A 102,975-nucleotide genomic window follows, 5' to 3' on the forward strand; every position below is an offset into this window, starting at 1 on the left:
CAGATGCCTGATGACACGTGCAGTTCCTCTATGTGCCCCCCCCTTCGCCCATTTTTTATTTATGCTGCTATTTCAGTAAATGCCTCCCTAAAGAAAGGGGGGGGGGGTTATTAACACTGTCCTGCTGACAGGGATTCGTGCAAGACCCAGCCAAATAGATATCTGAATGGCTGCTAAATCTGCAGTTGTTACCCGTCTGCCTGTCACGGTGTATTGACAAGCAGATGACGAGAGGCTAGTAATCGCCAGCGCTCAGGATTCTCAGCAAGGCCAGTCCAGCGTGTTGTGTGTTGGTGGTGAAACGGAACCCAGGGTGGGTCAGTGACTATGTAATTGTGATCAGAAGGTGCCGCCCATTGGGGCCCCTGAGTGAGGCCCTTAGCCCCTGGGCCCCTGCACTGTGACCCCAAAGGCTGGGTAGGTGCAAAGACAGATTTCCTTTGGGGTCCCTGTTCTATTGAAGCATGGGGATTTGTTGATATGCTAATAATAAAAATCATTAACTCCTCTGGACCACAGATAGAGTATAATTAGTTATCCCCATTGCAGGAAGACCTTACAAAGGGCTGGGTATCACCCATAGCTGAAGCCTGGTTTGACATGATGCAGCTGTGAATGCACATGTAGCCGCATGCTTTGTGCGGGCTGGAGCATGGGCATTCCAGCCCTGCTTATTACTGCACTGCTGGCCCACTTTTTTGCTGCGGTGATGGGAGCGATTACTCCCAGGCCAGATCCACATCAGCGCTCGCGCTGGAGAGCCTCTCCTCATCAGGTTTTCGCCTTGCAGAAACGTCTCTGCATCTGTGTGTCGGCCTGGGTGGGTCCTGATAGGTCTCGGCGCCTAGAGAGAAAGCCAACTGTACCCGCTGGCAAGCAGGCTGCTGCTCCAAAAAGAGCAGAACAAACAACCGGTGGTCCTGTGCTCAGGCCTTACTGGCTAAAGACATATAAGCAGCCTTGATCCCAGGAGGATGAAATCATTTTGTCTCACGATTTAGCGATTAGCATGGCTGTGCCACAAATAGACCATGCGGGCCTGTTCCACCAGCAGTGTCCTCAACACAGTCTCTCCTTTGCTGTAATCACTTTGAAGAACTTGCATGTGTAACTTGGAAAGTAAAAACGCCAATTTCAATTATTGATGTTTTTTTTTCCCCCCCCCCCTCCATTATCCTCGCATTATGTCTCATCTTAAGCCTGTTTGAATTGGGTAAGTATATGATTAGCTTAATACAATGGCGGGTGAGGGCTGCTTGGGACTAGAGACGGAGGGACGAGTGCTTCGATTCTGTCAGAGGATTAGTGCGGAATGGGTCGACACACCCTAAACATCCTACCCTGGCTCCACCACAAAGGGGCCAAGCCGCAATCCCTGGAGAGAGAACCTCTCTCGCTTCCCACCAGCGACATGTGCTTATGGACTGAAGGAGCCAACGAATCAGACTTCATTTCGGTTAGCCAGTACACTGGGCTGTTTACTTCTTTGGCTTTTGGGAAGATGAGCAGTCCGTGAGACCTTCTAGACGGAAGCTCGTCCACCGCAGGCCAAGTCTTATATATTTGCTATTTGTCATTACTGCTTTCTTTGGGCTCTCTACAGAAAACAATGAATCAACTTGGGGTATGTCAGGCGGGGGGGTTGGGGGTGCGTGGGCGGTGCGGGAGGCAGACAGAACCGCTTGCTCTGAGTTCTGAAATTTGTCCCGAGTGGAGAGGTGCGGGCGGGAGGGAGCCCTATTGTACCCAGCACGAACTGCACGCTCTGGAGTTGGTGGCAGGAAAAATGGGAATATCTCTGTAGTCCCTGAAATGTCTATCCCACCTATGGATGGACCATGCGGGCTCTGCATCCCCTGCACTCTTGTTTTTGCAGTGTTCTGTTAAGGGGCCTGCTGCTAACAGAGTGCTACTTGCACGCCCGGGGACCCAAGGCTGCATCATGTGGTGGGACCTCAGACACACCCCTACACAAAGGAAAGCTTGACTTTCCATCCCATAGATGGTCAAATGTGTCATATGAAGACGCAAGCTCTTTTAGCAAGCATCAAACTCTCAGAGAAGGTGGTGCCCTAGGCCTGCAAACGCATAGGTAATTCTTCACAGCGTGGATTCAGAATGACCAGGACACAGGGTTGAATGGATATCTCAGTTCTTGATAGCCTGGTTTCATTGCTTTCATAAGCTCTCGGGAGGTGCCTGTCCTGAGCTCAGCTTTCGATGATGAATCCCCTGCTCATCTCGAGTTGCCAAGACCTAGCAGCACATGTAGGTGAACCATAGGCACCTCACTCAACACCCACTTGGTGTTGCTGGCTGGGAGCCCAGAGCAGCTCACTGTCTGTTACAGGCCTGAGAAGACAAAACGCCAGTCCACGGGTAAGATCCACAAGCTTCTTTCACCAATCATAGTGCTCCCTAACACAGTTCCTTTTTTTTTTTGGATTCCTCAATAACAACCTCTCCAAACTCTGGATGAAGAACCCCAGTGAGTGATAGGAGGGACCTCCCTGGCACTAAGCTAGTGCCCCCCCCCCCCCCCGAGTCCAGAAGAGACATGGTCATAGCCAGGTGACAGCTTGATACTCCTTGAGAAATTAGTTTCGTTTTAAAACCTGTCAGAAAGGTCTTCTATCAGCTCAGCTATGCCAGGTGCTTTGGTTCTGCGAGCAAAGATCCTTTAAGCACAATGAATGAATGCTAAAGTTATACAACATTTGTCAAGACACCCAAAGCTCTATACAGAACCAATGGGGAGCCACTTCAACCACCATCACAGTGCTCAGTTCCTGTTGGCCTCACAAGGCCGGTGCTTTACGGCAGTTTGTGAATTTCAGTTGTGTCCCTGTGTCTCAGGGCCATTTGCGATTGGTGGTTGTTAGTCGCTATTAGCTTCATTGCGATCCCAGCGGTTTGCATTTTCTGGAGAACGCCACCCAATCCTCGGCGGGAATTTGGCAGTCTGTGTGGAGGGTTGCCATGTCTGACTGCAAGCGAAGACAGAGATGGAGAATGTCTAGCAGAATCGAAAGGGGCAAACAGTGTAGGAATGCGGAAGAGGGTGACATCTCAGATGGTGGGACACGAGGCTGTCCCCAAAACTGCCAGGAGATACCTGTATATTTCTGGAATGATCTGATTCATGCAGAGTACTATGAATAGACACACACATCATCACAAAACAATTTCTGCCTCGTTCCTTCAGCTCTGCTGTTTTAAACCCTCATTTTGGATTCATAAAGTTTTAGGCCTAGCATAAATACCTTAGAAGAATACAGAGATGTTTATAGTGGAGTACAGGCTTTATTTAGCCCCCAGCCCCCAGTAGATGATGTCACACAGTCATGGCAGTAAGCGCAGTATCTGCTGCTCCTTTGCAGAAAGACGAAAGGCTCAGTAGAAAGGAAGTCTTGTTCTAACCGGCCCTATAACAAAACCAGCTGAAAGGAAATACCTTGCAGAAAGTGCCAAGTGGCATTAGCTGGCACTTATATCCATGGCCGCCGGTGGCTATGGTATATATCTCCCAGCCTCTAACGTAAAACCATCTCAGTCCTTTGTGCCAGATTCCTATACCTGGCCCTAAAGACAGCAGTACTATGATGATGTCATATATAATCATTTCCTGAATTCCCATGGTGTTCCTCGTCTTCTTCCTATGGATGGCTGCTCCATGTCGATGGAGAACAAACCCAGGACAAGTGTTGCAACTTTTTTACCATTTAGTAGAAGAAGAAAATGCATCTGACTTCTCTCCCCGCCAGAGTCGTCGCTCCCCAAGGCCTGCATCCTTCTATGTTTTGACACTTGAAGTAAAATATTAACCATCTAACTTTGAATAACAGCAAATGGGGAATTTAAAGATAAATGATATTGCGCTGGATCCTAGTTCGATGATCTTGCACCCGTGACCCGTGCCCTGGAAAGCGATGCCGGGGTTAAAATGTTCATCCAACACAAGAGGGTTCTGACCTCCTAGTGGGTTTTACATGCCAGGTCAGTGTGGAAGGACTTAACTCACTCTGTGAAAACATACCAGCAGGACGTGGGCGTGGTTGGCAAAGGCAGAACATTCCCATGCTTTAAGAAGTCCTGCCTTTCACCTCTTTCTCTGCTATCTTTGCAGGGGATTGTGCTGCAACTGTTAGTGGGAGATTAGTGACCTCTGAGCGAGATTAACTAACTGAATATTCAACAGCACAACAACCCTCAAATACGATTTCACAAGAGCAAAAGGGAATTCCTGCTTTTTATGCTGTTAAGCTCAGCATGTGGGCAAAATACTTTGGCAGTCAATCACATAAATATTAGACTTTGGCAGTTTGGGGAGCAGAATTATTTCTCATTTAGATCACGCTGATGTAGAATTTAATATGAATTGTCATTCAAGTGCTTTGGCTCTATATATTTTAGAGGATTTCTTGAATCGTCTTATTAGGACTTATTGTTTCATAAATTGTTCTGTGATCCTTCAATGACAGAGATCACTTCTGTCTTTTTTTCATACTGCACCTTCCAGCTTCTTAAAGATGCTCTGTGGAATGCTAGCTGCATCCCACGGTTTCCCACGCCTGCTGTCTGTGGATGAATGTCAGGGAGGCTAAATGATTACTGTCCGTTTTTTTACATTTGGATTTTAACTATAATAACGGGTACATTAAGGGCAATACATTAAAAAGGGGCATGAACTTCATGGGTTTCAAAAGGGAGGGAATGCCATTAATTGATAGTTTGATTGTTGCAGTCGGTTAGACATTCTTCATCTTTCTGCAACTGCCAAGCCTTCTTATTTTTGACTCCGTAAATCCCAGAATTTTCCCTCTGAACCTGAACTAGAACTTTATTGATCACCATGACAAGAAATTTTTGTCCAGTAGGCCCATCTCTGATTTGGATAAATACAATGAACATTTTAGGCAGAAATAAATACACTGAAGAATAACCTAAATAAAAGCAGACGATGTATATCTGCAAAAAAGAACAGTAATAAAATAAGATATTAAAAAAGTGTGCAAAAGAACCTGTCGCTATATAGTACTACAGTGCGAAATGGCTGTTGTGCGAATGGGGTATGTGCATTCAGTACTCGTTCAAAATACAAGTGCATTTCGAGGAGGAAGCATTGTACTGTCGCATGGCAGTGGGTATGAAAGAGCAGGTGGTGGGAGATGCATTTAATCGTTTCTGATTTTCTGCTGAAACTATAGTGTCATTGTCTGGGAGAGAATTGGATCTGCTTCCAGTCACAACGTAGCACACGATCCACACTGCGTACGCGGTCCTAGCAGCTATACACACGGAAGGTTAGCGATACCTGCGAAATGCAACGGTGGTTGGATGTACTGTAGGACGAATAGAAGCCCTCTGAATCAAGTGTATTAGAGCTATTATTAATTATTTCCTTTGCCTCATAGAAAAAAAATCCTTTTAGGATTGAAGAACAGTGAGGTCAAATGAAGATAAATAATTCACTGTGTAATATAAAATTCTTGTTTGATGGCTTCCACATCTGGTTTCGTTTGAAAATGTGAGAATGAGAAAATTTTGTAGCGGTTAAGAAACTGGACCAGTGGGCCATGAAAAAATAACGATGCCGGAAAACAACGCGTAAAAAGCAACAGAGCACATCTGACGCCGATACGGTGAAAGTGCCAGCTGATAAATGGGCCGATCATCGATGGGAACCTACCCAGTCTGACAGTTAAGCATATTACTCGTTTTTTTTCTCTTTACCAAATAAACAGAGGAATTCTGAGATTTCCCTATCGCGAGAAGAAGAGAAAAAGTTCTGGAGAAGGAGGTAGGGGCTTGGGAGGGACGGGCAGAGAGGGTGGGATGGGGAGGGAAGGAGGGAGCGAGTGAAAAGAGGACAGCAGCTGACTTCGTCATTCCCTGCAGAATGCCCCAACTTCTTTGAATGCGCTCAAAAGTGGGGAGACGGTATCACTTTGAAACGTTTCGCTGGCAAGGTAATATGGTAATAAATATGGTGGTAAATACAGTAACCTCAGCAGAATAGTCGTTCTGGGACTGTGCTTTCTCTCGCTGTTGCAATTGTCTGCATTGCCGTGCTATTAATTTATAAGTGCTTTTTCTTTCGGGGGTTTGAAGACATTCTTTTCATTTGGAGAAGCAGAGGGGAACTGTAAATGGTAGCTGCTTCGTGCACGATCTAGCTTCGTTTTCCAGAACAATTACAATGACGACTATGTCATGTCTGTAAATCTGGGACGCTTTAAATATAATTTTCAAACTTTTAAAACCTGTGTATTGATGTATTGGCTAGGATACGGTAAGAGCTCGCTTTTTGTATATTCTGGGAAAACTGCCGGTATGAATTTCTGAGCATCTTCTGAAAGCTCATACTTGGAAAGTTAAAGTAAATATTTTCCTGTCTTAAACTTTTTTGCTATCATGCCAGGAGGTGGGTTCGGAAAAGGATCTTATAACTGAAGCACTTGCCGCTTCTTCCACCCCCTGAAGTGGATTCGCTTTGAAGAGCCACCAGGCGAGCAGTATGTGGCCCGGCCGGCTACTGAAGGTTTTGCTGGGGCTGGCAGCTCTGCTGTCGCTGTCTGTCAGAGATGCCGGAGGTGCGGCGCCGGACGGCGAGGCTCCCAGAGCCGCCGAGCCCGTCAACAGCAGGGCGAAGAGAAGAGGCGGCAGTCAGGATGTGCTGAAGGGGTAAATTCAATGATGTTTGCTACTTCAGAAATAGTTGTTTTAGAAATGAACAAAGGAAGCAGACGGATAACTGTGGCATTGAACACAAATATTTGACATGCATATGACACAGTTGGTCACTGGATATTTTGGTGTATTATACATTGAAACTTACGGCCGCGAATGAATTAAATTGGCAGTGTTGTGTTTGTGTCTTTTTGTCTGAATGTGCAATTTGTAATTCAGTTGTGGTTTTTCCATGGTTTCTCAATCATTTTCTTTGCCGCTGTTTCGCCTTGAAACTTCAGCTCGCGGTGCTGGGCTCTGGAGCGCTTCTCTGGGGAGGGGGGGGTGTGTATCTTAATTCCCTAAGATGTAGTACAGCCCAAGTGTGTTTCAGGCGGACCTGTTTGAGTTCCAATGTTACCATCTGTTTATTGGTCTAATAAAAACACCGGGGATGGATATTTTACCCTATTATTAATTTGAAAAGTTTGGCGGTGGGTTTACAGGCATATAAACTTGTAGGCCATAAATTGTCCAAAGGCGATCTTAATGGAAAGGTTAGTAGGCCTAAATGAAATACCGACAAGGACAGTCCGTCCTCTTTGTCCTTTGTTTGGAAAGACTTCTTGAAACATGAACGCATTTTGTATTTGTGAGTGATATTTGACCTGTAAGACCATTTATATTGCGCTGTTTAGGGAATTTTTGATAAACACCACACCCCCTTATATGGGTAAAGGACAACATTCTCTGTATCATGCTCAATCGGTATGTGGGATAATTGTATACTTAGTCCTGAGCCAAAAATTTACAAGGAAGGCTGTTCTCAGGACCACAGTTTAAATATAAGGCAGGTGGTAATGATGATATTATTATTATTATTATTATTATTATTATTATTTTATTATTATTATTATTAATCGTAGTAGTAACAGTACTATACGTTACTATTGGGGTTGGTTTAGAATTATTATTCGATTGCCAAATTCTATTATGGTAATAATACTACCTTTTATTGTTTGGGATTTTGTTTTGCTGGAATAAACTTAATTAGTAACACAATAGCTTCGAAAATCTTTTGTTTACGTATTAACTGAAATGACACCACTTTTAGTCCTTTCTGGTTTCTATAATATGAATTAGACGTTCATATGCATTTTTTATGTCATGCACATGTCGTGTTTTGAGTTCTAAGGCGTATTCAATTTACTGCCACTAGGTGGTGTTGTTTCTTCTTAAGGATGGTGAGAACAACGCACAGGTCATATACCAAAGTGCTATGGCGCGTCTCCATAATGTCCTTCTGGTGAAGAACATGAGGAACGAGCCACATCTCTTTTGGAGGAAGATATCTGAATGTATCATCATAAAATCTAGACTTATTGTTTATAAAATATGATTTATTTGTCTTGGGGTGTGGGTGGTCAACACCTCAGCTTATTCTCTCTTAAGCTGTATGATAGGGTCTCAATGCACACAATGAATGTTCATGTTTGTTTGGGTTTCAGTCCCAATGTCTGTGGATCTCGTTACAATGTGTACTGCTGCCCTGGGTGGAAGACCTTGCCAGGAGGCAACCAGTGTATAGTCCGTAAGTAGTGGTCGTTCCTCTCTGCTACAGAACCAAGAGTGTGGGGTTGGATGGTTGGGTGGGGGGAGCGGGTGTCAATTTTCCTTTCTCATCCCTTCATCACTAAAGTTCCCTGTTGTGAAGGTCAAACATTATATTTGGCCTGAGAAGTGGCTCCCTGGAGCCAAGACTGAAAACTGTTTGCATTTAACTCAACTGGTGGACTGATGACTGAGGGAGAATATGCAGGGTGGACATGTTTTGATTCTGAAAACAATATTTGTCCCGGCACACCCTTCAGTACTGTACAGTGAGCAGTGCTGTAATATAAGAATAAGGAGAAGACTGCGTGATGATATCCTGGAATTGAAGTGGGCCTGCATGTTTGCATGTGTTTGCATGTGTTTCCCAGCCATCAAAGCTGGGTGATGTCACTAGGCCCCGTGTGGACTAACCACCACATGCCTGGCCGGGAGGTTTTGACTCACTCTGTGCTCTTGAGTTTTTTTTTTGTCTAGCGGCTTGTTGCCTTTGATGCTTAGCGCAGATCTGTGCTGCGTTCGCTCCAGTTTTCATCATCTAACTAGCTCCACGCTGGCCTCTCCGCACGCACTGCACCTCGGGAAGGCGCTCAGTCAGTGGCTCGCCGCTCAGTAATTGCAGTCTGGCAGGAGGCCTTTTCGTTTATCTGGCGTTTTATTTAAGAACCAACAGCCAAGGAGGTCAGCCTGGGATCTCCATTACATTTAACTGAATTGGTCCGGTGACCATGACAGGACTGTGCAGAGAATAACTGTGCTCCGTCTGTTTTGCCACAATTCACAAGAACTGCTCTCTCCCCACATGGGTTATGTAGACATTTATGGGCCCTGTTCTCTCCCTATGTGGGTTATGTAGACAATGTCAGACCTGCTCTCTCCCCACATGGGTTATGTAGACATTTATGGGCCCTGTTCTCTCCCTATGTGGGTTATGTAGACAATGTCAGACCTGCTCTCTCCCCACATGGGTTATGTAGACATTTATGGGCCCTGTTCTCTCCCTATGTGGGTTATGTAGACAATGTCAGACCTGCTCTTTCCCTACCTGGTTTATATAGGCATTTGTGGGCCCTGTTCTCTCTCTACATGGGTTATATAGACTTTTGCGGGCCCTGCTCGCTCCCTAAATGTATTATATTGATCTTCATGGACCCATTGTCCTGTTTTCTGTAGGTTGTAGAACTTTCTAGCACTTTGTGATCTGGTTTTCTTATCCCACTTCAGCGATCTGCAGAAGCTCCTGTGGGGATGGCTTCTGCTCCAGACCCAACCTCTGCACATGTCCCAGTGGTCAGATTGCCCCCTCCTGTGGCTCAAAGTCAGGTTGGTAACCATCTGGGCAGGTTGTGTGACGGAGCACTGAGGCAAACTCTGTCCTGCTGTGTCCGCTGGCCTCGCCCATCTGAAACAGGCTCTCCTCCCTGGTTCCTCTTACACTTTCACTCCTGCTGTTTCATCAGATTGTAATTTTACCTCTCATGAGAAAGAGGCTGGGACTGACGGAAAATGAACCTTAAATAAGTTAACTCATGAAGGACTTTTTATTTTATACATTAAGAGAAACTTTTAGGTATGTTTCCCTTCCAAACAATTGACAATAAATGACTGTGCTATTCACTCGGGATGTGATTTAGCTTTTGGCAGTACTTGGCCTAATTTGAATCAATCTGTGGTTTTAAGTTCAGCCCCTATGTGACAGATGATGTCATTTCCTGTCCCTTGCCTAATCCCTTCTGTTTTTCTTAGATCCCATAAAGCAGAGCTTAGCGGTACTGCTTTGCAGCTAAATTATATTCTGTTAAAACATGCAGAAAAACTTCCCAAGTCCATCATGATGTGTTTTATTGCAGTTTAAAACATACGGAATGACACAGATGATAGTTTGTATGATCTGCGGTTTGTTGAACAATTTGGGCTGGTTCAAAACAGCAGCAGAATAATCTTCAGTGTGTTTGGGTGATGGATCCTGCTCAGTTCATCGACTGGCATTTTCCTTTAGATGCTCATTTGCATTACACCATGCTATCACCATGACCTACCAGCAGGGGGAGCTCTGTGTTTCTTCCTCACTGACCCCCCTCCTCCTTGTGTCACAGTTCAGCACTGCAGCATCCGCTGTATGAATGGGGCCACCTGTGCTGAGGACCGCTGCCTGTGTCAGAAGGGATACAACGGCGCGCACTGCGGACAACGTAAGGGCCACTCCCACAGGCTGTTGTTATGGCGATGTGCGGTTTTTGTGGCAACAGGCGCTATCCCCTCCTTCTGACTTTTTTTTAAGGAAAATAGTTGTCAATGCAAAAGTTACCGCAGATGCCACGGTTTACAGTGTACACACATGACAGTGTCGGCACGCTTCATCTTGCATTGTCTGTCTTTCCTCTAACAGCGGTGTGTGAGACCGGCTGTCTGAACAGCGGGCGGTGCGTGGCGCCTAACCGCTGTGCCTGCACCTACGGCTTCACCGGAGCTCAGTGTGAGAGAGGTAAGCTGCGTGGTCCCAGCTCTGGGAATGCCGAGGTTTTCCATGGGTTTTCCCACCGCTGACTGCTGCACACACATTCGCTCCCCTTTCATTATAGCCAGCATGCACAGTTTGCATTCCCTACTGCATGTCCCCTGTTTTTCAAAATTCGTACTCGCTTACACTGTAGATGTTGTTTCCTGAACTCAGACAGTTAGGCCTGCTCCATATCCTCCTCCCCCCCCCCCCATCTGCAAGTTCCCCACGTGCATGTAACCGCCGTACAGGAGGACAGCAGGAAGGAGCATGAGGAGCGACCACTCAAGTGGAAATTGTTCATGGGTCTCGGATCTGGCTTTGTCCCGCGGGGAGAGATGTGCCTTTCTGTGGGAGACATTGGGATGCCGTAAAATGGCCTTTAGGCTGCACCTTCTGGCCGTGTGACTCGCCTGGGGGCAAAGTGCACCTCACGGGCCCAGGCTGTAACAGAGGCTTCTCCCTTCAGCACATTGTGTTTTGGGTGTTGCTTCCTATAAGGAAATTCCGCCTTCCCTCTGCCGCCTACACATTTCCCTGACAGGGAGAGAGGCGTCGGGGGGCTTGACACCCCAGTCCTAGGATAGAGTTACCCACAGATAGTTGGGAGAATTTGTTGTCCTGACCCATGAGTATCTGCTTACCCGCGTCTTGATTTATGTCGTGAGGCTCGCCGCGAGGCTCGGAGCCGCCGTCCCGCTGATGTGGCGCCCGCGGGCCACACTTCTGCGGCTTTGTCGCGGGTTCCTGGTTTTTTTTTCCCTTCCCCATCGCTTCCTGTGGTAATGTTGCCATTTAAAATCCGTGCGTTTTAACTCGCCTTCCGCATGTGAAGTAGATCAGCTCGTGGGGAGCTTTACGTGAGAGTGAATATATATTGTCTTTTGAATTCTTAGCAAGTTTTTTTTTTTTAATGGTTTTACAGTATTTGTCATATTTACCCATCTCCTCAAATGCTACCATACCATAAGATCTTCATCATAAAAAGATGATGCCGGTTCCCATATTGTGAACTGACAATTGGAGGAAACAGGAATTATAATTAGGAATTATGGGTCTTAGTTAATGTGAGTAATTAGTTTCCTTCAATATATATATTTTTCTCAAAAATGATTGTGTCCAGCTGATGTTAATTATAGTTTTTCACAGCAGGAGTGAAGTTCCTTTCTTGAAATATATCTGAATTTACATGTTTAACTGTTAATGGAAATGTATCGTTCAGCTGTGTGATACGTTTCCACCACTCAGAGTTCCAATTTCTCAGTGTAGTATGACTCAGAATTCTGAGGGACCCCCAAAGCATTCGCTAGATCACATGTCTCCAAGATCAAACCAGTGTGACTTGGTTTGGTGACGTCTTGCAGATGCCAAACCTACTTTTGTTCTAGCCTAGCTGACAAGCCCCTACTTCCCTGTGGCTTGAAGCGAACGGCAAACATTTCCATGTCATGCATGGAGCCCATTGCTTCTGAGCATATAAAAATGTTCTTGTGTTTTTCATTGTGCCAGGTTTGACAAATGTAATTTTTTTTGTCAAGTTCCGTTGGTCTATAAGTAAACATTACGGGAACAAGCATTTGTAGGCGTACCGGGTGCGTCTGTCCCAAACACACCACCGCGTCGGCTTCAAACTGAGGTCTCGTCTAAACCCAAAGAATGTTGATGCATTCCCGGTCTCCAGCAGAAACAAAGATGCTTAGTTTGTCTTTTATGGGCAGGAAGTTTGGACTACTGTTCTTCGACAAAGTAACTTAATTGTCTTGCGGAAACAAGCTAGCAGTTGTCCTCACCTAATCAGTCATCTACTTATCTGGCAAGATCATGTTCTCCATTAAACATTTTCGCCTTCTTTATTTCATTAAATGCGATGTTTTCATTAAACTGCAGTATTTTGACCCCCTTTAATGAAATGTTTGCTCTATAAAAAATGTTGCAGATTAATATTGACAGTAACTTGGGATATGTTTCTATTTTATCGGAATACTAAATATTCCCTGAGAGTATGTATAGCCCTGCATTTGAAATGGAATTTGCCATTGGTCAGCTGTTTGGAGTACATGCATTTACGTGTATGGAACATGTATGTAATACATGAATATAATACATGTAATATGTTTTATTACCTTGTAAACAGTCTGTACGGTATGCAAACTATCCCAATGTTTTTGTGTAGCTAATTTTAGGTTTATAATGGAATAATATAGATTTGGCGTTGGAATTCTTGCGTGAGCGTCAGAGTCTGAAAGCATGAGTGTCACGCCAGATGTGTGAGAGTTGGCAACCCTGAATTCGAAAGGTCACATTTATGCACTCTGTGTCTGATTGTCCGCCCCCCTGCTGCCCTCTGCAGGCCCCTGTGTTATAGGCCTGCTTAGCCTTCCATAATGTGAGCACTGAAAGGTCGCTGGGCGCCGTGTGGCAAAACAGAACCTGCCCCCCCCCCCCCCCCGGAAAGTGGCTCCTTCGCTCTGCTTGTCATCTCCCGTAGTGTTTCATTACCGCCGATTTCTCCCAGATCGCTTCCCGTTGCGTTATGGACCACCACTATGGCGATCCTGGTGAGATCCGATTTCGGCAGTCTAATTTGCCTGGAAGGTGGAGCGGAGTCAGTTCCCGGGCCTGAATAAGCACGGTGGGGCCACGTGAGTGCTTTACATGGATGCCGTAAGATACACATTATCAGGTCTGATATTCCTCTTTGGCTGGCATCCAGCCAGCGCCAGAAACCACCGTACCGGTGTACAAATGATGTAATAACCTGACTTTGGCTGCAGCTGTAACATCTGCAGAGCTTCCAAGGTGCTTAGGTGCCCTCTGTGACTCCGCTTCAAAGGGGACCGTGATCCACACCTGATTGCGCTGATGGAGCAGGCTGGAAGTCTTGCCATCCTGTGTAGATTTGTGTCCGCAGAGGCTGCCTGTTTCAGAAGCTCCCACGTGTGATGGGCATATATCAATAAGCTGTTTCTCTGAAATGGAATTAGCACAGGATTACTGTCAAAGGGCGTATCTGTGGAGTGCAGTGACACACCTTTTACATAAAAAAAAAGTGTGTGTCTGTGTGTGTGTGTGTGTGTGTGTGTGGGTGTGTGTGTGTGGGTGTGGGTGGGTTATGTATATGTTACATTGCGGAGACCAAATGTCTCCACAATGTGATAAGATCCTGTTATTTTTTTGGTCCCCACAAGGGGAAGCTCAGTTTTATATATTAAAAAAAAACTGTGACTGCAATCAAAAAACTAAAAGTGGCAAAAGTCTTGTATTTTGTTTGGTTACTGATGGTTAAGGTTAGGGCAGAGTAGGGGATAAGGTTGTCATTGTTGGGATTAGGGGTTTTCCCCATAGAAAGTAATGGACGGTCCCCACAAAGATATGAATACAAAGTGTGTGTGTGTGTGTGTGTGTGTGTGTGTGTGTTTGTATGTGTGTGTATATGTATGTATGTATGTATATCTTCTTCTGTAGCAGTTGGGCTCCATGGTGATGGTTTTTAAGTAAACACTAGTTGATTGCTTGGATGTGGGTCAAGGCTGCATGCCTCCTCATCCTGAGATGGATGCTCAGTAGACGGACAGCTGTGATAGGTCAGGCCAATGCCGTGTGACAGGGGTTTAGTTCGGACCACCCAACACAGCTGCAGTATATGAACAGTGTCTTTATTTGAACAGTTCCTTCACATTTGAGCCAGGAATGCAAATGATCCAGTTAATTTGCTGGTCATATGCTGTTTGAGTGGGGGAAAAAATGGTGCACAACATGCAAGTGTGAAAAAGTGAGCGGTCATAGTGCTGGTTAGTTTGGATGCTGGTGAGGGCAGTGACTGGGGTTCGCGGGTACGTTTAAGAATACGTGTGTGATTCAGCTGCAGCCAGCAGTCAAATTATTAATCTGTGTCTGGTAGATGGGGGTCCTTAAGTCAAGAGGAGTGTTTCTCAGACAAGTCCCCGCGGACCCCAGACGGTCCATGTCTCCCAATTCCCTAGGAGTAGGGAGGGAGCAAAAAACGTGGACCATTTATGGGTCCCTAAGGATTTGAGAAACACTGGTCTAGTGGAACAAGGAGGGTGTGATGTTGTGTTCTGCCTTGTCTGGGCCTGTGAAGCCCCGTTGGGGGCAGGTTCTGACCCCTCCCACTTGAATCCTGGCACCCCACGTGTCTAATGGCTCCCAGATGTGTGCTGGGAGTTGGCCCGGTCCTGCAGTTGTACTTGGCCCCTGTGGTCCCATAGAACAGCACTGCCATGCAGGCGGGCCACTGTGTCCCCCTGGAGGGGGCAGTCACCCCCTCGCTTCCCTGGGTCACCACTCATGCAATCTCTCCCCCGGCACTCCGCTGAGGTGCCTGCCATGGTCTCTGGTCATCCCCGGGCAGTCGCACCACATGATGCTGCATTTGCGTTGACATCATTTCTCCATGATCTAGGTGGGCGGGGCTGGATGCTTTTGTAAACCGTTTTCATTTTTGAAAAACTTTTCAGAATGCCAGAACCCCCTTCCCCCCCCCCCCCTTCCTGCATCGTTAGGGGGTCATACTGGGCCTTATCAGAAGTGAACCAAGCTACGCTTGGCATAACATGGTGCGTGTTAATCTTATCACTCATTCTGGGAAGAAAAAAAACAATCATCTGTGCTGCAAAACAAACAATACATGGAATTAGCTGGAGCTAAAACAGCCGAACGTGAAACAAGCAGGGCCCGTAGAGCATAAAGCCTCACCTCGGCTCCCTGGAAAAGTACTTAAAGCTCACTTAGGGGAGTAAGATGACCCAGCCACGTTCCAAGCATTTCATATTCTAACAAAGAGAAGAATGTGCTGGAAAGGTTAGCTTACATGACCATCTCCGCTTGGTATGCTCACCATGGAAAACGCACAGAGTTTTTTTTTGTTTGGATAATTGCTGTGTTGGATTAGATAAGCTTTTTGTGCCCCTTTTTTTTTCTTTCTTTCTTTCCTCGCTGTCGCTTGTCTGTGTTAAAATGTGGAAGCAATTTATGAATATGCGGTTCTGCCAGGCATAATTGAGAGCAGGGAGACTCGCAGACTGCTGATGTAAACCTTTCGTTTTTATTTCCTTCGAATCGTGTCCCGTAAGTGATTCGTGCCTTTAGGTCGAGGTGTTCGAGACCGACAGTCGGCAGAGGTGCTAATGAGCCCATGAAACCTTTTTGCGGTTTAAATATGAGAGTCTAGGGGCAAACAGTTTATCAGCTTATGGGCCTTTTAGACGATGTCTTGTCATGGAAACAAGAATGAATCAGGCACGATGCTGAAGGAGGGGTGTGTCCTTGGGCTTCTGCGCTCAGTCTCTGTTGCGTTACCCGTTAGTGGTGAGGAGGTGCTGCAAACACTAATTGACTTGTTCTCTAAAGTGGGCCAGATATTCTGAACCCCCATCCAGAACCCCCCATCCAAGTGTTTAATACGGATTAAGTCTGTAGCTTATACAAAGAGAAGAAACCAGGGTTTTGATTCCAAGCAAGTTGGGGGGTGTGTGCTGGTCCGTTCCCATTCATGCCTGCTGTGGTGTGGTGTGCAGTCCAGAGTCTTTGAAGAAATACAGCTAAATACCACATAAAACGTTATATAAAGTCATTTAAGCATTCAGTCATGCTTAGGGTATTGCATGAAAATTCTGGGCACAAGCAGTGGTCTGGTAATTTGTCTTCCTTGCCCAGAATAAGACGACATCTTAGTGACTTACAGATAGATTTGGGTGGTGAAGATTGCACACCTTGTTGATGATCACCTTTCAACATGTTACTGGAATGGAAGCCTGTGGAAAAGACGTCGTCAGCTAAGGCCAGCTGTGGCTGTGATCCGGTTCCTTTCAGTGGGATGTTCATGTAGTACTCTATGATTCAAGGCAAAGCTCATGAGCAGCTCCGAATGCGTTGTCTACAGATGTTCTGAGACACGAACAGTCAATTTCTCTAAGTACAATCTGCAGAAATCTTTGCAGAAATGGATCTGTCAGGGATAAAGCAGTGAAAACATCAACGGGCAATGAGCGATGGAAAAATATTTGACCTGCTGAGTCATTCCTCACCATGTTCTCAACAAGTAGATGAGTTCAAGTGTGGAGCACATCAAAAGCAGCCTACTGGCATGCATGTCTGTTTCCCACGGTGTCTCGCTCTGGCAGTCTTGATGTGATGTGCAGGGGATACTTCTGGCGTGGATTATGTCCTGTCAAAGCTGTAGGGGGGGAGGGTGGATGCCAGTAAAATACAAAGGCATCATGATCGATGGAGGTGGGATGTTCCAGGGTGATGCCGCCCCCGTTCCCAGGCCGCAAGTGGACACCAAATGTTGATTTTTGCCATTAATGACAACTGTAACATCAGCTCCCAGGTGCAGCTAGAGTGTGCCCGGCACCCTGTCCCTGCTGAGTTACTCAGTTGGTGTTCCCTTCGTTACTGCGGTTACCTGTAGTTTCTACTACGAAACTGGCACGAAACACGAAGTAGGACTTTTGAAATGAAATAAGTGATTAAGTGGCCAGTTGTCCTTTGTGTCCCTTTTGAGTTCTACCTGTAGAGTAACCACAGCGACAAAAGCATGAAATAACCCACCAGATACCCAGAAACAGAAATTCAGGCTTTCGGATTTTTTACTTCCACTATGGAGCAGGTAGGTAGCTTTGTGGATTTGGACCATGATGCACCAGATCTTTTTCCTGCTCTGCTTTGCAGCTGAATAATGATGTAACCAGGCAGACGATGCATGCCGAGCTGAAGCATTAGGAATGAGTGCCACCGTCCCTGTCTTCTGTGTCACAGACTACCGCACCGGACCGTGTTTCGCCTCCGTCAGCAACCAGATGTGCCAGGGCCAGCTGAGCGGCATCGTCTGCACCAAGACGCTGTGCTGTGCCACCGTGGGGCGCGCCTGGGGGCACCCCTGCGAGATGTGCCCCGCCCAGCCCCACCCCTGCCGCCGTGGATTCATCCCCAACCATCGCACGGGGGCGTGTCAAGGTATCCTGCCGAAAGGGGGAGCTGATGCGGGAGTGATTAGCGCCGCCCTACTGGCGTGGTCCTGTAATCAACATATACTACGAAGGGGATTGGCAATGTCCATGTCCAGCCTGCCTCTTTCTGAAGAAAACAGTTGTTTCCTGTCTCTTTTTTTATTTAACATTTGTTTCTACTTAATGTGGAAACAGCATGTCTGTGAGATTCTTTCTCTCTCTTTTTTTTTTTTCTCTCTCTTGTGAACACCCTTCAGCAGGCTGCAGTGAATCTCAGTTAATGTTATTACGCTGAGAATGGCATCGCTCGGTATTCATGCTAAATTGCTGCAGTGCTGCACATCAGGCCAGCTCCTGTCCTTCCAGAATCCCGGACCGCAGGCAGCGTGACAGCCTGCCAGATTCATGGTGTCTGCAGGATGCCGCGGCTCAAGGGATTATCATAATTATATTGCTGTTACCCTTTTATTTATTTGGCTGTGTCTTGCAATCTGGATGAAGTATGTGAGTGCTCCAGGAGGTAAACAAATAATTTAAATGAATCCGAATAACTAAACAGCAGTTGTGTCAGAGTATAGGAATGCGTTACCGTGTTGCTATGACGACAAATGAGCACTCAAGTATGTGGAAAAGGTCAGTGAACCAAACACTGATCACCTGTGGCATTTTCTATATAAGATTGTAGTGTGTGTGTCTCTGTGAGTGTGTCTGCCTGTGTATTAGTCTGTGTCTGTCTGTCTGCCTGTGTCTGTCTGTCTGTGTCACAGTGTGTCTTTGCATGTGTTTGAGTGTCTGTCTGTATGAGTTTTTCCGTCTCCCTTTGCAGCTCCCTAAGTATCTGTTTGTCTTTTGCTGTCTGTCTGCCTGCCTGCATTTTTGTCTTGTTTCTGTTTTTCTGTCTGTGATTTTTATCTGCCTGCCCCTTTCTGTCCCCCTGCCTGTGTGTTTTTCTGTCTTTCTGTGATTTTTCCTGTCTGCCTGTGCTCTGCCTGTCTGCATTGTTTTTCCTGTCTGCCTGTGCTCTGAATGTCTGTCTGTGTCTGTGATCACAAAGACATCACAGAGGCTGTTACAGTTCCTTTGCCAGCAGCCCCTCCTCTTCCAGTCTAATCCCAGCTGAAGAATTATGAGACCTGGGCTGCACTAATGACTGGATTATTATGAATCACAGAATATCAGACGGTCTGGCTTCTGTTTGAATCGCTGAAGTTTTCTCATTTTGTGACTGACCAATTCCAAAGGTTTGGGTCATGCACAGGCTGCTGTGGAATGAAGCGGAGTGTGTCAGGCTGCCATTTACAGACACTTCTGCTGTGTGCAAATACCAGATGAGAGTCTGTGATTCAGTTTGCACAGCATAAAACACAGATGTTTTTAGAGCATCAAGAACAAAGCAACAGACAGCTAAATGCCCAGCTAGTGTCTGCCTATCCAGGTTACTGTCATCTTGTGTCAGTGGTTATACTGTTCTCACTGTACTCCTGTTAAAGGTAACGATCCCAGGTGACGTTACTTTGGGACTGCTGGCATAGTAGGGCACCCCCTCCAGGACCAGGACTGTGCTGAAACTAGCGTATTAAGCTCCAGTAGCTCACAATACTGGGAGAGCTGGTTGGGGAGGCACTGAGGGAGGCAACGGCTGAGCCCGGCATCTTGGATCTTCTCTTGGGCTCCCAGATGTGCGCTGGGACCTCACCCAGATGTGCGCTGGGACCTCACCCAGATGTGCGCTGGGACCTCACCCAGTGTTCTTTGGAAGGTCTTCCTGCTGTCTTTGGCCTCTACTGCAGCTCTACCTGCTATATCAATGCCTCTATCATCTGGCTGCCTGTGAACCGCCTCAGCGAACACCCCCAGGCCGCTCTACGAGAAACCCCCCCCTGTGGCTCATGCAGTGCTCCGCACCCCATCAGTGAAATTTTCCATGCTGGCTGACCCGTACTCTGAGCAGCAGCCTCTCATCGCCGGGCCGGGGCGGGGCGGGGTGGGGGGCAGCAGAACATTACTGTGAGCTGGGGACCCATTTCGGGGGGAAGAGGAGGGGGTCCCTCTCTTTTTGCGGTTGGAAAAGGGTGGTATACACTGCTTTCCCACTGTCACCTAGAACCGAGCCGTACCCGAGCCGTACCCGAGCCGTACCCAGGCCGTACTACGAAGCTTCTCTTCAGTTTTGTCACTGTCGCTCTCCAAACCCCGCCTTTACCGACCCATCTGCAGAAAAGGCGGAGCGACCTGGAACCGCGGCATAACTAGTCTCTCTTCGGGGTACGGCCTGGTTCCGGCATGCCAGTGGCAAAGAGCCAGAAGATAAGCTGGAAATCACTGTGAAGTATGCAGTGAACAAAACCACATACAGAATAATGTAGTAATGTAAACATGCTGATGCCATTACTAAGCCCTAAAAGTCCATCTAAAATAAGACATCACTACAGACTGTCGGGCCTGGTGAGAGGAAAGCACACTTCTTAACAAACGGCCCATCTGATTTAAAACGACATTCTCTCACCGTGAACTGCAGACGGTCCTCTTGCGGGATGAACGGCAAAGTGGCTTTGTGTAGAATGTTGTTTCTGCTCCTTGGCAGACGTGGACGAGTGCCAGGCTATTCCCGGACTGTGCCAGGGGGGAAACTGTGTCAACACCATCGGCTCTTTCGAGTGCAAGTGTCCAGCTGGCTACAGGTTCAGCGAGACGTCCCAAAAATGCGAGGGTAACACTTCCCACGTCCGTTAATGATGTCGCTGTTTATGTGCTTTGTGGATGGCTTTAGCTTATGAGATTATACTGCAGTATAAAATAAAATAATGTATGAATGTATTATTATTATTATTATTATTATTATTATTATTATTATTAAAAAGCTATAGCTAGACAAATTGGCATCTCTGAATAACTCTGTGTGTGTGTGTGTGTGTGTGTGCGTGTGTGTGTGTGTGCGTGTCTTAATGTGTCCATGTTTTAATGTGTGCCTTGTGATAGACTGGCATCACGTCCTGTGTGTACCCCTAACTTGTGCCCTTATTAGCCTGAGAGAGGCTCCGGGTGAACCCTGTGACCTAGTGATTGCAAGATTGATCGATTTAGTTGAAGCACCATGTTCAGACCAAACGCTGCAGCAGCTAAGCTGGGAGCATCTGCCTCCCCAGTAAGTCATGTGCTGGATGTGGACACAGACTCAGGGTAGGAACACAGCCAAGCATTTTTATATGGCTGAAGAAGGAAGGATTTGTTCTCCGGCGAGCTCTACCACCATGGCCTTGAATGAGACCTCGAACCCGAGCCTGAGGCGCCTTGGAGACGCCCTGCGGGTGAAGCTACCTGCACTCTGCAGGATATAATCTGCAGCCGGTTTCCTTTTCAGACTGATAGTATTTAAGACTCGGTTACTTTAAAAGGTCTTGGCTTGCGCTATAACAAGCCTAAGCGTTTCCTAAGTGCTCAAATAAATAAAAGGCCTATTGTACTAGATATTAAACCTGTAAAAAATATTGGATGATTAACAAAGTGCAGTGATGAATTCCAGACCAGTCATGAAAAAATTGATCTACTAAAATGGTAAAAGATGTATTTGTGGCAATCATTTGCAGTTAAAAATCTGTGTTGTATTCTGCCCAAGGGGAAGAAATCTGATTCCTAGAATAATTTTCGAGTTTAAAGGAAGAATATTAATTTTTCCCTGAGTTCTCCTGGATAACTCGCATGGAGATGGGCAGCTGAGGCAGCTGAGGCAGTCAGTGCTGTCACGCAAGCATGTCGTCCGCGCCTGTGCATGGGGAGGTTGCCTCCTATTCGCAGCACATGCCTCTTCAAGTGGTGAACCACACACTTAACCACGACCACACTGCTGTGCTTTGTAAACAGCAGGTATAGGACCAATGTCCACGGTGACAGATATGCGTATGATTGGAGTGCAGTATGACTGGCACCTAGGGTTGGAGAGCACCTTGACTGATGTCATGAATTAGAGTGTGATTTATAACAGATGTCTAGGATTGGACTGTGTCGGATCAGAGTGCACATTGAATGATGTAAGACTGGATTGTGCTACGGCTGACGTCTAGGATTGGAGAGCGCCTTGAATGATGGGTTGGAGAGCGCCTTGAATGATGTGTTGGGTTGGAGAGCGCCTTGAATGATGGGTTGGAGAGCGCCTTGAATGATGTGTTGGGTTGGAGAGCGCTTTGAATGATGTGTTGGGTTGGAGAGCGCTTTGAATGATGTGTTGGGTTGGAGAGCGCCTTGAATGATGTGTTGGGTTGGAGAGCGCCTTGAATGATGTGTTGGGTTGGAGAGCGCCTTGAATGATGTGTTGGGTTGGAGAGCGCCTTGAATGATGTGTTGGGTTGGAGAGCGCCTTGAATGATGTGTTGGGTTGGAGAGCGCCTTGAATGATGTGGAGGATTGGAGAGCGCCTTGAATGATGTGTTGGGTTGGAGAGCGCCTTGAATGATGTGTTGGGTTGGAGAGCGCCTTGAATGATGTGTTGGGTTGGAGAGCGCCTTGAATGATGTGTTGGGTTGGAGAGCGCCTTGAATGATGTGTTGGGTTGGAGAGCGCCTTGAATGATGTGTTGGGTTGGAGAGCGCCTTGAATGATGTGGAGGGTTGGAGAGCGCCTTGAATGATGTGGAGGATTGGAGAGCGCCTTGAATGATGTGGAGGATTGGAGAGCGCCTTGAATGATGTGTTGGGTTGGAGAGCGCCTTGAATGATGTGTTGGGTTGGAGAGCGCCTTGAATGATGTGTTGGGTTGGAGAGCGCCTTGAATGATGTGGAGGGTTGGAGAGCGCCTTGAATGATGTGGAGGATTGGAGAGCGCCTTGAATGATGTGGAGGATTGGAGAGCGCCTTGAATGATGTGGAGGATTGGAGAGCGCCTTGAATGATGTGGAGGATTGGAGAGCGCCTTGAATGATGTGGAGGATTGGAGAGCGCCTTGAATGATGTGGAGGATTGGAGAGCGCCTTGAATGATGTGGAGGGTTGGAGAGCGCCTTGAATGATGTGGAGGATTGGAGAGCGCCTTGAATGATGTGGAGGATTGGAGAGCGCCTTGAATGATGTGGAGGATTGGAGAGCGCCTTGAATGATGTGGAGGATTGGAGTGTGTAGGACTAGAGTGCGTTACGCCCAACGTATGTGGTGCACATGCCTTGCTGACACTCTTTCCTGCTCCCTGGCAGATGTTGACGAGTGTGCTACCATCACTGGGCTGTGCAGCGGGGGCCAGTGTTCGAACACAGCAGGGAGTTTCTTATGCAAGTGTCCCCAGGGCTACTTCACAGCTCTGGACGGCTCCCGGTGCATTGGTAAGGAGAGTGTGACGTAGACTGTGGTGCTCCAAGGGCCAGGGCCTAATTACACCTGGGCCCAAGTGGGGCAGCGATTATACGCAACGTGGGCCATTACAGAAATGATCCATGGGCACCGGCTGTCCTCAGTGGGCCTTTCACTCCGAGGTGGACGTCTGCCCTGTCACTGCTCCAGAAACCTGGCTGCTGGAATTTAGGTCAGCTTGTTACCTCTGATTTCACAAGAGGGAGAGACCGGAGATTCAGAGCTGCACATGGGGCTGGCTGGCGGGGTGGGGGGTGGTGGGGTGGGGGGTGGTGGGCTGGGGCCATAAGCATCACCCCCCTCCACTGCTCTTAGTCATCATCTTGGCTAAATATGGAAAACTATCTGTGTTACGAGCTGGTATTTAAGTGAACTGGAGCTGTGTTTTTAAAAAATTATTTAAATAAATTTGCCTGCACACCATGGGATAGCTCTAAACAACTATGCTATACTAACAGACAATAACTGTACTATGCTATACTATGTTGACATAGGCCATAGGAGCACATGATGTTGTTCTGTTGGATATATTTGCTATATATGCCACATATATAATTCCTATGTCTAATATATTGTAGTAGTTACTATCTGCATAGTTTAGTACAGTTATTTACCATTATATGCTTGTGTAGTATAGTACAGTATAGTTATTGAATGTTTATATCATTATGGGGGCAGCTACATGTGTGACCTACTTGCACAATAACAAACAGAAACATTTTGCATTTAGTACTTTTGTTGGTTCTCTTCTGGAAACAAGATTTTTTTCTCATGATGCATGTTTTAAAGCTGGAAAAATAATATTTGTCTCATCAGTGGATGGAGGGGAAGCCCCTTGGGCGGGGGGGGGGGAGTTCGACAGTCAGTCCAAGCAGATTCCAAATCCATGACCGCTCACTTAACTTTGCCCAAGAACTATGGGGGGGGGCTTCATGGGATTTAATAAGTCAAACCTGATGCTGATGACCCAGAAAAATGAGAAGGGGCCTGTCTCCCATCCAAACGATGGGGGCCACAACCAGCCTCAGGCTGCAAGTGGGACTATGGGTCCCCCAGGCTTATCCTGAAAGCACCTGGGCAGTATGAAAGTACTCCCCCCCCCAAACAGCCCCTGGGTACTGCTTTGGCAGCCGTGCAGTGTGAGAGTAATGTCCCCCCCTCCCCCCCAAACAGACAGCCGCCCTGGGTACTGCTTCACCAGCTGTGCAGTGTGAGAGTAATGTCCCCCCCTCCCCCCCAACAGACAGCCGCCCTGGGTACTGCTTCACCAGCTGTGCAGTGTGAGAGTAATGTCCCCCCCTCCCCCCCAACAGATAGCCGCCCTGGGTACTGCTTCACCAGCTGTGCAGTGTGAAAGTAATGTCCCCCCCAACAGATAGCCGCCCTGGGTACTGCTTCACCAGCTGTGCAGTGTGAGAGTAATGTCCCCCCCTCCCCCCCAACAGATAGCCGCCCTGGGTACTGCTTCACCAGCCGTGCAGTGTGAGAGTAATGTCCCCCCCTCCCCCCCCAACAGATAGCCACCCTGGGTGCTGCTTCACCAGCCGTGCAGTGTGAGAGTAATGTCCCCCCCTCCCCTCCAAACGCCGCCCTGGGTGCTGCTTCACCAGCCGTGCAGTGTGAGAGTAATGTCCCCCCCTCCCCCCCAAACAGATAGCCGCCCTGGGTGCTGCTTCACCAGCCGTGCAGTGTGACAGTAATGTCCCCCCCTCCCCCCAAACAGATAGCCGCCCTGGGTGCTGCTTCACCAGCCGTGCAGTGTGACAGTAATGTCCCCCCCTCCCCCCAAACAGATAGCCGCCCTGGGTGCTGCTTCACCAGCCGTGCAGTGTGACAGTAATGTCCCCCCCTCCCCCCCAAACAGATAGCCGCCCTGGGTACTGCTTCGCCAGCCTGCTGAATGGGCGCTGCAGCAGCAGAAGCTCCCTACTCATGTCCCGCATGCAGTGCTGCTGCGACGGGGGGCGCTGCTGGGCGGACGGCTCCACGCCGGAGTTGTGTCCCATCGCTGGGACAGGTCAGAACTCTTTCTGTACTCATCTAAGGCCTGGAACCTGCAGGTCGGTAGTGCATGCTGTTAATCAGCGTGCTGCATGCTGCCTGCATTGCTCTTTGTTCCGGAATAGTCTGTGCATTATAAGTATACATATAAAAACATTGATGTATCCTTCATTCATTGCTATTGGAGCTATGAAAATTGTAATTATTTTTAAATTTTCTAAACAGCCTCCTCAGTGTGGAAAAAAGTAAACATGTCTGCATATTTTTTCGTCCCAGTTTCATGTTTATAATAGCAGTAGTACCATGATTTCCCAGGGGCTTCTGGGAGCTTTGACCGCATGCTGTATCCTTCCCTTCCAGAGGAGCACCAGAGGCTGTGCACTCAGATCTCCATCCCAGGCCCCGGAATCCCCTTCGGCCCCGGGATCGGCCCCGGGATCGGCCCCGGGATCGGCCCCGGGATCGGCCCTGGCATCCCCTTCGGCCCCGGGATCGGCCCCGGGATCGGCCCTGGCATCCCCATCGGGCCCGGGACCCCCATCGGCCCTGGCATCCCCATCGGCCCTGGCATCCCCATTGGCCCCGGGGGGCCGTTCGGACCAGCGGTAGGGCCTGGAGGTCCGGGCGACCCCAGCAGGCCTTTCTTACCAGGCACCTTGACGATTCCTGACCCGGGGACTGGCCCAGGTTACTTGGGCCCTCCCAGTATGTCCAGCTTCACTTACTTATATTATCATAGTGTAGTGCAGGGTTCTTCAAATCTGGACCTTGATTCCAAATCCAGGCCTTGTTTTCAGTTCTCCCAGGTAGTTAGTTTAATAATTACGGATTCTGATTGGTCAGAGGCTTCACAGGTAAAGGAAGGCTTGAAAACCAGCAGTGCTTGGACCTCAAGGACCGTGATTTGAATAACCCTGGTGTAGTTTAATTCCTGTACAGATAGTTACTATACTATTAACACTCAGATTACAGCCTCCCCCCTGTTTGCACTCACTCAGGTTACAGCACCCCTGCCTGCACTTTAACGGATTACTGACCCCCATCTGCACTTGCTCGGATTACTGACCCCCATCTGCACTTGCTCGGATTACTGACCCCCATCTGCACTTGCTCAGATTACTGACCCCCATCTGCACTTGCTCAGATTACTGACCCTCATCTGCACTTACTCGGATTACTGACCCCCATCTGCACTTGCTCAGATTACTGACCCTCATCTGCACTTGCTCGGATTACTGACTCCCATCTGCACTTGCTCAGATTACTGACCCCCATCTGCACTTGCTCAGATTACTGACCCCCATCTGCACTTACTCGGATTACTGACCCTCATCTGCACTTGCTCGGATTACTGACCCCCATTTGCACTTGCTCAGATTACTGACCCCCATCTGCACTTACTCGGATTACTGACCCCCATCTGCACTTGCTCAGATTACTGACTCCCATCTGCACTTGCTCAGATTACTGACTCCCATCTGCACTTACTCGGATTACTGACCCCCATCTGCACTTACTCGGATTACTGACCCCCTTCTGTACTTGCTCAGATTACTGACCCCCATTTGCACTTGCTCAGATTACTGACCCCCATCTGCACTTACTCGGATTACTGACCCTCATCTGCACTTGCTCGGATTACTGACCCCCATTTGCACTTGCTCAGATTACTGACCCCCATCTGCACTTACTCGGATTACTGACCCCCATCTGCACTTGCTCAGATTACTGACTCCCATCTGCACTTGCTCAGATTACTGACCCCCATCTGCACTTACTCGGATTACTGACCCCCATCTGTACTTGCTCAGATTACTGCTTCTCCCCATACTTACTCAGATTACCACCCCCCATCTGGATTTACCTGGTTTATACTTATTCTGTCAATTCAGATTAGTTCTCATCTTTGCCCATCTGCTCTAAGATGGCCGCTCGACTTCTTCTCTCTGCAGTCATCCAGTCCCAGAACATCACAAACATATGCCAGGCGTACCGCAACCTGTGCCTGAATGGCCGCTGCGTTCCCACCCCAGGCAGCTACTACTGTGAATGTAACCGAGGCTTCAACCTGGACGTGCGCGGCGAGTGCATCGGTGAGCCTTTTCGCTCCCACATGTGCCCGGACCTTGTGACCTGCATGCTGTTTTAAACCATAACTTCATGTCTGCTGTGTGCTTCCCCTCGGTTCATTTTGGTTTCCTGTTATTCGATGGCGCCCCCACCAGACACGGATGAGTGTCAACATAGCCCATGTGTGCATGGCCAGTGTGTGAACACAGCCGGCTCCTACTTCTGCGAGTGTCCTCCGGGCTTCCAAAGCACTGCCACACGCACAGAGTGCAGAGGTGAGATGCGGCTCACAACTCTATGCAGAACCAGTACTGCTGACCTAGACACACCCCTCTGTGTCGCAAACGGCTGGACACGCTACATTATACTACACACTTTACACTATACTACAGCTGAGCACTTCATTGTGGTACCCATACTGAAAGGTCTAAGAGCAGTTCCCAATCTTGGATTCCACACATGCTATTGGCCCAGTGTTACAACCATTCCTCTATAATCAATATACACTCCTGTGGAACCAACCCCCCTCCCCATAAGAATTGTTGACGTCAGTTCCTGACTTCTCCAACTGAAGTCTCCTAACGGATGACTTTACATGGTCTCCATGTGTTATTCCACATTCACACTGCTGCTACAGGGTCCCACACGTCCCTCAAGTCCTTGCTTTGTCTGAGGTGGGTCTCGGTAAGGTCGTCCCCTCTCCCCTCTACCCACCTGTCTGTCTCTCAGATCTGGACGAGTGTGTGGCGAATGGGCGCATCTGCAACAACGGCCGCTGTGTCAACACTGACGGCAGCTTCCACTGCGTCTGCAACGCTGGTTTCGACCTCTCCTCAGATGGAAGGAACTGCCAAGGTCTGGGGGACGCCTTTCTCGACTCTGGCTGTTCTCTGACTTTGACTCTGCTCTGACTCTGCTCTGACTCTGCTCTTTCTGTTGCCTGTTGATGTTCTCAGATATGGCCGAGTTTTATATTAGCTTGACAGTGCCAGGAAGTACATGTCTCTCATCGGCCGTTGAATGAATATCAGAGAGCCAGTAGCCTAGTAAGACTGGAGGGGATGTGCTGGACCACTGCTTCTTCTGTTTCAATAAGCATTTACAATTTGAATCACAGCAGTGCTTGGGGTCAGAGCCCCTAGGGGTGTGAATTCTCCATGCGGTGCACTGCATAACCCATTACAGTGAACCGGAACTGCATACCTTTCAAGTCGGGTATTTGCGAATGTCTGTTTTCAGACCAGGACGAGTGCCTGATCAGAAACATGTGCCTGAATGGCATGTGCATCAATGAGGACGGCAGCTTCAAATGCGTCTGCAAGCCCGGCTTCGTCCTGAACCCAACCGGCCGCTTCTGCACAGGTGGGTGTGAAGCACATACAGTGGTGCAGCTGTCAGGCTGCAGAAAGCTTTGCTAATTTCTGTGCTGAGGAGCACCTCTTCCAGGAGTGAGTATTATGGGAATTTAATATCCCTCAGTATATAGTTATAGGAAATATCAGCGCAGGGTTAGGACCCACTAAACCACTATGTTACAAAATCCATAAATTTACGCTTCTGTTCTCAGGAAATCAGTTGTGTTTATTGGGCTGAACATTTCCTTAGATACCAGCCTAAAGGTCTCTCGGCTCGGGCAGCACAGTGGGATGTAATTACCCCTGCGTGCTGGAACGCCCGTTGCATTGTTTCCTTATAAGGCTGCAGGGTTTGTTGGAGAAATAATAGTGGTAGGACTGACCATCTCATTTTATTCAGCTATTTTTACAGCCTAATCTGTAAAGTCACGTAATGGTTTGGGCCAGCTGAACACGTGCTGTTTGGGTGAAGCTGTGTGCAGTGTTAAGCAATGCAGTGAATCGGGGGGGGGGTGGGATCCTGGAGCTGAGTGATGCGCACCTTTAATAAGTATTCTGAACGCTTTTCGGCCCTGATGCCGCAGTATGGTTTAATAAGGAAGCACAACCTCTTCCCAGTTTTTAGACTTGTCATTAACTTCAACACTGTTTGTTTGAATGGCCGGTCCCGTCACGCGGTTCTGCCCTCTGGAATGAGCGCGAGCCTCTCCTCCTGCTTCCCTGCAGACATTGACGAATGCGAGGTCCCTGGGATGTGCATGAACGGCCACTGCGTCAACACTGAGGGCTCCTTCCGCTGCGAGTGCATGGCCGGCCTGGCCGTGGGCCTGGACGGCCGCGTCTGTGTGGGTGAGTCCCGCTCTCCTTTATAGACTTGCTGCTAACGGCTAATCCAGGGCGCTCTCTTTGTTGTGTCCCCGAGTGGGGGGAGGGAGACCCTCCAGGGCTGTTTGGGACTTTACATCTCTATTTGACTGGTACATTCTGAGAGCCCACATGGAGGCCAGCTCTTTGCCATGGAAATCTGGGGTTTGTTGTGCAATGTGCTTATCCAGTCATACACATAAACACCCTGCACATTTGCTGCTGTCTGGGAGTCGCCGTGTACTTGTCCCAAGTACATATTTCATATGCATCTGATGGAACATCAGTGCAGAAGGACTCAGAGGGGACCTCCAGGCATCCTGCCTGCTGCCATGTGTCCCCCCCTCAGTCACACCCCTTCCCCCCCCCACAGACACGCACATGCGCAGCACCTGCTACGGCGGCTACAAGCGCGGCCAGTGTGTGGCGCCCTTCCCCGGTGCCGTCACCAAGTCCGAATGCTGCTGCTCCAACCTGGAGTATGCCTTCGGGGAGCCCTGCCAGCCGTGCCCCGCCCACAGCTCAGGTATCCATTCTACTCACTTTATTTTTATATAGTGTCTTTCCTATCACGGTTGTCCCAAATCACTTAATACAGAGTGCAACTACAGTTCAGGGTAACGCAAGTCCAAATGGATAGTAAACCAGAGCCATAAGACAGCAGAGGAGAGGAGACCGACGGCTCACTAGATTTCCCGTGCCCCCATAACTTCTAAAGGTCAGCTCTGCCTCCAGCCATCTGCTTCATATACAGTGGCCTCAGCAGTCTTATTCATGGTAGGCTGAAGGAAAGTGATAGGTCTTTAGTTAGGATTCAAGCAGTGAGATTGAGCGCTCATCTGCCCATTTCCCAGAATTCCTTTCATCTCACATTCATCCGGTTGATTGTGCAGCCAAACACATGCATCCAGTGGTTCAGTTTCTGGTAAATATGAATAATAAAAACAAAGACAAATGACCATTTGTGATTAACTTTCATGCATTCCTTATTGTTTCTGATTTTTTTTTCTATGTAACTGCACATTCCTTTACAGACTTACAGACTAATTTTATATTACCTCTCATCCTGGAGATAATGGATCTATAAATACCAAATGACATATTTAAAAAATATCTTTACTAAATGGTAATACCCCACTTATGTGCGTATTCCAAGGTTTTTAATTTTTTTTGGCCCCTGAAACTGACTGCTCTGTGTTGCCTATTGGAGGCCATGCTCCTTCTATGAGTGTAATTAACAGTTGCGCTTCATACTAGTGCTTGAAACAACAACGCCACCTGGAGGGATGGAGGTTGTTCACCCTAGCAGTATACTCCACTGTAGCAAGTGTGACCCATATTAGAGAGCCACCTTGCACAGACTCTCGACTAACAAGAGACCTAGGGAGCGGCTCCCTCTACATAACACGTGGGAGGCCCCCTGGCATGAAACGACAGACATGCGCGAAGCTGAGGCATTTGTCTACCTGACACGGGCCGTCTGCGGTCAGCTCTGATTGGATGCAGAAACCTTGAAGAATGTCGAATGGGGATGTTATTTATGGCTGCGTGTTCTGCTGCGCCGTGAGTCACAAAGACGTCCGTGTGGTCCCGGTGACGAGCCGTCCCTTTGGGAGCGAGGGAAGGCAGGGTCGAGAGAGGTGTGCGTTCTCTTGTCAGCATCAAAGTTATTTGCCTTTGGCAGCCTCTCTGCGGGCAAGTCAGCATCCCACTTGTGTTTTGATGTGGTTTGTTGTTCTCTATGGTTTGGACACCAAGCATTCCTCCTCCAATGGCTTGCACATGTGTCAGTCGGACACAAGACTCCGCATGAGCTCATAGGGGCGTCGGGGCATTTGTGGTTGGTTGTGACAGAGTTGGGTTCTTTGCCACACCGGTGGATCCTCAAAACCTTAATCAAGTTTGTCGGGACCTTCTGACTGTTCCTTGCTTTCCAGCTGAGTTCCTGGCCCTCTGCAGTCATGGGATTGGCAGCACCAGTGATGGAAGAGGTGGGTATGGCCTCGTTACCTCCGCAGCGAGGAACGGTGTTGGACAGGATGGTCCATTGATCACCCATACTTCCCCCCGTAGATATAAACGAGTGCGCTCTGGACCCAGACATCTGTCAGAATGGTGTCTGCGAGAACATGCTGAGGACCTACAAGTGTAACTGCAACGTGGGATATGAGGTGGATTCTACGGGCAAAAACTGTGTCGGTGGGTTACCGTCTCACCCCCTCACTCATCAGCTCAGTGGCGCCCCCTTCTGGCTATGAGCACTGACAGCCTTATCCTTCCGCAGACATCGATGAGTGTGCAATGAACCGGCTCCTGTGCGACAACGGGATCTGCAGGAACACGCCCGGAAGCTTCTCTTGCCAGTGCCCAAAGGGTTTCTACTTCCACGCACTGACTGATGTGTGTGAAGGTGACTTTGGCGCACCCTCTCGCCCTGTCCGTCACATGAACCTGTGCGGGCATAACACCATAAGGGCATCTGTAGTTCGAGGTATAGATAATCCGGTAATCCCATCACAGGTGTTGCTGGAGCTGAAGGTATTTGTCACTGCACTGCGTGTGCGTTCCAGTGGGTATGACCTGTGATCATGGAGTGTGACTCGCTTGTTTTTTTTCCCCCCCTCTTCTATAGATGTGGATGAGTGTGAGTCCAACCCCTGTGTGGGCGCGGAGTGTAAGAATACAGTGGGGTCCTTCACCTGCCAGTGTTCCCCAGGCAGCATCCTGGACAGCTCTGGAACCCAGTGTGTGGGTACGTGACCCTCTGTGTCTCAGGCAGGGATGGGAACAAGTCATTCCTTGGGGGGTCCGAGTCAAGTCTCGAGTCATTTGCCCTCAAGTCCAAGTCTTTCCATCATTTTTGTTGTCAAGTCACAAGTGATCAAATTGTTGACTCAAGTCCAAGTTGAGTTATGAGCCATGTAACTTGAGCCCCTACCTATGTCAATTTTTTAACATTTAGTGATTAAAACTTTCTGCAGCAACAACCCACCACAGTACATCATAGGTGACATTCTCTATAGGCAGAGAGAGTTTGAAATGAGAGCATCCACTCATAGTTGTCCTCACACAGTTTTTACATCCAGGGAGTGATGCATCTTTGCACCAAACGTTCTCAGGAGACCTTGCATTCAGCTAACTGAAAATGCAGACTGCAGAGAATTAATATGCACTAAAATTATAAAAATAATGTTATGGTATCCAGAGGGGGGACTCTAACCTCAAGTCTTGTCGAGTCATAGGGTCCAAGTCAGATTCAAGTCTTGAGTCATTTGTGACTTGAATCAATACCAAGAATGCAGATTGTAGATTCCACCTGCCTTTTGCGGCGCTCGGATCCAGCGGCCCCCGGTACCCAATGCTCACTGACCCAGCAGGACCGCGATATGTCTGATCTCCAGAGACCAGCAAGGGCACATGCTGGCTGAAGATGATCGACAACCGCTGCGAGATCAACATCAACGGAGGCATACTGAAGTCCCAATGCTGTGCCACACTGGGGGCTGCCTGGGGCAGTCCCTGCATCCGCTGTGAGCCAGGTAAGGGCTCAGTCAGCTCAGGTCCTTTCTAGCCAGTTCTGGACGTCATTGACATTGGCCGAGTGCCGCTGGCGGACGTGAAGACTTGTGTCCTCTGCTTGCAGATCGGTTATGCTCTAAGGGACTTGCCCGAGTAAGGGGGACAGAGTGTGAAGGTGAGGACGTCTGGGGACAGCACCCTTCCTGCTTCACATCAAGGCATTTGTGTCATTTTCACCTTGTATTCCCATGAAAAGTGACATCTTGTTGTTTCCAAGCAGACATGTCTAAACCCAGGACTGTATTTACATGAACTGTGTCCCTGTCCCGTTCTCCTGCTGTCCGGCTTCTTCTGTTGTCCTTTGTCAGTCATTTGTTACTGCTGGATTTGTTCCTGGCCGTGTTGTTAACTCTCTTTTCCGGCGATAGATGTGAATGAGTGTGAGGTGTTTCCTGGAGTTTGCATCAACGGAAAGTGTGTAAACACCCTGGGCTCTTTTATTTGCCAGTGCCCCAGTGGAATGACACTGGACGACTCTGGTAGAACGTGCATCGGTATGTAGTCCTGCCTGCCCCTGTTTCTCTCTCTCTCTGCCATGGTGCCATTCTGGTTACCATTGGCGACAGCAGCCCGAGGCTCAGATCCAACACTGTGGTTTTCTTTCTTTTCGTCTTTGCTGCTTGTCAGTTGTGTGGCCTGAACCATGTGGTCTGTGCAGACTCGCTGTCACACGCCTTACAACCATTGCAAATCACATCTTGTGTTTTTAAACAAAATAAAAAATACAAATATTACGCTTTGCCAGTACTATTAATGTTATTATACTGTGGTATATAGTATTTTGAGGGTCTTTTTTTAAAGCAGTGCTTTTTCAGTATTTTGAAACCTTGATTATGAAATTCTCTGAGGGGAGGGCGGGGAAGCACACCCCGATTTATATATTTTGCTGAACCACTGTCCACACTAATGCTAATTTCGTCACTTACGTTTCTAAACAGCGTGGTTTTCCCAAAATACCGTGATACTGCCAAAGCCTAAGAAATGCATTTTCTACAACAAAATATTCTTTTTATTAATTTAATTGCATTATATAGATTTCCACATGCCTGCAGAGACAGTAATGCAGACATTCCTGCATGTGCGTGTGTGGTGTGTGTGTCTGTGTGTGTGTCCCCCCCACAGATCTCCGCACTGAGCAATGCTATCTGACCCACGAGGACGAGCGCTGTGGCGCCCCCATCCCAGGCCGGCACCGTGTGGACACCTGCTGCTGCTCGGTGGGTGTGGCCTGGGGTCCTGAGTGCGATGAGTGTCCGGAGAGGGGCAGCTCTGAATTCAGCCTGCTCTGCCCCCGCGGCCTTGGCTTCTCCCACAGGGGTGACTTTGTCAACGGGAAGCCCTTCCTGAAAGGTACGTGGCTCAGCGTGGGTGAGCAGGGCTTTAGTAGATCGGCAGGGAGCGGCAGCGGCCTTCCCCATTGTGCTGCCACGACCTTTGACCTTTCCTTCGTCCTCCTCTACCCGTTCTCGCCGCGTGCACGCGCAGACATCAACGAGTGCAAGATGATCCACAGCCTGTGCGCCAACGGGAAGTGCAGGAACACGGTCGGCAGCTTCAAGTGCAAGTGCAATAATGGCTTCGCCTTGGACTCCCATGAAAGGAACTGCACGGGTGAGCGGGGGGGCTCGCAGTGTGAAGCTGTCCTCCTCTATGGTGCAGCTGTAACCTTGTTTATGTGCCACATTGAAAACATAATGCTATAGTGCAAGGTTTCTCAACCCAGTCCTCGGGGACCGCCAGACGGTCCACGTTTTTGCTGTCTCCCAATTGGCAGGGAATTGGGAGAGAGCAAAAACATGGACCGTCTGGTGGTCCCCGAGGACCGGGTTGAGAAACCCTGCTATAGTGGCCCTAACATGCATTCTCCCCCTCAGAGGATGGTGTTGGTAGTCCAGACTACATTAGTCCCTCTGTTTATTGCGTTGCGTGGCTCTGATGCCGTCCCCTTGCCCATGCAGATATTGACGAGTGCCGCATCTCACCGGACTTGTGTGGCCAGGGCACATGCGTCAACACACCGGGGGACTTCGAGTGTCAGTGTTTGGAGGGGTATGAGAGCGGCTTCATGATGATGAAGAACTGCATGGGTGAGTGCCAGACACCCTGTCCCACCCGTCACACCGTTGCAGAATTCCCACGTCCTGAGGCCAACATCTCTGTCCCCGCAGATATCGACGAGTGTGAGCGCAACCCGCTTCTGTGCCGAGGTGGCCTGTGCATCAACACGGAAGGCAGCTTCTACTGTGTCTGCCCCCCAGGTCATGAGGTCGCGCCCGATGGATCTGCCTGCCTGGGTGAGCAGGGGGAGGGTCTTGGGTAGCTCAGGGGGCAGGGTTTGCAGGTAGGCATTGCCTTTTGTGGGCCAATGAGCTCACGGTTACCTTTAGTATCATTTTAGGATCACTTTAAGCTCGTTTTTCACATCCCTGGAACTTCTGTCATCTGGCAGCAGAGATGTACAGGCGGTATGGCGAGATGTTGAAGACGCTCAAATGCTGTTGTATGTCTAGACAGATAAGGGGCCCGGATAGCCGACATCCCACGTGTGTAGACAGAACTTCGGTCTGAGTAGGCCCTGGGGAAGCTACTCACTCCCACGGCAGGGCAGATAAGACATGCGGCGCAGACGAGCCGGGCCCTGGGCTTGGGGCTTGGGCCCCGCAGATGGAGAGAGCTTCTCGCCAACTTAGACTGCAGCCAGGAAGCTTCTCCACATGAGGAGATAAATATGAGCTGTCTGGAAGCAGGTTGCAGATGGATTCAATTGCGTTCAAGACCCGGGAAGACTATGGCTTCAGTGGCGACTTCCAGACATCTGTGTGAGATAAATTTAGTGGGACGTTCATTTGTTAGGATGTATTTTTGTGTGTGTACGAGAGAGAGAGTGGCATTGTAGAGGGGGGCCTCTTGTACAACGGAAGGACGTCCCCCCCAAGCCCCCACTGAGATCAGTAGGGACACAGGAATGTTAAACTCCTGTCTCTTTTCTGTACACCTGCCAGACATCAACGAGTGTGAGCTGAGCGACAGACTGTGCAAGAATGGGCAGTGTGTCAACATGGTGGGTGGCTACCAGTGCTCCTGTGACACGGGCTATCAGTCCACCGAGGACCGGCTCTCCTGCGTCGGTATGGATCGCATGACTGGGATCGATGCTGTTCTCCATGCCAAGGCCTGCTGTCTGCTCACCCATCCATCCACCTATCCCAGATATCGACGAGTGCACCATCCAGAACGGAGGCTGCGAGAGCTTCTGCACCAACTCCGAGGGCAGTTACGAATGCAGCTGTCGCCATGGCTACGCGCTGATGCCCGACCAGAGGAGCTGCACGGGTGAGGCACGGCTGCCATGCACCAGTCCCCTGCTCCTGGGGGGGGGGGGGGGCTGTTAGCTGCCCACGGAGACATTTCCTCCCTGTAGCCCATGTAGTGACAATGTTTGATGGCATGCCCCCACCCCCCGTTCCCTCTCCATAGATATCGACGAGTGTGAGGACAACCCAGACATCTGTGAAGGGGGCCAGTGCACAAACCATCCCGGGCATTACCAGTGTCTGTGCTTTGACGGGTTCATGTCCTCTGAAAATATGAAGATGTGTCTTGGTAAGGCAGTGAACTTTCTCTCTGCTAATTAGTCGTTTTATAAGCTGCAAGGTGTTGAAAATCCAAAGGAGTTATGCGTGTGTTTGCGCAGTACTGGGCTGCGGCTCTTTTGCACAGTGGAACATGGACAGGTATCAGGTGTCCTGTAGCATGATGAGTTTGCCTGAAACTCAGAGGTCTGGCCTGATAAATTCAGCTTGTAGAGATTTCTGGAGGTGTTCCCTGTGAATCCAGGGGCTCCTTTTCTGGTCTAGCCAAAGAGCCTCTGCATTTTTAGGCTATGCACCTCTTCTCCCTGCTGTCCTCCTCCAGATGTGGATGAGTGTGTCCTCAACCCGAACATCTGCTTGAGCGGGAACTGTGAGAACACGAAGGGCTCCTTCATCTGCCACTGCGACCTGGGATTCTCTGTCAGGAAGGGCAGCACTGGCTGTACAGGTAGGCCAGCCAGGGAGGGCGAGGGGGCCCAAAGCAGATGGGGCGGGGGCATCCTTGCATGCATCTGGGATGAGGCTTGGAGGTGGAGCAGAAGACGGGTATTTCCTGCAGCTTTCGGAGAAGCTGGAGCCACGGGCACACTCTATTAGGAGGGAGGCGGAGTGTTACATGAGTCAAGTGCTGTCATTAACATCAGGAGGCTCAAAGAAATCAAGAGGAAAACAAGCATTTGATGAGCGTCTGTGAGCTCGCCAGCTTGCGGCCCTCAGACGGGGGTTTCCGTGCGAGCCCAGCCAGCGAGCTCCTCAGGGTGACATCATCATGTCAAGAACGACGGCGCGAGAAACGTGTGTTGAATTACTTTGTTTGTTCCGCCGCGCCACTGCTATTAAAGCGGAATAAACATTACGTTCAATTTATGCCATGTCAATAAAACTGCCCGCTGCGCTGCCAATGAAGAGGGAGTCTAAGTGAACGTTACAGCTGGCTGGGGCAAAGGTTAGACAAAAATAACCCGGCGGACTCCTTTAATTAATGTTCATTCAAGTCTACACCGGTCAGTCTTTGAGCCGGAAAGTTCCAGATACTTGGCATTCGCTGGGATTTCTGGAGACTTGTTTGATGAGCATCTGCTCCACCCTACACAGATGCTTGAGCGCAGATCATGCAGCGCACAGTCAGGCGAAATGGCCGGCGGCACAAGCAATGTTAGACGCACACGGACAAAGCGGGCGTGGTGTAAAACATGGCTCGGTGCTGCCTTTCAGCCTTTGTGCTTCTAGAGTGCTCAGGATGTTGGGGGCGGGGGGCGCTGTTGGGAGATACTCGAGGGCAATACCTTCACAGCCCATCTCGTCGTGTGGCTCAGCATCCTGTCAGTCACGCCGCTCCTGCATATGGATGACATATTTCTCCTCACCTGAGTCCCGTCGTGGCCTCTGATTGGCGGGCGGCAGCCACGCCCTCGCCTTCGGCGCCCAGCATTACATAAATCCCAGATCTCATGGTTTGTCTCTGGGGCGGATTACCTTATGAACGGATGTGGCACAGAATGAGCCAGCCCCAGATGACAGCCGAGGGGGAACGGGTTGTCCTTTTCGTATTTCGTGCGGCATAAAGATACCACAGAGATAACGAAAGCTTCAGTAAAGCCCATCTCCTGACACAGAGCTGTTTATTGAGCTAATCTAATCCCCAAGGTATGATGAGTACATGCATGGGAGGGGTCAGTGTTGGCTTGCGCCCGGCCTCTCCCGGGGGCCTTGTAGCCCATATGGGAAGTCTACAGCGACCAGCAGCATGCCTGAAATCACAGAGGGTTCCCGAATGCCTGAAGTCATTCCTCCCTCTCCGCACCCCCCCTCCGCCCCCGCCTCACGTGCAAAGCCTTAGCCCCTCTAAAGCCATTGCTGTCTGCTTTCATCATTACTGAACCCAGCTTGAGGATCCTTGACACCGTTTCTGAATGCAGCCACTTCTGCTCCCCCTTTTTTGGTGGATTCTTCTGCATTTTTTTGGCTCCAGTGGTCAGGTTTTCTTTTCTTTTTTTCCCCTCCATCAAAGACCCGCTGGACTCCCCTGCAGAGGCGCGCCGGCTGTGTCTGGGGGACTGCGCACGACCCGCTCAGAGGAGGTGTAATTGATTGCAAACTGCTTTTGTTTGGAGACTTTCTAAATGACTCATTGAATCCAAAATCAAACGCTTGACATTCCAAAAAGCTTGCGAGATTCCTTGCTGATCCGTTCGCCATGTTCTGTTTCATGTAGTCAGGTTTTGTGCGGGTCACCAGCTCCTGGGCGGAACTTTTTGGGTATTTGTTTAATATCATTTTTTTAATATAAAGTATGTGATATAGAACAAATTATGCATTCAAAACAATTGCATTGCATTGCAAGACACGATGCATTTTTTTGTTATTACACTGGTTTACTTTCATTATTCACATTGCATTTTATTACATATAGTGTGCCTGCCACTGTGCCTGCCAGTGTGCCTGCCAGTGTGCCTGCCAGTGCCTACTTGGACCCTAATCACAGCCAAATACCACCTCTATGCTGTTTTTATAAAGGGCACATCCTGGGCATCATGCTGTATACCGTTCCGGATGTGCAGAGAGACCGGGATCCTTAACCGCTATGACCCCTGCTTGACAGTGACTGTAAAAGCCTGGAGTGTTATGCTGATGGAAGGCACGGTGATCGCGGCTTTACAGTGGTGCTTCTGCATGGGTGGCACTGGGTTTGTGAATTTGTCCCAAATTAGCTTGTTAGGTGATAATTCTTGGAAGTGGCATAGCGCTGCAATGTGCAGGTCCCTGCCTGGCTGCAGCCGACTGTGGCTTGTCTAGGCCAGAGCTGCCACCGCAGCACGGTGCAGAGAGAAACTCCAGCATGCAGCGAACAGCTGTGGGCCTTTTGAAGTCCCTCCTGCCATGCCGTTATTGGACTTGCGGACAGGCCAAAAATGCAGTGGTACATTGCGTTCCGTCGCTTTGGAATTCTTGCATGTTCACTAACAACTGGATGTTGTGACCATGCTGAGATTAATGGGGATTTAAATCAGCAGATGGTTCCTTCACAGGACACCAGAGAAGCGCTTTAAAGGACCCCCTGCCCCCATGGGGTCAGGGTTGAGTAATGTCTGTTTCCTTTGGGTCCCCGTTTCAGTTCAGCAGCTCTGGAAAATATGACATGCAAGATGAGGCTGGTTCCAGCGGTCAGGATGTTTGTTACATACTTTAGAGGATTAGATTAGCTCTGTAAACAGTTCCATGGTGTTGCTGATTGTGATGCCTATTGAAGTGCAACTGACATTGTGGTTTCAATGCTGAATGACACCCCAGCCCTGCCAGTCTCTCAAACAGCTGCAGACATCACCTGATCTCCAGGTCAAGATCTCTCTTACCTGTAAGAGGAGAGCCTAGGCCCCCCCTCATGTCTCCCACCCCTACAGCTCCCTCATCCCCGCCCAGCTCCAGTCTACTCTCTCAAATTCACTCCTGGATACAAACCCTGGCCTTACTGTGCCGTCTGTGTTGCCGGCTCATCTGCAGACATCAACGAGTGTGAGATTGGAGCTCACAACTGCGACCATCATGCCTCCTGCACCAACACCGCCGGCAGCTTCAAGTGCAGCTGCAGTCCAGGATGGATTGGCAACGGAGTCCTGTGTACAGGTGAGTCCCGGGTGCAGGGAGGGCCTTACAAACAGGCGCCAAAGTTCACTGTAAGATTGGCCAACACCGATATTAAAGGTGGCACCGAATAGGAACTCATGATGGCGGCTCTGTGTTCCAGACCTGGACGAGTGCTCCAACGGGACACACATGTGCAGCAACAACGCTGAGTGCACGAACACCATGGGCTCCTATCGCTGTGCGTGCAAGGAGGGCTTCTCTGGGGATGGCTTCTTCTGCACAGGCAAGGCCAGCTTCTCCTGAGCACTACACACACAAACACACAGCTTTGTTGTTATATCTTTATGGGGACTTCCCATTTCTATGAGCAAAACTCTAATCTCAATATGAAGACCTTAACCCCTACCCAGCCCTAACCTTAACCATAAGTAACCAAACAAAATACGAGACTCTTGGCATTTTTACTTTTCTGATTGCATTCACAGATCTTTGTGATCCAGACAACATCAAAATAACAAGTTTTTATTAAATTGTAGGGGACATTTGGTCCCCACAAATTAATATAAACCTAATCCACAAACACACACAGACACATACACATTTTGATGTACTACCCTCTTCATGTGTAAGGGACACAAACACACTGTCCTACTGTCCTACATTAAATATGTACAATAACACAAATATACACGTTTGTCAGCCCGCAGAGGTATTCGCAAAGGGACCAGATATTTAGGATAATCGATCAGTTTGGGGCAGGCTAATATAAAGCTGAGCGTCTCTCTTAGTCGAACCAAACGGTACAGGAGACGTGCGAGTCCTGCTAGTTTATGACATGGCTGGTGTGCTGGCTGACAGATAGCGACGAATGCGCTGAGAACCTCAACCTGTGCGAGAATGGCCACTGCCTGAACGTCCAAGGCGGCTACCGCTGCGAGTGCGACATGGGCTTTGTGCCGACGCTGGACAGCAAGGCCTGTGAAGGTACACCAACAACCGCCGCCGCTCTCTCTGGCTTAAACGTTCCGTGAACGCGGACTGTTGAGCTGTGCTTTTGCTTGTGACCCGAGACATGAATGGACACTCGTCCCGTGATCCTTCCTGCTCGTGACTTGCCATTTACTCTGCCCACACCTCAGACATAGACGAGTGCACCTTCTCAGAAATCTGTGTTAATGGAAGGTGCCAGAACACGCCGGGCCTGTTCCAGTGCCATTGCAACTTGGGCTATGAATTGGACCGCAGTGGAGGCAACTGCACTGGTAAGTGTGCTCCTCCATTAGTTTCTCCACCCGCTCCCCCAAGCCGACTGGCCAATGAAGGCTGGTTCTTGGCCTAGCACCTACAACAAGGGTGCTGTTCTAGGATATGGATCAGAAAACACTTGTTTGTGTTGGATGTTAATGTGTTAATAATAGATTAGATTCATACAGCGCTATTCAAAACCCAAAGATGCTAACAGTATTTAAAAAAACCAGAGCAGAGGGAACTAGGAAGCTGAGGAGAACAGAAAGGATTTAAGACGAGATTTGTAGACAGAGAGAGTGACGCATATCATAAGGAAGGGAATTCCTGGGTGAGGGGAAGAATTTTGAATCAGCTGTGAAATATCACGGGCAGTCAGTGCAGGTTATGGAGAACAGGAGAGATGTGTGGATGGGTCAAGGTGTTGGTGAGGAGTTGAGCTGCCGAGCTCTGAACTGTTTGAAGCTTGTGCAGAGATTTGTAGCTGATGCCAATCAGGAAGGAGTTACAAAGGTTGAGGCATGGATGAGGCATGATTTAGCAGTAGGTTGGGAGAGGCAGGATTTGATATGGGTGATGTTATTCAGATGGAAAAAGGAGGTTTTCCTGATGGGTGAAACATAACTGGCATTTTTCTGGATCCTTCTCTCTCATTACACAAAATTGTGAACAGCAGAAGAGGGATAAACTAGTGTGTCATCGATGAGGAGAGAAACAAGGCACCTTTTACGGCTGATTTATAAACTCTTTTTTTTTTGTCACTGTTCAGTTTGAGGAAATTATGAGTCATCCAGGTCTTAATTGCGGGCAGTCATGTTTCCATTTGGGACCAGGGTGGTGATCAGATCGATTTAGTGCTGGAGTAGATCTAAATATCTTTGCCATAACAATGGAAATTTGGATTCAATTAACGAGTGACGCTGCTGAGAGGGAGGATGTACAGGACAATGAGCAGAAGCCTGAGAACTGATTGGGGGACCCCATGAGTGACTGCAGAGGAGGAAGATGAATAGCCAGAGACGGAAATTAATGATTTCCTGTCCGTCAGGTATGATGAGAAGCAGTCTAGGGCAGTACCCTCAATGCCCAGGTCATGGAATCCTGTGGGGAGGATGCTGTGGGACGCTGTGTTGAAGACTGCAATCAAGTCGAAGAGGAGCAGGACGCTGAGCCTTTGGAGTCGGCAGATATTAGATGATCATTGAACATTGTTTAAGGCAGTTTTGTTGCTGTGGAGAGGGCGGAAGCCAGACTGAATTGGATCAAGCAGATTGTTGTGTTGGAGATAAGCTAGTTGACTAGCAACGGCATGTTCGAGAATTTTGGAGAATGAAGGGAAGTTAGAGTTAGAATGGTAATTATTGAAGTAAATCATTGGCCTGATCCCAAACATCCTTTTTATATTAACATTTTGCATTGCTGCTCAAATTCCAGGGGATCGAACTGGCAGACTTTGGGTCATTTTGGACATTTCTGTCCTTTGGATGTGGTAGCTAGGTCTCCCTAGGTGATACATTTTAACACAGTGAGGCCTTGGATCGATGCCTGTGACTGTACCGGTGACTTATTGTCTGGTTGCTTTGGCTTCGACAGACATCAATGAGTGCTTGGACCCCATGAGGTGCATCAGCGGGATCTGCGTGAACACCCCTGGCAGCTATATCTGCAACTGTCCCCCGGACTTCAAGCTCAATCCAACGAAAGTCGGCTGCGTGGGTGAGAATCACTGTTCACATCGGCACCCTGGAAGCATTGCCTGGCTCGGCTGGGGAGCCACAGACAGGGAAGGCGTCTGGGATCTCACAAAAACATATGGTGTCTCCTCAGACAGACGATCTGGGAACTGCTACCTGGAAGTGCGATCCCGAGGTGACGCATCCGAAAGCCTGGAGTGTTCCAATGGGATTGGCGACAATGTGTCCAAGGCTTCGTGTTGCTGCTCCTTGGGCCAAGCCTGGGGGAACCCATGTGAAGCCTGTCCTCCCCTCAATTCCTGTGAGTGGGGCTCTTTTGTTAAAGTATATAGCTTAAGTTCTTTTGTTCTGCTTCGTTAACCTGAATATTATATTTAAATCAAGGTTACATGGGCATTTTAATGATTAGATGATAAATGAATTCCCTGCTGGGATGTGGAACCTATTGGAGCCCATGCTGGTCTGCGTTTTGTCATATTGTGGGGTTCTTTCTCTTCCAGCGGAGTACAAAACCCTGTGCCCAGGAGGCGAGGGCTTTCGTCCCAACCCCATCACAGTCATCCTGGAAGGTAAGGTGGGCGTCCGTTCCGCGTCTGTTCCGCACCTTGCTAAAATCTGATGACTCACATGTGTCTGACAGATATCAACGAGTGCACTGAGCTGTCGGGCCTGTGCTACGGTGGAAACTGCATCAACACCTTCGGCAGCTTCCAGTGCGACTGTCCGAGAGGCTTCGAGCTCAACGAGGAGACCAGGATCTGTGAAGGTGACGGAGTCTGAGGATTCGTACGAACTTGGGGACTTGGTTCCAGGGGGGATCGCCTCACCCACTGCTGGTTGGCCCCCTTTGACGTTAGAGCAGATTCTCAGAGCGTGTTTAGGCACAGGGGGGGTGGCCTTTCCATGTGGCTGTGGTGCTTAGGCCAACAGGTGCCCAGCAGAAGCCATTTGGGCCACGAAGATGCCCAGCTGCGGTCACAGAGGAAGGCTGAGAAGGGTGTGATCTCTGGGGGAAGCGGTGTGAGTTTTTAAGACAGCTATTCTGGTCTGCTCTTCAGATATTAATGAGTGTGAGAAACCTGGCATCTGTGGACCCGGCCAGTGCTACAACACCATTGGGAACTACACCTGCATCTGCCCCCCTGACTACATGCAGGTCAACGGAGGCAACAACTGCATGGGTGAGCATCTGTCCATCTCTGTCCTTGTCTCTGTGCCTGTCAGTCTCTCGCTCTCTCTCTCTCGCTCTCTCTCTTTCTGTCTATCTGTGACTGTCTAAATTTCTGTCCCTGTCTCTGTGCCTGTCAGTCTCTCTCTCTCTCTCTCTCTCTCTCTCTCTTGCTCTCTCTCTTTCTGTTTATCTGTGACTCTCTCTAAATTTCTGTCCCTGTCTCTGTGCCTGTCAGTCTCTCTCTCTCTCTCTCTCTCTCTCTGTCTTTCTCTCTCTCCCCCTCTCTCACTCCCTCTCTCTCCCCCCCTCTCTCCATGCTTTTTTCAGGGTGACTCACAACCTTGTGATTTTTTCGGAGGTGTGGGGTTATGGTGGGGTTCTATGTGACTTGACCCATGAGGGGGACTTAATCCTGAAGTTTTAATATTATCTTGAAGTTGTCGATTATTTCCTTGGCTTGCCGTTCGTTTTTTTTTGGGCCCATTGTATTGTCTTTCTTTTTCCTTTTTTTGTTGTTTTTGTTTGTTGCCCTGGTTATTTTCTCTTGGTTTTTTTGTGGTTAATTGTTTGCTTGCTTTCCGTTTGTCTGATTTTGTGATAACGACCCATCTTGCGATTTGAAGTTGCAGTAGGGTTTTTTTCTGTTGACTGACTTAATAAAGGCTGGTGCAAAGTCTCTCTCTCTCCCTCTCTCTCTCTTTCTGTCTATATGTGACTGTGTCTCTAAATTTCTGTCCTAGTCTCTGTGCCTGTCAGTGTCTCTCTCTCGCTCTCTGTCGCTCTCTCTTTCTGTCATTGCGTCTATTGCTGTGTCTCTGTCCCTCTCTCCGTGCCTGTCCGTGTCTCTTTCTCTATGGGTTTGTGTCTTTGGCTGGACATATGTAATGTATTTTGCGGACAAATTTTGCAATATCGTGGGGACCAGTAGGGAAGGGGATTGAGAAGACAGAGACCATGGGGACGCGTCTGTTTTCATTTTCCATGTGTTTCTCAGTTTTGGTGGTTTGGGATTAGGAGATCGTTAATCACATTAAAATGGGAGCTGGTGGAAATATCCCACAAACAAAACTACACAGGGTTTTATAATTGTGTGTATGTATTGTGTGTGTCTGTATGCTTTTATCTGTTTATTTGCTAGCCTAGTACAAATCCCACATGCATGCTTGGGAATTACAGCACCACATTATTTACCAAGTCATCTACGGCCCAGAAAAGCAGGACACCGTTGCCCTACGAGCTCTGACCGTGTTTTTCTACCCGTGCCAGACATGCGAAAGAGCCTGTGCTACAGGAACTACCACTCGGACAATGGCTCCTGCGATGGCGAGCTGAACTTCAACATGACCAAGAAGATGTGCTGCTGCTCCTACAACATCGGCCGTGCCTGGAACAAACCATGCGAGCAGTGCCCCGTGCCCAGCACCAGTGAGTACAGGCCCCCTTGTGGCCCCGGCGTGGCCCCCGCTGGTAACAGGGACGGCCAGTTTACTGTCTGCCTCTCCTGCCTCCTCAGATGAGTTTGCGGTCTTGTGCGGCAGCGAGAGGCCTGGGTATTATATCGACATTTACACCGGCCAGGTCATAGGTAAGAGACGCGTCCTCGTCCATCTACACGCTCATCCAGCCATTGCTTATGTTTTATTGAGCGTTTGGTTACTGAAGCATGGATGTGTGTCATTGCAGGGGTGTGTCTTCAGTTTAGTCTCTGGTGACTCTGAAGTGAGTGTGCGTGTGTGTCTGCACGTGTGTGTGTGCATCTGCAGGTGTGTGTGTGCGTGTGTGTCTGCACGTGTGTGTGTGCGTGTGTATCTGCGCGTGCTAACCTAAACCCTGTACCAGATAAGCGATGATTGATTGATGGATGGATACAAGGACTTCACTTCTACATCATTCAGTGTAATGTGGGTGCGGTGTTGAGTTTGCAAGCTGCCTGGGTTCCTCGTGTCGCCCATCAGACATCGACGAGTGCCGGGAGATCCCGGGCGTGTGCGAGAATGGTGTGTGCATCAACATGATCGGCAGCTTCCGCTGCGAGTGTCCTATGGGCTTCGTCTACAACGACAAGCTGCTCGTCTGCGAAGGTGGGTCCCCCCCCCCCCCTCCAGTGACGAACTGGGCTGCGCGGTGCGTCAGGGACATGGTTGGGCATCATCATGACCCCTTGCCTTTCTCTCGGCAGACATTGACGAGTGCCAGAACGGCCCAGTGTGCCAGGAGAATGCTCGCTGCCAGAACATCGCCGGAAGCTACCGCTGTGACTGCAAGCCGGGCTACCGCTTCATCTCCTCGGGCCGCTGCATCGGTACGGCTGCTCCTCCGCGCGTCCATGCCACCTCGCCAGGGACAGCACGCCAGGGACAGCACGCCATGTACACTCATGGCCAAAAACCACCACAAAGGGCCCCTTTACCACTTATAGCCTCTTCACGGCTCATTTTGCTCTCATTGCTGGAGGACATTTAGGGTTCATGAATTTCCACCTGAGGCCGTATGTCCAGCACCTGTTCCGGCTTCCCGTGACGCCTGATGATGGAGCCCCTGGGGTGCAGCACCGGCGAGCTCAGCTCCTCTGTTCTGTTAGTGTGTTAATGTTAGCGTGTCTCTCGGAATGGAAAGCAGCCGTGAGGGTGAGGCCGCACCGTGACGCGTTCTCCAGGGAGATGTCCCAAGCCCATCCAGCTGCACACTGTGCCCAAAGGGTGCCCTGTTTGTTTTTCTTCCCTTTCCATTTGCTTTCCCTTTGGTCCCCCGGTGAAAACACGTTAGTGCTTTAGCGGGGGAAGCCCATTACAGCGTGGCCTCAGTACTTTCTTTCACACAATGCTTGCTTAGTTCCTGTTTTCCTTCCTCCTTTTATATGCTGTGAAAATGTAATCAGAGAACCCAAGACAATGGCCAACTGCGGTCAGTGATGAAGTCTGATAAGAATCTGATGCCTTGGTTGGAACTTGGTGGAAAATATTTGTGCATGAAAATCACCCGCAGAGCGGGAACACAGCACCCCGCCGAGAAAATTTGAGTGTAAAGGTGACAAAATGAAAAATGTCAATGTTTTGTGTGCCGTTTGTAGGGAGTTTTATGGTGCAGCGCCATATTTTCAGCAGGACAGAATGTATGGAGCCTTTGGCTGCCGAGGCTGTTAGTCCTTTGCGGTCATGGGGCCACAGCTTAGCAGGCTGTAATTATGGTCGTGTGCGGTGAAACAAGTCAGTAAAACCCAAAAACGTACAATAACATATTTAATGCTGCAGTGTCCTGCTGTGACGTTTTTACCCCCCCGGCACTCAGGGTCTTGCCATCTTCTGCAGCAGCTTAGGGCTGGCCTTTGACTTCTGACCTTCGACCTCTTCTCCCCTCGGACAGACCGTAACGAGTGTGTGGAGAACCCCAACGTCTGTAACCCTGGGCAGTGCATTGACTTGGAGGGGAGTTACCGCTGCACCTGTCCAAATGGCTACAAGACCACGCCGGACTCCTCCATGTGCATCGGTGGGTAGATCACTTCTGGCACTTTGCAGTGAAGCGTGCTCGGTCACTCTGAGCGGGACAGTTTGACCGGCCAGCGGGGCGTCCCGGTGAGAGCGAGCTGCGGTAACAGAGCCCAGGGTTTCCTTACAGATGTGGACGAGTGCGAGAGGCAGCCGTGTGGAAACGGGACGTGTAAGAACACCGTGGGATCGTACAACTGCGTGTGCAACCCTGGCTTCCAGCTGTCACACAACAAGGACTGTGTGGGTGAGTATGGGAAGTCTGGGCTTCTGCAGCTAATGTTATTGTGCGTGTGTGTGTCTGTGTGTGGTGTGGGGGGGTTCATGTATGTATTACATTGTGGGGACATACATGATATACATTGTTATTTTGAGGACATGGGGACCATTTTTCTGGCCCCCACATGGGAAACTCAATTTAATACAAATTATAGGGCTGGGTTGGGGACAGCGGCCACATAGAGATGAATGCAAACCCATGACTCCTTGTGCTTCAGATGTCGACGAGTGCCAGAGGGGCGTGTGCAGGAACGGCGATTGCCTCAACACCGTGGGCTCATTCTTGTGTTTGTGCCAAAGCGGCTTCGAGCTCTCTGCAGACCAGAGGAACTGCGTGGGTGAGGCTCCGATTACTCGCCGGTGCAGTGTCTCTGAGTTCCAGGTCCATCTCTCTGTGTCTGTCCTGCATCGCGCTGATAGCTGTTCACGGATATTCTGATGTCTGTATCCCTCATATGCACCACAGCGTTTGTTTACAAATTCGGCAGACCCCTGAGTTGCTCATGGTCGCTCGCGGTTGACAGACGTCTGTAGCCAGTTGTACAGATGTTTAGGTGATGGACACGACATACAAAAGGGATATGCACGGCTCAGTCTTTGGAGAATCTGCTCTCAGGAATGTTAGTTTGCTGCAAAGAAATCTAAGCTGGTCCTCTTCCCGCTCATGTTGGATGCCAAGAAGCCACTGTTTTCCCGTACAGATGTGAACGAGTGCTTCGTGAGACCCAACACGTGCGCTCCCGGAACATGCCAGAACCTGGAAGGCACCTTCAGGTGCATCTGCCCCCCAGGCTACTACGTGCAGAACGAGGAGTGCACAGGTACCTGCCATCTTCCTGCTGCAGCACCTCCAACGGGAATAACTGCCACTCCAAGAGTCCGGGGGGGGAGGGATCATTCAGGTTTCAGGCCTTGGTTGGCTGTGCGAACATCTCATTATAGAACCTCATACGATGGCATGCTGATTAGCTGATTTAGCCTGGCATTACTCTATTTTGGCTATTCTCTGACCAGTAACGGTGTTTATAAACTATGTGTAACCTCTGACCTTGGGTCAGTGCTCAGATGAGGTCATTGATAAATGTTTGGTAACCCCTCCATTTACCTGAATTAGGCAAATCCTAAAACTCAAAAAATTCATATATTAGGTTAGCATTCCATCAATGCTGTGTATGTGACATAAAACGTGCCTTTATGTGGAATTGCCCATTTACAGAGTGATGTTCCCACCCACCCTCCCCCCCCCGCTCTTCATGCAGATATTGACGAGTGCACGCAAAAAGAGAGTCCTGACATCTGCCAGTTCGGCACCTGCACCAACACGGAGGGCAGCTTCCGGTGCGTGTGTCCCACCGGCTTCCAGCTCACTTCCCTGGGGACCAGGTGTGTGGGTGAGTCCCCCCCCCCCTCTGGCACCTCTGCCACTGCTGGCTGGGACCCCGACTCTGGGTGCATGGCCCTGACATCTGAGAGGGTTGACATGCGGCTGCCAGAACTGCACCTGAGACTTCAAGCTCCGAAAAGAATATGGCAGGAATGTGCGGGTCTGCCAGGCGGGAATGTGCAGGTCTGCCAGGCAGGAGTCGCGGTTGGCAGGTGGGGATCCGGCAGGCAAACGCAACCGAAATGGGAAGGAGGTGGAGCCATAGCTGAAGTCTCTTAGGATCTAAGCTGGAAGTTAGGAAGAGCTTTAAAGTGGAGCCAGGCGGTTTGCTGATCTAGTGCAGTTTGGAGCCTGGAAGATGGTGACACAGTCCACAGCTGTGAATGGCTTCTACCTACAGTGATGTTTTCGTGCCACTGTGTAGCTGAGGAAATCGGAAACAGGTCTTTGTCACATAGGGGTGTAGGTGTAGCTGAGGAAATCTGAAACAGGTCTTTGTCACTTCGGGGTGAAGGTGTAGCTGAGGAAATCTGAAACAGGTCTTTGTCACTTAGGGGTGACAGTGTAGCTGAGGAAATCTGAAACAGGTCTTTGTCACTTAGGGGTGACGGTGTAGCTGAAGAAATCGGAAACAGGTCTTTGTCACTTAGGGGTGATGGTGTAGCTGAAGAAATCTGAAACAGGTCTTTGTCACTTTGGGGTGATGGTGTAGCTGAGGAAATCTGAAACAGGTCTTTGTCACTTAGGGGTGAAGATGTAGCTGTGGAAATCTGAAACAGGTCTTTGTCACTTAGGAGTGATGGTGTAGCTGAGGAAATCTGACACCTTTGTTGTCGACTAATTTTTAGTGGCCTGTAAGCGACTTCCCGTTAGCATCGGGTCCCGCTGGATATGACATGTGTGACCTTGCCTGTGTCCTGCAGCTCCACGCCACCTTCACAGCCAAAGCTCCACACATGAATCAGATCAGAACAGGATTTGTTTTTGCACTGAAATCAACTGTCCAGAACATTTCAGGGGAGGACCCCCCCCCCCCCCCCCATCAGGATGTGTGTGATTGTGCAGCTTCCTTGACGTCCTGCCTGTCACTGGCTCCTCACTCCCCTACTCTCACACGCTGCTCAGGACATCACAGGGTTACACGCCGCAGGTCACACATGATTACTGCAGGCCTTCAGGCTCTCTACCTTTCTCAGCTACCTTTGAGCACCGCTTTGGTTCCTGCCCTGGCAATTGAGCTTGTGAACAGCTGGGAAAGTTGATGAAGAGCAAACAAACGCCAAACAGACACGTGAGTGACATGTGGTTCATGAGTACTGAGACACGTGAGTGACATGTGGTTTATGAGTACTGAGACACGTGAGTGACATGTGGTTTATGAGTACTGAGACACGTGAGTGACATGTGGTTTATGAGTACTGAGACACATGAGTGACATGTGGTTCATGAGTACTGAGACACATGAGTGACATGTGGTTCATGAGTACTGAGACACGTGAGTGACACGTGGTTCATGAGTACTGAGACACGTGAGTGACACGTGGTTCATGAGTACTGAGACACGTGAGTGACACGTGGTTCATGAGTACTGAGACACGTGAGTGACATGTGGTTCATGAGTACTGAGACACGTGAGTGACACGTGGTTTATATGAGTACTGAGACACGTGAGTGACACGTGGTTTATGAGTACTGAGACACGTGAGTGACACGTGGTTCATGAGTACTGAGACGTGTGAGTAACATGTTCATAAGTACTGTTGGTAAAAAATGGACGTCCAGTGGGTTGAAATGCGGGATGATGCTGGTGCCGCTTTCTGTTCTGGTCTGTATCCAGCTACATAAACAGGTCCAGGGTAAAACCACACAGTGAGTCACCTCTAGGCAAGATCTGCTAGCCACATAACTGAGTGGCACCCCCCCCCCCTTTTACCTGCACAGATGTCCGCGTGAACTACTGCTACACCAGGTTCGAGAACGGCCGCTGCCAGGCTCCGCAGCCACACAACACCACCAAAGCAGAGTGCTGCTGCAGCGAAATGCCCGGCCAGGGCTGGGGCAGCCCCTGTGAAATCTGCCCCGCCAAGGAAGATGGTGAGGAGTAGGGTGATGCAGGCAGGAGAGGCAGGAGAAGCGGGCGAGGTGGGTGGGAGAGGAGGGCAAGGTGGTCAAGATGGGAAAGGAGGAGGCGGCAGGAGGTGGCAGAAGAGGAGGGTGAGGTCTGGGGCTTGCAGGGCTTCCAGCCGATGTCCCATGCAGCCATGGCTGCCCCTCTCATTAGTAACAGCAGCACTCCTTCTTCCCGCTATAATTATATTCTCTGAGAGAGGTAGGTATCAGGAAGCTGAACGCGCAAAATGTATTTTTCCTCCTGTGAAAAGGAAGAGTCCGCCGTTAAAGGGGCAATGGATCCAGGTTTGATGTGTACAGGCAGAAGTTTGCATGTCATTGATTATCATAAATTCACCGAAACATAAAAAAAAAAAAAACAAAAACAGCAGGCCTGTTTTCCTAACGTTTCATGTTTTTGTTCCAGAGGGCTATAGGCAGCTCTGCCCCCTATCCGGACATGCCATGCGGCCGGACGGCAGCCCCATAGGTATGTTGCGTGGAATTCCAGATGTTTCTCGGGGCCTCACTAGCATGAAGTTCTGTGTGAAAGACTGAAGGCTGCTGTTCTGCTTCCTTACTTAATTCACCAGACATCGACGAGTGCTTGACCCCCGGAATCTGCAGGAACGGGGAATGCATAAACACGGACGGCGCGTATCGCTGCGAGTGCCCCTTCGGCTTCCAGCTGGACCCCTCGCGCAAGAGGTGCGACGGTAGGTCCCGTCACGCTGCCCAGACTGCCCCCTGTTGGTGGCCAGGACATGTCACCTCTGACAGGGGTTTTTGTTGGAACTCCTGGTTTCCATAGACGCTGACGAGTGCGAACTGGGCAATCCTTGCGGCAACGGGACCTGCACCAACGTCATCGGGGCTTTTGAGTGCGCCTGCGATGAGGGATTCGAACCCGGGCCGATGATGTCATGTGAAGGTACGGCCCGCTTTGTGGTATGGAGCCATCGCTACATATAAACGCTTGCTGAGGTGTTGGTGAGTCTCCGTGACTGTGCCTGCACCCCCAGACGTGAACGAGTGTGCCCAGAACCCTCTGCTGTGTGCCTTCCGCTGCGTCAACACCGTGGGCTCCTATGAGTGCAAGTGCCCCGCAGGCTACGTGCTGCGAGAGGACCGGAGGATGTGTAAAGGTAAAGCATTCCCACCCCTGCGGGCTTAACATGTACCCTAACCTCATGGCTGTTCGACACCAATGTAATCTCCCTGATAACAGCATATGGCCAAAAGTCTGTGGACACCCCTATTATATGGAGGATTTCTTTAATTAAGCCACACTCGTTACTGACACAGGAGTATAATTAAGCACACGGTTGTGCGATTTCCTGCATATAACATTATCAGCAGCATGGGCGGTTATTGTACAATAGAGGTTGGTGACTTCCCACTTGGCACCATCACAGGACGCTAACTTTACGACAAGTCAGTTTGCTACATTTCTGCCCTGCTAGAGCTGCACTGGTTGAGATTGTGAAGGACAAAACGCCAGGGAACAAGTTTGACCTCGCAAGCTCACAGAAAGGGACCCGATTACCCAACATCAATAATCCAACCTGTGGCTGCAGATCCCACCAGCAATGTTCCAACCTGTAATGGAAAGCCCTCCCAGAGGAGCAGAGGCTGTTACGGTGACCTTGGTTATGATATAAGATGTTGGGCAAGCTGGTGTCCACATACTTTTGGTCACGTAAATCTGGTGCTAAACCTTCCATGCCTTCCGAACAGACTGTTCGCTAGATTTTTAGCCGTCCTGGGCAGCTGACTTGGACCACCTCCCTGTCTCTTCTTGCTTATTAAGTGCTGGTTTCCACATGCTGTGAACCTTGTATGTGACTGGATGGAAACCCTCCTCTCACCTCCAGACCAAAACGAGTGTGAGGACGGCATTCACGACTGTGAGAGCAAAGGGATGACCTGCAAGAACCTCATTGGGACCTACATGTGCATCTGCCCAGAAGGTTACACCAGGCAGCCCGATGGAGAAGGATGCATGGGTATGACAGGCTACCATCTTCTTCTGAGCCTCAGTCTTAAGACTTGACTAGTCCAGGGTTCCTGGAAGCAACTCAGAGCTTTCCAGATCTGATGGACTCATGGGGAGCCTCTGAGACATTACTTCATGTCATCATATTGATGTGCTTGTTTTGGAGAAACATATTATTGTGAAGTTAATTGCAACTTTCCCTGATTAGTATGAAAATGAGAGGTGTCTTAATGGCATCTTATTGCTGTTACTCTGTCAAAGTAATGGTTTGATGAAACCTGAAATACTTCCTAGCCTCTCCCCTTGGCTGGGTGACGAGCGAGGCACTCTGCCCTGTGCGAGGCGTGCCCTGACACCAAGCTCCCCCAGAGTGAGGGGCATTGCCAGCCTTCGTCACGCCACAATGTCTGGCCCACCATCCAGTGATGGCGGCCTGTGTTCTTTTTGCTTGGTTTCACTCGTTCTTTTCTGCCAGATATGAACGAGTGCTCAGCCAGACCAGGCATCTGCGTGAATGGCCGCTGTGAGAACACCATGGGCAGCTACCGCTGCAGGTGCGACCAGGGCTTTGTCCCCAACCCCAGTCACACAGAGTGCATCGGTGAGTGCCGCTCTGCACTGGCGCCCCCTGCTGTCCAATGAGAAGCACGTAGAATGCATGTGTTTCTGTCTATCAGTAACTGAACTACTATCTGTGTTTTTGTTAAGTTTTTTGTTGTGTGTTTGGTTAAGGTTAGGCTTGCAACATGCTCTCTGCATTTGGATCCCAAATCTGGGGTCTTTAGCCATTTTTCAGTCATGGAAAATCGCCCATACTTCCACCCATGTAGGTCAGGTTGATATACAGTGCATAGCCCTCCAGCAGTTAAGGGCCTGACTACAGCCAGATTTATCGGGCTCTGAGCTGGCAGTGTTGTCATGGAAACCTTCTGCATGACAGGTTACTATGGTTACTATTTCTGGGATGTACACATCCATTGTCTCTGGAAATCAGGGGGTGGGGCATGTGGCACAAACAGCATTATGGGTAGCATGTTGTTCATTAACTGCCATGTTTCCTGCCCCCCCCCAGACAACAGGGAGGGCTTCTGTTTCACAGAAGCTCTGCAGACGCTCTGCCAGATGACCTCCACCAACCGTGCCCAAGTCACCAAGTCGGAGTGCTGCTGCACCGGGGGCCGGGGCTGGGGCCCCAGCTGTGACCTGTGCCCCCTGCCTGGCACCACCCAGTACAAGCGCATGTGCCCGCAGGGGCCCGGCTACACCACAGACGGAAAAGGTGACGGCGCGGAAACACCCGGGCACTCGGCTCGCTGAGATATGAGGGCCCCTTGTCATTGACTGCTCCCTGCCCTGCCCAGATATCGACGAGTGCCGCGTCATCGGGAACCTGTGCCGTAATGGACAGTGTATCAACTCCCTGGGCTCCTACAGCTGTGTATGCAAACCGGGATACACTGCCGACCTCACTGGCACCTCTTGCGTGGGTAAGCTCTTCGTGGCACCATTACGCCTAGTTACCCTTCCTTCATGATAGCGTGTTACGGCCCGGAGAAACAACTATCATATAGCATGTAATGGACTGCTCCCGATCCATTGTGGAGTGTGCCGGTACTCGTGCGGGTTCCATCACGCTCCGGTGTCTTGGTGCATATGACCTGATACCAGCTCCTCTGTCGTTCTTGCAGACGTGGATGAGTGCTCTCAGGCACCGAAGCCCTGCAACTTCCTGTGTAAGAACACTGAGGGCGGCTACCTGTGCTCCTGTCCCAGGGGGTACCTCCTACAGGAGGACAGCAGGAGCTGCAGAGGTAGGGCTGGGGGGCCTGGCGGGAGCCAGCCTGGGGTACCTTTCCCAAAAGCTGCCATTCGGTTGCCTGGTTCCAACTATGTAAATTGCTAACAAAGTTGCTAGCATAGTTAGCAACTATGCTTTCGGGAAACGCACTCATGCGCGCACTCTTCTGGGAGTTCGGTTTGAGTACGTTAGCTTTCGGACATGAACATTTACACGCAAATGGTTAGAAGTGCATGGCTGGAAACTTTGCCTTTCCTCAAGACAGCTTCTCCCACTTTTAGCTGAAATCCACACAGGTCGCTTATCCCCCAGTTTGGACCGGCCGATGTACACTCAGGGGCCGGGCATTCTGGGTACTGAGAGTGTACGTGTGGCAGCATCATTCACGCACACACATCCCAGAGCTTCCTGTTGATAACTCTGCCGCTTTCTGCCTGTGGCTTTTTGGTCACACTCGCCTGGGCTGAGTGGCCCATGGGGATTTCTGTGGGGTGTGGCTTTGGACAATAGGCCTCTGATTGCCTTACTTGTCCCCCTACACTCTAGTTTCTCTCCAGTTTTTATTTTTTATGTGTGTGGGAGGGGTAACACCAGGGCTTATGGAAAGCCTCAGCCTTGGGGCTGCTCCAATGGCTCTCCTGTCTACCCCACCCCCCAGACCTGGATGAATGTTCCACAAAGCAGCACAACTGCCAGTTTCTCTGTGTCAACACCATCGGGGGCTTCACCTGCAAGTGCCCCTCCGGCTTCACCCAGCACCACACCGCCTGCATCGGTGAGCTTCTCGCTGATGTTTAACAGTCAGCATGATTTAACATCATGGTCACTTGACTGGGGACCTGTTGTGTTCTGTGGTGACCTGCCCAGTACACGGGCTCAGCCTTAAACTGGGAAACACGGTAAATATTACCAAGCAGCCCAAGTCACTTGTGGTTCTGGATTTTCCAGATGGGCGGAGCTTTTTTGTGGTGGAATTATGGGAAAATTAGGATCTCAAATCTAGAGCATGTGTCTGTGTCTGTGTGTGTATTTGGTCCCCATAATATGATGATAAACTGTTATTTGAGCTAGTGGAGACATTTTTTTATTTTTTCAATTTTACAAAAAACTGTGACCACAATCAAAAAGCTACATATGACCTAAAGTCTTGTATTTTGTTTGGTTACTAACAGTTATGGTTAGGGCAGGGTGGGGATTAAGGTTGTCATAGTTAGCGTTAGAATTTCTCCCATAGACGTGAATGAGCGGGCCCCATAAGGATAGGTATACCCGACGTGTGTGTGTGTGTGTTAATCCCACCCCCAACCATGCCTATGCAGACAACAACGAGTGTGCCACAGACCCAGGTCTGTGTGGTTCCCACGGCGTGTGTCAGAACAGCCCGGGCAGCTTCAACTGCGAGTGCCAACGCGGCTTCTCTCTGGACCCGAACGGACAGAAGTGCGAAGGTGAGGCTGGTTCGGGTGGCATGCTCTAGCTCGCCTGTCCATTTGTGGGGTGCCGTTTAAGTCACGCGTGATACGAGGGTCACACATTCATTTATGGTATCTGCTGTTTAATCTATACAGCGATCTGTAAAAACGACCCGCTTAAACGTCAACATGACGTTAACTTTTGAGTTATAATCACTTGACCTACACCTTGTAAAAGCAGAACTTCGTCAAGCAGGTAAACGAAAGAAAAGGTGCTGGTTCGGAATTAAACGGAAAGCTACATCTGAGCTTAACGCCATGTGAGTTCGCCACTGTTTGAGCCAGAGATCAGGTAACAGGCCCAAGGGCTCTCCTGTAATTGGTCGTTAAGTGTGTTCTTTGTGGTAGCGGGAGACTGGGGGCAGTGGACTGGCTTTCAGTGGGCTGTCATGTGAGCCCTGAGGCTGGGTCTAAAATCCCAAGCACATTCAGGGCACCTTCTTCAGGCAGACATACTGCTGTTAGAGGACTGGTTTCCTGCCCACCACAGTTATATAAACCTGCCTTCATATAAACATGCTAAAATATGGCAAATATTAATAACAAACTTTATGAAATCAGCCCAATAACTGGAAAGACTACAAAAGCTAACCTAAAAATTGTTGACAGCAGGTCAGGTATACGAGGAGCTGTTTTGGGCACCAGGCTGACTCGAGTGTTTTATACTGTAAATTACAGTAGAAGATCCAGCTGTATGTCCTACATGTAACACTCCTTTAACTGTTAAACAGGTTTTATTGTGTTGTCCTTAACTCCCTTAGCTGAAGGTACCATGTTACTGACCCTTTGAAAGAGGTTTATAGTAAAGTTAAGCCAGAAGCTTTTTTTAGATTTATTTTAGCTTTAGATTTAAAAAATATCTTAAGCACCTGGTTTACCTGTAATATTTAATAGTTATTTATGAAGATTTTATAGTAATTAAAGTCATAACAACCATGCAGTCCTGTGCTAATACTGCTGCCTGCTTCTGCCCCCCCCCCGCAGACCTGAATGAGTGTGATGGGGAGCACCGGTGCCAGCATGGCTGCCAAAATCTGGTGGGAGGCTACCGCTGCAGCTGTCCCCAGGGATTCCTCCAGCACTACCAGTGGAATCAGTGCATAGGTGAGTGCCCCCTGCTGGTGGGAGGTACAATGCGGAGAACTGCCAAGTGATAACTGGCACAAATACCTCCACAGAGACCCTATAACTGCCCTCTTAGGTTTGGATATATACACACATAATCTGCTATGTGTCTTTTCCTCTAATTTGATGGCATGCATGAGATTTGCTGATGTTAGCTGTCCAGCAGAAGCACCAGAGACCTTGTCTGATGCTCTTCATCGCCCTGCTGCTGCTTATCCTCACCTCCTCTGATGCTTCTGCAGCCCTGCTTCAGACGTCTGCATTTTGGCACCAGGACTAGGGCTTAAGGAAAGACAGCCTCTGGCCTTTGTCACACCTTTTATGAATGGTGCTGCATACCATAATAAAAGATGAAAAGCCCTAGTCCCCCCCCCCCCCAGGGCTGCGTGTCAGGCTCTTCCCGTGTGTCCCGTCGCCATAGAGACAGATGTCTCTTTGACCGTGGGTCAGGCTGCCTGGCATCTTCTGCCCACTGATGCTCACTCTCCCGTCTTGGCCAGATGAGAACGAGTGTCAGAACAGCCAGGTGTGCGGAGATGCCTCCTGCCACAACACCCTGGGCAGCTTCCGCTGCCTCTGCCCCACCGGCTTCAACTACCAGCAGACCAACGGCGGATGCCAGGACATCAACGAGTGCTCCAGCTCCCAGAACCCCTGCAATTATGGCTGTTCCAACACAGATGGGGGCTACCTGTGTGCGTGCCCCCCGGGCTACTACCGAGCGGGACAGGGGTGAGTGTGTGTCTACCAGAATGGAGCTCGGCTAAAAGATCAGGGCCCAACAAGTCACCATCTGCTCATCAATCAATATTCACCCCACGCTTATGGGGCCCTATGGGGTTCAGTACTGCAAGGACACACATCTTTAGGCTGATTTAGTCTCATAAAGTGTGAATAAACTTAATGGAGGTAAGTATAACTGGCGCTGTCATCCTGAGTGTTCTGTAGACCTGTGGCTACAATGTCTATGGTGTGTTATTTAATGCTGGCTGATAGAGGAACCCTGAGGATGGAGGCATTCTTCACTCGCATAAAAAAAAACAAACAAATGCCATCAAGCAGACCAATCGCAGTTCTTGCGGTCTGCGTCGCTGCGATGTGTTGCTACATTTCTGGGGAGGTCTGTGTCAGGCCTCGGCGCGGGGTCCGCGGCGGATCTCTGATGTGCGGTATAACGCCAGTGGGACAAGCTGCTGATGGCGGCCCCCGCCTTCCTGTGCAGACACTGTGTATCAGGACTGGGCTTCAGCGGTGGGGGCCCAGCGTCAGGCCGGGAGGGAGACGCCGATGACAACTCCCTCTCCCCCGAGGCCTGCTACGAATGCAAGATCAACGGCTACCCCAAGAAGGGGCGGGCACGCCGGAGCGCCGACGCGGCCAACCACAGGCACCTGGGGGGCCAGCAGGTACAGCGATGCTCCGCAGCTCAGCCATGTGCGGAGAATGAGGGTGAATGAATACTGACAGTCATGAAAAAGGTAGATGCAGTATCTACATGAGCGCTAGCAAGGAGTTTCCCACCAGCGTCCATGGTATCCACACTGGTGACCTGGGCATCTGGTTTTACCAGAAAGCACCAAAGCTCTCAAACACCATTGTGCATTTGGGGTGAATATTACAAGATTAACAGAACAGAATCAGGAATTAGCATCATTGCTGATATTAGAGTTTTTCCCCATAGAAATTAATGGATGGTCCCCACAAAGATATGAATACAAATGTGTGTGTGTGTGTGTGTGTGTGTGTGTGTGTGTGTGTGTGTGTTAACCCCGCCCCCAACCATGCCCATGCTGACAATGAATGTGCAACGGATAAGCAGGAAATGGTAAAAATATTCATATTAGATATAAATTCCAGGAATCGGTGCTTTGTGGCTTAATACTTTCCTCTTATTAAGGGACAGGAAAACCTTTCTTACATTTACATTTATTTAGCCCTGAATTCTAAAGATGATAATTCTAAATTCTGAATTCTAAAGGTAATAAAACACTGGAAGGAAATAAAAATGTGTGTGATTTGACAGAGTGAAGAGGCAGCCAGCCTGGCTAGCGTGGACACACTCAGCACTATGCTCTTCCGCTTCAACCTGACTGAGCTGAACAGCAGAGACCACCTTCTGGAGTTCATCCCTGCCCTGTCCACCCTCACCGACCACGTCCGCTACACCATCAGCTTCGGCAACGAGGACGGCTTCTTCAGGATCAACCAAAAGGATGGCATTAGCTACCTTCACTTAACCAAGAAGAAGCTGCTTCCTGGAGCATATTATTTACACATCACCAGCATGCCACTGTACAACAGAGAGGAGCTGGTCCTGCTGGAAGACAAGCATGACAGAGACTACCTCACTGGACAGCTGGGTGATGCGCTGAAGATAAGGGTACAGATTGTCCTTCACTAACAGCACAAGGTAACCGCATTGTTCCCAAAGACAGTTCCACATATCATGGATACAATCTCTTATGAGGCGTCTCGCGTTCAATCGAAAGCACCACTCCGTGTTTACAGAGCTGAGGGCAAACCAAGGCCTAGGAGCCGGAGAAGCTCGTTAAGAGAGCCGTCCCTTGAAGAAACCACCGTCTCAGGCCTCACTAGTAGTTTTCCTGCATAAGGGTTTGTACGATGATATGTAGAATGGTGTGAGGCGCTGTGAGACACATCGCAGGCAGGACGGCACTGACGCCGAGACCCTGTGCTGCTTAGCAGAGCTTCAGTGACTTATTAGTTCAGGATCGAGAGATTTGATGTTTCTGTAACTTTGCTTTTCCATCTTTTCCACTGAATTAGATCTGCATTGTATTATAGTAACTGGTGCTAGTAACATGACATCATAGATTTATGAATGCACTGTAATATTTAACAAATGCGATAGCCAAAAAAAAACTGCAACTTTCTACTGTCTGAAGATTGTTACTTTGCAACCAAAGTTGGCTCTTTTTGTTCTGTTATACCCATACTACATGTAAATTGAGTGTGTTTATACTGTAACCATGTCACTTTTCTAATCAAAGAAGTCTTTTAAAACTAGGTAAAGCCCTGCACTGTAGGGTTTTCTAAAGGTGCTTTTATTACCAACTCTTCCTGTGTAACTCCGTACTTCATTCTGAGGACTCTTGTGAATCTATATATAACAAGTCTAATCAGTGCATCCACTGGAGGGGACATATCAAGGAATCCATCTTCCCACTCATGTCAATTTTTCTCTCTCTCTCACTCTCACTCACACACACACACACACACACTGTCTGTCTCATGCAGTGGTTCAGTTTCCATAAACTTACAATAAAACATTTTTTGGTTTTCATTTGTGCTCTCACTGTGCTTTACTGTTCTGTCCATGTCATTAACATCAACCAATATAATAAAATATTTAATTAAAAATAATAATAATGAAAGGAAGTGTAACTGGTTTAGGGTGGACTGGGTTTTTCAGTTTAGAAATGTTGCTGATCTGTAACACTGACCAGTGTTGGAAAATTGGTGGATAAATTTTAACACTCCAAGTAAAATGTCTTTTGTGGTTTTTTTTGTAGTTGGCAACAAATTTGTTTGCCTTACACTAAATCAACATCTATCCATCTTCCTAACACTTATCTGTTACAGGGTTGTGGGAAGCTTGGAGGCTCAAGGCAGATGACCTGGATGGGATACCAGGTTCAATTATCTTAAGTAGAGATGCACCGATTGTATCAGCCAGCCATCAGTATCGGCCAATTGATTCAACACGAGCTGATTGTTTGCCGCTGATAATTCCCTTTAAAATGGTGACCCATATCTCTTTGCACACCCGCCACTAAACAGTTAGAAAAATGTTTGCTGCGTGGAATTATTTTAACGAGTGAAAACGATGTTGGAAATACATTTTGTAAACTTTGCTCTGCTAAAATTTCACGAAGAGGATCTACTAAAAACATTTCAACACAACAAATCTGATTGTTCACCTTAATGCAAGAGAATTCAGTTCAGACAGGGCAAAATAAAATATATTACTCAAAAAATGACAGCATTTACCAAACTTGATGATCAGCCCTTCTCTTATAAATATATGATACGTACAGTTGTAAAATATAGTGCTCTGGACTGCTGTTGTATGCCAGAAAATACCAAAAATAAATACCTTTTTGTATGTTTGTAATGTAATTTATTTCCGTATTCATTTGGGTGGTGTGTCCCTTTAAACTTATTTAAGCAGAACCTCCCAAAAAATCTATTTCGAAAACTGACACCGATATTATCTGCTATTGGTATCAACCAGAAATTCCCTTATTGGTGCATCACTAATCTTAAGCATGGACAGTAAATAATGCAGAGTGCTCGTTTCGTAAAACTGATTTCTGTACCTTTATTTGCAGGTAAGTTGACATTTCTGCAGACTGGATCAAATGTACCCAGCTGCAGAAACTGCTCTGGGCTTATTATTGGTTCTTGGGCACTGGCCTGTAACTGGTAAGAGAAGGAATCCCAGCAAGACTCAGGTGCAACATTTTCCTCCTCTGAAGTCAAGGTTCGGGTGGTTGGATAGCCCCTCCCCTTCCTGTGCCTGACATGACTAATCCGTTTTATGGCAAAGCTTTAAAAAGCTTACTAGTTACTCATACCCCCATTTTTATATACTACACTGGTATAAACAAACTGGATTTGGAACAGTGCTACTTATTAGCGTGCGTCATGTCTTCCAGATTAGCATTTGGTATTAAGAACATTTTTATTGTGAAGTACGAATACCTTGTTATATTCAGGGGAAATTTACAAGCCTGTAATTGGACACTTGGAATACCCCCCCTACTGACTTAGCTCTCGATGGAAAAAAGATATACAATTCTAAATGTTTTTCTTTCGCCAGTTATAAACTATACTAACTTTCCTATTAACTCTAGCTTTCTAAGATATTTAAAACTTAAAATGTATCAACCTTTCGAACATGGTCTGCTTGCCTTCACTGAATTTAGAGGCATCAGTCAGAATGTTCAATGATCTTCTCCCACCAGGAGACCAGACCTACTATGTTCTACCACCATATCCCTCTTCCTTTAATATCTACATGAAGATGGGACAAAAGAAATTGGGTATAAAATGATTATGCCTATTCTGCAGTTGTGGTGACTTCAGAAGTATCTCATCCTTGTACTCTATGCTGCCATGACCTTAAATGATCAGGAGATTGATATACGTCATGCATGATTATTCTTAAAATCCTTCAGCAGGGTGGATAAATGCATTTCATATAATGATCCCCCAAGGTTCCACTCAGTTTTCCTGAAACTTTATTGCAATTCTGAATGAAAACAGCACCAAGTAAGAACTTCACATATCTGGTGTAACAACAATTCATGGAACCAGAATACACATTTAAAAAATTCAAGTATTTGCAGTAGGTAAAGAGAGACACCGTTTCAGTTTCTACCCGTCGATCCAAAGCCACCAGCCCCCCTCGCAGTTTCGTCTAGGCTCTGCAGGAGAGAGTGGAGTCGTCGTCAACACAGAGGTCAAATCATCTGCATTACTGCAGGAATTAAAAGGCCTGATCTGAGCATCGCTCCTACCTCATGTTCCTCCAGCTCTGGGTAGCAGATTCTCTCACAGATCAGCTGCGCCACGCGGTCCCCTTTCTTCACTGCAATGACATTAATAGGATATACATTCACTGGCCACTTTTAGGTACACCTATTCAACTCCTCATTGGCGCAAATACCTAATCAGCCAATCATATATGTCAGCAGCACAAGTTACAGGTCAGGAGTTAATATTCACAACAAACACAAGAATGGGGAAGGAAGGTGATTTAACTGACTGATTGTGGCATGGTTTTTGGTGCCAGACAGGTTGGTATGAGTATTTCAGAATCTGCTCATCTACTGGGGTTTTCAGGCATGACCATCTTTAGGGTTTACAGACAATGGGCCAAAAAAAAAAAAAAAAAAGATTCAGTGAGCGGCAGTCTGGGCAAAAACACCTTACTGATGGCAGAGGTCAGAGAAGAATGGCCAGACTGGTTTAAGCTGATTGAAAGGCAGCAGTAAAACAACCACATCTATGCAACAATCTGTCCAAAATAGTTTTTTTCCTCTTCATTTTCTTAATCTATTGGTAGTATCCTTTGGTTTGTCTTTAGGCTGTTGCAACAAGTAAGTTCCCCCAGTGTGGGATCAATAAAGTTATGTTACAACCAAGGTATGCAGAAGAGCATCTCTGAACACATAACATACTAAACCTTGAAGCAGATGGGCTACAGTAGCAGCAGACCACACCGGGTGCCACTCCTGTCAGCTAAGGACGGGAAACTGAGGCTACAGTGGGCACAGGCTCAACAAAACTGGACAAGGGAAAACTGGAACACTTTGCCCGGTCAGATGAGTTTCGATTTCAGCTGCGACATTCAGATGGTAGGGTTAAAACTTGGCATAATCAACATGAAAGCATGGATCCGTCTTGCTTTGTATCAACAATTCAGGCTGCTGGTGGGGGGGTCTAACAGTACCAACTGAGCATCGTATACTTGCCACAGTCAGTATCGCTGCTGACCCTGTCCACCTTTCTGACCACAGTGCGCCCCGCTTAATGGCTACTTCCAGCAGGATAACGAACCATGTCACTAAGCTCATATCTCAGACTGGTTTCTTAAATAGCGGCTTCAGGGGTAAAGCTGCAAGTTCGATCGAGCCCTTACCTTGAAAGGCCTCCTTCCCGAAGTTGAAGAGCACGATGCCGACATTTCCTCTGTAGTCCTCGTCCACCACGCCGGCTTCGGGTGGAAATGCACAGATGTAAGCTTTGAATGCCTGTAAGCTTCATTCAAAATCGCTAAAAATACATCTTAAAGAACAGCTTACCTCCGACATCTATGAAGTTTTTCGCCGCCAATCCAGACCGCGGAGCTACACAGATAAATCACAAAGCGGTGAGGAACCACGCGGGGATGCAGCGGATACAGCGATTGCGGCAGCCGACCCGCACTCACCGACCCTGCCGTAACAGCCCGGGGGGACGGCGATCTGGATGTCCGTCTTCACCAACGCTTTGTCCATAGGCGCCAGGGTATATTCGTAGGCGCTATTCAGACACAAGCCAGTATCCACATGCGTGATGCTATGTATCGACGGGCTCTGACAACGCAGTCATGCAGGTTTGCAGCAAGCTGTTTAACCACTACCATTGTGATAAAGTGCATGTCTAACCTGTAAAGGTCGTAACCGGCAGCTTTGGTGGAGCCTCTCGTAGGGATTGTGGCGTTTTCTGACAATCGGGCGAATTTCAGCACGAATCTCCCTCCGGTTGCATCCTCCGTCCTGCCGCGCTTCGCCGGGGAAGTCGATTCATTTTCCAGCGTTGTGACTTCAGAGCAGGGCATATTTGCTAAAATTTATTTAAACAATAAAAAAAATCACACAAAATTATTTTTAAAATGCAGGTTCGCTGCTGAAACCCTGAAGCCCTTGCTGCTTGCCCCCTCTGTACCCGCGCTAAATGAAACAAACTACCGGCACTGATGTTTAAATACTCGCGCCAAGTCCACGCTTCTCTTATTACAAAACGGTTACGGGGGGAAATAATCACTATCATCAGTTTTTATTTTTTTCCTTCATTAAATTATACCCCGAAACGTAATATATGTACAAATATCCAGTAATCGCTGCAGAGTTTTATAATACTAGTTTATAATAACATTGTAAATAAGCAGCTTCTCGCGAGACTCGGAAGTCGCGCGTTAGAATCAGAATCAGGTTTACTGGCGAACAATGTACGAAGGTATTTGTTTCTGGCAGTTGGTGTCTCTCCGGTACAATACAATACAATAAAATACAATACAAAGTACAGTACAAAAACAAAGTCAATGTCCATCCACGGCGCCATCTTGAAATTATTCAATTATAATCAGATATTACTTAATTAAAACACATTTTCTATTAAAGTATCCGTACAAAATAATAGTGCAAGGCTGATCTGGCTCCTATTATTTCCGAAGTGCAGCTTTATTTATTTATCAATCTATCGTTATGTAGTTCTGATGGTGGCAATGGCGAGGTGCAGTCGGACACAGTGTTTCAGGTGCCGAGGAGGCTAGTATGCTTACCGAACAGAAATGTGGTTTATTTAGCATGCCTCACGGCATTTTTACGGTTAGATTTCGCCTGCCCTCATCTCGGACAACCAGGGAGCAATATAATTAATTATTTCTTCATTCTAACTATGAATATATATGGGAATAATATTAAATATAACATTAATACGTAATTTGTTAATCTTCGTCGATCAACTTAGAGGATGTCGAACCTAGACCTAGAGAGGATGTCGAACAGATATATACAATGTATATGTAATGTATACGTGCATGTATACGATATATTTAAGCAAGACCATTAGAACCGTCCTTTAAATTAACCATATCTTCCGTTCAAACTCTCACTCTAGCAAAAAGGAGTAAAAAATATTCAGATTTAAACAATTTGCGACATAGACCATTAACCCTACATCACTAAAAATAGATGGCTTTGGTAAGCACACATATATATTCTGGGTGCCTATGTACAGAAATACGGCAATGCGCATATCAAGCAAGTCCGCTAGAGCCTTATACCTACGTTTAAATACTTTTGTATTTGCGCTGAACATTGTCTTTTGCGCCCCAGAGACGTGGTATTAATTAATCTATTGATTGTCCCGCGTTACTTTTCTTTCTTACGTGCTTATCGGACGTACCCATCGGCGGAGGTTTGCAAAGCGCTGCTCCGTGCGGAGGCGGCACGCGGATCCGACAGCTGCGGACTGCAGGAGCGCCTCCTGTACGCGGCTCTGCGCTGCCAAATAAAACACATTCAGAAGTTAAACTACAAAGCATTTTGAATCCAGGACGGTAATTTCAATGTTCTCCCGTTTCCAATTGTCTTTTTCCTTCATCTTGCTGAGTTTTGCACCGATTTTAGCATATTCGATCGTGACGTCCATTAAAATGAACTTAATATGAAATTTATGGAGATTTATGCACATATTATTGACCCTGGATACCACCCATGTGTATATTTCTGTCTGCATTAAAACATTTATTTGCCTCTTTCTTTCCCAACACACCTGTAGGTTATGCTGTTTGCAATTAAGGGCAACCTGTGCAGAGAATAATTGAATGTGCTTTAAGTAGAATCAGTTTTATTCGATTGGTAAGTGTTCAGGGAATTAATTTTGCAAATGAAGAGAATGAGTAAGCAGAGTCTTTAACTGCCTGAAACAAACAGGACCAAGTGTAGCTGGCCAATAAATGGCAGCAGCTTTATAAGTTGACTGCAGTGTGTCTTTTGTTTTTTTCAGGACAGGGACACCACACATTAAGAGTGATGTTTGCTTACTGTGTCCTTCACAAATGCCCCCACCCCCAAATGCTCAGCCTCACAAGGGAGCCTTGGTACTGGATATATGGAAGGAGGGAGGTATGGGAATGTGGTGAGCAAGTAAAATAAATGACTTAAGTTGTTAAGAGCTTAATGCCAGCATATAAGGAATTTAGTAATGGAAGAGAATGGCAGGGAGGCATTAGCTGGGACTGAACACATTTGCTATATATAGCTTTAGGTTCTGTTCTTCCCATTCAGGGTGGCTGCTAGTCTCTCAGCCATGCAGCAGCGGCAGCAAGTGTGACAAATGGCCTAGTGGAAGAAGCCTAGAGCCCAATGTGATGTACAAAGAGATAGAGAGCGACACTGAGGGGTCCTGTGCTGCCTCCCAAAGACCCTAATATTAAATTATAGGAGGGACATTTTTTCTACAGAACAATTTATTCGATTATATTAGGGCAGACAGGAGACTGTCTGGTCAGTTTTGTAACATTTTGTCTCTGAAAATCTGATTGTGTGTTTCTTTTATTTTGGATGCTTTTTTTAGTCTAAGAACTGAGGGCAGAATCTCTGATTTAATATCTGGCAGGAGTGAGAGAGACATGAAATGATGGAACTGGACAGCTCTCTCCTTTGGGTTTGACATCTACAGCAAAAACTCTATTATTTTCCATAAACTGAAATAGCATGAGACTGCTCACCATGCAGAAACGTTTGGTCCCCTTATAACAATCTGAGCATGCAAAAATCAACAATGAAATGCAGTATAATATGCATCTTACATGAGAGCTTACATCACGCATCATTACATCACACATGCCCTTAAACATGTACATGTCCATGCAGCTTTTTTCTGTTGCTGCATATATTCCTTGTTATCCAGAAGGAGTATTCGATAGCAGTATTATAGTAAGGACTGTTTTTGTTTCTGTTCACTTTGGGGTTGGGCTGTGTTTGGATCAGCAAGTTAAACAGAAGGTCCCTGGTTGGTAGAATAGTCAGAGTACCGTGAGACCTTTAATCCCCTGAAAAATGCTGCCGGGTGCCTAGTAAATGGCTGACCTTGCATTCTGATGCCAAAGTTCATTCCTGACTATCTATCTATCTATCTATATATATCTATATATATATCTATATCTATCTATATATATATATATATGTGTGTGTGTGTGTGTTTCAAAGGAGAGTATGACAGGGTGTGGAAAAGGAATTTCTGTACTCATGCAAATGGCAGGTATAGAGTCATTTTATAAATACAAATGGTGCTTCTGGGTGAAACCTGTCATACTGAAGATCATACCAGTTAAACCAGAACAGATGCACACTTTTATGCTGTCGCCTGTCAGGTAACATTACAGAAGGGAGCTGGATGCGCTCTTGACGCCAGCATCTGATACACACAGCCCGTCATTCTCATGGGGGGTATTTTTATTGTGAGCAGGTGCACATCTCACTCTGCTGCTTGGTGCTCAGGAGGGGAACAAAAAGGTCTTCATTAGCATAGCATAACTTGGTCCAGACGGCCTGGCGACATTTATAGACTCGAACCCAACCGAACCTGACGTAGTGAATTCATTTTAGCAGAGTGTATTTCTGCGTAAAAAGGCTGGTGTGAATCATACTGCTGCAGTCCTGCTTCTGATCTCATTGCCCTGACTTAAGCTGCATTCGGTTTTATATTGGCTCGTCAAAATAAAGTCTTGCTGGCGTTTGGCAGTGTCAGCTATTGATTCTGGAATGGTTCTCACCAGCAAAGCATGGTTCTAGGCCTAGAACGCTTTTGGGGGTAAGGTGCCAAATTGTAGATTGGAATAGGACCCTTGTGTGCATTGGTATTCATTGATTTTTGGGTGGCTGTATATGTTTTGGACATTTTAATGACTTCCAATGCTAGCTTAATAAATTTCCTTAATCAGTCAGCTTGACAGTGTAAAGCTGTTCATGGAAAGGCCTGTTTGAGCAATTTATAGTTGTGAATAAGTGCTAATTCATTAAGTGTTTCACTTTAGTTGCATTTGCAGCAAAGATGCATTTAACAGTTTATTATCGTATTGTTCTTATATAGCGTTTCACAACGTGATTGTAATATAGAATGAAAAAATTATAGAAGTTTGTGAACTTACACTAACTTTGTGATCAGCGTGTCTGCCCACCAACCACACTGCATGCACCCAGGTGCTGGGAGTGAAATACAGTGTCTCACCACTAGGAGCTCCCTGGAGCTGCTCTGTGGCAGCAACAGGCGCAGAAAGCCGATTGGTTAAAATTCTAGCAATGTTGCTGGTTCAGGTCGCTTCTTGCTGCTTTCGAGCAGAGGACGGTATGTTTCATTTTTACTGCCGAGACCTTTCTGCATTTCTGGATGTTCATGTGAGACAGGGACCCTTAATAGCCAAAACACAGTAAAAGAGAAGACACTAGACCAAGAGGATGGTTTATTTCACAGGGCATAGAGACAGCCACCGCAGGGAGCTATCACTTTCCCCAGAGCTAGTGTTGGCGTGGAGACGGACATAATATCTACAGCAGGTGCCACCTGGTGGGAGAAAGTTGGAACAGTTCAAAATGAAGGCACATAAACCCATTCTAGGTTACAGTAAGGCAAATCCACAGCATGAGGAGAACTTGGCATGGGCTGAACCGGATAAGCTTTCTTCCAAAGAGCAGCCATGGCCCGTTTTATCCCTGGAAAGAAACTGGATAAGCCCACTGATTGACAGACTCAGCATTTTCCTGGACCCATCGTACTGGGTTCCTGTCACTTTACTGGGGTGACCGTGACGGGTGTTCTTTGCCATTCTCACACCATCTACAGGGAGAACATCGGGCTGTACCGGAGGGCTGGAAGACAACCTCCTACTATGATTATTCAGGATGTATCCAGGAATCCGTGGCAAACTAGCGACATTTCCGTGCCATCCAATGGGCAACAGGCAATGGGCAACAGGATGAAATACTGTCATTTTGCCACAGCTATACAGCAAAGAATTTCTTAAACGTCACATGGTCACAAACACCTTAAACACAGTGGATGAACATTATGAGCTGTTACCAGTGCTAAGTTACAGTGCTGCATGGTCACTGCGTGCAGCTGTCGCCAACATCACTGGAAAAAGATATAAGCTGGACCTACCCACACAGTTACTGTATCAGTGGAAGTTAATACATCAATCAAGTGACCTGAATTCACTATGCTAAAGATTTCATCCTTATGCAGGACATGTAGTTATTATACTCAAACAGGAGTAGAGCTTAGCTCTTTTACGAGACATCCAGAATGACGAGATCCACACGGTGTACTTGAGTATGTTGCCTGTTTGCTTGTGTACAGGGTAAGCTTAATCCAGTTCTCAGGTGTCACAGTTTATGTCTTTTTTCATGTTTTGTTAATAAATTTCCCACTTTCTCTGAGTCTTAGACATCTCCCTCAGTACACACACCGCAGTCTTCTGTAATTTACAGCCAAACAACCCTGGTAAATTTTACGACAACAAACAGTCATCGACCACAAAGGGGCAGTGACGCAGCCGCAAGCTTACGGCACACGGGGCGGTCATATAGTCTCCTGTCGCTTCAGACTCATTGGAAGAGAGATGCCCTCTGTCCATTGCTGGCCTTGCGTGATTTAGGCTAGAGCATACTCAAAGGTGCCCTTCTCCAAGCCCTCCACGCCGTCTGCCCATGTAGAGGAGGGCATGCTGCTGTAGGGATCCAGGAGGATTCGGAAGCACCTGACTATAAGCAGCCCCAGGAACACCAGCAACATGCCCACAAACGCAAAGGCCGTCTTCTGTTCCAGAGTCAGAGAGTATCCCATGATGTCACTGCCACTCATTGGGGCGAGGGAGTGGTTGAAGTGAATGTTACACATGGTGAGGTGTCCTCACTACAGTCCTGGGGGTGCTGGACATCAGATAACGTCTGAAAAAATAAAAAACAGAAATGCAGTTCACACCCACTTTAGGCATGGAATAATTTGCTCGATACTCCAGATTCATTGGCATCAAGAAATTTGAATGTAGACGTGCCTTCGGTCCCCCACAACCCTTTCCAGTGTAGCAGGTTGGAAGACGGGTAGATAGACCGCTTCCATCTATTACCAATAACAAGAGCAGAAACAGAAATGCTGCCATTTTTTCCCCAGTAAATACATTCCAACTGCAGATGGCCTTTTATCTGCATGTCACTGGACACATTTATAGTTTATGGAATAAAGCATGTTTTTCTCCAGTCGCTGAAACGCACATTTGTAAAACAGAAATGTAGGTGTGTTCTTGACATGGCTGCATTGGTACGATACACCCAGCACCTCAAGTGTAAGAACAACAGCTGCACAGGTTTTGTATTTGCAAGACACTTGCAGTAAGCCTTAAGCTCAACACACACACGCACGCACACACACACACACACACACATAACTTGGAGTCATTAGCTTGCCATTCCACTTTACTACACATCACAGTCACGCTCGACTGCCAGGCAAAACGGCAACGATCGGCTTCGGCACAAAGAATAAAATGAGCGACTCTGACCTGTTGCTTTCCTCGCAGCTCTGGATAGTTCATCTTCAGTGGCAGAATTGTGATGCGGGCGTGAGAGCAAGCTTGGCGACCCCACCTATGGACGGAAACCACATGATTAGAGCGAAGAGGACGTGTTCATCTTCCCGGCAGAGATCTCAGCACAGCGATGAGGAAGAGTCTGGGTGAGCAGGTCTCTGGCCGTGCCGGCGTGAGCGAGCCCAGGAGGCGAGCTGGGGGCTGACTGCAGCTGCTACTGCAGCTTGGCTTATCCCACTCTCCTCTCCTCTGACCTGTTGCTGGCACTCCTTGTGTCCCTCTGGTGGCAACAGAGCAGAGAAACCCCCCACCTCACCCCCGACCCCCCCCTTGAGCTTATGTATCAGCAGCAGAAGAGTATCATGCCCCCCCCCCCCCCTTCACAAACTGAGAGCCACCCTAGCTGTCAAAGGCTAAGCTTCTGCCATTTTAAAAGGGTGCATGTTGGTGGGAGGATGCTGAGAGGTTGGCGGGAGCAGCTTTCGCATTGTCCTCGCAGATCCGCTCATGTCGGGGGCTTAGAGAGTCTCGGGCTCGCTCCTGCTGGCCGCCCGTCCCCTCCGCAGAAGGCTTGAGTGCATCTCAGCCCTCAGCCCTCAGCCTGAGCCTGTGTCTCTGTCAAGCGTGCTGCAACAGCAACAGAGTGGCTGGACGAGGTCCCTCCTGCCCCCGTCAACATTGGCTGTTTACAGGATGACGCCCTGAAATGTCAAAGGAATTCCACTCCTTGCCAAAAGACACACTCATGTCTTGTTGTCTAGCAATTAGCGTTGGCAGGCAGCCGAGCGTGTCTGAGCCCTTTAGATAATATAAATTTAATTCTGTGTTTAATCTTCCTTTCAATTAAAACAGGTTGTCTTTGGAAATTGAATTATCTCTTCACTGGCGTATTAGCAAATGAACCAGCGCCCTCACGGGAGACGCTGGGCTACTGCAGTGTCCTCCTCTTGGTGTAGCAGGACACTGTCAGTTATTTGTGAAAGTATTAGACATGGCGCTGAACAGGCTGTGATATTTCCTAAAAGCTTTCTGACAGCGTGTCATTTTCATGGACCGCATCTGCAGATGGTCGAGGAGCAATTTGTGAAATTGTATGTCTGCTGCACAGTTTGTCTAACGAAATAAAAGGTAGAAAATTATTTTGATTTCACACCAAAGCCCTAATAAATGTTACAGCCAATTTGTCAGCTGGTTATAAACACTTTGGTTACCTGCGGAGTAATTTGGTAATTCTTGTCTGAGAGTCCCCAGCTGAGGCATGCTGGCAGTGTCTGTTGCTACCACAGCCTCTGTCATTAATAAACAGTGCCTGTTGTGCAAAGGCTGACATAACCTAAACAGAGCTTGCTTTGCACAAATTACAAGGAAATAATAAAAAAAAAAACCTTAAGGTTACCACCAGGGTCTTCTAGCTATGACTGATATAGAGGGACATTTGTACTACTGAAGAAATACATCATTAAAATCAGTGCAATTCATTATTTTTAATAAAACAATAATTGCAGACTTAAAATAAAAGAATGGGTCCCCATGTCTGGTCGGCAGAATGTAATATACACCTAATGCACATACATACACACATACAACATCTCTTTAAAAGATGGCTGCTGCATCACATTCCTTATGCTCGTGTGACGTCTCTTCTCCCCAAGCCCATTGTGTTGAATGTCACTGTAGGACTGGGTGCATTTTCTCCATTGTGTTTCTCCACAGTACTGCCAGTTTCAGTCCTGATGGACATAATATCTTGCTCTCCTTTGTCACAAGGCACCTTTGCACATTTCTTAAGGATTTAAACCATTTTGTGGAACATTTTCTCCATCCACATGCATTCTTGAAGGAATAGGATGAAGTTATAAAGTTACCAGATATAATAAAATAAATATAATATAATATTATATATATATAATAAAAGAAAAATAAAATTCATTTATTATTCACCTTTGTTGTATTAACTGTATACTGATATGTTTTTATTTTGAAAAGAAGGTCACAGTTCACAAACAACCTGCAAACACACACACACACACACACACACACACACACAGACAGACAGACAGACATACACACCCACACACAGACAGACACACAGACAGACACACACAAACAACTTGGTCTTCCAATCTAAATGGGGACTGTCCAGTCATTTCTATGGGAAAAACCCTACCCATCCCTAACCTTAACCATAAGTAACCAAACAAAATACAATACTTCTGGCATTTTTAGTTTTTTTTTTATTGCAGTCACAGATTTCTGTAAAACTGAGTTTCCCTTTGTGGAGACTGGAAAAATGGCCCTTCACAATGTCTAAATAAATAAATAAATAAATAAATGGGCGACACACGTATATATATATCCTCCTGAGACCCCACCCATTCATTTATGTCCATTGCAGTGGACATTTTGTTTTTTCACTAATGTTAGGAAACGTATTCATTCCTGTTGTACACTAAAGAGGACATGCTGTGAAATTAAAAATAAAAATAAATTTGAAAAAGATGTCTTATTTCCTAGGTGATTAGAAAATCACAATTAACCTAAGACTGAAGGACACTTTTTCCCTTGGGTCTCAGGAGGATATTTATATAGGCTACATATACAAGTATGTACATATATATGTGTATATGTAGCCTATGTACAAAGAAAAAAATGGTAAATATCACGGGATGAAATTGTATTTTATCACGTGAATAACATTTTTATTTGTCCGAGAAGAATAGCATGACATTTTATCAGTCTATTTAGTTAGTTATCTGTTCAAGTTAAAATAACGGCAACAGAATATAACGGCGGGAATCAGCGGCGCAGTTGCCAGGGAAGTGACGTCACACACCTCCCGCTCTTCTCATCAATCTCGTGTACTCCCGCGATACTTCGAGGGGGCCTTCGTTCGGCTATTGTCGATTTGATCTGCGTATTTAGGTCGGACGTTTCCTAACTTAAGTTGAAAGTTGTAATTATGGCTGATGTTGTGCAGGAGTCTGAAGATAAGCAGGAGGTGTTGGATACGGTTGCTGAACAGGAAAATGAATCGCACGAAAATGAAAACGGCGTGAAAGCGTAAGCCTGCCTTTTGTGTCGCTTTATTAGATGCGGCGGGTTGTTGGGGCAAGATGGAGGCGTGAGCGCTGGCCTTGGCTCGCCTAACGTACCGACGATCATGCCGGGTCTAGTCCTTAGTGTGGGGTGCTGTTATCTGCATACAAATTATAGACTTAATGTCATTTTCCCCCGAAAGTAGCCAAACCATCCGATCGTCTCGCTAAAACATCAGATATTTGAGTTCCCTCCTATTCCGAGTGCGTAACCATGCTGGTAAATCATGATCGTTGTAGGATACAGACGGATGGGTTTTCCGGTAGCTAGGTTCATGTTTTAAAGTCACTTTCATGCCTGTGATCTTGTTTTACGGAAGGTATATCATTTGGAATCGGTATGGTGGATGATTAGTGCGTTCTTGAGGCTCTTCACACGCATGTTAGTAGTCAGCAGAGATTAAATAAAGCAGTCATTTTCTGGCAGGCTTGCTGTGTTTGTGGTTTTCAGCCTTAGTTTGGCTTCGGAAGTACCATGCATTTAGTTAGTTGCATACAAGTCCGATGCGTACTTTTGTATAGATTGCACAATTAACTGATTGTTGCAGGATTAAAAAAAAAAAAACTCTCTGCATTTGCATTAAACAGAGGCGCCTCTGTTAAAGAAAAGTCAATACAGGAGAACTGTGACATTTGTGTGGCTAACTTTTTTTTCTTTTTGCGTATGCACAGCGATGCTGATGAAGTCCCAAAGCAGAAGTCGGATCAGAAAGAAAAAACTGGCCACAGGAAATCGAATCGGTTTCACCCTTATTCCAAGGAAAAGCAGGCCGGCTCTGGGGACAAGAAGGGTGTCAACAGAAACCGGGTGTTCATTAGCAACATCCCCTATGATATGAAGTGGCAGGCAATCAAAGATCTAATGAGAGAGAAAGGTACATTTTACAGGGCATTTAGCAATACTTTTTGTCTCTAGGTGTTTTATCTTCAGTAAAACCAGTGCCGCCTTCATTTGAAATGATAAAATTTGGATTCTCAAAACGAATCGGATTGTTTTTCTGAGTGTGTGTATGAGATAGTGATGTAATTTTGGAGTAATTCTTTGTTTCCAATTACTCAGGAATCTTTGTATGTGTGTGTCATGGATTGTTTTGGACCTGTTTGTTAATGGGTTTTGCTTACCAGTATTGATTTGCTTCTAAACATGTAGTACTGCATTTGTGGTAACCTGTGTTTGAATCTGCTTTAAGATTACAAGTATTTAAAATGGGAATTGTGCCTTGCTGTGTATAGTTTTTTTGAAGTATCGATATTTAGCTTTTAGATGTTTTATTTTGCAGTTAGAGGTGGAAGGTCAACTTAAATGATTTCAGATCTCTGGGCTACATAACTGTGTAATGCTGAACTTGTCTCTTACATCTATGGTTCAATGTAGCTGCCCTTTTTCTTTGTACATAGCAGCATTTGTTTCAGTAAATGAGAAGAATGGCATGGCCCCTGTGTGGTGGAATGTTTGGTCCGATCAGACCGACTTGATAATCAATAATGGGTTCTCTCCATCTGTATTGTGCCACCAGGGGGCAGCGGTGAAGTGACGACTGGTGTTTCACATGCAAATGTTTTGTGGTATTTTCCCCTCTGTATGTCTCGTGTAGTTGGTGAGGTTACATACGTGGAGCTCTTTAAGGATGCTGAAGGGAAATCAAGGGTAAGTGATGTGGACTACTTGCTGCACGAGGTTTAAAATCTCAGCAGTTTTCCATTTTACCAAGTGTTTTGTCAGATAATGAGTCTCTAGGCCATGTGTATGGGGACTGCTCTCAAACCAGGGAGGTTCTTGTTGTTAGAGCCTGTTAGTCTGCTTTAGATTGGTCAGAGGGGTGGTTTGTCATGTTACTGAATATGTCGGCTAATGATCACCTGAATTGGTTTCCATAATGGACCCTAAAGTTGTAGTGTTGTAGTCTTAAATTGATGGATGAGCTGGGCTGTGTAATTCCTGAAGGGGAACCAGTGGGATCATCTGTTGTCAGAATGTGTCTGAGATTCTTTGACCATTTCCAACACTTCTCATGTAGATCTGAAGGTAGGTCCATGGCACACTGCACTTTGCTTGGGAAGAGTGCCTTTCTCCTTGTCAATGTAGAAGTTGAGCTTCAAGGTAGATCTGTGTCTTGCAACTGTTGCCTGCAGTAAAACAGTCTCATGGACACTCTTACTCTGCCAATCAAGTCCAACGAGTATTGTTTCCCGGCACATTGTATACTCTATGTAATGTTTTCTTTTACAAACACTAGTTCTCCCTACTGCAAATGAGTAAACCTTTTCCAGTAGTAGGCACGCTGGCATTTTATCGGCTTGTAAACCTGTGCAGTTGTGTATCGCCTAGCGATGGCCCGTGTTTTCTAAATCCGCAGTTCCTCCTTCCTGTAAGAAATTTTCAGATCCTGGTGAATTCTGTCTGAACCTAGTGGTTCAGATCTGTAAGGTCAACTAATTCCTACAGCTTCACAGGTTTACAGGTCCTGCAGAAATTTCTGGGAAGCGATTGTGATACTGTGCACCGCGCCGAGGCGCACTAGTGCACATCCTGCATCACTACATCTGCTAACCTGCCTTCTTCTTCCTCCTTCCTGCCCACTGAACTGGTCCTTCCATGTGGTGCCTGTAGGGCTGCGGGTAAGTAGAACCTCTGAAGAGTTTTGCTGCTATTTCTCGGCTCGCACTGTATGCTTCTTCCCCCCTCCGCAAGCATGAGTGGATGCTAAGTCTTTGCATTTCCTGTTGTAGTGTTGTTGAGTTCAAAGATGAAGAATTTGTGAAGAAAGCATTGGATGTCATGAACCGGTATGACCTGAGTGGCAGACCTCTGAACATCAAGGAGGTAGGAGCTGCTGGCTGCGATTACATTGGCTATTTCTGTCCTACCTTGCTGGTAAAAGGAGTTGTAGAAATGTTGCGAGCAGGCCTTCCTGGTGCATGTGTTCTAGGATCCCGACGGCGAGCACGCTCGCAGGGTGCTCCAGCGTGGTGCTGGGATGTACTCGGGGGGGCGTGGCCCTGAGGGAGGTCCTTATGGGATGAACCTGCCCCCATCCATTGCCAACAATCCCAACATCCCTCCTGAGGTCATACACTCTCTCCAGGCTGGCCGGTTGGGCTCCACCGTGTTTGTCGCCAATGTGAGTGTCTTATTTCTGGCGGTTCATAATTCAAAAAGCCATTTGCTGATTGATATTGCCTGAAGGATTTGTCTCTCTATCACTCAGCTTGACTTCAAAGTTGGCTGGAAGAAGCTGAAGGAGGTTTTCAGTATGGCGGGGGTAGTCAAGAGGGCCGACATAAAAGAAGACAAAGACGGGAAGAGTCGCGGGATGGGGACTGTCACCTTCGACCAGCCGTTTGAGGCCGTGCAGGCCATCTGTATCCTCCGCCTGCTGTCTAGAGGGCACCCATGGGCCGTGTTTCAAATGAATGATTAATGCATTTAGTTTGTCTGAATATCCCAAAGCTGCTTCCAGCTGGTGCTCATAGAGCCGCTTTTGGATGTTTCTCAGATTCAGTCTGGTCCTTAACCTCTAAGCTACTTTAGGAATCTGAACTGCTCAGATAACTGTCAGGGTTTCTAAATACAGTGAAATAACTCTTTACGTTCCAGGGTATGTGGTTGAATTAAGGTAGCTCTAGACTTTTGGCTTGATGGTTGTTGTGACAGACCTTGACTGACGCCTCTCTCAGCGATGTTCAACGGTCAGATGCTGTTTGACAGGCCTATGCACGTGAAGATGGTAAGGTCTTTTGTTTGCTTGTTTACACAGGCTTTTAAAAAGAAAAAAAAGCCTTTACACCCATGTGTTTCCATGGGGGCTCCATGAAAGTGAAGCAGAGCTAAAGTGAAGTCACGTTTCATTCCAGGATGACAAGTCTCTTCCTCCTGACGATTTCCGTGGCATGGAGAAGTCTCCGCAGCTTCCTCGTAAGTCTTTGCTTGTCCGGCCCCTTCTAGTCGCTGTAAACTTCACGATGAAACCGTCCCGCGAATATCGCTGTCGGGTGCAGTGCGAAGTGTCATGGATGAGCCTGGACCCCGTGATCTGTGCAGGGGGTCTCGGCGGGATCGGCATGGGGCTGGGCCCTGGGGGGCAGCCGCTCAGCGCCAGTCGAATAGGCGGCGGCGCCGGCGGCGGCAGCAGCGGTGGCGGCGGAGGGGGAGCCATGGGTAATTTGGGAGGTTAGTGCGTGCTGCTTCTCTCACAGTGTGTACCTCTGCACTCTACCTACTATACCTGCGTGCTGCTTCTCTCACAGTGCACCTCTGCACTCTACCTACTATACCTGCGTGCTGCTTCTCTCAGAGTGTGCACCTCTGCACTCTACCTACTATACCTGCGTGCTGCTTCTCTCACAGTGTGCACCTCTGCACTCTACCTACTATACCTGCGTGCTGCTTCTCTCACAGTGCACCTCTGCACTCTACCTACTATACCTGCGTGCTGCTTCTCTCACAGTGCACCTCTGCACTCTACCTACTATACCTGCGTGCTGCTTCTCTCACAGTGTGTACCTCTGCACTCTACCTACTATACCTGTGTGCTGCTTTTCTCACAGTGTGCACCTCTGCACTCTACCTACTATACCTGCGTGCTGCTTCTCACAGTGCACCTCTGCACTCTACCTACTATACCTGTTTTTAAACATAATATATTGACATAACTGGTACACGAGTACGCAATCACCTTTAACAGCGATACGTGCGGCAATCGAACAATGTAACAGCGCGCATGCGTGCGTATTTTAAGTGCATTTTTGCCGATATGACAAAAAATTACCGTGCATTTAAACCTCTCTACCACAAATGAAGTACGACTTAGGATATAAAAGTTAAAATGCACAGTTTTTTGCATCATCGACGCAAATGCACTTAAAATACGCGCGCATTCACACTGTTACAACAATCGATTGCCACACGTATTGCTTTTCAAGGTGAATGTGTACTTGCGTACCAGTTATGTCAATCCCTGTATATCGGTCATGTTTCTCATTACCTAAGCTTGAGGCAATAAGATGATGATATTGCAGCTTCAGTAGTCTTTTTGCATCACGCAATAATTGATATAGATTTGAAAATGGCCTATATGCCGCTTTGAAAGCTGATTTCTGCTCTTATTATAAAGCTGCCCATTTTTTTTTCCTGCAGGCAGTATAAGCAAACATTTATTTCGCTGGAAAGTTTTTGCGCATCTGTTGCACTAATACTGTGTGTTTTGCAGGGATGGATGGACCTGGATACGGAGGAATGAGCCGGATGTCGGGTGCGTCTCTGTCTGCCCTCTCAGATCGCCTTGCGCTGTCTGTTTGGCAGGAAGTCGTTGTGTCTGTGCCGTCTGGAGTTTATAACTAATCCGAACTTTAACTTTGCTCTGCTAGGGATGGGAGGCACAGGATCCTTTAACAGTATGGATGGCATGGGCAGCTATGGGGGCAGAGACATGACCCCCATGAGCAGAATGGGAGGTAATCATCCTCATCACGGTGTTACTTTTGATGGTACAAGGCCTGGCTGAGTGTGTAGTTTTGAACCCCAGGTGCATTCTGGTCCTTATGTGTACTGTGATGGGGGAAAATGTGCAGCCCTGCCTGATTCATTTGGTTGGTTCTCTTACCCAGGAATGGATGATTACAGGGGTGGTCCTGCTATGACCGGGATGGGTCTCGGAGGCATGGGGAACAGCATGGGAGGTACGGCACTGCCCCCCCCCCCCCCCCCCCCATAAGAACATAAGAAATTTACAAACGAGAGGAGGCCATTCGGCCCATCAAGCTCGTTTGGGGAGAACTTAACTAATAGCTCAGAGTTGTTAAAATCTTATTTAGCTCTGATTTAAAGGAACCCAGGGTTTTAGCTTGCACTACACTAGCAGGAAGACTATTCCATACTCTAACTACACGCTGTGTAAAGAAGTGTTTTCTCAAATTAATTTTAAAATGTTCTCCCGCTAATTTCCACCTATGGCCACGAGTTCTAGTATCTAAACTAATATTGAAATAGCCATTTGGCTGAACAGCATCCAGACCTGTTAGAATCTTATATACCTGGATCATGTCCCCCCTTAATCTCCTTTGCGCGAGGCTGAACAGATTCAGCTCAGCTAACCTCTCCTCAGAAGACACTCCCCTAATATTAGGAATCATTCTTGTAGCCCTACGTTGCACCCTATCCAAGGCAGCAATGTCCCCCCACGACCCCCCCACGTGGCACGTGGCTGCCTCTTCAACCTGACCTCATCCTGTTAATGTTCTGCTTTCGATGGATCGTATTGGGTTGGTCACATGCCCTGATGCCGTCGTTAATCCCACTCCAGAGGGTCTGTGGCACTTATGGCCCTTTGGCCTTGGCCCAGCAGACGCAGTAATGGCTGATCATTGCCCCCACATGACCCCCCCTGGCTCAGGGCCCAGCCTTCTATCTTATGGATGCACTCTTACGTGGGTCGCTGTGGAGTTGAAGGGTCCTGGATCCTGTCACTATCAGATCTTTTCTTCTTCTTTAGATATTGCCCCTGTAGATATAATGCTGGGTAAAATTCAGTCAGAGCAGCTGAGTGTTTCTCATTTTTTGGGACGTTTGTCTACCCTGTTATTCTTTCAGACATGTATCCTTCAGCGATGGGGGGCATGAACCGCGACTTTGGCCGGAACGACATGTCGATGAGCCGGGGTATGGGTGAGTATATGTGTGAGTGCATACGCGCCTGATGGGGTGTCCCCTCTCGTGAGCCTGGCTGTGCCCGGTCGCTGCCTGGTGCCGCGCTCTCAGCTGGGCTATCGTTCCGCAGGTGGCGGGATGGGGGCCTACGGCAGTGGCATGGCCAGTGCAGGCGGTGGGCCCATGGGCTCCGGATTAGGTAACTCCACACTTCCTGTTTAATTTCTGTACGATTCTCAGCAGAGAGCTGCTAGAGGAACTGCCAAGAGGCTAACCTGCGAGGTGGGGGAGTGAGCATTTTATATTAACCTGTGCGGTTTGTTCAGGTGGTGGCATGGACCGCATGGGCTCCAGCTTTGACCGGGTCGGCATGGACATGAACCGTGGCTACGGCGGCTATGGCACTGGCACCACCCACATGGGTGCCGTGATGTCAGACAGAGGCTCTGGGTCCAAGGCGGGTTGCCAGATATTTGTACGGAATGTGAGTGCCTCCGGATTTAAATGTCTCGTGCCCTCACTGGAAATTCTTCGAAGATGTTCACAACCTTAGTAATGGTCAATAAATGGTGATGGCAGCAAACATAACCGAATAACTGAATAACTGTCAGCCCATTTCACTGTCGGAGTAGAGGTGAGGGCTGTGCATACATCCAGTTTCGGGAAAAATATCTAAAATAAGAATACACGAGAGAGTAGATAAGCTGTGAGGACTTTCATGAAATGGCAGTGATCTTGAATTGTGTCATTTAACTCGTACGTCCGTGTATAAGAGGTTTGTCACGGCTTGGACCTTTTAAAACTTAATGTTGCTCATTTTTGTTTTTCAGCTTTCCTATGATGTTACGTGGCAGCAGTTGAAGGAAAAATTCAGGCATTGTGGTAAGTGCTGAAGATACTCAGGGCATCATTAAGAACTCAGCCGTGTGCCTCTGTTAGCGGCAGTTGATCCTCTGTATATGAAATGTATCCTTATTACGTTTTAGAATCCAGACAGACAGGAGTCTCACTTTGAGTAAACGAAATGAGTATCTGGCCGCCTCCATAGCAGAATGCCAAGCCTTGTTACCCGTGTTGATGCAGGTCAGGTGATGTTTGCTGAAATAAAGATGGAAAATGGAAGGTCTAAGGGCTGTGGCACGGTTCGCTTTGATTCCCCGGAGAGCGCGGAGCAGGCCTGCCGCCTGATGAACGGCACCAAGATCAACGGCAGGGAGGTGGACGTCCGCATCGACCGAAATGCCTGAAGCCCTCAGCGCCGGCCACATCCTCACAGTCCTTCCACTTTTGGTTTTGTTTTAAAAACGCATTGCCTCAGTCTTTGGTGTTGTAACAATATTAGTTATGGTTGACAGTCCCTCTGCCTGAATGAGTCATGGGTGAGTTTATATAATTACATTTTTTTTTTTTTAAATACTTTTAAATTTGTGGGCCACCAGTTTATTTGAATAAATAAACTTTTTTTAATTTTTAGCATTGTTCTTGTGATTTGATTTTTGCCTCCAGTGAATGTTCTGGTGTAGGTTGTATCAGCGGCCTGGAATGAATTTTACTAGCTAACAAGCTACATATGTTATATGTTTGAGACCCCAGTACTTAAGTGCCCCTGAAGTGTTCCCCTTTTCCAGTATGACACTGGTGACTCGGGAATACTTGCACCAGTAAGGCCGATAGCTGTCAGGGATTATCCATGGAGTCGCATGTCACCAGCATGCCTCTGTGACACCACTTACTGGAACACGTCCATCTTCACATTTTAAAGATTTTTAAAATACGATTCTGCCTCAATTGGTGAATTTCATTTTTCTTGCAACTGTTCAGTCCTGTTTGTATAATGAAACCAGATGAATGAGTAGGAGCTTCTGAATGGCAAATGAATGTGGGGGGGGGGGGTCTGTTGTGCTCCATCCCAGGGTCGCCAACTGTCATGCATCTGGTGTGACACTCATGATTTCAAACTCGCGCTCGTGCAAGAAATCCGATGGCAAATGTATATTATTCCATCATAAACCTAAAATTATTTACAATAAAAGCGTTGGGGCAGTTTGCAAACCCTACAGACTACAAGGTAAAACGGTTACATGCGTGTAAATGCGTGTGCAGACTTGACGAGTTGAAAATCTCACTCCGGCCAGCTGACCAAAGTTGGCAGCTCTGCTGTCCTATTTATTTTGCTTATTTAAATAGCACTTTTACCCGCAGGGTTAGCGAAGCGCTTTAAGGATGTTTATAAGAAAGGAATTAAAATAAGCATACAAAAATTATATGCGACAAGAAGCTTCTGCTCAATCTTATGCTGTAAACTTACTATACAAATATTTTACAGATACAAAGTAAAAAGGATGCATTTATTTGCTAGATACGCCAAGGATGTTGGAAGCTTAGCCAATAGCATGGCCATCATATTACGCTGAAATCTACACCACTGACATGAGGAAGCCTGGTGCCTTTATGAACAGACAAAGGAGCAGGTGACGTTAGCAGGTACAACTGCAACTATAAACTTCCTGAAATAACAGGATGTCCACTCGCCTAAGTTCTTGCAGGTGCTTGTTTGCTTTCAGCTGACCTTTTTCAAATGTGACGATGCATGAAGAGGTAGGATCACCGGTCCACTTTGTTATCTGAGATGACAGCAATTACGGTCACGATCCATACTTAATATGCCATGCAGACCCTGGATAAAGGCAGGCGGGACATACAGCCCACCTGGGTAATGTTAAGAAACATGGGATGAGCAGTTTGTGTTCACAAAACTAAAGAACAGTCTTTATCTGTCCCTTGTTCCTTAACGAGTTACTGCTTCTGCCGCCAGTGTAGTCTTGGCAACATCCTTAGACAGACACCTGGAGATTAATTACACACCCTGTATTTCAAAGTAAACAAGTGCCCCACCACAGTCTTACATCCTAATTCAGGGGTCTCCAACTCCAGTCCTGGAGAGCTACTATCCAGTAGGTTTTTTATCCTACCTGGCTTCTGATGAGCCACACCTGGCCCTGGTATTTATCTGAGAACAGGTGTGGCTCATCAGAAGCCAGGTATGATAGAAAACCTACTGGACAGTAGCTCTCCAGGACCGGAGTTGGAGACCCCTGTCCTAATTAGACTGAAAGAGGAGTCAATATCCTTAAAATCAAAAGACTTACATATACACTTATAACTATGAGAGATGGTGCTAAGCCTACTCTACAGATACAGCCAACAACATTTGACATGAATATAATACATTCTGTCCTTTCTTTCTTGTTCTCTGAAAAACGACCTCTGGAAACAGTGCAGTAGGATAAGCACTGGGATTCATTTTCTGGAAAAAAAAAAGCAAGATGTACGGCTTATTTAATTAAACTTAATTATCTTTGCAGCAAAAAATATTGCATTTACTATGTGCTATCTCGGTAACACAACCGAAAGACCACTTTCAAGTCCCAAAGCAAACATTAATTAGATTTTTAAATCACCATCTTGAGTCATTATTCTCCAGCTAATAGGGTTACTAAGCTGATTGGAAACACCGATCCTTATTTGCAATGGACAAACTAAAACGCCCCATTAAACACCCTAAATGGCTAGATAATTATTTTATTCTCACCAACATCCCAGTGTATTCACCTAGAACTGCACTCATGCATAATTGTACGAATCTATGGGTTTCACTGCTGCTGTACTGAAGATCCACAATGTATCCTTATTAGATTAGACAGCCATACTGAACATTTGCGCTTATAAGAAATAAAAATATCTGCTCATCTGCCACATCAGTTTAAGATGCATTCTGCTTAAGTAATAGGTCTAATAATAAATCATTGGGTCATTTACATTTCAGGGGAGTTGAACAAAGTAGCCTTTAATAAAGATTTTTAACTGACAGTTTTAAAACCATAGTTAACTAACAGCCAAAGAAACTGTTAAAGTAATGTACTGTTCAGGTACATATGGATTTTGCAGTACATTTGATGATCACCAGCTGTATTAAAGCAGTTACACATGCATGCCAGTTGTCTGCATATATATACTTTGGTTTTCCAAAGGTAATTTGATCAAGTTGCATTAGTCAGATGGCCTATATGACTTCTTACACAATCACAGCTCTCAGCTGCTTTACTGAAATTATCCTCCCGACATTTGATTTCGGGCCTCATGAAAGCATCTCATACTCGGCCCCCAACCCAGACCAATCCAATTATGTTCCACGATTAAATATAAAATTTGTCGAGTGTCGTGGGGGTGGGGTTCCCTGACGATAACATTTAAAAAATATATTGAGAGGGACTGGCGTACAGAACCGGACGGGTGCTAACTCCAAGTTTAAAATGGTATTAATCGAGGTTAGTTGAGGCCCCTGTTCAACTGAGACCCCTGGACTTAAACCCGAGTCACTGAGCATTAAAGCGTCCCCGATGATCTCTTTCCCCTTAGCCGCTCCGCACGTAGCTGTTTTGTGCCGGCACTGCAGAGGGCGCCACTGCTCCCAGGGGCACGAGCACGTCGATTTAGTTTCGCTCGCCGTGCGCGCGGGCGCAATCGGCTGAAGACCTAAAGTTGGCAGCTGAGGACTGAGCGGCCTTCGGTGCGCCAGTAACGGCGGATAAATGTGAAACCAAATATACCGGCTTACTGGTTAATTTTCTGTCGGATAACAGAACATAGCAGGAAACTGGTCAAGTCATCTTTCCTCAATTTACTTAACTGTAACAGAATTCCTTCAGTGAGATGTTTGTAGCTAAAACGTACTGCCAGGGAAACTTGTCTTTCTTGCGTACATGTCTTTTAAGCAAACCTGTCGTGAAGGATGTAGGCAAATACATCGTTAGTTGTTTCGAACTGAAGTCGTGCCACTGATTTTTATCGGCGAAAATTTATCGCTTCATGAACGTGTCATCAACTCATTCACAAATGTTTAAGACTGTAGTAAATAACCGAATAATTGTTATAGTAAAAAGGTTTCCAATTTATATTGCCAATTCAGTATGCACAAAGCCTCGCAAATTGCGTCAAAAGTGACTACATCAACTTTGATTCTGTTTTATTGCTCTTCTTCTGAGTTGGAGCCTGGGTTATAGAGAATAGGAACTGTTTATAAACCATCATAAGGTCATGCAGACTGGACATAACGGAATGATTTTTTTGGTCCTATCGGAATCGTGTAAAATGGAGCCGAACCTCGGTCGCCTTCTGCTCGACACACATGGGCTGATGGCTCCAGATTTTCTGCATCGGATCTTTTGACGGGTGAGTAACCTTATTTCTGAAGAAAATGCATTAATTGATTAATTAAATCTGTGTGGTAGGATGATGGGATGCATGTCTTAGTCTCTGAGCAGACTACGCTGAAAAGTGACATCCATGTAGTCCCCTTTACTTACTTTACTTAAAATTAGAGAACTATTTAGATATAAACTGTGAGCTATGTGTATGTTGTTAGCTTGTGTGTGTATCACCAAGCTGGCCTTCTTGCTTGGCCAGATAACTTGTCGGATAGTCTGGGCTAAATGTAAGTGAACGAAGGAAAAGTAGAAATGTAAAAATGTACCCATTTTTAATTGGTTATGTTTGTTGCTGCTATTTTTTCTTTGCGAGAAATTCGTGATTTTTCATTAAGTTCCATTTGACAGTAAGCAGCAGCTTCAGCTTTTAAAGCCCAGTCTACGTGTAGTGGCGGAGACCGGACGCCAGGGTGCGATATTGCAGTGAAAACCTGTCTGTCGACGTTTCACATTCACAGACAACCCCGCACGGTTACATTTTACGATGTGGGTAATGATTTCCTGGACGATAACCGTTTGCTTTTACCGGGAACCCCTATTTCATGCCATGTGTCGATCCTTTAGCTTCTTTTCATTAATTGATTATAAAATATTGGCTACCATGCCACAAAACTTCTATAAGTAAGATGATCCTTATTACATATGTGCCACCTCTACTATGACATGGCAGATAACGTTGTAAGGGAGGCACTAAATGATCACTTTGGAAAATAACTTGCCTATAGCATTTTGAATAAACAGAAATCGGATGTAAGCAACTAAACTTACACGTAAAGCTTGATTTAAAGCCATTTCCCTGGTCCAGCAGGTGGCAGCATAATTTAACAAATAAATGTAGCATTGGAACCTGAACCACAGGGCTGAACATTCAATTTTCTCAATTACTTTGGGCAGTTCCAATGCATTGTTTTAATTCCTACTCTCTTTGCAGAACCATGGCTATGGCACTGTTCGAGTATGTAGTTCTTGTGTGCACTGTTCTTGTCTATTAATTTGTTTGCTTATTCTTCCAAAAACCTTTAAGGGGGAAATAAAACGGATAAAACAGAGCAGTTGAGATCAGTTTGCTTTAATTCCTGAGATATGTGTGGAAACCAGCCTTTTCTTTCACTCTTCATGTTTTCTTGGAATCCCACAGCAGAATGTATCAGGTGTCCCCTCTCCAGAGAGTGGAGTTAAGCTGATTAGATGATGTGCTTTACAGCCTTGCTGTGTCTGTGTTTATGGAGTGAGTTGACTTTACTGGCCAGGCGAGGCAGAGAGGAGCTGGGAGTTTCTGCTTCTTAGAGCTCGTTAGATGGCTCAGTAGAAAAGCTCATCTTTCCTTCTGCACTAGCTGGGGGTACAGTGTCCTTCCTGTGGACCATTACACACCAGGCCAGGGTATGAGTCTAAAAGTTTATACCAAAAGCCTCTAAGGAATAGCGGTCAATGGATGAAGTGGAAGTATGCGATTTTCACGTTTTGGTTTCATTACATTTTTGTCCACTGGGTTTATGTGGAAACATAATCTCCCTCCCACCCCTTGCACAATAAGACGACAGCCCCCCCCCCCCAGCAGTGAATAATATTGAAAGTTTAATAGAACATTTGCAAATCTGAGCAAGCCCTATTTGAAAAAAATGCTTTTCATGTTACTTAGAAAAGGTGTGGTTCCAGCAGGTAAGTTTAAATTTCCTCGTGCTGCATTAGGGCCTGCTCCAGCTGGTATTCTCTTAAGTGATTTATATACTATTTTTCTGCTATGTTTTCCATAGCCTGCTGCAGGGACAGGTGCTGCCTCTAGCAGTTCTGGCTGCCCTTCGACCACCCTGCGATACACTGGGACCTCAGGGGAAATTAAGATATCTGTAATGTAAACATTAAAACTTGCAGAAAAATTGAATTGTTTCTTATTGATAGGTGAAATTCTGTTTGCTCTTGAATTGCTCACTGGGAAGAAAAAAAATTATTCTCAGGACCTGAAGTGAACTTTCATCCTGCTGTTGTGTTTGTGGAAACTGCAGGAGTGCCAGACGACGATGCTGGTGGCTTTGTGCCTGAGGAATGGAGGAACAGCATGCGGGGAGAATCTGGACAATAAAGTGTTAAGACCAAAAAGGGAGGATTGTGGGGGGGGGAGGGAATTTTTTTTATTTTTTTTTATGCTTCCCTTTGTTTCTTATGGTCTGCAGTGGTTAGTAATACCTGACTGAACAGCGGAGTGACAACCTAAGGTGTGTGGTGTGTTTACGTGCCTGGTAAATGATAGATACGTCTTCACCACAGAACCGCACGGTTCGGTTAGGAATGGCTGAGTAAACAGCATGTGTGTACTGTGGTGACAGTTGGCAACATGCAAGTCCCCCCACTAGCCCCTAGGAGGTGCTGTAGCTGCAGTCAGCCCAGGTGCCACAAGCTGCCTTGGCCAGTGGTGGGCAAATATTAACCCCCTCTGTATCAATCCACTGAAAGTAAAACTAATCTGTACTTATACTTTGCATTATCTGATGCTAGATTACAAAAACTGGTCGTTTGTCATATCAAGAATGACAGTCTTGTAATATTATGGTTTGTAGTACTATGATTTAATTTTCATTTGTCCTGGTTTCACACTGATCAGTGATCATGCTTTGATTAGAAGTGACTAGCTGCTCTGAGGCGTGTGTGATGTGTTGTATGCAAGCTGGTGTTTAATTAACACTCCGATCATGTCCTTTACATCCCTGCTGAACTCCATTGCTGGCACACTCCTGTCTGCTGGTTTTGCCCCGTTTGACGCTCACCCCACAAACTAGCAGTTAATTAGCAAGGTAGGGCTTTGTCCCTATTCAGTATTTCTCATAATGCATTTTTTTAGGGGTGGGGTGGGGGGGCTTGATGTACTTTGGTGAATCGCGCGTTTGTAGTAAGCAGAAGCAGAACAGGGCTGTGCATTTTTGTTTAGAAACATTAACCAGATGCTCTGTTTAGTTTTCTCTGTAAGCTCAGTGCCGGGGGTGAGAGCGATGATCTATGTTATCAGGAACACACCCGTCTGAAAGAAGTACAGACGCTCCCGGTGTTATGATGGGGTTACGTTCCCATAAACCTATCCTAAGCTGAAAATGCATTTTAACACTGTACACCTAACCTAACAAACATTATAGCCTATTCTACCTTTCCTTAAACATGCTTAGAACGTTTTCTTTAGTCTACAATTGCGCAAAATCATTAACAAGCCTACTGTATTTTATAATAAAGTATTGAACGTCTCATGTAATTTATTGAATAATGTACTGAAAGTGAAAAACAGAAATTGGAATACCCCTTGTAAAGTTGAAATATCATAACATGGACCATCATAACCCAGGGAGCTTCTGTAATGTGTTTATTTTCCATACAACTGGAGTGTTAGTGCTGTGTGCATTCATGGTTCATAGGACCCTCAATGGGACTAAGGATTAATGTGAAATGCCTTCCTGTGGATTAAATACTGATGCCAGTGTTTGGAACTGAACCTTTTGAGTTCTTAACTTATGACCAAAAGGGCTCAGCTCGGCCACTCATGCTGTTGTATTCTTATGTTACATGGGACCGAGAGCAAACTTGTTACATGTTACATGGGACCGAGAGCAGAGAGCAAGTCGGCTGGAAAACGTTCTCTGTGCGATGAGTTCCGCGTTCCATTCATTCTGCAGTTGGGTGCAGCTTAACCTTCAGGACAATGACATTTCCAAGTAAAACAGAAGGAGAATTGGCCCTTTAGGAAACACAAACAGGAAAAGGCCCCGCAGGAAGTGAAATCGGTGTTGCAGCAGCATCATGCAGGACTTTGTTGCGCAGTCTACTACAGGGCAATCCGTGCCCCACATCGGGTTCTTCCTCCTGTTTCTACCTCTAACTGTGGTCCCCAGTGGGACCGTTTTTGGCTGAGGTCGTACTCATCATGGTGCAGCAGCTCAGGATCAACTCAGGAAGCCGAATTAAAGTGAAGAAGCTCATGATGGGATCATACGGTCTTGAAATGGCTGTGCAGACATTTCGGAGCAACACTGTCAAAAGAAATAAAGCTGGGTCCTTCTGGCCCGATTAGCGGAGTCTGTTCTTCCCCTTCTCCCTTATTGAGCCCAAATGCCTCTTTTATTTTTTAAGTCCTCTCCACCCAGTTCAATTAGTTCCTGCTCCACGTGGGCTGGAAGCAATTAGGCATTGTCATTGTTGCTGGAAAATGCAGCTCTGTGTCTGCAGCCTGCCCCACGCAGACTCATGCTATCAATTAAGACCCCTGTTGGTTGGTTTGGCCTGTTTTCACTCTGTGGTGGTCACATCTTTGGTCTGAGTCCTGTTTCAGATGTGCAGTCTTTGTTTCTCTACTTGTAAATTCGATCTTGTTTTGTGTAGTACGCCTAGGACATACTACATGTTTCAGTTTCAAATAATAATATTAACCTGCACATTAAATGCTTATCACATTTTAAACTCAGTTTAGCTGCGTCTTACTCTTTTTGCTTTTAGAAAAGATATTGAATGAGACCAGTGATAACCAGTTAACACTGATGGCCCCTAACCGAGGCCTGTTTTTCTGCTTACAGGGGGCCAACCAGTGTGTTGACTGCAAAGTGCATTTCTGTCCCTCAGCCATTGCTGGGTCCTCATGCGTGGAGCGCTGTTTTACTGGGGACCACAGTTTGTTGCAGGGATGAGGGTTGGGTCAGAGGCACCCTAATCAAATCTGCATGCCAGAATGGTTTCATCCTTTAAGTCATCAGTCTAATGTGGAACAAATAAGTGTGATTAAGACAAAAAGGGCTTGACAAATGTGAATGGGCTTTATAATGATATCAGTAGGCAGGTGGTCTGATGGCTAATAGGAAGGGCATTTAGATTTTTTTTAAATGTTGATTCCATACTTGTGTTTGAATCTGTATCAGATGCTGCCTTCAGTCTTTTATCAGTCTATTTTCCAGCATGAGGACCTTCTGCCCACGTATATCCTCCTTGGGCAATTGCTTTCTTACTCTGGTTCAAATTCCAACAATGGTTATTATGTTCCTTTGAGATCTGTCGCAGTGTGCATTTGACACGCTGCAGTGCCCTCTCTGAGGATGGGAGCCTTTACTTTCAGCTATAGCAACTACCCAGAAAGGAGCTGCATCAGGTCCTTGGAGAAACCAGCATACCCTCCGACGGGCCATCCATCCATAATTGCTTCAGCAGAGATCCAGCTGCCTCTCTTGGTTCTCCTGTTTCACCTGCAGCTGGACTCGATAGATGGATGGAAAGTAGTTGATTCCAGCTGTTTATCCAGTTGGACGGGTGATTCCAGGCGTTGGCTCAGGAGCTTTCTATTGTACCTACGTGTACCGTGCACCTATATCAGTGTTTCCCAGCTTGGTCCTCAGGGACCCACAGACAGCTCCCTACCAGCTCTCTGCCAGACAGTTCACATTTCTGCTCCTGGTAAGAGGGCTGGGAGGGAGCAAAATCATGGACCGTCTGCGGGTCTCTGAGGACCGGGTTGGAAAACGCACGTAATAATATAAATGTGTGTGTGTGTGTGTGTCTACATGTACATACGTAGACCAGTAGTACAGATTAGTGTTGCTGTGCTCTCACCATGACACTGTCTAAGCCCTGCAGCACATTCCACATCCTACTTTACATATTCTGCATTATATGCTGCTTTATGCTTTATTATACTGTTCCGACAACCGACATGGTGAGGGAGAAGGTTTCGTGAGGCACCGTATATTCAGCTATTCCTAAAATGTATGTCTTTTCAGTTTATGAGTGCTTGAAAGGCTATGAAGGCGGGTCCCTTTGGTGATGTGAAGTTCGAGTATGACAGTTAAGCTCGATTCTTCTGCTACTTGCCTGCTGTCATGAGAAGAAGTTGTCAAACTGAAAGCTTGGAATATTTATCAACAGGAAGAAGGCTCCTTGCAAACTCTGATCCTTACCGCTGTTTTCCGGTCAGTGATCCCTCTTGTTGTGCCAGACTCGGCAGAGGAGTCCTGAGTTTGTTGTCCTTGACCTCCATGCTGCTGTGAGACCTGTCAGCCCAGACGGCAAGGCGGTCTCTGTGGTGAGGCCCACGTCTGGTGTCAGGCTTCTCCCCTGAAATGGCAGCACTGCTGATGGGTCCTCCATTGACCTGTGGGCTGGCCCACTTCTATAGGGGGGTGTGGCTGTTCTCCCTGCAGTCTGGCCCCTCCCACAATTAAGAGCTGTCCTTATTTGACATCTATTGGTTATGCAGCACTGCATCTCTGAGTGTGTGCTTCACAGTGAAGGGGGTATGACGCCAAATACACTTTTTTTAGTTTGTCAGAATAAGCAGTCCAATTTTAAAGACTACACCCATCCCCCATTATGGTGTCCTGACAGAAGGAACACAGCCAGCCAGTGGACTCTGAAGCTGGCCATATGTCCTGTCGGTTCTGTGCCAGCTGTCCGGATCTTCATGGAAAGTCATATTTAAATAAGTTGGGAAATTTGCAGCCCATTGTGATTGAAAGTGGTGGTCTAGCTGTGTGACTGACAGGCTCCCCCTTGTGGCTGGGCAGTAGAACGGTGTGATGGCAATCAGCCACACTTAGCTCCCTGCATCTGAACCTATGAGTTGCACATAACAGTGAATTTTACTCCTTTTAATTAACTTCATTCTTGTTTAAGTAATGTATTATATAACAAGGAATGTTAAACATCCATTATGTCATACAGAGTACTGTGTCATTTGATACATTGACGGTATTATGCTCCATTTTCAGGTGCAAACCATGTGTTGCAGCACAGCTGACTCTGCTGCTCCCTATATACCATACTTTAAGATTTTATGGGGGAAAAATACCATCCTCCTCCCAATGTTGGAGCTGTGTGAGTCCCAGAGGGCCCTGCCGTGCACCTGCATTTGGCTTTCTGGGTACTGGACAGGTGTCACCTAATTGCCGCCCCGGCCCTGCTAGTATGCTGGGATGGTGCTTGAGGTTTCAGTTCGAATTGAGGGTTTGTTGCCCCTGTATATTTATGGTACTTATGGAATTCATCTGTAGGTATTTTTGTTTTCTGTCATGGAGAATATATATTTAGCCAGATATGTGTGACTTTGTGTGTTTATTATGATTTTTTTTGTTGAATCCATTCTGGGGTGACACCTGGCCCCTAAACCTCCTATACTGAGGGACCATCTGTTGATGATGAAAGCGTTTAAAGAGCAATTTCAAGGTCACAGACAGCACCCTTCCTGTACTGCTCATGAAGGGGCTGCAGCTTTATCGGTAACACTTTACTTAAGGGCATGTTTTTAGTCATTTATAAACACATTCATAAAAAATACTATGCATTCATAAAGCATTATAGACATGGCTATACATATATATCAAAAGGCATAATAGATTATAGCCTTGTGTATTATGCATTATGAATGATTTATGAAGCTCTCATTTATAATGCATTATAGATACCTTAATTCCTATGCCAACCATTAAAATGCAGTATGAAGGTATCTATAGTGCATTATAGATGGGAACTTCATAGAGGATTCATAATGCATAATAAACATGGTTATAATGTGGTATGCCTTTTTATAACTATAGTCATGATTATAATGCTTCATGAATGCATTATGAATGTGTTTATAAATTACTAAAAAAGTGGCCTTAGGTGAAGTGTTACCACTTTACCATTAGTTAGCGCTCGCCCTGCCATGGAGCCCCTGGTCGTGTTCATGGGGGACAGCCCTCCTTTACTCTGGAGTAGAGGCTGATTTGGTTGGGTGTCAGACGACCTTATTAGCTGCCTCTTACAAGCTGGTGCGGGAGAGATGGAAACTGATTACAGGATTGATTTGTGAAAAGCAATCATGGGAATTGTGGGTAAATGGTTTATATTTATAGGGCTATAAACATCTCCCTGGAAATAGGGCGTCCGTTCCTTTAAAAGCTTAATTAATGCAGGCTGCTCTGCTTCATGTGCCGATGGCTGCTCCGGGCGCCGCCTCCTGTGGGCATTGTCGCGTTCGCCGCTTTCAGGGGCAGAGCTGCGATGACGACGTGGCACTTGAGGAGTGGGGCCATGGCAGCGCTCTCTGCACCGGCTCTTCTGCGATGGAGCTCCTCTGCTGTGGGCCCGAGGCCCCTTAGGTCGTAGCCTCCAACATCCCTTCCCCTGCCTTCCGGTTTGCTAAATTTTTGCTGCCACAGTTTGTGTTGGTTTTCCTTTAGCTAAAGGGTGCGACAGAAACGTGCCAGTATGTGACCTGGCAACACTGTGGTTATCGGTCCTGAACCGTCAGACCACCTGATGACCGCGCACATGTTGCGGCCGCCCTGCCAGAACTCGTTGTGCTTGTGAAAGACGAGTCAGTGGACTGGGGGGTTCAAATGAGGCCTCGTCACAGAGATGGAATTCTGGCTTAACGGACGGCTGGGCTCGGTACTCAGAGGTTGGGAATCTCAGTGTCTGGGATTCTGCACTGAATCCCATCTGAACATTTATTTGGTTAAGATAAAATGTATGTGTGTGATGGTCAATGTCTTGTCAAAATCATTTTTGCAGTTATTTGATTATAATAATAGCCGAATTATGTATGTCCTTTGGGCAGGTTTAGTGGATACCACCGGCAAACATTTAGAACAGAAGATATTTAAATGGTACAGTTGTCTTAGTTAAGGTGCTGCTTTAGAGGACAGTGTTGAGTCACTGGTACAGTGTGAACCTGAGTTTAGCTCTAAATCCAAGCTGGGCCTTGTGCATTGTCACTTTTGAATGTCTGAGTGACTGATGGGACCACCTTGGTGTGACCAGAAGTATGCTGGTGATGTTTCTGGAATCGTGAAATGATGAAACTTTATTGATCCCTGTGGGGAAATTCTGTTTTTACCTACCCCATCTTGCTCTCCATGGCACACAGATGCACATATTGGTGAGAGCAAGTTTGGCAGTGAAGGGCAGCCAGCTGCAGCGGCGCCCATGGAGCTGGGGGTTAAGGGCCACGCTCAAGGGCCCCCAGACGTGGCTATTCTGCCGAGGTTTGGATCAGATTAGCCCCCCATCGCTAATAAATGTAATTGGTGGGCAGAGGCTCCTTGTCAGTACAGTGAATGGCTTTGCTATAGACAAGGCCAGGCGTGCTGTCACTTGCCCTCTTAGCGTAGCCCACATGTGCCCCTCCCATTCCAAGCCTCCTGCTACAGCTTTTCATCACAGGTGTTAAATTTGGGGTGTGGGTATGTGAGCAAACACAGAAGCTCTGTTTGTTTTCAAGGCCAAAGGGTTTGTTTTTATCGCATTTCCAAAGAAATGTCACCCTCCCCCATGCCCTTTATCTGTCCGCGGTACAGCAGGCATGAAGCAGGGCCTCTGGTGTGATTTTTGCAGCACCAATGACAGCAGGTTTAAAATCAAATCAGGGTCTGGCTGCCACAGGAATGAACTCTCACAGAAGTGGGTGGTAATTTAAGGGAAAGCAGGCGAGATGGACTTTGAGCTGGCAAGAGCTGGCAGTTTGGGGGTGCGTGTTCAGTACTCTGGCCGTGTGCAATCATGTGACTGTTGGTATTATAATCATTCTTGGTTTGTCTTTAAACCCTCATTATTACTATTTAAACCATTAAGTCTAATTGCTTGTGTGGACTAATTAAAGATAAACTGCATAATATAAATAATGTTAAAGTTTTATCTGCAGCAAAGCAAACTTGAGGAAAGAGTAGCTGTTAACTCTCCGTGTTGAGCAAGTAGACTGTAGAGGGCGCCACATTGAAGGACTGGGTGTGAACAGTATTGAGGAATAGTTCAAGCCGCATGTGCTTTGAAATGGGCAACTTAGTGTCTCAGTCGGTTTGGTGAGTAAAAGTGGGCTTCCTCCCACAGTGGTGAAACATGCTGTCCAGGTGAACTGTAGTGTATGGGTGCCCAGTGATGGGCTGACATCCCATGTAACGTGTCTCCTGCCCTCTGCTTCCTGTCATTAGGCTCCAGACTCTCTACAGCCCTGCATTAAATTAGTGGTTAAGTGGTAATGGATAAATGCTTTGAACTGTTGATTTCTGATGCTATTTTTGGAGAAAGACTGGGGCAGTTTAGCATTTTTATGGATCCCAACCTTTCTTTGAATCTCAGTCCTGTCTTTATGTGTCAGCCATCTTGTGCTGTTTGATTTTCTTTTTTAATGTGTGCTAGAAGCCACACAAAGGAAACTTGTCCTCTGTTGTGTGGTGCTAATGACCTGCTGGCTACCCTAATGTCTGACCTTACCATGACATCAACGCCAAAATGGAAAATGCATCCTCTCAGAAATAGGTGTGCTTCAGCAGCACTGGGAATGACTGGCTTCACCAATGTATACATATTTAAACATTTAAGATCTGGGGAAGGGCTTGTTTTGCCCAAACAAACAATTTTCAGTTTTAAACTGAACTGAGAGTAGTTAAGACAGGAAGCACATTTTGCAGAAACTCCGGTCCATTCTGCGTCTTCTAGTTGAGCACGATACGGAAACCACCTTGAATGGAGCTGGCCCTGCTTTATGTAGGCCAATGATCAGAGAGTCCGATTTCAGCTCAGTGTAATTTCACTCTGGGTTGTGAGTTTAATGTGATCAACCAAGGATGTAAAATTTAATCTGTGAGCTATGTAAATGACAAAAAAAAATAGACTTGGAAAGATCACGGTCAGTCAGAAACGTTTATATCCAGAAATTCAATCAAAACCACCTCTGCTATCTGATCAAGATGCAAATCCGGTAATGGAGGGGAGGGCCAGTCCAGATAGCCATGTCTGTGCTTGGTCAGTGAGGTCAGCCGCGTACGTGTGCGTGCAAAAGTCCCCACATTGTGATCAAACCTGATATTTTGATGTTTGACATTTTTTCAGTGCCCACAAAGGGAAACTGGATTTTATAAAAAAAAGATCTGTGACTGCAATCAAAAAACTAAAAATGCCAAAAGTCTTGTACTTTCTTTGGCTACTTATGGTTAAGGTTAGGGGGGTAGGGGGTAAGGTTGTCATTGTTGGAATTACGGTTTTCCTCATAGAAGTGTGTGTGTGTGTGTGTGTGTGTGTGTGTGTGTGTGTGTGTGTTTGCCTGGAAGGCACCTTGGCAGCAGGATGTGTGAAGTGGCCGCACTGACTCTCTCAGCTCTGCCGCGAGTTCTGGCATGCATGAAGCCCAACGCCAAAGTGCATGCCTATGTTGCCAGACAGCAAGAGGTGAATGTGTTCAGGCTGGTACTCAGTGTTACCGTTTGGCAAGAATAATGTTGTGGATATTGATTGACAAAACACCTCTTTCCAAGTAATCCCATTCCTCTTTGCTAGTACTTGTTTTCTGATGTGTTCCTACAAGACTCTCGACCTGCTTGGCTTCCCTATGGGACTCAGTAGTGGAACGTGGGTTTAGAGTTTATCTCTTATGGTCAAATGACAGTACCCTTATCTTGGCAGACAACTCTGTCTGCAGGCCCTGCTGACACACGATCAGATACTTTTCCTTTAGATTCCGTGACTGCCTGATGATCCAGGATTTTTGGACGAAAACGATGGGCATGTTAAGGTCCTTGGCAGTGGGTCGGATGTCGGATGCCTTTCGATGAGCTTAGGGAGGGATGGTGTTGGTGTTGGTTGTCAACACGGGTCATGTATGAACCACCGTCACTCAATGCCGTGAGCACGCTGCTTCATTATCTTTGCCTTGCTGGTGTAGTAACCACTTCACTTGAGCCTCCAATTTGGTCTTGCATCCAGCCTCTGCAGATGTAAAACAAAACTGTTTTTCTCAACTGTGTGTTGTTTTTGATCTGAATCAACTGAGCTGGAGTACAATGTGCTGTATCAATATTTGTGTGCCTTTTATCTGAGGGTAGATGGTGCTTTGTGCTAAATCAAGATTTATAATGGCAGGGCGAGTGGTTGTTTGGCAGATTTGTTTTGGCCCTTAAAATGACATTTAATAGGGAGAGATTTACTCGTATGCTGGAAATGCCACAGGCAGGCAAAGAGGAGGAAGCTTTTGCAGCCACCAAAGGCAGAAGTGTTGCCTAATTGCTTTGCGTTCGTTCTGCATCGCAGTGTCATTTGTGCCGAGAGACTTCACGGTTCTGGTTCTGTTGATCAGAGAAGTGGTGTGTGTCACAGGATGGCTGACTTTTAGCTTAAATCCTGTGGCTCTCCTTGGAGTGGGGCCTTGTGGTGCATGGGGCTGGGTTGTCAGTCTGTACCGCCTTGTCCTGCTGTCATTCATGCTGCCCTTAATGCTGTCACTTTTGCTGCATCTAGCCCACCTGCTTTTGAGCTGGCCCAGCTGAAACTCCATCCTGGCCTCTCTGTTCTGTCAGCTTTATTGACTTGTTTTTAATGGCGGGTCCTGACAAAAGCCAGCCACATTCGCTTGTTTGCTCGCACCGCGCTATGAATCCCGGGCCTGTTCTTGCTCACAGAGTGGCGTTGTGAGGCGGCCTCCGCAGCTGGCAGCTGTCAGTCATTACCTCACAGTCTCAGCCGCTAGGCTGCGCCGAGTCGCCTGTGAGCCCTGTGGAACAACGCTGCGGTGTTTGCAGGGAAAGCGGAGTGCTGGGAATCCTCGCTGCACTTCTGTAGGCCTCTTGTGGTGATCTAAGAGGAGGGACCTCCTTGGTGCTGGGAACTGGCATGTAGGTTGATTTGATTATTTTGGCCACGTCCCTTTTATTACAAGCCCCACCTATTTGTATACAAGCTGCACCTGTTAGTTTAAAACTACATTTAAAACAAAAGGCTCAACTCGCACTGTAATTTTGTGCTGTGTGTGTGTGTGTGTTTGCAGTCCTCACGAGTCATCTCTTCCAGAATGTTTTATGTGTGCCACCGAGCTCTTCCAGTGAGCAGGCAAACTGATAAATGATTATTTTTACTTCAAAGAAAGGGAAAGTCATGAGTTGGAAATTGAATCCTCGTCCCAACTCAAAAGAGTGTTTGAGAAGAGTAACCCTAAATGATCGTAAGTTACAGGGTTCCATCAAAAACAATAATGGGCAATTTTCTCCTGGGTGCTCGGTTGTGCACTCTTAGCCTGGAAAAGAATCTTGTTTGTGTCATGCTCTCTCATGCAGACGCTTCGCTTTTCATGCACCCCGTATGCGGCATGATTGACAAGCACGCAGATCCTCTGCACAAAGTCTGTTTTCGCTTGGCACACCTCGAGCACCCTGCTGATGAAACCAGACACCCTTATAGGTGTGTGACAAAGGGCAGGGCTCAAATCAGCCCGGTCTTGTCAGCTTGCTCCTGGGGCTTGGGGTGTCACTGTAGGCGATGAAGAAATCCCAGTTTTATATTGGGGACTATTCATCAGGTCTGTGTCAGGATCTTGCCACATGGGGCATGTAGGTGTTGGGGCGGGGCCTGGGAAATGTGGGATTTAGGCTTCCGGATGGTTCACGAGGCTGTGCCGAGGTCTGAGATGGAGGTGAGCTCCCTGTGTTGCAGTTTAATCTCGCCTTGCAGGGCCTCCTCAGCCTTGCCTGCCTTTCTCTCGCTTCCATTCCCCGTGACCCAGATTAATGTGATGCATCAGCGCCCTCCCCCACAGCGGGTGTGCAGTCGTGGGACGAGCACCACAGCGTCAGAGGCGTGACGTGGACACATTCGTTCACGATTACTGGTACATTGTATAGCTACCGCCCTTAATTTGCTGATCTGGACCTATTTTCATTAGTGATCATTCGATCAATCCTTGTTATGGACATGCTCCAAAAAATGTGTCCTGTTCTCCCAAAACTGTACTTGTAAGCTATACACTGAATTTCTGGGTTTAATGGTAAGCAAGGAAGGCACTCAAAATCCATAAACAAAGTAATCATGTATATAACTCTGTGTGTGTGTATGTCACACACTCTGTATGGCCTACCTAAGGCAGTACATTAATAGAATTATGGTCATTTATGGTAACAGGAGATGAATCAATAAGTAATATTCACTTTTGATTATTTCCATTCCCTTTTTCCATTCACGATTCTTTTTTGTGACAAATTGAAAGTCTCCCAGTTCTTGCCTTTACATTTCTTTAGTGCAGTGAAACCAGCTTTTTTTTGTAATTTCTTTTTATTTCTTTGTTGTTTTAACATAAATCAGAGTCACACATTCTTTTTCCGGCTGAACACAGCCTGACTCTGCCTGTCAAGTGGAACATTTTCTCATCCAGTAGAGGGGAAATCTTATTAAAATCTTACTGCAACCCAAGTTACTTCATTGTGTATTCAGAGAGAGATGAAAGGAGGAGTACTTTTCAGAGTGGTGGGGGGTGGTTGATGGAGGATCCCTATTGCTGTGTCTCAGATCGGAGCTTATTGGGCAATCTCTCAGACTTTCAGGAAAGCGATTCACAGTTAGACGTTTTACCACTAACATCCATCAGATTTCTGCGATACCCCCATCCTGGCTGAGTGGCCCTCTGGACTTCCCTCCCCAGTCTTACTACTTTATGGAAGTTCTGACTGCAAGGAAAACAAGTCGTCAAACAGGCCCCTTTCATTAATCCTGACTTCCTGTCAGCTTCCCATGTAAATTTTAGAACCAGAATATGGCCGCTTTGCCTCTCCTCGGGGTTGTTGTTCTTTAAAGGACCTGTTTCACATCAGCTAAACTGTCCTTTTTTCTTAAATCCCTTTCATCTCAATGCTCTAAAAGTAGCTTTCATGTACTACCAGGTGACTTTCCTCTCGCAGGGCCTTGGCATACAAATCAGGTGGAGACCTCAGAGAGATTTCATTTACTTTCTGCCTGGATTTCAGACCTCTTCACTGAACTCCTTGTATTCTGCCCTAACCATTTGCACGTAAATGATCCTCAGGCGTCTGTGCGATTTCTGACTTAAAAAGCTCGAGGGCTTGGGGTGGGTGATGCAGTGGCTCCACTTCAGAGGCCTACTTGAATCAGGGCTGATTCCTAGTTATCTCCCATCACCATATTACATTTCCTTGTCAAATTAAAATTAAACCAGTGACTAGTTGATGCTGTCGAACCTGGTTGATTTCCTCCGGCAAGCCAGCTGACCTGGATAGGATCTGAATCAGACTGTAAGTGAAAGCCCCCCCCCACCCACCCCCGAAATGGTCACCGTGAAATAGTCAGCAAAACGGAGCCAGGTGGTCACACTCCCGGCCGTCTGAATGAAAGGAGAGGAACCGGCATGGCTGGCCTGTATTTATCCGTGGGATGGAAGCGGAGGTGCTGCGGCGTGGCCTGCATGAGAAGCGTCCCCCTCCCCCTGTCCCAAACACCACCGCTGCGTGGCAGGGCCCTGCTAGAAATGCTGGAATCTGTCGGAGCTGTGTGAGAGCCCGGAGAATGGGACCTGGGGGATCCTTGGCAGCTGTGAGGTGTGATTTTTCAAATCCTTCTGTTGAAAGCAAATGAAGAGCCACTTTTTTTCTACTTTTTTTTTTTTTTTTTTTTTAAAGTGGAACGAGAAAACCACAAAGGAGAGGCACAAAAGTGGCTTGATGCTCTGCCACGCTGTGCCCTGCCCTGCCATGGCCTGCTGCACCGTGCCCTGCCGTGTTGTGGCCAACGCAGAGGGGCCCCTCACCTCATACCACAGGTTAGCTGCACACTGCTGTGTCTTTGTACGCCCCCGTACCTTCCATTTCCCCCACAGACAAAGCTGTGGATGACATCCATCGCTTACACCCTGTTACAGCCTAACCACCCGACCAGTGTTGTGATTAAATTAAAGAGCATGTTTAAAACTTTCAAATGTGAAACTCTTGCATAATATTTAAATATAGTGATGGGATCTCAACCTTTTCCAGCGTTTCAGAATACATTTTAGAAGGTAATACATAATACATTTCCTTAAACACTTTTCCTGGCGTTGTGGTCTGACCTTGCCGTGGGTGTTACTGCTGCATTCTTGTCATCTCGCTTGTTTACCGCATTGAAATTGATGGGAACATGACCTCTCTGTGTACTGCTCGGGTCCCACTCGGTAGCCTTGTCAAGGAAGAGTTTGTAGATGAAGGCTCCGTCACTGTGTTTTGTCAGGTTATTTTTGCTATCAGGGGTGGAGAGCTGCTCCCTTCTTAAGCACCTCCCTTGCACTAATGTGTGCTTTTAACTGGAAGAAACCTCCTTTCATTTGAACAGCCTCTGCTCAAAATCACATTTTGTATATTAGGATTATAACTAGTGAGAACCTCCCTGTGACCCTACATGATACGCAGCTGGAAGATGGATGGATGGACGGATAGTTAGAAT

The 102,975-nt window shown here is 47.3% G+C and overlaps 4 protein-coding genes across 12 annotated transcripts; 2 read left to right on the forward strand and 2 right to left on the reverse strand.

Annotated features, from left to right (window-relative positions):
* Positions 1–5,836: 5,836 nt before the first annotated feature.
* Positions 5,837–61,403, forward strand: LOC111846701 (fibrillin-1-like). Of its 6 annotated transcripts, none has more exons than XM_072698300.1 (67): positions 5,837–5,969; positions 6,422–6,684; positions 8,178–8,260; positions 9,505–9,603; positions 10,377–10,472; positions 10,670–10,765; positions 17,561–17,758; positions 20,336–20,461; positions 22,933–23,058; positions 24,951–25,103; positions 25,448–25,560; positions 25,591–25,792; positions 27,040–27,180; positions 27,313–27,432; positions 27,887–28,012; positions 28,397–28,519; positions 29,239–29,361; positions 29,750–29,902; positions 31,314–31,367; positions 31,450–31,575; positions 31,661–31,786; positions 32,009–32,128; positions 32,778–32,915; positions 33,020–33,070; positions 33,324–33,449; positions 34,078–34,305; positions 34,441–34,566; positions 34,914–35,042; positions 35,124–35,249; positions 35,958–36,083; positions 36,166–36,288; positions 36,433–36,558; positions 36,871–36,996; positions 40,050–40,172; positions 40,294–40,416; positions 40,992–41,117; positions 41,273–41,395; positions 42,972–43,094; positions 43,206–43,373; positions 43,573–43,641; positions 43,713–43,838; positions 44,131–44,253; positions 45,510–45,668; positions 45,757–45,828; positions 46,199–46,324; positions 46,423–46,545; positions 47,607–47,732; positions 47,862–47,978; positions 48,229–48,348; positions 48,712–48,831; positions 49,270–49,401; positions 51,336–51,488; positions 51,931–51,993; positions 52,097–52,219; positions 52,315–52,434; positions 52,526–52,648; positions 53,378–53,509; positions 53,975–54,100; positions 54,572–54,778; positions 54,861–54,986; positions 55,188–55,310; positions 55,956–56,072; positions 56,617–56,745; positions 57,754–57,873; positions 58,395–58,626; positions 59,117–59,300; positions 59,918–61,403. In XM_072698300.1, the coding sequence occupies exons 2-67, from the start codon at positions 6,518–6,520 to the stop codon at positions 60,293–60,295; spliced, it is 8,751 nt and encodes a 2,916-aa protein (XP_072554401.1). In that variant the 5' UTR covers positions 5,837–5,969; positions 6,422–6,517; the 3' UTR covers positions 60,296–61,403. The 6 variants fall into 6 exon arrangements, with proteins under 6 accessions (XP_072554401.1, XP_072554402.1, XP_023672923.2 ...); XM_072698301.1 differs by having other exon boundaries at positions 25,448–25,513; positions 25,568–25,792; XM_023817155.2 differs by having other exon boundaries at positions 25,448–25,792.
* A 1,740-nt stretch (positions 61,404–63,143) lies between these two features.
* On the reverse strand, positions 63,144–66,798 carry LOC111846714 (deoxyuridine 5'-triphosphate nucleotidohydrolase). 3 transcript variants are annotated; one of them, XM_023817195.2, is made up of 7 exons: positions 66,575–66,798; positions 65,070–65,247; positions 64,853–64,944; positions 64,725–64,769; positions 64,562–64,636; positions 63,438–63,508; positions 63,144–63,344 (listed from the first exon to the last, which is right to left on the reverse strand). In XM_023817195.2, the coding sequence occupies exons 2-7, from the start codon at positions 65,240–65,242 to the stop codon at positions 63,288–63,290; spliced, it is 513 nt and encodes a 170-aa protein (XP_023672963.1). In that variant the 5' UTR covers positions 65,243–65,247; positions 66,575–66,798; the 3' UTR covers positions 63,144–63,287. The 3 variants fall into 3 exon arrangements, with proteins under 3 accessions (XP_023672963.1, XP_023672960.2, XP_023672961.1); XM_023817192.2 differs by having other exon boundaries at positions 66,592–66,689; XM_023817193.2 differs by having other exon boundaries at positions 66,474–66,594.
* Positions 66,799–69,630: 2,832 nt separating this feature from the next.
* LOC111846719 (cortexin-2) lies at positions 69,631–72,053 on the reverse strand. Of its 2 annotated transcripts, XM_023817201.2 has the most exons (3): positions 72,031–72,051; positions 71,750–71,834; positions 69,631–71,138 (listed from the first exon to the last, which is right to left on the reverse strand). In XM_023817201.2, the coding sequence occupies exon 3, from the start codon at positions 71,086–71,088 to the stop codon at positions 70,843–70,845; it is 246 nt and encodes an 81-aa protein (XP_023672969.1). In that variant the 5' UTR covers positions 71,089–71,138; positions 71,750–71,834; positions 72,031–72,051; the 3' UTR covers positions 69,631–70,842. The 2 variants fall into 2 exon arrangements, with proteins under 2 accessions (XP_023672969.1, XP_023672968.1); XM_023817200.2 differs by having other exon boundaries at positions 71,750–72,053.
* A 2,571-nt stretch (positions 72,054–74,624) lies between these two features.
* Positions 74,625–82,990, forward strand: LOC111846720 (myelin expression factor 2). Its single transcript, XM_072698304.1, has 18 exons — positions 74,625–74,836; positions 75,544–75,746; positions 76,467–76,519; positions 77,483–77,490; positions 77,602–77,695; positions 77,802–77,993; positions 78,081–78,234; positions 78,550–78,599; positions 78,727–78,787; positions 78,914–79,042; positions 80,082–80,123; positions 80,239–80,325; positions 80,479–80,550; positions 81,461–81,535; positions 81,648–81,716; positions 81,844–82,001; positions 82,348–82,399; positions 82,601–82,990. Exons 1-18 carry the CDS (start codon positions 74,736–74,738, stop codon positions 82,762–82,764), a joined length of 1,764 nt encoding a protein of 587 aa, XP_072554405.1. The 5' UTR covers positions 74,625–74,735; the 3' UTR covers positions 82,765–82,990.
* The last annotated feature ends 19,985 nt before the right edge of the window (positions 82,991–102,975 follow it).

The sequence above is a fragment of the Paramormyrops kingsleyae genome, chromosome 13, assembly GCF_048594095.1.
Source record: "Paramormyrops kingsleyae isolate MSU_618 chromosome 13, PKINGS_0.4, whole genome shotgun sequence".
In the NCBI taxonomy this organism is placed as follows: domain Eukaryota; kingdom Metazoa; phylum Chordata; class Actinopteri; order Osteoglossiformes; family Mormyridae; genus Paramormyrops; species Paramormyrops kingsleyae.

Bases quoted from the DNA above. Each gene is read 5' to 3' on its own strand.
- LOC111846701 (XM_023817155.2), top strand. From the start codon at position 6,518: ATGTGGCCCGGCCGGCTACTGAAGGTTTTGCTGGGGCTGGCAGCTCTG. The intron at 29,362-29,749 runs GTGAGTCCCGCT...CCCCCCCCACAG, and splicing joins GGACGGCCGCGTCTGTGTGG to ACACGCACATGCGCAGCACC. The intron at 41,396-42,971 runs GTAAGTGTGCTC...TGGCTTCGACAG, and splicing joins CAGTGGAGGCAACTGCACTG to ACATCAATGAGTGCTTGGAC.
- LOC111846714 (XM_023817193.2), bottom strand. From the start codon at position 66,504: ATGTTCAGCGCAAATACAAAAGTATTTAAAC. The intron at 64,945-65,069 runs GTTAGACATGCA...GTGTCTGAATAG, and splicing joins GCCGGTTACGACCTTTACAG to CGCCTACGAATATACCCTGG. The intron at 64,770-64,852 runs GTGAGTGCGGGT...TTATCTGTGTAG, and splicing joins GGGCTGTTACGGCAGGGTCG to CTCCGCGGTCTGGATTGGCG.
- LOC111846719 (XM_023817200.2), bottom strand. From the start codon at position 71,088: ATGTGTAACATTCACTTCAACCACTCCCTCGCCCCAATGAGTGGCAGT.
- LOC111846720 (XM_072698304.1), top strand. From the start codon at position 74,736: ATGGCTGATGTTGTGCAGGAGTCTGAAGATAAGCAGGAGGTGTTGGAT. The intron at 74,837-75,543 runs GTAAGCCTGCCT...GCGTATGCACAG, and splicing joins AATGAAAACGGCGTGAAAGC to CGATGCTGATGAAGTCCCAA. The intron at 78,788-78,913 runs GTAAGTCTTTGC...TGATCTGTGCAG, and splicing joins GAAGTCTCCGCAGCTTCCTC to GGGGTCTCGGCGGGATCGGC.